Here is a 103527-nt window from a genome sequence, read left to right as displayed (position 1 = left end):
TCCAGCTGCCCTCTAACGCAGCCAAGGAGGTGGTTCAGGGTCAGCGTAGAGCCTGACCAGAGGAAGCCACACCCGGCAGCTGCCTTGCCAGGAAAGAGCGACAGTGACCACCAGCCTCCGGCCAGGGCAGCGACCGGAAGTGCAGTCCTCTGGGGGCGGAGAAAGGTGACCTAACGCGGAGCCCCGGTCGGCGGCCAATCGAAAGCGAGCGTACCAGCGTAAAAGGCGGAAGAGAAGCGGTCTAGTTCCGGACGCGGCCGCCGCTGCCGCCGCCGCCATCTGTCACCTGAGCTCCGGCACCAGCTCCCTGTTGTCCCTGCCCCGCCGTCTGTCTCCTCGGCGGAGCTGCTTCCCGGTCCTGCCACCTCTCTGCTCTGTTCTCGTCGCTGACTTCTTCCCCTACATGGATCTGGTCGGAGTGGCATCCCCTGAGCCCGGACCAGCAGCAGCCTGGGGACCCAGCAAGGTGAGTGGCAGTCGGGGCTGACGCACCTGCCGTAGCCTCCTGGACTGGTCCTCTCGGAGGACCCGGAGAGGATGGCAGGCGCCGAAGCGGCTCCCCAGGCGACTTGGGAAGTTTTGGGCGGAATACCAACCGCCTGGGCAAGGGAGGACGGGCAACGGGGTTGCGGGTGTCGGGGAGAGAGAGGCAGGGAAGGGGCACAGGCTACCAAAGGCCACCCCGGTCTGGAGTCTCCGTCTAGTTCTGCACCTTGGTTTCTGAATCCCCGTAGCATATACTTGGGCGGGACTTGCTTAGAGATGCTGACGTTTGAGGGAAGGCAAGCACGAACTTGTTTTTCTCCAGCCAGCCAAATGAGTCAGCCCAGTTATACACAGAAAGCCAGACAGAAAGGTGGTTGAGGAAGCTGTTTCTTTAACTTGTCAAGTGTGGTCATCCTACTTGGGCAGTTTGTTGTTTTTGAAGTAGTAAGTTTAGGAGATAAGTCCAGGCGCACCCTTCCTCCCCTCCAGGCTAATTCTCAAGTGTTTACAAACTGTAAGATGATTATGTCTGGGTTTTAACGTTTATGCTTTTTCCTGTAATGGCCAACTAAAATGCTCATTTAACATTTGGTTTCTGATTTCGGGCTGCTGCTTTTCATGATACTTTCATTAGAAGGATGAAAAGATTCTTTTGCCACTTTATGGAGGGTTTTCTTGAAAGCAGAAGTAGGTCAATTGAGATTTTGTGTTTCTCAAATTAAGGTTGTGAAGGAATCTAACTTTTTTAGCTTCCTAATTGTTCATTTTTTTTAAATAAAATGGACATTTAGCAACATATTAATTTAAGGTGTACAACATAATGACTTGATAAATGTATATATTGCAAAATGCTCACCACAGTAAGTCTAGTTAGCATTCAGGATTACATTTTGTTTCTTGTGATGAGAACTTTTAAGATTTACTCTGTTAGCAACTTTCACATATACAATACAGCATTATTAACTCTAGTCATTCTGTATAGTATATCTCATACCTTATTTATTTTGTTAACTGGGAGTTTCTATCTTTTGACCACCTTTACCCATTTCACCAACTTCTTTACATGTTCACACAGGACATTTGTTCCATTTAAAGGGTCACTCATTAATCTTATTAGATCTTCATACCAGATCTTAACAAAGTGGGGGAAATATGAGCTATTAAGTACAGTAAAGGAAATTTTTATAAAAGTTCTCTTACAACCATAAGGAGAATCTAGGATATTTAATTGGCAAATGTGGTTACATCTGTGTGTTACATTGTTTTTTTCCTGTCAAAGCTTTGTTTATAAGGTCAAAATCAGTAGAGGTAAAAGAACAAGTCATTAGAAAAACACTAATAAATATATATTATACATGTTAAATTTCTCCAGGTAAGCTTGTAAATATGTCAGATGAGACAAACTTTGCTCAGAATACCTAAGCTCAGAACGAACTTCACTTCCAAAACTAATTCAATAATTAAATATTTGACATCAGTCATATTTTCATTTAACTGTGCATCATCGAAACTATAAAGTTTCATTTTCATCTTGCAATAAAAAATCATCTTGGGGTTTACTGATACTCTGTTGAGAAGACAGCGTTTTCATGGGGGAAACAATAGAAATACACTGCACATATCATTTCCTTCTCTAACCTCTTGGAAGAGAAAAGGGATTATAGAAACCTGTGTGGAGTAAGTGGAGATTTGAGGAAAACCTTAGAAAATGGAAAGAATGTTAAAGGCTAATGATTCTCAAAACTTTTCCATCAGGACTTCTTTATACTCTTAAAAACCATTGAGAACTCCAAGAACTTTTGTTTATATTGGTTATATCTATTGCTATTTGTCATATCAGAAATTAAAACTGAGATATTGAAAAACTTTATTAAGTGATATAAATCATGTTTATAAAAATAATATTTTTATGTTTTACAAAAAAAAAAGCTGTTGTCCAAAATGAAAAATTAGTGGAGTAGTATTTTGGATTTTTGCAAATCTCTTTAATGTAGTAACTTAGTAGAAGACAGGTGGATTTCCATAGCTTGTTTTTCTTCAGTCCGTTGCAGTATGTATCAGTTGAAGTATATGAAGAAAATCCATCCTTACAAATACGTAGATTATAGCAGGCATAATTCCAGATGGGTAATAAGAGCTCAGTAGACACACTGAGAACGAACTGAGTTAATCTTTAAAAATGCACATTAAAAAAATGTTATTGAAGTATAGTTGATTTACAGTGTTGTGTTTAATTTCTGCTGTACAGCAAAATGATTCAGTTATACATGCATTCTTTTTTAAGTTCTTTTCTATTATGGTTTATCACAGGATATTGACTATAGTTCCCTGTGCTGTACAGCAGGACCTTGTTGTTTCTCCATCCTCTATATAGTAGTTTAAAATTCACACTTATATTCTAAACCCGCTACCTTTGAAATTTTTGGAGAATGCAGTACACAGACACTCATTGTAGTAGCCACCAGAGTGCTGCCATCATATCTGATACAGACTCTGGAAAACTCTACACTCTTGAGAGAATGAGAGTGGAAACTTTTTTAGAACTATTATGAAAATAATTTTGACCTCTTAGACACCCCAAAAAGGACTTGGGGTCCCCAGTTACAAAATGCCAAGCTGCTGTTATGAGCAGTGAATTTTAGGGAATATTTAAAGAAGGGAGAATGGACATACTGTAGGCAAAAGTGAGGAAGTGTGTAGCTCTGTTGGAAAGAGCTGTAACAAGTGGATTAGTGGTACTCTTCAGAACTGTTAAGGTCACCAAAAACAAGGAAAGTCTGAGAAACTCACAGCCAAGAGGAGCCTAAGGTGACATGATGACTAAATGTTACGTGGTATCTAGGATGGTATTCTGGAATAGAATAGAGACATTAGGGGGAAGCTAAGGAAATCTGAATGAAGTATGGGCTTTAATTAATGATTGAGCTTATTAATTGTGACACATGTACAGTATTTACACGGGGATGCTGGATATAGGGAATCTGGAGACTCTACAATCTTTGTGATTTTTTGTTGTTGTTACTCTAAAAATACTCTAAAACTGAAAGTTTAAGAAAAAAAAGGTAGTGTTGTTGTATAGGCTCAGATCACATTTTGCAGAAATCTTTGTTCTGAGAAGTAAAATTACCCACTTGAATATTTTGCTTAGATTATGTCTTCCAGCTGCATGAGCAGAAAAGGGACTTTGCTGTGAGTTATGGTTTTCTTGACTGGCTTCAAGTTGAGGACAGAATTTTTGTTATTATGTGCCTCCTTCGTGTTTGCTGTTGTTTTTTTGTTTTTTGTTTTTAGGTTGATTCTTTCCCCATAGTTGTGTCCAGTAAAATGTTTAAAAAGAAACAAAAAGCGGGATGGGCAGCTTGTGATGCATCTTGAAGAGCAGAAGGAAGGGGGAATGATTTCCCTCCCATCTGCAGCCACCCAGGTGTGGGAGGATGGTAACTGTGAAGACCCCACATTGCTGCGTTTAGTGGTTGCAGTTTCCCAGAAGAGGAAAATAGGGCAGGTCAGGGGTCCTCAGCGAACAGGAGTCAGGGAGCTAATGATGGGCTTGGTAGATGTCACTTAAAGCAGAATAACTAACTGGAAGTGGTTGGAGTTTCCCATCAGATTTGATGTCCTGGTGAGTTTAATTTGTTGAAAGCAGTAGTGGGAAATGATGTCGGATTGCTTGGGTAGAACAAGGGCCTTTTACCTCCTTAAACATTTGACAGAAGGAGCCGGCGACTTCCTGAAGAATTGCAATTTGACAAAAGAAGATTCCCCTCCATTTACCCCATGGTGCCCATTTGGAGGAGGGGCCCCAGTGCCTTTTCTAAGCCCCTCTCAGAATGGTGGACCATTTGAGCCTGTGGAGGGCTACCATGCCTGGCAGCTGTCCCTCACAGCCCGGAACGTTTTAAGGATGGATTTTGGGCTACTGGTTTGAAGATGTGATTTCAAAGTATGGGAGTTGGCAGACTTTCAGAAATCTTTACTTATTTACCCCACCCAAGGAAGTCACCTCAGTGTGAGGTGGCCCAGCTGAGCTGACCAGCAGGGATACAGGGAAGTCCTGCTCTACAGCCTCAGGCTCCTAGGAGCACAGTCAGCAAGAGTGAGCAGTCCCGGTGTCCTGTTGGTGCTCTCAGTCTCTGCATGTTTCCCTTTCCCATTCAGTCTATCTTGGAAGTAGGTAAATCTCTGCCTCCAAAAGAATACAGTGACTGCCTTTCATTATTTACCTCTCTTGGAGAGATTGTCCACTGATGTTTTAACATCTTAGGAAAATTGATTGACTGCTAGCTGGAGACTAGAAGCCTGAGAAGTGCGTGGGCAAAGGGGCTGACAGCACGGTGGAGAGGAGGACTTTAACCTAGGAGGGGTGTAGAAAGAAATCAGACCTCTCCAGCCTAGGGACACGGTGGCAGTTCCGTGACATATCCCCAGGTTTCCTTTTGATGCCTGTTCAGTGAAGAACTCGAATGCCTCTTTAGGTCTGGAGCCCTATGCTGGACTCTGGCTAAAACACCATCACGTGCTATTCTAAATTAGACTCTCAGGAGTGGTAGTGGTTAAGAAATGAGTTTGGACTTTATCTTGAAGGCAGTGGGAAACATTAAAGCAATAAAAGAACTTTAATAAGGAAACTGAGCCAGTCAGATCTACATTTTAGAAACACCATTGTGTTGTGGTGTGGAGAGTGGAAGCAAACAGAAGGCAGAGTTAGGAGGCTCTTACAGTGAGTAACCCAGCGATGGGAGGATGAGACCTCGGAAAGGGATAGAAAACAAGTTCAGGAGATACTTAGACCTCTTATTAGTATTAATGGTCTTAATCACTGGACTATCAGATGGAGTCATTGGCTGTTGCTCAGTGAACTTCTCCCCTCAAAAATTAGGAATTGTGAAATAAACCTGCGGTTTATACACATTGCAGGAGGGCTGAGATGGTGATGCCATTGAGGAGGGCTGACCAGCCAGCTGTTCTTGAAGACTCTCACAGAATACTACTTTGCTCTAGTAATATTGTTTCAAGAATCCATTTCTCAGCTTCTAAAGTTCAGAAGTATAGGGTTCATTGTTTGTCACTGCTGTGTTTTTTTTGTTTTAGCGTATCCCAAGATGAAAGGGGCTGCCATACACTTTTTACTTGTTGAAGACTTACTGCTTAAATTAGAAGGAAGTATAACTTCTAAGTGGGCTTTGAATTGTGGTAGTTGGTATAGCCTGTTCCTGTAAGAGAATTTACCCAGGAAGCCAAATTATAAGTGGAAGGTGAGCAAAGTATAAGTTGCTTGGTGAGCATGATATCAGAACAAGGGGCATCACGTGAACTCAGTGTCTAGTCAGGTGATGCTGGCGTAGCCTGTGCATCCCCTCCACTATAAGGACATTCCCACCAAGCAGGCTGGAAAGTGCTCTTGGCTGTCTTATTCTAGGTGTATCTTTGATTAGATTTGACCTAGGAGCTATTTTTACCTTCAAGATGATTTCTGCAAAAAAGCTAAACATTCCTTTTGAGTTTATTTAATTCATCTAATTCTCAAAAGATAACCTTATTTCCAAGTTTGGAAGTCACTTTAATTTCATTATTTTGAATTGCCTTTTTCTTTTTTTTTAAAATAGTGTCCATGGGCTACCCCTCAAAATACAATATCTTGTTCTTTGTCTGATGTAATGAGTGAGCAGTTGGCTAAAGAATTGCAGTTAGAAGAAGAAGCTGCTGCTTTTCCTGAAGTTGCGTAAGTAAAAGTCACAAAGGATCTATTTGATCTAGCAACTGACTATAGCCAAGTCTTGGGATTTGATTAGTGATTGTCATGACAAATGAGTCAGAGATTTAGAAAAGCAGTGCAATAGAAGGAGCACCATTTTGGGAGTTCACTGATACTTGGGTTTTGGTCCCAGTTTTGTGACTAGTTTTCAGTATCATCTTGGGCAAACCGCTCAGTTTCTCTGGGTTTCAGTTACATCTTGGGCAAACCGCTCAGTTTCTCTGGGTTTCAGTTACTGCAGCAGTTGAACTCTGTTATCAAACAGATTAACAAATAATAATCAAATAGATCAATAAACAGTTGACTAAGTGTTTGTAGTTTATCTTTCCATATACACATCATCTCTCCTCTGATGAGAACACAGAACAAATGAATTTGGGGTCTGCTTGGTTCCGATGATGGGCCCTTTAGCTTTTTCTTAAAGCTCCCTTAATCCTGTTCGGTGCTGTCACAGGTGCCTGCTGCTGGTCAGAGGGCAGCTGGGCAGGAGAGGGTGAAGAGTTTGGTAAAGTTCTTCCATTGTTTCTTCAGTACAGTGTCAACACTGAAAGGGCACGTCTCGCCCATAATTGGTAGCATCTATTTACACCAGCACATTATATTAGTCTATATTGCCTTATTTTGAATAGTGTTGCTGAAGGACCATTTATTACTGGAGAAAACATTGACACTTCCAGCGACCTAATGCTGGCTCAGATGCTACAGATGGAGTTTGACAGAGAATATGATGCCCAGCTTAGGCGTGAAGAAAAAAAATTCAATGGCGATAGCAAAGGTACTATGACCTTATTGTGACAACCCCATTGGGTGGTAGGAAAAGCTTGTAACGGGCCCTAAATAAATCTTCAACTGTTTTTGCCTTTTAAGTTTCCATTTCCTTTGAAAATTATCGAAAAGTGCATCCTTATGAAGACAGTGATAGCTCCGAAGATGAGGTTGACTGGCAGGACACTCGTGATGACCCCTACAGACCAGGTACTGGGGCTTTGATCTCCTGGGGGCATAGAATGGGGAGACAGGAGGACTAAGTATTCTGTAGTTATCTTTGACTCTCATTTGGTAATTTACTATTAGATTCAGATATCTTTTTCAGACAATAATGAATGCAGCAATTTAGTCTCTGCTCTTTTTACATACTTGACTTGTCTTAATCACCTTTAGCAAAACCAGTTCCTACTCCCAAAAAGGGTTTTATTGGAAAAGGAAAAGACATCACCACCAAACACGATGAAGTAGTATGTGGGAGAAAGAACACAGCCAGGATGGAAAATGTAAGTTACAGAAAGGATTCCTCTGAATCATAAATATCCTAAAGTTTTATTAGGAAAAGTTAAAAACATAGGATTCTAAATACACTATCTTAAGTTTCTAAAAATATCCTTCATCCTTTCTAGAGATATTTTAGAAGACAGTACAGCAACACCATGGAAACTCAGCCACTTATGAGAATATATTGTACCTCAGAATAAAATTCTCCAACAATACTAAGAAAACTAGTTTGATTTACATTGATTCTAAAATTAAGACATGGTTCTTATGAAAGTAACATTTTTCAGTATTTTATTTTCCATGAAATACCCAAGAAACAGATAACAGTGGTGATTGGAGGATAACAATGGGAGGTGGAAATACTTCCTACTGTATACCCTGTTATAATTTTTGAATTTATCTTGTGCCTACCCCTGCAAAATTAGAAACAAAATGAAATTTTTGAAAAATAGAAAAAGAAAAATGGCATTTTTTTCCTCCTTCATAAATATCATGGTAAATATAAAACATTTAGACTTCAGAACAAAAATACTTGTTAAGTAAACATATTATTAAATTGTAGAAATACTCTAGATCTGACTTTAGAACAACTCTGTCCAGTAGAATTTTCTGTGATAATAGAAATGTTCTGTACCAGTGCTGTCTAATATAGTAGCCATATTTGACAACTGAGCACTTGAAATTTGGTACAACTGAGGAACTGAATTTTTAATTTTATTTTAATAATTTAAATGTAAATATCCACATGTGGCTAGTGGCTTCCCTATTGGACTTAATTGTCATGGTGTGGGCATAGCTTGCTATTTTATCCTACTCTTCAAAAATAATTGACTGTGAAATTGTTTTGGGTTTTTTTTAGTAGGACTTGGTGTGATTTCAAAATATAATGTATCCTTTAATGTAAAAGCAAAGTTCAGAGCATATGCTAAAATACCTTAGTTTTTAGATGTGTTTGGATGTTTTCTATGCATAAAATAAATCCTCCCTTCCTTTGGGATGAAATTTCTTAAAAAAGCCTTGTTTCCCTTTCTGTTGAGCTCACTGGTGAGTTATTTTGGTTTTTCCTCTGTAATGTCTATGGATTCTACTTTCATAGCATTGAGTAGGTAGCTTCGTAGCATCTATTGAGTAGGTAACCTAATCCAAGTAAAACTTTTTCTCTGTCCCATGTTAAAGTATTCAGATACTGATTTTTCTCCTTCATTTTGGTAGTTTGCACCTGGGTTTCAGGTAGGAGATGGAATTGGAATGGATTTAAAACTGTCAAACCATGTTTTCAATGCTTTAAAACAACATGCCTACTCAGAAGAACGTCGAAGTGCCCGCCTCCATGAGAAAAAGGAGCATTCTACTGCAGTAAGTATTCTTACGTTTAATGGAAAGATTCATATTGGAAAACTTCAGGTTTGGAGGAAAAAACAAGACAAAACTTCGTGTTTGATACTTTTTCATGAGATTGACTTTTCAAATCAAAGATGTGAATAAAATCCAAGTAGCTTTTCCATTTGACTTTCGGATTTCATGTAATGGTTATTAATCAATTACTCAAGACTAGCCTTTCAGTGGTCATAATTAATTTGGACTATATTGCTTTCATTGCATATGAGAAATTGTTTTCTGTCATGACATATTTATAATAACTTAATAGTTTGTAATGTTTTACATTAACGAAGTTAGTGTCTAGTATAATTTTTAAACTTTTAGAAAAACAAACTAATGATAGGTATATCAGGAGAGCTATCTAAAGTTTGGAGATAAAACTTCGACTAAGCTCGAGTCTGATTTTTAGTAGTTCTTTTAGATACTCACTTTCAGAGACAGTAGAGTTATAGGAATGGATAGTATCTTAACAGTACTCTTTTAAGAACCTGTTATATATACATCTAAGTAAATGAACAATAAAAGTTTAAAAAAGTATATGTTTTAAATATTAGATATTAGAAATGGCTCAGAAAATGTTTTGTGGTTACCAGTCATTTTCACTTACAGCACTTTATCTTTTGCAGGAAAAAGCAGTTGATCCTAAGACACGTTTACTTATGTATAAAATGGTCAACTCGGGAATGTTGGAGACAATCACTGGCTGTATTAGTACAGGAAAGGAATCTGTTGTCTTTCATGCTTATGGAGGGAGGTAAATGAGCAGAAAATAATACTGTAATATCAACCAAAGCTTAGTCCCTTGTTCTGAATTTACATAAGATCAAAGTTTAAAGTGTTATTTTAGGAAGTCTCAGCAATATAGGGACATAAAAAGAAAAACACAATCAAGGGAGTTCCCTAGTGGTCTAGTGGTTAGGATTTGGTGCTTTCACTGCTATGGCCTAGGTTCAGTCCCTGATCTGGGGCACTGAGATCCTGCCTGCAAGCCTCACCACGTGGCCAAAAAAAAGTAAAAATTAAAAAAAAAAAAAAGTCATCCCAATTCTACCATCAAGAGATAACCAATAATAATTTTGTGTAGACTCCTCCAGTTTTTTTTCTGTGAATGTATTATTTTTCATATTGTTGTAATTGTTCTACATCATACAGGCAACTGTAGTGGCATAGCAAAAACCTGAGTTTGATTCAAAACTTTTCTTTTCTCTATGGGACTTTTGATACCAAGTTAGGAGGGCTATACTTAGATCACTTGTTGATTCCTCCCCCTTTTAATGCTTACATTATTTAAAGAAATGTCTTTAAAGCTTTTTTGTCATTTTAGATCTTACCCACTTTACTTTTGTTACAAGAGCTTAGTGGAGTAAAGCATGAGGAAGAGAAAACATTTTAAACGTGGAGCCTGTTGAAAGAATGTACAAACCAGGGATATGATGTCATCTGGTTACGTAGCTTTGAAGTCTTACTAGTTCAGAAAGGCTTACTAGCTCAGCTAATCCTTTATGTTAGCATTGTTTATAAACAAAAATGTTAAAATAGATTAAAGATTATTCTAGTTATTTTTAGCCTTAGAAGGTATTTGTTATATACTTAAAGGGATTCAGTTACTGCTCAAGTACTTGCCTTTGGTTTTCTTATTTAACTTGCCTCCCTTTCTAGATGAGACATAAACATATAATCATGTATTGAATTACACTAACTTCCAGAATGAAAGGGATAAAAATGAAAGTTAGATTAAAATGACTCAACATTTTTTAAGCAAAGTGATCTGGAGCAGTCTACTAAACTTACTTGAAAACTGACCCTCCCTTCATAGGATTTTGGTGGAGGTAATTGAGATCATATTTGATTATACCTCATATAAATTCATAAACCCTTTTTTTTTTTTCTGTTTTTACTCTAAGCTCTGTTGCCCTCTTTCCAAATTTCAACTGAGGGTTCCCTAAGATCAGGCAAACATAAATTAATGGCACAAATTATTTTAAAATGAAAAGTTCCTTACAATAGACATTAAACTGTACAAAAAGGATTAAAATGAAAGTAGCCTTCATCTTACCAGCTGTGGCCCCACAGGTTTTTCCTCTAAAGGTTACCACTATTAATAGTTTTTAGTCTAGTCTTCTAGAAGTTTTTATGCATGTATTTCTTATTTTTGCTTATATCCTGCATTCAACATCTTTTTTGAAAATTAATATATCTCAGGTCCTTCTATTTTACTGGTTTATATCATACCATTTTTATAGTAGAACATTCCACTCTACAAATATACAGGAATATCTTTTTACATATGCTTTGGTGTGCTTTTGCAAATAAATCCTTAAGCTAAATTCCTAACACTTGGAATTGCTGGGGCAAAGACTACATACATTTTTCCCCTTTCTGTTAAACAGTAGAAGGCCTTACTGAAGGGAGAGTACCAGATTTTGCTCACAGTTTGGGCCGCTGAGCTGGCTATTATAGCAATCAATGTTTCTTGATTTCTGTTATTCATTAAAAATTTTTTTAAACTTTTTCTTCTTATGTGTCACACCAAAGGCCAGAAATCTTTAATTTGTTTATTTTTTAATAGTAGAGCAAATACACTTTTCCCTATGAGCTAGTTAGATCTACAGGTTGCATAATTCTGAATGTCAGTAGGTATTGCCAAATTGCCCAGTGAGACGGTTAACCAGTTTATGCCACCACCAGTAAGCAGTATGAACCTGTTTCCCTCCTCATCAGCGCCTAGTCTTATCTAACTTAATATTTTTTTCTCAGTGTAAAAGATGGAAAGTACCTTTTTAGTGTTTTGATGTGCATTTATTTAGTTATGATTAGGTTGTATTTTTTTTTTTTTCACATGTATTGGCCACTTGGGTTTCTTTTTCTTGTCATTTGCCGTGTTTATTCTTTGTCCGTTTTCTGTTCAACTTAATGATCCTTTGAATAGAACAAGTGAGTTCCCTTTCCTTATGGTGGAATTGGTATTACAATCTATACTTTGGCATTTGTAAGTTAGTAAAGCTAGAGAGCATTTGGTTTTCAGCAGCTGAGAGTAAATATATTTTAAAGTGTATGTTAGTTTCCTCTGATACATAACAAATTACCACAGATATAGCAACTTAAAACAACACCTATGTTTATCTTATGGTTCCTGTTGATCAGAAGTTTGGGCAGGCACGGCTTAGCTGGATTCTCTGCTCAAGGTCTCCCAGGGCTTCAGTCTTGCCTGTCAACTGGGCTGTGTTCCTTTCCAGAGCGTGAGGCTCTCTTCCCTAGGCGCAGTTCCTTGTGACTGTAGGACAGAGGTCAACTTCTGGTTGCCTGCCAGCCAGGGACTGCTCTCAGCTCCTAGAGGCCCCTGTAAGTCCTAGTTATGAAGCCCTTTTGTATAGCAAGTTGCATCTTCAGAATAATCAGGCAACTCTCTGCCTTGGGTCTACTAAGACTGAGTCTTAGAGGATGGAAGATAATCCTGGCAATAACTGTACCATCACTTTTGCTGTAGGTTAATCTACTCAAGGGAGGGGCTTATACAGGCATGTACACCAGGGACTGGGATCTTGGGGGCCCTTTTAGGTCCTGCCTGCCACAGAGCTCTTCTGGGTTCTGTCATGCTCACGTTGACCAAGTAATCTACAGTTATTTGAATAGTAACATATGCTAGATTTTTTCAGGAAATAAGTGTATAATATGTTTTCTACTCTCAAAGAGCTTATGGTATATTCAAGAGGAGGACATTACAGTAAGAACTGGTAAAAGTTATACAGAATGTAACATACATAGGCTTTTTTTAAAATACATATGTACGTATCTTTTTAAAAAGATTAGAAAAGGACTATTCATGATCGTGATTGTCTCTCAAGAGTTGAAATGGGAAATGAAACTAACTGCTACGGGTGGTAATCAAAGGAAATTTCACCTTTATGTGTAAAGTTTAATTCTTTAAAAAAAAAAAAAAAAAGAAAGTGGAGGAGGGAGTGCTGAAAAATGGGAGGTTTGAAATTTAGACAATGAGATTAGACAGTGAGAAAATTAGAAGTTACACATTTAGAGCTAATAAGATATAAAATTGTGTAAGCAAACCAGAAATTGGTAAGGAGGACCTTAAGAGCTCAGCAGAGGGTTGTGTAATTTACTGAGAAACATGGAAGTTTTTTTTTGTAGGAGAATGACAAGATGAATCTTATAAATTAGATTCTATCCTAAAGACCTTCCAAGTGAGGAATCTCCTCAGTGGTATTTTTGATAGGGCCTCCTGGTGGGCTGCCGTCTGTGGGGTCGCACAGAGTTGGACACAACTGAAGCAACTTAGCAGCTGCAGTAGCAGCATCTACCTATGGTTAAATTATTTCAGTGACAGAACTTATCTCAAAATCCAGAGATGTCTATAACATCTTTAAATTATCATTTCTTCCTTGGAGAGAATCTCTATTCTGTCTCTCTGAAAACCGGTTCATTCATTCACCAAGTATTTATGCAGCTACCATGTTCCGCAGGCATCTTCTGTGTACTGGGGCTATAGCAATGACTGGTAAAAGGGAGGTCCATGCTTTCATAGACTGTACTTCCTTCCCACTCCTCCCATCCCCTCCCAAGACTGTCAGATAAGTGCCATCCGTGCAAATAGATAAAACAGGGTGATGTCATAGTAACTGGGTGACTGCTTTTTATCAGTAGGACTGGGAAACCTCTGATGAAGTGACACTTAAAACTGAATTTGAATGACACACCTGGATTCAGTATCATATATCAGAAGGAAGAACATTCCAGACTAAAGAACAGCTAGAGCTAATGCCTTCAGACAGGTGTAAGCTTGGTATCTTTGGGAGACTAAGAAAGCCAGTGTCCCTGGAGTATAGTGTGTGAGGAGGAGCCAGAAGGCTGGAGAAGCAAAGGGTGGATCAGGCAACACTCTGTTAGCCAGGGTAAGGAGTCTGCTTTTTCAGTGCAGTGGGAACCAAAGCTCAGATTCGAGTCTCATTTTCAAAGGATTACTCAGATTGCTGTGTAGGAAATGAATTCTAGTCAGGCAAGAGAAGAAACAGATCAGTTAGAAAGTTGTGGTGATAGTTGAGAAATGACGTTGGTCAAACTAACAGGTGATGAAGATGAATTATAGGAGACTGCTTGTGTGTGTGTGGAAGGTGAGAGTGGACAGTCTGTGCTGTGGGGTTGGATGTGGGAAAGGGAGAGGGACTCCAGGCAGACTGCAGCTTATTTTAAAGTGTATGAAAAAAAGAAAAAAAAATTTATTAAGGAAATTTGAAAAGACTTTGGGCAAGTGTATTGTTCAAGTTTAATTCCATAGACATAAAATGAAGATTATATTATGGGTTGTTGAAAAACATTGACAATTTGTTTGAAAGTGTGTCTTATTAAAAAAGCTAAAAGCTAGGGTTTTCTTAAGACTTCAAACGTGGAGGCTTAAAAAAAATGAAACACCCCAGGGCTTCCATTCTCAGAGAAGATCTATCTATTTTCATGTCATAAAATCTTTTATTTTGAAATTGTTTTTTACCTGACAACTTACACTGACTTAATGTTTGTTTCTTCCACTTAGCATGGAGGATGGAAAGGAAGATAGTAAAGTTATACCTACAGAATGTGCCATCAAGGTATTTAAAACAACCCTTAATGAGTTTAAGAATCGTGACAAATATATTAAAGATGATTTCAGGTTTAAAGATCGCTTCAGTAAACTAAATCCGCGTAAGATCATCCGCATGTGGGCAGAAAAAGAAATGCACAATCTTACAAGGTAAAGAAAATCATTGTGCTGGAAGTCATCTTGGGTGATCACCTCTTTGTATTAAGTCTACCACCCTGGCAAAAACACCCATGCTTTCTTTTAAATTCATTTGTAGAAAGCATGAAAGGCCTTGAAATTCTAGTATTTAAGGAGAGATTCTATAAGAAAGCATTTCCATGCATATAACCTGCATTCATACTCATAGGGTGAAAAATCCATTTTGTTTTTTCTTTTCCTCAGTAAAGTTTGAGGGAAATTAAGTCATTTTCTACTAAAGATATTTTGTCATATATCTAAATGCTATCTTTTCCTGCTTCCAGTTAGGCATATTATAAATAATAAGTTCCATTTTTGTTTCAGGAAAGGTTTATCCCATCTAATATTTGTTAATTTGGTGAGGGCAGGGTTTTACCAATCTGATTGCATTTTGCTTTAATTTATTAGACTTGTTGCCCAATTCTCTTAAGCAGAATTTATGAAGGAAATTGTTTTGTCAACCAAGAAATTGAGTAATAATCTTTCTTATTCACAAACCTTCCTATATTTGAACTATTAAAAGCTTTTAATTTTAGTTTGCTTTTCCTGAAGTTATTTGCTTTCAAACATAATTATCCATGTTTATTAGTTGCAAGTCTTCTATTTAGTAGGACTTCTAATCAGGATAATTTCCCAAGAGGCCTTTCTGCCCTACAAACTCTTTTCTGTATTAACTAAGACCTCATCACTGCCTTTCTTAACATTTTCCTGCAGTGCAGTTCCCGTAGTCTTTAGTGTAAAGTTCAAAGCTCTTTTGTGACGCGGAGCCAGCCGTTCTCTGTGGGCTCAGCCTACTTGTCCTTGCTCCCACTCACGATCCAACTGTGTACACACACACACACACACACACACACACACACACACACACACACACACACACACACACACACACACACACACACACACACACACACACACACACACACACACACACACACACACACACACACACACACACACACACACACACACACACACACACACACACACACACAACAGTGCACCCTGATGCCTCTGCATCTCACAGCAGCTTCCACAGCACACCTCCCCATAGTTTGAACCTGGCTGGTTCCTGTCTGCCTGTTTCTTGCTTGATGCCGCCTACCCGCACCTCTGCCAGTGCCTGAACCACGTTGTGCTGTCATCATCTCCTCACTCATCTGTTTTTTTCACCAGGCCACAGGCTCTGTGAGGGCAGAGGCTGTGTCTTACTGCCTCTGCATTCCAACATTCCCCAGAGTGGAGCACAGTGCCAGCTCATTGCAGGACCTCGTTAGGTATTTATTGAACAAATGAAATATTCTCTCCTACTGATCTTTACCTTCTTGATCCTTTCTTTCTGTATAGGATGCAGAGAGCTGGAATTCCTTGTCCAACAGTTGTACTACTCAAAAAACACATTTTAGTTATGTCTTTTATTGGCCATGATCAAGTCCCAGCCCCTAAATTGAAAGAAGTAAAGCTCAGCAGTGAAGAAATGAAAAATGCTTACTATCAAACTCTTCATGTAAGTTGTGCTGTACAGAGCATTCAGATACCAATTTTTAAAAATACTTCCTCTAAACTAAAAAAATTCCTAACAGTACTATTTTAAGGCGTTTGTGAAGGAATGTTAATATTGAAGAGTAGTCTTTCTAACAATATGCGTGTGTCTTGAGTTTTAGAAAAATCATGGACCAGTGAAGCAAGTGAAGGGTCAATGTTAGTGACATGGAAGCCAGAAGCTATTATTCATAAAACTTCATTAAATAAAATTTGATGTTACTATATTTAGCAGATACAGTGCCTTGTTAGTTTATATACCTTCTTGAAACAGTGAAGGAAATACCGTCAGTGTTGGGAACTTAGAAGGAAGCAGATTTGCTCTCAGTGTAAGAAAGCAGTGATCAGAAGATGGTGAGGTGTGGTTTATCCATCTGTGCAGGCGTTAGAGTTGGAAGGCATATGTCAGGAGTCTTGAGGAAGCTATTTATGTTTTGGGACAGCAACCAAATTCAGTCTGGGATCCTTCTAGCTCAAGAAATTGCTCCCGATATTGTTATTCCTCTGTTTTGTATTATCTTTTTTTAAAAAAAAATTGAATCGGAGAAACGTGTTTTTAGCACAGTGTCTGCGTGGAGCTCTCATGTCATGGAGCAGTTGATGTGAATATGAACATGTTATACAAATTAATTTTTTAAGATATGGCTAGAGAGTTAGTCCAGTTTTCTCTGCCTTTAGTAGGAAAATAGTCAACAAAACTCAAGCCTTCCTTTCTGGTTTCTTTTGGCTGTGGGGTGGCTGGGGAAGAGATGAAGTAGTGATGAACTTCATATTTGATTCTGTTAAAGCTGGGAAACAAACATTAGTGCTGATTTCTCTACTCTAAGGCTAGGGATCACCACCAGTCATATAATATGTATAAAATTATATAATATATAATGCCACTTAATTTAGAAGACTGTCTCTTTTCCACACATCTGGCAGGAAGTACTTTTTATCTTGGAGTTGTGTGCACCCCTTGGAAGTCTCAGTGAGATGTCTGCCCTTTTATGAAGGGCAGACTTAACCTAGGTTCCCTGGTTAAGTGACCACAGCTCTCTCACATGCGTGGGAATCCAGGTCTGCCCTTTGGTCTCCTGATCTCATTATTGTCACATGGGCAGGGAAGTAGAGTGTCACATACTTATCTCTTCCACTGTTTCATTGTTATCCTATCCTCCCTTGAGGTAAAAAAAAAAAAAAAAGGCACAGCCTTGACTATAGCACAAAGAAGTTAAGTTCTTTACCCTGGAAAATATTGGTTGATATAGATGTTTTAGTTGTGTGGGTAACTTAGAATGGTTCCTCATGTCCTAAATGTCTGTCCTGCCTCCTCACAGTTGATGCAGCAGTTATATAATGAATGTACGCTTGTACACGCCGACCTCAGTGAGTACAACATGCTCTGGCATGCTGAGAAGGTGAGGAATATTTTGTTCACGTTCAGACTTGGTGACTTGATGTAAATGACTGACTGTAAAGAAATCACTGTGCTCTGTATTTAAATAGGTCTGGTTGATCGACGTCAGTCAGTCTGTAGAACCAACCCACCCTCATGGCCTGGAGTTCTTGTTTCGTGACTGCAGGAATGTCTCACAGGTGGGCATGTAAATTATCTTTTTTATGGGTGGCCTGTAATAGATTGAAATATTTTTCTGACTCCTAAGACCAATAAGAAGATACTGTTCTTAGAGGTTAAAGGAAGGGTTTAGTTCCTCTTTGCTTTCAAGATAAAGAGACAAAGATTGATTTGTCAGATTTCATTTTTTGCAAGAATTTGATTGCATGCCTCACACTTGGGCCAATGAATTAAATTTATGAGAGAGTAAGCTTTATTTTGGTTCTAACTATTTAAGCCGTCAAGTAGACATGTAATCCATGCACAATGCTTTAAGGGAAGCTGAACTATAGCAACCCTGCATGCTTCCTGCCATTGTTACTACTCTAAGAAAAGAGTCTTCCTAGTGGTGTAGTCTGGACACTTTCTCTGAGGCAGAGTGAGTAGACAAGGGAAGGTAAAACTCAGTCATCACAGAATTGAGACACATCTGTTTGCTATTTTCTAAAGGAAATAAATTGTCAGCAACAGATTCAGATAGGAATGTTCTTTCTAAATATGATAGAACAACTTCATTTTGGAAATAATGTCTGAGTTTACAATTCATGAAATTTAGTGATTATTTTGTGTCTACTTACTCAAAGCAATGCCAAGCAATTTTATGTACACCACTCATACTTACAGGTATAGAAGGTGCAATGTGACAGACTTATTCCTAAATCCAGAAGATAGCCCGAATGTGTGAGAGGACAGTAAGCGAGTAGAACCTGAGTGCAGTTATATTTGAGTTGGAAACATCTGTAGCTAAAAAATTATGGAGGGAATTCACCAGTGTCTTATAAGTACACTGTTTCTTGTTTCTGAGAGAACCTTGCTAATATCTCTGCTGACTTTCTCATATTTCTTTACTAGTTTTTTCAGAAAGGAGGAGTAAAGGAAGCCCTTGGTGAACGAGAACTCTTCAACGCTGTTTCAGGCTTAAACATCTCGGCAGATAATGAAGCTGATTTCTTAGCTGAGGTAAGTGTTGTAAGGCTGTTTTTCACCTTGCTGATAGTGGGGAGCTGGATGGAGTAGATAATGAAACCCAGAGCTAAGTTTATCCTCTTATCCCCTCAGAAACAAAATTAATTAGAGATTTTTCTTTTCTTGAAATGTTTTTGATCCTTCCTTGGAAATACCCAGTCATTACAGTGGATCTTCAGAACTATAAAAAAAAAACCTTCCTCCAGGGAAGATCTCTCAAAACTGAACAAAAACCGAAGCATGAAACAGCAGCTAATTATTCCCAGCAACCTACCAAAGCAGAGAATGATTATAGAATGTTCCAGAAAGCCCCATTGTGACTTGAGTTTGGCCAAGCCATGCTGGAGTGTAAGGCCGGAAGAGAAGTGACGGGAAGTTGGTACATCTAGCCTTTAGTTTAGGACAGTTACTTGGTGTTGCTGCTGCTGAATCAACTTTGGAATTTCCTTTTTCTTGCTCCCCGAAAGCTGTATAGACCTATCTGATGCCAGTGGCTAGCTTGATAAAGACACTAAGCATCAACTCTGATAACATAATCAAGTAAAAACATACACGTATGTGTCACACTGTGATCTGTGTCACACACTGTAATTCTGATTCAAGTCCAGTGTCATTAGGAATGTCGTTTCAGGAGAGTAAAAATACCAGTTCAATCTCAAGCATGATTTCTGTGAAGCAGCATTTTGACCAGTGGATTCAATGTATGTATTTTATAGATAGAAGCTTTGGAGAAAATGAATGAAGATCATGTTCAGAAGAATGGAAGGAAAGCTGCTTCATTTTTGAAAGATGATGGAGGTCCACCAGTCTTATATGATGAATAGCACTAATGCCCCCTGCTTTCAGTGTTGACACCGTGGTGATTGTCAGCTGCCAATGGCAAATGAAGTTATGGGTGACTTGAAATATCAAAACATGAGGCGTGTACAATGGTGCTTCTGTGCTTTTTTCCCCTGGTAACCCATATACGAGATGTGTGGAATTTTTAGCTCAGCATTGAGAGAATAAAATGTCACTACCTCTCATGATATGAATAGGGTAATATAATTCTTAACAACTACAGGTTATCTAGCCGAAATCAACCTGATTTTACAGGATTTGTGGCATAAAATGTTTTGATGAGAATTTTTAACATTTCCAAATATGGAAGGAAGGGACAGATGTGTTTACAAGGAGACATTTATTACAACACACTTGGCTTTTCTCACCTCCCTCTTTTGTGTTACATCTTTCCTCAAATATTTTATCGGCCTAAAATTAGCCCTTCCTAATTCTTTTTCCAGATTGTGACCATGATTCTAAAGGAAAATTTCTTCTCTTTAGTAGGTGATGTAAATGGAAATTTGGTTTCAGAATGGCTGACAGAAGTAAAGTGCTTTTTATTGGTACATCATTAATTCTTTTCCATACTCATATGCAAGGAAAAGGCATCAATTTCTGAAAGAGATAAATAAGTACTTCTCAACTATCCAAAGTTTTCAAATTTAACTTCCAGCTTTTCTACATTTAGGTGAAATGGTTAGGGTGTAACTGATGGTGCAGCCGCTCTGCATTTATAATGAAAATGTAAATTATCTGGAAGGACAGAATAGAATCTTCAAACATGTTTAACGTTTTTAATGAAGTCATTGAAACAAAATTCAGTTTACACATCACTCAAGCTGTATACTTATTGATTTTGAAAGGAATAGAGCAGGCTACCTAGAAATATTATATAATCAAAGGATGAAAAGTACATACAAAACAAGTTGGGTACCAAATCAACCAACTAATTTAAACTGCCTGATCTTACTTTTAATAATTTTTAGTACTGGCGGGGCGCCATTTCTTAATGCAGACGAAATACATTGACTCTTAAGACTGAAGCTCATTCAGAACAACAGAACCATTCCTCCTATTACTAGAATCAGATTGAAATCACTGAAGACGTAAACACTCTGTCTGGTAGTAGAAAGTAAAAATATGAACATTAGTTACACTTGAAAGCTTCTCCATTAAGATTATTTTAAAATGCCAAATACGTTCTCTCTAGAAAAATATTTATTTTTGTTTCTGTTGTATAACTTTTAATTGTGTTTCAGAGAAGTGTGATTTGGGGCTACTCATTGCATTTCATGAAATGTTTACCACTATGAGACAAATATTTAAATGACTGGGAATTATTGACTTTACAGAAATTTCAAAGAACGAATTTTAAAAACCATTAACCATTCAATTTTGTTTTGTTTTGTTTTCTGACATACTCTGTTTGACAGTAGCAGCAATCCACTGCTGTGTGGCATTCTTGGAGTGTGCTGTGAACATGCTTTTTAAGAAATTAAAAATGAAGAGATCATTTTAGAATTGGTTCTTTGTGTATATTCTTCCTGTTCCTTATATTAACTTAGGTCCTGGCATTGAATTACATTACCCCTCCTGTTTAAATTCAGCAGTGCTATTTTAAGCAGTTCTCCAACTCTCCCAACTTCCCATCTTTAGATTTCACTTTTAAATGACCTATTTCACATTACAGATAAGTTTTTCCCCTCATGCAGGGTTGAGAGTAAATTTTTCACACAGTGGAAAATGTTGATTTGCTAAATAGTCAAATACAAATGGGAAAAAACAAAATCTGGAAATAAGGATCTTTTGCCTTACTTTAATGGAAGTGGATGTATGAAGAATATAAGATAAATTATCAAAATAAGGAAGATTATGTGTAGAGAATTTTTATTTCAACAAGATAATTTTTTCCCAGTTTCGTTTTATTAAAAAAAAAAAAAAAAAAATCAGGGACTTACTTCCCTGGCAGTGGTTAGGACTCCTTGCTTTCACTGCCTGGGTTGAATTCCTGGTCAGAAGTTATGGAGCAGCCAAAAAAAATAAATCAGTTTTTCTGCTTACAAAACTAAGACATGCATGCTCATTTAAATTTGAATATTACAGAAATCCAGAAGTGCTGAAGTAAAGGCCCCCTTGAATTCCAAAAATCACTGCGTGCAGAGGGGCGTACATCTATGCCATATTGTTTCCTCTCAGTAAATGTTATATTCTCTTTTTTAAAAAAATCTTTGGACAGAAAGTGAGATGACGCTAGGCAGCTGATAGTGAAGTGTTGATCATGGTAAAGCCCTAAGGAAGATGAAGGAGACAAAGGCTCTAAGATACATTAGAGGCTGTACAGTATTGCTCGTTTAAGCCCTGGGCATCAGAAGAGATTGTTGTATGCACCTTTTGAAAAGTTCTAATCAGTTTCCAACACTTTACAAATTGCTAGGGAAAAGCTCATCTGATTGTATTTTCAAACCTCAATATTTCTAGTTTTGAAGACACATATTTTATGAATGATTTAATTTCTCAAAGTTTATAGTTGGAGATACCAGTTTATTCCTGTCAAAGCCTCTTGTGTGTGTTTTTTATCCTTTGATTTCATATTTATTTCTCAATTCATAAATATAAAAGTTACATTTGGAAACAGCATGACTTTTGGTGTCCTAGGCTTTCCAACTTTCTCCCAAACATAGCTAGCTCTTCGAGGAGTCAAGACCAAATATAGTGGAAAGATAAAAACACAGCAGATGGAGGAGGAAGTAGGGTATTCACTACAGAATAAATGAGTGAGCTACTACTTATAGCTCTAATTTTTTTTTTCTCTCTACTGACTTCTGGGAGGGAAAGAACATATAAATAGAATGTTAGACGCAAAACCATAAAAACAGTGTCTGGGTAAAGTGCTAGATGATGAGCCAAAGTTTATGAAGAAAGTGGAAAACATCAAAAAGGGTTTGGAAAGTTTATTAGGAAGAAACAGATGAGTCCATTGCTTAAAGTGTTAGTATATTATTATTAAGTAACAAAAACAACTAATTTCCTATTTCATCTTCAAGTTGTATTAAACTTGAAAAAGGATAAAACAAATATTGGACAGAGCAATTGAAATCTCTTCCGCTAAATGTTTTCTCCCCTAAATCTAATATGAAGCCTTAACCCCGATTGTGACAACTGTATTTAGAAACGGAGACTTTAAGAAGGTGTAAATGTTAAGTGAAGTCATAGGAGCCCTAATCCAACAGGACTGATGTCCTTGTAAGAAGAGGAAGCTACACCGGAGATCTCTGTTCACACAAGCACAGAGGAAAGGCCATGTGAGGACCAGGGAGAAGGTGGCTGTCTGTATCCCAAGGACAGGGGCCTCAGCAGATGTCAACCCTGCACTTTGATCTTGGATGTCTATCCTCCAGAACGGTGAGAAAATGAATTTCTGTCTTCTAAGCCTGTGGTCTGTGGTACTTTACTGTGGTAGCCCAAGCAGACTAATACATGACCCCAGGTAGATAAATATAAAGTGTATTTGGAGGGTGGAAGTTGGAACGGCACCCTACTCCTTCAGCTAAGTTAAGAATTTTGCTAAGGTAAAAAATATCTGAGATACCTGGGAAATTATTTTAAAGAGGGAAGAAGGTATATGATAGTATATTGCACATACAGAATTATTAAAATTACGTTGTTACCACTTGAGCTTGCATGAATTTCTAGGGAAAAAAAAACCACCAACACTGTTAAGCAGAGGTATTAAAATAGGGAAATGCAACAATAGGGTTTTGGACGTTAGCTCTCTCTGCCCCCCCCCCCCCCCGCCCCATAAACTGGAAGAGTATGGACAGCATGGTGGTGGCTTTAGATTAGCTCCAGAGCAAATCTGGCTAATCACTGTCAAATTTGATCCAGCAGACTCAGGACTTTCAAGGCTAGTTTATTCAGTGTTTTTAGCAAAGACTTGATGATATAACAGATCCAGTTATCAGATTCATGAAATGACAGGAATTTGGGAGTGAAATATGCTGAGACTTTGACTGTTCACCTGTTGAAAGACATTTGGATGATTGTCTCTGGTTTGGGCTGTTATGAATAAGGCTGCTATGAACGTTTATATACAGGTTTTTGCACAAACAGAATACAGTTGCTGACTTGAATGACAGATGCATGTTTTGCTTTGTTAGAAACTCAAACTTAACCGTGTTATACTCCCACCTGCAATGTTTCTCTACATCATCGCCACTGTTTTGTATGATCAGTTTATTTTAGCCATTCTAATAAGTGTGCAGTGATATCTAGTGATATTAGTAGTAATACTGATGTGATTTTTTTAAAACATAATGAGATTATCAGCATTGAAAATATCCATGTCAGTCCTTGGTCAGGGGACTAAACTCCCACAAGCCAAGAGACACAGGAAGAAAAGATCCATGTAACTCAGTGAACAAATATTTTCCATGTGACTGATGCATGATGTTACAAAATCAATTTATGAATGTTCTGCTTTTAACATATTTCCATAAATTCTTTAACACCCCTCCTTTCAAAAGGTAGAAGCAAATTCTCCTCTTGAATGTGGAGTATTCAGTGAATCTAACCAACAGAATGTGGCAAAAGTGATGGTGTGTGACTTCTGAGGTTCATTCATAAAAAGATATGGTCCTGCCTTGCTCTCTCTTGGACCCTGTTGCCCTGGGGGAAGCCAGCTTTTGAGGACACCTCCAGAAGCCTATGGAGAGACTCAAAGGGGAAACTGAAGCCCTTGGCAAACAGCCACACGAATGAAGTTAGAAGCAGACCCTCTCTCTGCGTCTTCAGTCAGACCTTCAGGTGACAGCGGCCTGGGCCAACTTTGTAACTGCAATTCAGGGGGGCATACCCAAATTCTGGTGCACGGAAACTGCTAAATCATAAATGTTTGTGGTCTTAAGCCATCAAGTGCTGTGGGTCATTTGTATTGGTAGGATTCATAACAAATACAATGGATAAGAGATTCAAAGTTCAAGAAAAGGACTTCCCTGGTGGTCCAATGGCTGAGACTCTGCTCCTAATGCAGGGAGCCCAAGTTTGATTCCTGGTCAGGGAACTAGATCTCACATACTACAACTCAGAGTTCCCTTGCCGTGACTAAAGATCCTGACTGCCACAGCTAGACCTGCCCAAGGAAGCTGGAAGATCCCATGTGCTCAAACTAACACCTGGCGCAGCCAAATAGAAATAAGTAAATACTTTTATTTAAAAAGTTCAAGAAACACTAATGAATTTTACTGTAACAGTACAAAACATTCACTGATACAGTTTCAGATTCCATGTTGCAACTACCATTTAAGAAATTGATTTGTTGGGTATTAGTGTAGCATTTTTTAAATCATCTTTATTCATTTTTTAGCATTTTATTTTATATTGGAATATAACTGATTTACAATATTGTGATAGTTTCAGGTGGAACATCAAAAAGACTCAGCCATACATAAAGAATATCTACAATAATCTGAAAAGACCACTAACTTACCCCTCCTTTTTTCAACTACTTATCTGCAGGAGGCCAGATTATCCTTATATACTTCAACTAAAACAAGCTGTCTCAACAGATTGAATATAGAAGTAGATACAAGAATTCACCTGTTTCTATTGTCAGACATTAAAGAGATTTGCAAAAAACATAAAAATGCCATTTTTCTTAATGAAGTTTTGGAAAATACAGTTATTTTTAACTTGCAAATATTTGTATTAACATGTTTTGTTATTTTTTAAGAATTGTTTTAATTTCACAGTTTTCATTTTTAATAGCAATAGATGTAACTCAATCAAAAGCTCACTGAGGTCTTCAATAATTTTTGAAAGTAAAAAGATCTCCTGAGGCCAAAAAGTTTGAGAATGGCTGCTGTCAAAGATACAAGCATGAGAATGTATACTAAGGAAAGCAACTAGAATTGGGCTGGAAATCTTGTACATGGATTAGCCAAAGAATTTGAAGGTGCTTAGCCTAGAAAAGATTTAGGACCTAACGGCTAGCTTCTGAAATGAGAGTGTATTGATTTGTTATGAAGGCGGTGTAGAAAGGGAGTTAACAGCAGGAGTAATCAAAGAGACCTGTGTTCGAGACCACTTATGGTTAATAGCTCTCTGGTTTGAACAGTTAAATCATTTTTTTTTCTCTTCCTCTTTTTTCTGAATTTTATTTTTTAAACTGTGATTAAATATACATATCATAAAATTTACCATTTTAACCATTCTTTAAATGCAGTACGATGAGATTAAGTGCATTTAAACTTTTTATCCAACCATCATCACCATCCATCTCTAAAATTTTTTTATCTTCCCAGACTGAAACTTTACATCCATCTAAGAATAAACTCCCCATTCTCCCAATCTCTGGCAACCACTATTTTACTCTGTTTCTCTGATTTCAGGTACTCTAGGCACTTCGTGGGGCTTCCCCGGTGGCTCAGACAGTAAAGAATCCGCCTACAATGTGGGAGACCCAGGTCCAATCCCTGGGTTAGGAAGATCCCCTGGAAAAGGGAAAGGCTACCCACTGCAGGCACCTCATATAAATAAGCTTATGCCTGGCTTATTTCACTCACATAGTGTCTTCAAGTTTCATCCAGGTTGTCACAGGTGTAAGAATTTCGTTCTTTTAAAGGCTGAATAACAGTCCATTGTATGCACATGCCACATTTGTTTTATCTGTTCATCTGTCAGCAGACACTTGGGTTGTATCCACCCTTGGCTGTCCTGAATAATGCAGATGTGAACATGGGGGCCTTTTCTCATACTGTTCATGGGGTTCTCAAGGCAAGAATACTGAAGTGGTTTGCCATTCCCTTCTCCAGTGGACCACATTTTGTCAGAACTCCACCATGACCCGTCCGTCTTGGGTGGCCCTACACGGCGTAGCTGATAGTTTCATTGAGTTAGACAATGACCACAATGTGGTCCGTGTGATTAGATTGGTTAGTTTTCTGTGACTGTGGTTTTCAGTCTGTCTGCCCTCTGATGGAGAAGAGTAAGAGGCTTATGGAAGCTTCCTGATGGGAGAGACTGACAGGGGGAAACTAGGTCTTGTTCTCATGGGCGGGGCCATGCTCAGGAAATCTTTAATCCAATTTTCTGTTGGTGGGTGGAGCTGTGTTTCCCCCCTGTTATTTCAGTTCAGTTCAGTCTCACTCTGAGACCCCATAGACTGCAGCACGCCAGGCCTGCCTGTTCATCACCAACTCCCAGAGTTTACTCAAACTCATGCCCATTGAGTCGGTGATGCCATCCAGCCATCTCATCCTCTCATCCCCTTCTCCTCCTGCCTTCAATCTTTCCCAGCATCAGGGTCTTTCAAATGCGTCAGCTCTTCGCATCAGGTGACCATCAGGTATTGGAGTTTCAGCTTCAACATCAGTCCTTCCAATGAACACTCAGGACTGATCTCCTTTAGGATAGACTGGTTGGATCTCCTTGCTGTCCAAGGGACTCTCAAGAGTCTTCTCCTACACCACAGTTCAAAAGCATCAATTCTTCGGTGCTTTCTTTATAGTCCAACTCTCACATCCATACATGACTACTAGAAAAAACATAGCCTTAACTAGACGGACCTTTGTTGGCAAAGTAATATCTCTGCTTTTTAATATGCTGTCTAGGTTGACCATAACTTTTCTTCCAAGGAGTAAGCATCTTTTAATTTCATGGCTGCAATCACCATCTGCAGTGATTTTGGAGCCCCAAAATATAGTCTGACACTGTTTCCACTGTTTCCCCATTTATTTGCCATGACGTGATGGGAGCAGATGCCATGGTCTTTTGTTTTCTGAATGTTGAGCTTTAAGCCAACTTTTTCACTCTCCTCTTTCACGTTCATCAAGAGGCTCTTTAGTTCTTCTTCACTTTATGCCAAAAGGTTGGTGTCATCTGCATATCTGAGGTTATTGATATTTCTCCCGGCAATCTTGATTGCAGCTTGTGCTTCATCCAGCCCAATGTTTCTCATGATGTACTCTGCATGTAAGTTAAATAAGCAGGGTGACAATACACAGCCTTGATGTACTCCTTTCCCTATTTGGAACCAATCTATTGTTCCATGTCCAGTTCTAACTGTTGCTTCCTGACCTACATACAGATTTCTCAGGAGGTAGGTCAGGTGGTCTGGTATTCCCATCTCTTGAAGAATTTTCCACATTTTATTGTGATCCATACAGTCAAAGGCTTTGGCATAGTCAATAAAGCAGAAATAGATGTTTTTCTGGAACTCTCTTGCTTTTTCGATGATCCAACAGATGTTGGCAATTTGATCTCTGGGTCCTCTGCCTTTTCTAAAACCAGCTTGAACATCTGGAAGTTCACGGTTCACGTATTGTTGAAGTCTGGCTTGGAGAATTTTGAGCATTACTTTACTAGCGTGTGAGATGAGTGCAATTGTGCAGTAGTTTGAGCATTCTTTGGCATTGCCTTTCTTTGGGATTGGAATGAAAACTGACCTTTTCCAGGGTTGTGGCCACTGCTGAGTTTTCCAAATTTGCTGGCATATTGAGTGAAGCACTTTCACAGCTTCATCTTTTAGGACTTGAAATAACTCAACTGGAATTCCATCACCTCCACTAGCTCCACTCACTAGTTCGTAGTGATGCTTCCTAAAGCCAGCTTGACTTTGCATTCCAGGATGTCTGGCTCTAGGTGAGTGATCACACCATCATGATTGATTGGGTCGTGAACATCTTTTTTGTACAGTTCTTCTGTGTATTCTTGCCACCTCTTCTTAATATCTTCTGCTTCTGTTAGGTCCCTACCATTTCTGTCTTTTATTGAGCCCATCTTTGCATGAAATGTTCCCTTGGTATCTCTAAGTTTGTTGAAGAGATCTCTAGTCTTTCCCATTCTATTGTATCCCTCTATTTCTTTGCACTGATCACTGAGGAAGGCTTTCTTATCTCTCCTTGCTATTCTTTGGAACTCTGCATTCAAATGAGTATATCTTTCCTTTTCTCCTTTGCTTTCTCCCTGCTATTTACCTGGAGCCAAACTATGGTGGAGCTAATGAAGATAATGGTGACCTCCTTCAAAAGATCCCATGCATGTACTGCTACACTCTATGCCCCCAACCCTGCAGCAGGCCACCAGCGACCTATGCCTCTGCTGGAGACTCCTGGACACTCACAGGCAAGTCTGGGTCTGTCTCTTGTGGGGTCACTGTTCCTTTCTTCCGGGTTCTGGTGCACAAGGTTCTGTTTGTGCCCTCCAAGAGTCTAGTTCCCAGTCCTGTGTAAGTTCTGGCAGCTCTGTGGTGGGGATAATGGTGACCTCCTCCAAGAAGGCTTATTCCATACCCAACTCTGCTGCACCCAGAGCCCCTGTCCATGTGGCAGTCCACTGCTGACCTGTTCCTCCACAGGAGACGCTCAAACACAGTTCTGTCTCAGACTCTGTGGGCTCCTTGGGTCCTGGTGTGCACAAGGTTTGTTTGAGCCCTCTGAGTGTCTGGCAGGAATGGGGTTTGATTCTAAACACAAATTCGCCCCTTCTACCATCTTGCTGGGGTTTCTCCTGACCTTGGATGTGGGGTATCTCCTCAGCCTGTCGCTGCTCCAGCACCGCACAGCCAAAATCACTGCAGATGATGACTGCAGCCATGAAATTAAAAGATGCTTGCTCCTTGGCAGGAAAGTTAAGACCAACCTAGACAGTATATTAAAAAGCAGAGACATTATGTTGCCAACAAAGGTCCGCCTAGTCAAGGCTATGGTTTTTCCAGTAGTCATGTATGGATGTGAGAGTTGGACTATAACGAAAGGTGAGCGCCAAAGAATTGATGCTTTTGAACTGTGGTGTAGGAGAAGACTCTTGAGAGTCCCTTGGACAGCAAGGAGATCCAACCAGTCCATCCTGAAGGAAATCAGTCCTGAATATTTCACTGGAAGGACTGATGTTGAGGCTGAAACTTCAATACTTTGGCCACCTGATGCGAAGACCTAACTCATTTGAAAAGACCCTGATGCTTTGAAAGATTGAAGTCAGGAGGAGAAGGGGACGACAGAGGATGAGATGGTTGGATGGCATCACTGACTCAATGGACATGAGTTTGAGTGGACTCTGGGAGTTGGAGATGGACAGGGAGGCCTGGTGTGCTGCAGTCCATGGGGTTGCAAAGAGTCGGATGAAACTGAGCAACTGAACTGAACTGAACTGAACATGGGGAAACAATTATCTGTTTGGGTCGCTGCTTCCTTTTGTTGTGTGTATATGCTAAAAGCTCAACATTCAAAAAACTAAGATCATGGCATCCAGTCCCATCACTTCATGGCAAATAGATGGGGGAAAAAGTGGAAACAGTGGCAGATTTTATTTTCTTGGGTTTCAAAATCACTGTGGACAATGACTGCAGCCATGAAATTAAAAGATGCTTATAGGGGGTGTTGCTCAGTGGTAGAGCGCGTGCTTAGCATGCACGAGGCCCCGGGTTCAATCCCCGGCACCTCCAGTTAGGACTTGGCTTCTCCTGTAGCAATTCTTCAGTGCTACCCAAAAGATGCTTGCTTCTTAGAAGAAAAGCTCTGTCAAATCTAGACAGCATTATTAAAAAGCAGAGATATCACTTTGCTGACAGAGATCCATCTAGTCAAAGCTATGGTTTTTCCAATAGTCGTGTATGGATGTGAGAGTTGGACCATAAAGAAGATTGAGTGCAAAGAACTGATGCTTTTGAATTGTGGTGCTGGAGAAGACTCTTGAGTCCCTTGGATAGCAAGGAGATCAAACCAGTCAATCCTAAAGGAAATCAACACTGAATATTCATTGGAAGGACTGATGCTGAAGCTCCTGCTGGATCATTTAGTAATCCTGTTTTAATTTTTTAAGGACTCACTGTACAGTTTTCCACTGAACCAGTATGTTTTATAAGTCTTATATGTCATAATATAGATAAGATTCCACTAAAAATGTAAGCTGTATGAAAGCAGAGATTTTCATGTTTTTTTACCGGCAGGAACCCCAGCACCCAGAATTGTGTCTTAGGTCCTCAGTTAATTTTTGAATGAATTAATGAACAAATGCCTAACTAAATAGTGAGGGAAGGGAACTTATGCTGTACAACATTTTCTAATTTTTATATCCAGCATCTTAACATATCTACGTAGCCATCTGGTGGGCATCTCAAACTTTCTTTTGTGCTCCACATATAATTAAATATATTTGGAATCTGACTACTTTTTACTGCATCCACTGCCACTTCCCTAGTGCAAGTTAGTGTTTTAACTGTCTCCCTGCTTCTGTTCTTGCCTCTCTCTCTCCTCGTTTCGAACAAGTCTCAACACAGCAGCCAGAGTGATCTTTTCCAAACAGAAGTTAAATCAGGTCACTTTTCTGTTCAAATTACATGCAATCAGGTTCAATTTAAAACAAGTCTTTATAGCTGTTGAAGAACAGAACAAGTTGTTGGGCAGGACATGAGCTGCTTACCATCTGAGTAGACACAGGGGTTAGGTGCAGTACAGAGGAACATAAGATGGTTGGTTAGATTAGCTAATTGTTATGGACCTTCCTATGTGTTCCACTGGGTTTCCCAGGTGGGGCTAGTGGTAAAGAACCCTCCTGCCAACGCAGGTAGATGTAAGAGACGTGAGTTCTATCCCTGGGTCGGGAATACCCCCTGGAGTGAGGACATGACAACCCACTCCAGTATTCTTGCCTGTATAATCCCATGGACAGAGGAGCCTGGCAGGCTACAGTCCATAGTGTCACAAAGAGTCGGACACAACTGAAGTGACTTAACACGCACGTATTTTCTTGAAGATAATGCACATTTATTTTTCTAAATGCAAATAATACCAAAGGCAGGAGAAAAAAAATTAGAAATTACCACAGTACAAGAACCATCATCAATACTATACTAACACTTTTTGTATACGCATATACAGGCAAATACATATATGTAAGGAAACATAAGTTCATGTATAAAATACTTATAAAATGAAAAGCAGGTTGTACTACAGTGATATATAATCAAGATTTGCCAGTTAAGAAAGGCACTCAAACTTCTTAAAACAGTTCCTTTTATAAAAATTACGTTTGTTTTAAAAACCAGATGGAATTTGAAAAGTTCAAAGAAGTAAGTGAAATTCCTGAAAACACACCAGGCTGAGAGAACCACTCTAATAGTGTTGATACATATCCTTCCAGATGCGTTACAAAGCCTGAAAAAGAATTTAAAGACAGAACAAAACAAAACTCAGAAAAACAGAAAAGCCTGCTTGTTTTGTGTTTAGGTTTTAGAAACTGTCACAAGCACCTTTTAAGCTACCGTGGGAAGAAAACATGCTTGTAAAGCTGCTTATCTTAAACACCAGACATAACACTGAGCTTTCACAAGCCCACAATGAAATAAGAAACCAATTATGAATTTACAGCTGATTCACTAACACTGGGGCTGTCAGGGCAGGGCAGGTGACTCTAACCCACCATAGACTGAGCCGATTGGAAGCAGCCCCTGTCTTCCTCTGCTCCTGGGTAGGCATGTCCTTCAGGGCATTGCTGAAAGCCTGGTGGGTGCTAGCCCTGCTCCTCCGTGGAAGCCCTGAGGTGTCTAAAAATGCATTTTGCTCTGTTTCCACATCTTTTATCTCTCCCCTTCCGCTCCTGCCTCAGCCTCTCAGCCATCACTTTCACAGCAGCAATTTCATAGTAGAACAAAGTGGCAGCAACACCAGCCAGGCTGTCTTCTCTGGGCCTCCCTGCTCCCCAGGATCATGGCTTCTTGGGCTCCAGCTGCTTTGGGAGCTCTTCAGCACCTTCAGGAAAGGTACAAGAAATTTTTAATGAATCATTTAAAAATGCAACTTTAAATTTCCAATAAAAGTGATTTCTTAAAAATGTATTTATTTATTTATGGCTGAGCTGGGTCTTCTTTGCTGCACACGGACTTTGTCTAGTTGCTGTGCAAGGGCTTCTCATTGCAGTGACTTCTCGTTGCTGAGCATGGGCTCTAGGCGCGGGGGCTTGAGTACTTTCTCGGCACATGGGCTCAGTAGTTGCAGCTCCCAGACTCTACAGTGCAGACTCAATAGCTGTGGGGCACAGGCTTAGTTGATCTGAGGCGTGTGAGATCTTCCCAGATCAGGGATCAAACCGGTGTCTCCTGCATTGGCAGGCAGATTCTTTACCACTGAGCCATCAGGGAAGCCCAAAAGTGAATTTTAAATATTAAAATTATTCTGAGTTGTATAATGAAATTTTATTTCTCCCTGAAAATCAAATCAGAGAAAAGGTATGGCAGCAAAGACAAGACATACGGGCACAGAGATACAGCTTTGCATCCATTCTTCAATTTAATCTTTAAATAAACACAGAAACATAAACTGTTACATAAATAAATGAAATGAGGAAGGAAGCATCTACCCAAGTAATACAGGAAATTTACAGAAAGAACCTTCTGGTAACAAGTAATTATCAGGTGTTGGGGTGATGCTGAAAACTCTTATGCGCTGAATTGAAGCTTGGAGACAGTTTCGGCAGAAGTAGAAAATAATATCTTGCCAGGCGAAGGGGGACAGAGTGGGCTCCTGCCTCAAAAACTGTGTGTCCTAACCGGGGAGGATTTGGTGAGGAGTTTTATAGCAGTGGTTCAAGGGTGGGGTTGCTGATGAGATTAGGGTGTGTGTGGGACCTGCACTCCTTTAACCTGGGCTCAAGTCATCTTTTGATGAGCTTCTCCAGTTCTTTTAATCTGGCTTTAGGTGGTCTTCTCTGGAATGAGGAATACTGACATCTTCCATTTATTGGGGTTAGGCTTCCCTGATGGCTCAGCAGGTAAAGAATCCACCTGCAATGCAGGAGACACAGGTTTGATCCCTGGGTTGGGAAGATTGCCTGGAGTAAGAGATGGCAACCCACTCTAGGATTCTTGCCTGGGAAATCCCATGGATATAAGCCTAGCAAGCTATAGTCCATAGGGTCTCAAAGAGTCATACACGACTAAGCATGAATTTCTAAGTTTAAGTTTCAAAAGGAAGCTGCCAAGAGGAAAAAACAAGAACTAGTTAGAACCAACTAGGCCCAAGATGGCAGAAGATTTGACTCCTGTGGCCCTTGAGCCTGATAACAGGCTCACTGTAATACATTAGCTAAATGACATGCCCACCAGCACCAAAACAGTTGCCATGACAACAACTGGAAAAGCAGTATGAGGACTGAAAAGAAGAGCTGCATCAGTTTCAGGTCAAAATCACACACCTGTTCTTGAATAACTCAGGTATTCCTCTCACTCTTTCCAATTTTCTCCCTTTTTCCTCAACCCTTCTATATTTTTGGTGTCTCCACCTGAATTAGGTTGAGAAGTTGCTTGCAAGCTAGGTTCCTGCTTCTCCATTCTTTGGCTATTAAATAAAGCTTATGTTGCTCCAGTCTCAGCATCCGTTTTGCTATCGGCTGGGCCAATCTGATTGGAAAAAGAACCTCCTCTGTGGTCAAGATGAGTCTTGCCCAGGCTAGAACCCCAGCATGGGTCATTGACTAGTTTGGTTAACAGTGCCTTTACTGCGGTAGGGGACCCTTGGAGAAGACCCCGGTGGGGGGTGATCAGGAGTTTTGTTTTAGAAATGTTGGTTTCCAGGTGCTCTGAGACATCCAAGTGGAGAAGAGGAGGTCACTGATATGAGGGCTGAGTAACACAAACGACACAGCCCCTGCCCTCGAAGTAAAACAGGAACAGATTATAACCAGATAATTACAAAAATAAATATCAACAATGTTTCGTGAGATTGAGGGCATGATTAAGAGGCACTGCACACTTCTGGGAAACACAGTGACTTTACAAATCTTCACAAACATAGTGATGTGGAGGACTCTGGGGACGCTGATGAAAGCTGTTTTGTTCAGACTGATGGGGCAGCATCTGAAAAACTGATATGCACGAGATACTATTAGCTGGGTATTTCAGAGAAGAGCAATAGCAGGGAGAGAGGGAAGGGGTCTGTTCCAGGAAGGCTCAGTAGGGTCCCAACCTGGAACATCTGCAGGGCTCTCCTTAGCTGACTTCTCAGCAGCCTTTGTCAAAGCAGACCACACCTGCTTCCTCAGTCTCTTCACTCAGCTCCACAGACAACCTCTCCTGGTTTTCTGTCTACTTCTCTGGCAGGCTCTGCTTGTCCTCTGCGATTCCTGCTCCTGGCTTTGAAAAGCTGGTTGTGTGTGTTTTCCTTTATGCACCTGTCTTAGGTGGTCCCACCCAATTCCATGGCTTCAAATATCATCTATATTCCAATAACTCCCAATTTCTGTCTCCAGTTTTGTCACTCTTCTGATGAGCTTTATTACCTATATGTGTTAGTAGCTCAGTCGTATCGGACTCTCTGCAACCCCATGGACTGTAGCCTGCCAGGCTCCTCCGTCCAAGGGATTCTCTAGGCAAGAATACTGGAGTGGGCTGTCATTTCCTTCTCCAGGGGATCTTACCCATCCAGGGATCGAACCTGGGTGTCCTGCATTGCAGGCAGATTCTTTAACGTCTGAGCCACCAGGGATGCCCATATATCCATCTGTGTAACTATCATTTCTCTTCGGATTCACGTGTCCAAAACCCAATTCTTGACCTTCCCCACTTCCCTGCCAAACTTCGCAAGCCATTCTGTATCTTAAGAGAATGGTGCCAAAATTCATCCGGTTGTTGAGAACGGACATTTAGGGGGTCATCTGTGCTTCTCCCTTCTTCCCTCCCATCTCTCTCTTCTGTCCCTTGAATGAGGAGCTACCGCCACTTACCCCATCCCCTTCAACTATCAAAGCCATCAAGAGGCTTTCAGACCCGCAAGCTAAACTAGTTTTCCCCGTTACACGCTCACATCATCCAAGCGCTGACCATGCTCTCCCTTACTAAGAGACAGCCTCTAGAAAGATGCGCTTTCCTTAGACCAGGGGACAGCCCTGCCCCACACGAGCACGCGGCCCTGCGCAAGCTTCCTGTGACCGAGAGGGAGCCAGGACCACCGACCGCCGGGAAAAGTGCGGCTGGGCTCCCACGCCCGCCCACTGCAGCAAACGGGTTTCCTTGTCAGGGCCTGCGACCCCGCCCTCCACCCTCAGCCGGCTGGGCAGCTCTGGGGCTCCGCCCCCACCGCAAAGGGGAGGAGCCTCCCGCCGAGAGCCGGGCTTGGTCTCCGGCCGGTGGGCCCCACCACTACGAGGCGGGAGGTTAGTCGCCAGTTTAAGCGAGGAGAACTGCGGGTCACGTGCCGGAGGGTTGGGGGCGTGGCACCAGGAAGCGGCCTCAGCGCCCGCGAGATCGCCGCCGCCGCCGCCGCCGCCGCCCGAGCAGACTCCTTACATCCGGTGTTGCTCGACCGGCTTCACGCTGGCGGCCGCCCCTGGGCCCCCCGCCGCAGTTGCGGCGCCCGCCATGGGCGAGGAGGACTATTACCTGGAACTGTGCGAGCGGCCAGTGCACTTCGAGAAGGCGAACCCGGTCAACTGCGTCTTTTTCGACGAGGCCAACAAGCAGGTCCGGGCCGGCCCGCGCCCTTCTCCCCCGCGCGGCCCGGCGCGCCCTGCCCGCCGCCCCCAATGCCGCCGGGTGTTCCGCGTGCCGGGGCTGGGGGCCCGGGGACCAGGCCTGGGGCCGCCGCGCCAGTCCCGTCCTGTGAGGCATCCGAGTCACCGGGCTCCGCCGCGGTCAGGGCTTTCTCCCCCGAAGTGACAGCCGGGCGGACCCCGGCGCCCCTCGGCCGCTGCGGTAGGCTGGTGGCACGCCGGTGTTTCCCCGGCGCCTTCTGGTCATCAGTTTCCCTTGCAGTCAAGGATTTAGGCGCTGAGATTTTCACTGTTCTCGGGAATTTTGTAAACCCGGGGAGCAGCTTGGCTGAGTAGCCAGGTGTGCGTAAGTGTATTCACGGTGCCTTTGCAGAAACGGGTTAGAGCTTGCAGCCTCCGGGACCGACCCGGTCTCGCACGGCGGGCAGCGTGCCGAATGGCAGCTTGTTTTGGTCCCTACTCTCTTGTTTCTTAAAATTCACGTGGACACCAAGCATCCGCAGTTTGCTAAGTGCCACGTTAGTTCAGCTGAACCCAGGGTGGGGCGTAACAGAAATCCTCCTCGCAGGTGGGCATAGGTGTCTGGCGCCTTTCGGAGTTCAGAATGGTAAAATCTCGCTGCTTTTTCGCCCAGGTTTTTGCCGTTCGATCTGGTGGAGCCACTGGAGTGGTAGTGAAAGGCCCTGATGACAGGAATCCCATCTCATTTAGGTAATTATCTGTTTCAACCGTAAACAAAATGGTGTTTTTATCTGTTTTTCATTCAGAAGCTTGTTTTATATGTTGGATGTGGGGCACATCCCTGCCTGTAGGAAGAGGGAAGCAGACACCTGCTATAGTCTTGGTGGACATCCTTGGACTTCCTGTCAGAGTGAAGGTGTGCAGTCTTTCCTTGTTATTTTGGGATCCACATACTCCAGTTGGTGTCTCTTGAAATTAACCAGTCAGCGTCAGCGTTGGTATTTCCGGTTTCTTGGTGGAAGAGGGGCTTTATTTCCTCTTTTGGCTCAGGGGCTTTCCAGAGTGTTTGGGAGATGGAGGAGATTCCTGGGTCAGTGTTTGCCATGTAATCATGTGTGTTAAAACCTCAGCTTCCAGTATGCTTAAGGGGACTGGATGTCCCAGTATATCCGAATGGAACCAGTGTAACTATAGGTAGCAGCTCCTTTCACTTTCAGAAGTATCTCAGTTTGGATGATAAGCTCACCTTAACTCTTGTGATTACAGAGGGGAAAGTACAGAGTTGATCCTCAGTTCAGTGGTGACTTTAAAAACATTTTACAGTTGGACTGTGTAACTAGGAAACAGACTTCATTTGTTTTTTGTTTTTTTTTTTAAGTTTTTGTTTATTTGGCTGTGCCAGGTCTTAGTTGCAGCGTGTGGGTTCTTTTCCTTGTGGCATGTGGGATCTGGTTCCCTGACCAGAGATGAAACCTGGGCCCCCTGCGTTGGGAACGCAGAGTTCTTAGTCACTGGACCACCAAGGAGGTCCCTAGAAAACAATTTTTGAAGTAGAAAATGAATCAGCCTCTTTTTCTTTGATCATCCTTTGTTGGGAAAACACTGCTTGCAGTGTGCTGGGCTCCAGGCATGTGAAGCCTTTGAGTGAGCCTGGCCCCCTTTAGGGGTCACAAAGGGTCCGACACGACAGAGCCACTGAGCATGTGAACACGCCCCCCTTTTGGAAAATTTAGTGTTGGGAGGCAGGGAGTGGATGCATAGTATTTACTGTGATAGGTATTGTAATCACCCTCTCTTCGGAATGTAGGCACAGAGAAGAGATGGACATTTATCTTGGGACGGGCTGGGGAAGACCACTGCCTGGGAGGGAAAGTCCTCAGAGAGGATCGAGACCTGAGAGGGAGGCTTCCAGGTGGAGAGAACAGGAGGACAAGCAGTCTCCCTGTTGGGGGGCGGATTCCTTGTCTGCCTGACTGAAGACGAGGTTTCATGCAGGGAAAGTGTGCGTGGTGGTGTGGCCCCTGACAGCAGTTGGCTTGAACCCTCTATATTCTGCTGTGGATTTCAGGGTTCATCTCATTACTTTAGATTTTTAAAAAAGGCAAAAAGATCAGTATTTGGGAAGAGTGCACTGGTGCCGCGTTGAAGCTAGATTAGTTGGGAGCATGTCATATGAGTCAGGTATCCCATTAAGAAACAATTGCTGCACTCTGGGCCGGTGCAGTGGAAACCTGCCTGAAGGCAGTATAGACCAAAGATGGTGTTGACTGGCATCCAGTAGGCTCTCCGGGGTTGCTTAGGGAGGTCTAGGGTAAGACATGGTGGTCACTTGGGTGTGGAAAGTGGAGGCGAGGCCATGATGATCTAGCCCAGGGGGCTCAGGAACACTTGAGGGGACGTACTGAGTTTACCCTCTGACTTTTTGGCCATGCTGAGTGGCTTGTGGGATCATAGTTTGCCGACCAGGGATCTAACCTGGGCCCTGGCAGTGAAAGTGCCGAGTCCTAGCCAGTGGACCACCAGGAAATTCCCTACCCTGTTTTAAAAACATCTTGTTTACTTTTAATAGCTCCGTTGTGGTCTGATTATTATTAAAAGGAGGCTCAGGTGAAAGTGCAGTGTTCACAACACCTCAGTCCCTTGTTACGTGCAATTCAGTCAATTTCTCCTGCCTCCTGTTGCCAGTTGGACTCTGAAAAACTGCCGGAATCCCGCTCCAGCTGGTCCAGGGGTCCCCAAGGGATGAATGGCATCGGCGAAAGGAAAAGAAAGGAGACAGAGAGTTTTTGATGGCCCAAGGACCATAATCTTTATTGCTTTAGTCTCTATTTATATAGCACATGATCTTCTACGTAATGATTCTTACAATATTTTTCTATTCAGATCAACATCCCCTGATTCTAAGATGTGTTCAAAGTTTTTTCCTAGTCTATTGTCACATTTTGGTTACATGTTTACCCCAAAATCTACTTTTATTTTACTAAAACATAGTCTATAAAATCATATTATTCCATCTACTTATTTTGTACAGCCTGCTGCTACAGCAAATACAGCGTCTTGCTTCAGTGAATAAGTACTATATCGGTGGCTAAGGGCAAAGTTTTTCATAGTACAGCCATTGTCATTGGTGGCTTGTTTACCATCTACTCACATACCACAAGACTATTTCTGGCAGGGGGAAGTCTTTTGCAGTTTACCTAGAAACTATTTACAATGCAATTTATATATTTCTTTTCCATTTATGCTTAGATTCTGAAGGGAAAAGGCAATTGGCTTAGTTTCTGTAATTTTCTCTGATACATGACCCAAGTTTTCCAGTCATCAATAACAATTTCCTCATGAGGCCAGGTCACAATAGGCTTAGGGCTTGTTTTCCAGATGATCATGGCCTTATTCCCTGGCTGAATGTTAGGGACCCACCAGTCAGGGGCCTCAGTAGGTTTAATCATTTTTGGAATGTTTCTCTGGGGCAAGGGATCATTTTTCTTTTTACTAGACTCTCATGACCTCATCATGGAAGCCCCTACAACTCCAGCCATCAAAGAATGAAACAGAGTTAGCCACAACAAAAGCATAGAAACAGGAAGGAGGGAAGGTTCCGATTCTGGAGAGAAACCGCTTTGCAGTTTCTTCTTGATTGGTGCCGTGACTTTGTCACCCGGCAGTAGTTCCAGAACGGCTCCCAACAAAAAACAGTCCTACTGAAGCTTCAGAAACATCATTGTCATTTTAAACTAAGATTTGCTGCTTCCTGAATATTTAACTTGTCTTTTTTCTTCTCATAAAATGATAGAAGCTAGAATGCAGTCATGAACTGTATAACTCATCACCTGCTCTTCCTTCTTAAAGAATGGAGGACAAAGGAGAAGTGAAGTGCATCAAGTTTTCCTTGGAAAATAAGATATTGGCTGTTCAGAGGACCTCAAAGACTGTGGTAAGACATATGTTTATGGTATGAAGAAAAGTACATTAGAAGTACATTTGGTGGGCTTCCCAGGTGGCGCTAGTGGTAAAGAATCTGCCTGCAATGCAGGAGACACCAAAGATGCGGGTTCAATCCCTGGGTCAGGAAGATCCCCTGGAGGAGGGCATGACCACCTACTCCAGTATTCTTGCCTGGAGAATTCCATGGACAGAGGAGCCTGGCGGGCTACAGTCCATAGGGTCGCAAAGAGTCAGACATTTGAGAGTAGAGAAGATAGACCAAATAAAGATACACAGTAAATAATAAGAAATATGGAATAGGGAAATATAAGACTAGAATTACATTTGCAAGAGAACGAACTGCAAAATTCCAGTGTTAAAAGACCCATTTTTATTTTAATTTCATGGAAGCTATGGTTCCATGCTGCATGGTATTTGAGTTTTTGGTTTCTTGAAGATGAGAAAGATATTTAAATGGATAAATACTTATGGCCTTAGTTTGTCATTTTTGACTTAAAAATTTTTTTTAAATGTACCTCTTTTTAATTTTTTCCTTTTTTGTTTTTGCTCCTTTACGTGGCTTGCAGGAGCTTAGCTCCCCAACCAGGGACCAAACTTGGGCCCCCTGCAGTAAAAGTGAGGCATCCTAACCACTGGAATTGCAGAGAATTCCCTTAAAGTTTTTTTAAAAGTTATTTGGAACATCAGGCATCTTTTGTTTCGATGGATAACTAGAACCATAGATTTTGAAAAGCATATTTTTGGCAACTTTAGGAGTTAGCCTTACGTCAGTAACTTCATTTTTTCACTTCTCTCATCTTTGAATGCTTGATCTAAGAACAGATATTCAAAGCTGGAGCAGCTTGTTGGCATTTTGGCCTTCGTCACTATTCACCATCGCCACTTGTAGAGAAAAAGCTGCTGAGAAAGGCAGAATCCTGTTTTTTTCTGTCAGTACTAACTGCTAAAACTTTTGGAAAGCCTCTTGTGAAATATAGCAACTGCTTTCTCTGAAGTCAGTCATTTGAGGAATGAATTTTCAAAATCAGTTTCTGAACCCTAACAATATTTGGATTAGCTCATTTTAAAAATTGGAATTGTCAACCTGCTGCTAATAATGGGGCAGTTTGTCCAGATCGGTTGTTTTATTTTTCCTGTCTTTGGGGTTTTGTCCGTTTTTTTTTTTTCTGACCACTTTTTAAATTTATTTGTGTTTTTCCTCTTGTCTCTTGGAACTTGAAGATCCACACTTCTCCTCGTGTGTGCTTCTTTCCTTTCAGGACTTTTCTAATTTTATCCCGGATAGTTCTCAGCTGGAGTACACTCAGGAGTGCAAGGTATGGGCCGATGGGGTGATTCTGTCTGAGCTGGTGGGCGTAAACTCCAGGGTCAGAGGTGCAGGGTAGCCGGGTAATTGAGAGCACGAACTTGGAATTAGATTGTGCTTGGACCCTGGGATCTGCCTCACGTTGGCTCTGACTTCGGATACTTTTTAAATTTTTTAAAGTGCATTTCTTATGTGTAAGATGGAGCTGGTAGAATTAAACAGATGCGCGATGTTGAACATTGAGCCGCTTCAGCCCTTGGTGGCTGTTGTCTTCCTGTGGCCCCTGCTCTTCTCCGCTGGGCAGCGTTTCTGGGTCAGACCTTGGATTCCCTTCATAGCAGCCTCTTCGGAGGTTTTCGGAAAAGGAGTTCTTTCCCTCATTTTTCCTCATGATGTTGTCTGGACTTGCGCTCCTGTGTCCTTCCTTTTCCCTCCTTCCTGTCAGTGGAGATTCTAATCCATTTTAATCAGATTTGCTGGACGTGATGAGCTAGAGGGGGCTCAGCTCAGAGAGCATCCTGGCACCCAGGAAACCCAGCAGAAGCTGCTGGGGGAGGGGTTTGTCTTTGCGCATCTTTATAATGGTTTTGCCACTTGGGGATCCGCCTGGGTTCCTCAGGCTTCCCAGGTGGCTCATAGGTAAAGAATCTGCCTGCAAAGCAGGAGGTGCAGGTTTGACCTCTGAGTCAGGAAGATCCCCTGGAGGAGGAAATGGCAACCCACTCCAGTATTCTTGCCTGGAGAATCCCATGAACAGAGGAGTCTGGCAGTCCATTGGGTCGCAAAGAGTCAGACACGACTGAGCGACTAATACTTCTGATGGGTTCTCAGCAAAGAGGGGCCCATCTGCAGACACCTTAGCCCCTGGTAGATTCTGTTGCTCTGTGTAGCAGAGCCTGGTCCTGGCCTGGTGCCCTGAGGCTCCCAGCATGGCTCTTCACCGAGTGACTCGGCAGGGCTCAAGATCTTCAACCCCACTTTGGGTAATAGCCACGGAAAATCTTTAGGCCTTTATACCTTTATACCACTAGCTTTTATGATGTGTTTGACTCAGCATGTCAGCTGTCCTTTGATTTCTAAAGGTAGAGGTTGGTATCAGAGTGCTGGGCAGTTACCTTCCTGCCAAACTCAGCCCTTTCCCCTGTCCTGTTGACGAGAAGGACTTCACATTCAGGTGCTTCAGTGAGGTGTTTCAGGTGGAGATCTGGGAACACTATTTAACAGAAAGTTTGATTTGTTCATAAGTAATCAAATCTTTTATCAAAGAGCAATATAAATAGCAAAGTACTTTAAACTTTTGAAAAAAATTACAAATGCATTTTTTTTTATTAATTAAAATCTTTCTACAATTTTTTTCAGACCAAAAATGCCAACATACTAGGATTCTGCTGGACCAGTTCTACTGAAATTGTCTTCATCACAGATCAAGGAATCGAATTTTACCAGGTATTATATTTATTACTTAGGCTTCCTTGGTGGCTCAGTGGTAAAGAATTTGCCTGCCAATACAGGAGACACAGGTTCAGTCTCTGGGTCGGGAAGATCCTCAGGAGAAGGAGATGGCAACCCACTCCAGTATTCTTGCCAGGAAAATCCCATGGACAGAGGAGCCTGGTGGGCTACAGTCTATGCTATGCTATGCTATGCTAAGTCGCTTCAGTCGTGTCCGACTCGGTGCGACCCTATAGACAGCAGCTCACCAGGCTCTGCCATCCCTAGGATTCTCCAGGCAAGAATACTGGAGTGGGTTGCCATTTCTTTCTCCAGTGCATGAAAGGGAAAAGTGAAAGTGAAGTCGCTGAGTCGTGTCCGACTCTTAGCGACCCCATGGACTGTAGCCTACCAGGCTCCTCCGTCCATGGGATTTTCCAGGCAAGAGTACTGGAGTGGGGTGCCATTGCCTTCTCCGGGCTACAGTCTACAGGGTCGCAAAAAAGTCAGATAGGACTTAGCAAACAAGCAAGAACAAATGTTTGTTACTTACGTGTTCTAGAGAAAGGTTTGTGATCATGTTTTAGCAGCTTTTTGAATTCACTTGGGTTTTTATTCTTTTTTTTCTAATTACAAGTACAACATATTTTTTTGTAAAACATTCAGATGTTACCTTTACTTTATATGGAAGGTAAAAAGTCCCCCATAATCCCTGAAAGTAACCATTATGAACTAATTTGGTGCTGTTCCTCCACTTGGTTCCTGCACTTAACAAATATGGTTATATTGTATAAACTTTTGTGATTGGCTCTTTTTTTTTTTGCCCAGGGATATTTCTTAGACATCCTACCATATCTTGTTCTGACTGGTATTCAGGTGTGTAGATATGCTACAGTTTTACCAATTCTTGTTCATGAACATCTTTGTTTTCTAGTGATTACAAACAATTCTGTAGTGAGTTCAAGCAGTGTATGAGCTTGTAAACATTGCTTTATATTCTTAAATGACACAATTCTTGGAAGAGAAATTACAGTCTAGGTATGAATACCTAAAAAGCTGAACAGGGACTTTCCTGGTGGTCTAGTAATTAAGACTTCTTGCTTCCAGTGGGTGGTATGTGTGGGGTGGATGTGTTGAAGGTTCTGTCCCTGATCAGGTAACTAAGATCCCACATGCCATGCAACAAGGCCAAAAAATAAATTGGGAATAGAACTAAATGAAGAATAAAAAGTAAAAACCTGAACAGATATTGTTAAATTTCTTCCAGAAGTTGCATTCTCACTAGCAATATAGGAATCTCCATTTTCCACACCGTTAGCAGAGCTAGATATCATAAGTCTGTAGACATTTGCCAGTCTTGAGCGGTGGAAAGCCATTTTAATTTGCATGTTTCATTAGGAAGGTGCCAAGCATCTTTTGTATATTGTACATTTGTGTTTCCTGTTTTATGAATTGCCTTTTCATCTTAAAAAGAATATTTTTAAAAAACTTTTTTTTATTATTCTTATTTTATTTATTTTTATTTTTTTGGCTGTGTCATGTGGGATTTTAGTTCCTCTACTACGAATTGAACCCTTGCCCCCTGCATTGGAAGCTTTAACCACTGGGCCGCCAGGGAAGTCCCAGAATTTTTTTTAACTGTGATAAAAAGCACATAACATGAAATCTACCATCTTAACCATTAAGTGTATAATTCATTAGCATTAAGTATTTTCACGTTGTAGTGAAACCAAGCTCCAAAACTTTCATCTTGTAAAAGTGAAACCCAATACCTATTGAACAACAACTCCCCATTTCCCCTTTCCCAGCCCATGGTAACCACTGGTTTCCTTTGTTCTATGAATTTGTCTGGTTTAAGGTCCTCTGTCTCCTATAAATGGAATCATACAATGTTTGTCTTTTTCTGACTGTCCTATCTCACTTAGCATAATGTCCTCAAGGTTCATCCATGTTACAGCATGCGTCAGAATTCTCTTCCTTTGCAAGGCTGAAAAATATTCCATTGAATACATACAACACATTCTGTTTGTCCGTTATCTACCAACGGACACAGGCATTGCTTCCATTTTTTGGCTACTGTGAATGATGCTGCTTTAAACACGAGTGTATGAGTATCTCTTAGAGACCCTGCTTTCAGTTCTGTTGGGTATATACCCCCCAAATGGGATTGTTGGATCACATAATAATTCTGTTTTTAATTGTTGAGGCATTTCCTCAGGGCAGTTACGCCGTTTTACATTCCAGCAACGGTGCACAGGGGTTCCGGTTTCTCCATCTCACCACTAACACTTGTTGTTTTCTGTTTTATCCAGAGCAGTCATCCTGTGCTGGCTGTCAGCTGGTATCTCATTGTGGCTTTGATCTGCATTTCTCTGATTGATAACTGTGTACACCTTGTTCATGGCTTGTTGTCCTTTTGTTAGTGCTCTGAATGGTGTCTATTCCTCTTTTTTACAAAATAATATTTATTTAATTTGTCTTTGGCGGTGCTGGGTTTTTGTTGCTGCTCAAGGGCTTTCTCTAATTGCAGCGAGCAGGGGCTACTCTTCGTTGTGGTGCTCGGGCTTCACATTGCGGTAGCTTCTCTTGTGGAGCACAGGGCTCTAGGGCGAGCAGGCTTCAACAGTGGTAGCACGCGGGCTTAGTTGCTCTGCAGCACATGGAATCTTCCCGGACCAGGGATCAAACCCCTGTCCCCTGCATTGGCAAGCAGATTCTTATCCACTGTGCCACTAGGGAAGTCCCCTCTGTTTTTAAATTGGGTTATTTTCTTTTTGTTGAGTTATAGGAAGTGTTTGTATAGTTTGAATATTAACCCTTTATCAGATAGATAATTTGCAAATACTTTCTGCTGTTCTGTAGGTTGCCTTTTCACACTGTTGTGCATTAGACTTTCCTCTTTATCTTTTAATAACTAACTTACTGACTGAGACGTAGTAATGCATCTTATGTTACTGGAACATAATTGACCAGAGTGTTTCACTATTCACTTACATAACAAATTGCTGGCCACAGGCCTTAGTTTCTGCAAAACTCCCCTGGTCACATTAGTGTTAATCTGTTCCAGCTGCCTGATCTATTGAGAAAGCTCCTGAAATCTCTTAAGTGGAGCCAATGTGAAGAGGGTTAGAATTCTTTCAGGTGTTAACTTTGTTGCCCCAACGAAACCAGTATAATTTAATTTAGAATGTACGAATGGAAAAGGCATACCTGTGTAACACAGGGTGCTGTGAATGCCGTGGTGCTTTGTAGTGACCGACAGAAAGAAAAGCTACCTGAATCCCATACACACAGAAATAGAATTTTGTACCTGTTATAGCAAGGAAAGGATTGCGGCTTTATGGAAGGGTTCCTGGGGCAGTCATTTAAAGGTATATCTTTCTGTTCTCAGAAGTAGAAGAGTGTACATTCAGGTCATCTAGGTGGTTTTAAGATCTTCAAGAAATAAGTTAGAAATAAGACTCTGACACATCTTTATTTTATTATCCCTGGATCATCGAGAAACCCATGCCCCCAATGCTGACTTCCACGTCAGTTCTTCAGGGCAGTGTTCTGGGAGCATTAACATCATCTTTGGGCTCTATTCAGCACTCCTTAATGTATCAGGAAATTCTGAGTATATTTTAAAATGTGCCGTAATTATTAAATAGTTACTCGGTTAGCACGTGGAGTCTCATGAACACGTGTGTTAGAAGAAGGATACTCCCTCACCCCCAGCCTCAGATCGAGCGGGAGACCAGGAGGAAGGCTGATTCTGCAGGCAGGGTGGTGGCTGATTTGGTGCACATGGCTCCAAGGTGTCGGTTTGTTTTGCTGGATCCATGACAACCAAGGATGCTGCTGCTCCCCACTCTTGGGAGGATGGTGCCTGGGAGTGTGGGGGCTTGGGCGGCCCTGGGATGAGGTGGGCTGCATGGGTTGTCACAGGTTCCTCTGCCCCTTGGAGCCTTATTTTTTCCCCTCAAATCAGCCTAATGATGCCCAGCCCATGGGGGCAGGGAAAGAATAAATGAGCTAAGATTTGGAAATGTTAATAAGCACAGGGCTGGAAGAATGGTAGCTGTAATAAATAAAAATGATTTTTTTTCTACTTAACTACTGACTTCTGCTTTTTATGATTTTCTTTGTGTACTGTGTCAGTCTTCAGGTATTTTCTTTTTTATTATTTTGGCCGTACCTCGAGGCATGCAGGATCTTAGTTCCCTGACCAGGGATCAAACCCACGTTCACTGCAGCAGAAGCCCAGAGTCCTGGACTGCCAAGGAATTTCCCATTTGCTCTTTTCAAGTGAAGCTTCTGTTTCTTGAACTTTGTGTCAGGTGTTACCAGAGAAGCGGAATCTGAAGCTCCTGAAGAGCCAGAACATCAACGTGAACTGGTACATGTACTGTCCTGAGGGCTCCGTGATTCTGCTGTCCACCACAGTGCTTGGAAATGTGCTGCAGCCCTTCTATTTCCGGGTAAGGGTCAGCCTCCCTTTAAAAAAGTTCTCTGACCTTGTTCCTCTAACAGCCTAACTGATCCTGTAACTTCAAAGGAGCAAGTTCCTCCAACGAGAGCCTCGCGCCTTCTGACCACTAGAGGGCACTCCATACCATCCTGTCTGCCAAGAATGAGTCCTAAGGCCAGGCCCCCGGAACCCTGCAAAGGAGGGGAAGAGTGCATGTGTATCCTCAGTGATTTGACATGGGGAGTGCTGAAACATCAGAAGGGCTGAATAAACTTTTGCAAAAACCTTTTTCTCCCCCAAACAGGCTGGCACCATGTCGAAGCTGCCCAAATTTGAGATTGAATTACCAGCTGCCCCGAAGTCAACTAAACTGAGCCTCTCGGAGAGAGATATTGCCATGGCAACAATGTACGTCTGTCCTTTGGGAGAATTCCTCCTCATAATTGTTTTCAGTGCTGTCATGATAGGAGGTTGTCGGAAGCACACCAGGGCTGCCCTGGCTCCTGTAGCCTCGGATCACGCGAGGAGCCCCCCTTCTCCACTTCTGGGTCTTATGACTGTAGAAAGCTCCTCACCTTCCTGACATTCTTTTCTGATTTTATTGACTTTGTGATCTTAGAGAAGTTTTTTCACCACATTAGTCTGATAAAGTGAGACCATCGAGCCAATTTATTTCTCAGTTTCAGAAATTTTTTTTAGTTCTGAGTTGAAGCTTATCAAAGATTTTTTTAGATAAAATATATCATACTTGTTCTAAAGAAAAACACAGTTTACATTTTTTATCTAACAGATGTAGACCTAAATTATTTGTGTAGGAAGGTTTATTTTCATTTGGAAATGTAGATAGGTCAGTTTAAAAACTTTATTATGAAAATATCAAACACAAAAATGAAACTGATTCAGAGAATCTCCTATATTCTCAAATTCAACAAATATCAACACTTTGCTTCTAAATTACTTCTGATTCTTGTATGGCCTAAAACTGGTTTCCAAATGGTAAAATATTGTTAGCACTTAGAAGGCTTTTTTTTTGGTTTAAAGAAATCTGGGCATGATGGTGTAGAAAAAGGTAAAATGGGAACAGTCTTTGCAAGAGGAGACCCTTCCCTCTGCCTCTTCCTGTCCCTGAGGCAGGCCCAGCACAGTGTGAACTCCTGGGACAAAAACCTGCCTACAGGGACTGGTCACAGCACCATTTATCAGATGAGGCTTAAAAATGCACAGTGATTATCCTTTCCTATGATTCAGGAATGTATTCATTTTACAAAACTGGGAAATCACAGAAAGTGAAAAGAAAAATGGACTCGGCATATTACTCTGGGCTTCCCAGGTGGCACTGGTGGTAAAGAATCCCTCTGCCAATGCAGGAGACTCAGGTTCGATCCCTAGGTTGGAAGATCCCCTGGAGGAGGAAATGGCAACCCAGTCCACTATTCTTGCTGGGAAATCCCATGGACAAAGGAAGCTGGTGGGCTACAGTCCATGGGTCGCAAAGAGTCGGACACGACTGAGCACATGAGCACAGCATGTTACTCAAGGATGACTATTAACAACCTGTATTTCTTTCCAGTAGTTTTGGACATCCTGCATAAGTTTGTGGGGTTTTTTTTTTCCTTCAAATATTGTGATCAAGTTCTATTTAGTTTTGCATCCCCCCCTTTTTCACTTAATATTAGATTTCTTTTTTTTAAGCTAACTGCACTTTCTTTGTAAATGTTTCTCTTGGATGCAGAATATCTGATTAAGTGGGTATCTTGTAATTCACTTACCTATGGCCTTATAACTCAGCATTTAGAATGGAAGGATGTCAGATGACCAGCGTAACTTACGTCTCCTTGTTCTCTGATCAGATATGGCCAGCTGTATGTTCTCTTCCTGAGGCATCATTCTCGGACCTCCAATAGTACTGGAGCAGAAGTAGTCCTGTATCACCTACCACGGTACATTTAATGCTGTATTCCCTCTTCTCCAATTTTAAAATGTGAACTAAAGCTTGTTGATCTATTTTGTGACCTTTCTCTTGTCTTACAGAGAAGGTGCCTGTAAAAAGATGCACATATTGAAGTTAAACCGAACGGGAAAGTTCGCCCTAAACGTGGTGGACAACCTGGTGGTGGTTCATCATCAGGACACAGAGGTATGAATGTGGGGGGTGTTCTGCTCCCAGGAACTGTGACAATGGACAAAACATTCTGAAAAAGACTAGAAAATGCTTTTTACGCTCAGAGTTTTGGTCTTCCAGGTAGAAATGGGTTTGGTCTTCTAGATGGCTTAGAAAAACCCTACTAGTTGATTAGGATAATTAAATGCTGTTTCAGAAAATAACACACATGAGACCAAACTTGGGAATAGTCATTTGGTTGAGTTATCTAAGCCAGGAATTCCTGCCGAGCCACTGTGTTGCATTAGCGCCTGAGCTTTGCACTTCCTTTGTGAATGTAAATGATGGTGGTTTTGAGGCCATGTGGCTCCAGAGAAAGAACTAGAATGCCCCGTCAGCTGGGTGTTCGGTGGGAGACAAGCCACTTCCCTCCTGGAGGCTGGTAACACCCGTGTTGTTAACTAATGAAGATGTTGCAAGTTAAAGTGAAAAGGCTGTGTTCTGATCACTGGAGCCCTTCAGAGGCAGCGAGTCATAGATGTGGGAATCCGTGTGAGAGCTAGCTGAGAGCTGATGTCGCAGCAGAGTCCTCCTCAGATAGGCACCAGCATGCAGGGGTAGATCACAGACACGAGGCTCCCTCAGTCTATCTAAACAGAAGATGTGAGGTCCTGAGAGGGCTGGGTGGAACCACGGTCTGTTGGACTGATACCACATTGTTGTCTTTCTACCCGCCAGACATCGGTGATATTTGATATCAGGTTGAGGGGGGAATTTGACGGCTCTGTTACTCTGCATCACCCGGTGCTCCCAGCTCGATCCATCCAGCCCTATCAGATCCCTGTGGCAGGTAAGAGGGAGTCACCGTGCGTGGGTGGAAGGGGGAGTAGGTCCAGGGCTTCCCACATCTTTTCCAGGGCTGGTTCTGTCTGTCTGTTTTAACGTCACTACTGAATCTTGGGCTTCCCTGATGGCTCAGATAATAAAGAATCTGCCTGCAGTACAGGAGATGCGAGTTCAGTCTCTGGATTGGGAAGATCCCCTGGAGAAGAAAATGGCAACCCACTCCAGTATTCTTGCCTGGAGAGTTCCATGGACAGAGAAGCCTGGTGGGCGACCGTCTTTGGGGTCTCAGAGTCGGACATGACCGAGCAACTAACACTACTGAGTCTATAAGTTAAAATTGTGTCCTCATGAAAAGCGTTTTATAAGTGATATGAATCTCCCTTTGAAGAAAACAGAATGGTTCTTTTCTCTGAGCTTTACAATGGAGCATTGTGATTACCCATTGAAGCTCAAAGAGTTTTTAATGTTGAGTAAGATGTTGACATTTCTGTTTGTCTCTGCTCGGTAACCCTGCAGTTAAATTTGACTATTTATGGCTGTTATTTTAACCTGGGATCACTTCTCCTTATTGTTCTTATGTTCTGTGTCGTTATGATGACAAAGACTGTGTTTTTCCTTGACTGGTGGTCATGGGAAGTGTTAACCTCACAACCACAGCCTTATTCTGAACCCATCCTCCGACCCGAAGAGGTGGCAGTGAGAAGTCAGAGGAGAGAGAAGGTCAGGATGTCAGAAAAGGGGAAAAGCCATTTTGTGCTTTTTGCTTTTACTCAGTGTGACTGACTTCAGGGGAGAACTCAAACCATGTTCTTTTTCAAGGAGATGGGAGTCTGGAGCAAGTTGGTTGTAGTTGCCATGTATAAACCAGAATCATAAGTATGCATGTGGAACTCTGGGAGGAGCGTTTTCTTAAAGGAATCCTTGTCATGTAGCTTTGGGTTGGCCTCACCCACTGACAGGACGTCCATGTACCTGTCACGAGAAGAATCAGGTCAGGCTCTGGCTGATGGTTTAGCCAGAGTGCTGCCTCGCGCCTGCGCCCTGGGTCTTACAGGATCAGCCAGCTGAGCAGAGTTTGAGAACAAGCTACAGTTGACCCTTGAACAATGAGGGTTAATCTGCATATAACTGATGGTCAGTCCTCCATATCCATCGGCCTGCACCTGAAGATTCGGCCACCCACAGACCATGTAGTCCTGTGGTTTCTACTGTTGAGAAATATCCCTGTGTAAGTGGGCCCGTGGAGTTCACACCCGCCTTGTTTGAGGGCCGGCTGTAGTTCTCACATCTGATTAGGTCTCAGCCTTTTCTGTTCTTTCCAGCTTCTTCCTTTTCCCAGGGTAGTTGAAAGATGTCAGCACTTAAAGAGTAGATCGTGTCAGGTGAATGGCTGATATCAGCGATTGCTTACTCAGCATGAAAGTAACTGCTGGTAATTGGGGCAAAAACAACTCTAAACATTCCAGCCCGGTCCTCTAATGGGGCGGGGGCGGGGTGGGGGAGTCTGTGCAAAATTAACATCTTTTCTAACCAGCTGATTAAAACCTATCTTCCAATCTGAAATCACCCAGGTGACTTCTTCAGTTCTTTCTTGTGCACATGTATAAAAAAGCAAGACAGTGCAGTGAAAGAAACCTCAACCTGCTTTCCGCTTCTTTCAAGACTTCTTCCTTTAAGACTTCTTCATGGATTGTTCTTGATTTCTCTCTTCCTCCTGATCAGTGTTATCAGTGGGACATGCCAACTCACTTCCTCCTTACTTAACTGCAGTCAAATGAACACACACTGAAGCCTTTAGAAAGTATTAAGTGTCGTACTGGCATCACTTTCTGGCTAGGTTACTTAGCCCTTACACACGTGTCTTCTCCGTTTGTAGGTCCGGCTCCTGTGACCAGCCAGTCCCCTGTCCCGTGTAAACTCTGTATCTTTTCCAAAGGCCTTGGCCGGGCTGGGGTGGGGAGCTGTCACTTCTCCTTACACAGGGGTCTAAGGGTGGTCCAAGTCCCCGAGTCAGGGGTGAATCACATCATGGAAAGCACCCGTGGGGTTTCCCTCTCATCAAGGGCCGGGCCTCCATGGGGGCCTCAGTGAGGGGCGGGGAGGACGCTAATGGGAGCTAGGTTGCCTCCTATCCTCCTCTCCTGGGGTCGTGTTTCCTATAACGTGTGGACTCGTCATCGTGGATCGTCTTCCAGCCCGACATCATCATCAGCGCGAGTCAAGGTGGGTCTGGGGTGTGGGTGAGGGGTGTCCTGTTGGAAAGACGAGCTTGTGGATGGTCTCCTGTCTGTCTCGAGGGTAGCAGCTTGGTGCTGGCCCTGGAGAGAAAGGGCTGACTCGGACATTTCCAGTGAAGCCTTTAATTCTCCCCTGGAACCCCATTGAGAAGGACTGTGCCCACTGCCCAGCAGTGAGGGTGTTGGGAGGTTCGGGGACAGGGGGTGCCCAGGGCTGGGAGGATGGTGGGTTCCAGAGCTCCTTTGGGAACCTCAGGAGTTGCCTTTGACTAGCGAGTCAGAGCAGAAGAGGAGCCCAGGACGAGTCTGTGCCCGGGCTGCCACCTGCTCTTCGTCAGTGCTAAAGGGGAGGAGGTGCCTGTATTCAGTGGATGCTCCCTGGGTGTGCAGGGAGGGTTCCTCTGTGAGGAATCGGCCAACACGCAGAGGTCGTTGGCTGCAGCCCCACTGTGGTGTGGGTGTCCTGAGCATCGCAGCCTGGGCTGTGTTGTGCGCGCAGCCACTGGCTTGGCTCTGCAGCATCGCCTCCCCCCTCCCCGCCCCGCCCACCGTGAATGTGGAGGGAAGCAGCTCAGGGGCCGCTGCTCTGGTTTGCAGCCAGGGTTCAGCATGCTGCCTCTCCACCAGGTTACCTCTGGAACCTCCAGGTGAAACTGCAGCCCATAGTGAACCTCTTGCCAGATAAAGGCAGGCTCATGGACTTCCTCCTGCAGAGGAAGGAGTGCAAGATGGTCATCCTGTCTGTGTGCTCACAGAGTAAGTAGGGCTGGGGGGTCCTCAGCCCCTCAGTCTGATTCCTGACACTGCCTACATGCCCACCGTGAGATGGGCCACGCTCTTCTCCTGTCTGCAGCCTATAGGCTCGTGATGGGGGCATCATTTAACCCCCTGGAAAGGCTGCTTTATTGATTTATCCCTGCAAGACATTTCTTGGGTAGGAGAGACTAAAAAAACACCTAAACCTGGGCACACAGGAGGGTAGAGGCTGCCCTCCCCAGCTGGAAAGAAATCTTAGTTTCTGAGTCCAAGTCACTCACGACGTTGTGCCTTAATACTTTGAGACTCCTGACGCCCTCTGTTAGTAACCAGCAAGGGCTGGTGAGCACCCTCAGGGCCCCCAGCCCCTAAACTGTGTCACGTCTCCTGGTGACCCTCAAGAGACAAGCCCTTTCTCTCCTAGTGTGTCGGCTGACCGGTGTGAACCTTGATTCCTTCCAGTGTTGACAGAGTCAGACAGAGCAACATTGCCCGTGATAGCCACTGTCTTTGACAAACTTAACCAGGAGTATAAAAAGTACCTGGATGCCGAGCAGAGTTACACGATGGTAAGTTGTATGTACACCAGGGGGTGCTCCACCCCACCCCCACCCCACCCTGGGTATATTCTCAACATGTTTATAAGCAAGATTCTCATAGAATGATATCACTGAGGTTTGCCCTGTGCCAGAGGGCGTGGTGGATGTTTACAGGGAGCGTAAACTTAGAGTCCCCGTGTCCCCTGAGCTTAGAAGCTGAATGTCACTTAATGGCTTCATCTTCATTTGTTGTTTTTAATCTGTGTTTGGTCATACATATGTATAGATCCTTGGTCTTCCTTTATGTAACGGTTAAGAAAATCAGTCTCAGTTTGCATTATTTTATGTCTTTCTGCCAAGCCAGAGCCTAGACTTTGGTAAATCAGTAATGTAAATCATTTTGCCACATCTTCCTTTCCCTTTAGGATGGAAATGCTATAAAAATAAGACTGACCCTGCCATTCAGTCAGGCTCCTTTAGGAGCCTGATGGCTCAGTGATAGCACGGCACTTTTCCCGTAGTAGGTTCAGGTGTTTGTTGGACTTCCCTGCTGGTCCAGTGGTTAAGACTCCATGCTCCCAGCACTTCCACTGCAAGGGGCATGGTCTAGGACCAGTTCCCCCAGTCTGGGGACTTAAGATCTCACATGCCACTTGTGGCCAAAAAAAAAAAACCAAATAAAAATGTTGAGTGTCTGTTGTGAAGGGTAGGCTTCTCAGGGTCTGCTATACTGTTTCATAAGTGTGTCTTCTGAAGCTAGAAGGAAGTTCAGGACAAGTGGAATGAATTATTTGCCTTCATGAACCTGAGTAGTCCAAAGGCTAAAAATGGCAGTGGTTTTAAACAATAACAACCCCCCAGAACCCCTTCCCTTTAGCTTCTCAGGGATAACAGGGCTGAGGCGCAGTGTGCAGCCTCGTGTGGCCCTGGCCTCAGACCCACGCCCTTTTAGAGCTGTCTTGTTTTTGCTGCTGGTGTTCTGGGCAGAGGAGGCAGCAGGTCTGATCTCAGATGGCAGTCTCTGTGAGCCCCTATGCTGCGATGCTCTGGCTTTGTAAACCTGTGGGAGTCAAGAGCGTGGTCCACCAACACCACCATGTCGGGCTTCTGCAAATGCAGGTTCTCAGGTGTCCCCTCGCACAGTCAGCATTACAAAGTCAGGTGAAGTCATCAAGATCACACAGGGCTTTCTTGTTCAGTGATATTTGGGGAGCCTTGCTTACCGTTTAAAAAGCTATTGAGGGAATTCTCTGGCAACCCAGTGGCTAGAACTTGTGTTCTCAGCACTGAGGGCCTGGGTTCAGTCCCTGGTCTAAGATGCCACAAGCCTTGCTGCTCAGCGAAAAAAAAAAAATAAATTCTACTGATACTCATTGTAAGAGAGATTTTTCACTCACTGTAGGATCTGGGCTTCATAAAACAAAGATGGAGTAGGCATTTTATTTTAATTAGATGCCAGATGGTTTGCAATGAATAATATTAGGGAGTTATTTTAAGAGGTTAAAAAAAATAATTCTCAATAAAACTACGTCTTAGGCTTTTTAGTTCCATCCATGAACACTGGTGTGTTTTCAGGATGATCAGCTCTGATCTGCTAAACATCCTCTCAGCTGCACTGGAGAGTTTGTCCAAGTGTCACCCTCTGCTCATGTCCAGGCTCACAGCATCTAGGAATTTGGTCTTTTGGGGTTGACTGCAAACATGCCGTCACCCAGAAGATGACTGAGATCCTGTCTGTGGTTTGTGTGCAGGCCATGGAGGCGGGGCAGAGCCGGAGCGGCCCGCTGCTCAGGAGGCCGGTGCGCACCCAGGCCGTGGTCGACCAGTCTGACATGTACACCCATGTTCTGTCGGTGTTCACAGAGAAGAAGGTAGCAGAGGCTCGCCAGCCCCCTTTGGACTTAGGATTCCCAAGGCAGTGATCATACTTGAAGGGAATTGAGGAAAAAGAACTCAATGTGATTAGAGTAACTGAGCTATCTTGGAGTGAGGACTGAAGGAATGCTTGTCGTGTGGCCTTAATACTCAAGCTTAAATATGATCACAGACCAGGGAGGGTCTGGAGGGATTTCCCTGGTGGCTTAGCGGTAAAGAACCCACCTGCCAGTGCAGGAGATGGTAAGAGATGTGAGTTAGATCCCTGGGTCAGGAAGAGCCCCAGGAGGAGGGCATGGCAACCCACTCCAGTATTCTTGGCTGGAGAATCCCATGGACAGAGGAGCCAGTGGACTACGGTCCATGGGGTCGCATAGAGTTGGACATGACTCAAGTGACCAAGTCCAGCACAGCACAGCCAAGTGGAACCCCAGAAGCCAGGGGGCAGAGGAACAAGGAGTCACATGTGTGTCTAACCATTCTCTGTGCAGGAGACGCCACACAAATTCGTGATCGCCGTGCTCATGGAGTACATCCGCTCCTTGAACCAGTTTCAGATCACAGTACAGGTACCTTTGTGGGCCCACGTTCCAGGGACAGGGAATCATTAGAGTAAAAGCAGCATCACTGTCTTAACTGAGGTGACTCTCAGTACCCCACAAGGGTCTGCACACCTGGCTCCGAGTGAGTCACCCGCCTCATATGACCCTGTGTTCTTCAGTGGAATGATCAGTGTCAGATCGGGGTTGGGTTCTTTCACCTGCACATAGAAGCCGCTTCTCTTAGTGATGGGAACTTCACTTAGAGCAGCCACGGTCCTCGGCACACCGCATCTCTAGTCTGTGGTAGTTGAGTGACGTGTCTTGTGTGTCTCAGCATTACTTACACGAGCTGGTCATCAAGACGCTCGTCCAGCACAACCTCTTCTACATGCTGCACCAGTTCCTGCAGTACCACGTCCTCAGTGACTCCAAGCCTTTGGTGAGTGCCAGCCAGCTTTACTTCTGTGACTCAACATTTGAGGGACTTCCCTGGTGACCCAGTGGCTAAGACTCCACATTCCCAATGCAGGGGGCCCAGGTTTGATTCCTGGTGGGCTAACTAGACTGCTTGGGTAACTAGATCCTGCTTGCCACAAGTAAGAGTTCACATGTTGTAACTAAGACCTGGCATAGCCAAATAAAAACAAGTATAAAAAGAACTTTGACCTTCCAACATACTATGAATCCAATCGGAAAGTGTGTGTCTTTCAGGCTTGTCTGCTGCTTTCCCTAGAAAGTTTTTATCCTCCTGCCCACCAGCTGTCTCTGGATATGCTAAAGGTAACTGATATAGCCAAGTTTCAAACCACACAGAAGGCTGTTCCTACTGCTTGCACTGACCCAGGTTTCTACCTTATTTCCAGCGACTTTCCACAGCAAATGATGAAATAGTAGAAGTTCTCCTTTCCAAACACCAAGTGTTGGCTGCCTTAAGATTCATCCGGGGCATTGGTGGCCATGATAACATCTCCGCGCGGAAATTTCTAGATGCTGCAAAGCAGACTGAAGACCACATGCTTTTCTACACGATATTCCGGTTTTTTGAACAGCGAAACCAGCGTCTGCGAGGGAACCCTAGTTTCACACCAGGTGAGAATACAGCTACAAGGAAAAGACGTGGGGCGGCCACACTCAGTACCAGGAGATCACTGGCGGCTGGAGTGGGGTAGAAGCCTTTTTGTTTGGAGAACTCTTGGGCTGGTTCTTAAAGAACAAAATTTTGTACCAGCCTGCATAAGCCTTAGCCTGTTCACTCTTGTGAGAGTGGATTCAGGGTGCTGATGGAGTTGGGGTTCTGCTCTGGAACTTGCAGGGAGTGATGGGGAGGAGACAGTGTCATCTGGGCACAGCTGTCTGGCATCTGGGCCTGGAATGGCCCTTTCTGGAGAATCAGGAACAAGACAGGAAATGGCTGCAGAGGGTTGTCAATGGCCTGAGGCTTGTTAACGTTTCATTTTTAGGCAGGATGCACTGGCCAATCCCTCTAATCTCCAAAGTTATGAAATCTAAAGCACCCTTTTCCTCAGGATGTGACTCCTTCAGGGCTCCCAGTGTTTACGGATCTCCCCACTTCTCTGCCGTCTCTCAGGGCAGACCGCGGGGTTGCTGGGGGCTGTCAAGGCACCAGCCAGTCCTGTGATGGCATGAGCTGTGTGAACAGAAAGGACGACTCAGAAGCTTAGGAAAACAAAGTATTTTATGAGAGAAAAATAAGTTAAAACCCAGTATCCACATCTAGGAGCCGCAGAGTGTTCCCTTGTTTTCCTCCTTTTGTGCCTCGTCTTAACGGATTAAATCTGCATTTTCCTTTACAGGAGAACACTGTGAAGAACATGTCGCTTTTTTCAAACAAGTTTTCGGAGACCAAGCTCTAATGAGGCCTACAACGTTCTGAGGTCACTTGCTAGTTTTATATATATATATATATAAAATGTGTACAAAGTTAATTTATTGCGTTAATAAAGCTCTTTAAACTACAAAATGTTGTAATAAAGTATGTATCTACCACATCCTCAAATGTTACTAAAAAATAAGGTGTAGAACTTGTGTGATGGCTTACTCCTGAAAAAGGAGAAACGTTGCATTGATTGGCCTTTAGGAAGTGTCAGTGAGCAATCGCAGGCTCCCTAGCGCCCCCTTCTGCCTGCCCTAGATCCAGGCCTCATTCCTGGGGAACCCAAAGGCGCTCCAGCACGCTGGGGCTGCCTCCAGGTTCAGTAATACTGCTTCCAGTCAGTCTGCATTCCTGAGTTTAAAAGCGCTACGGCCAAAGCGGCTGCTGTTAAGTAGCCTGATGCTTGCTCACGTCCAGGGTTCAACTGAGCCTTGACAACATGGTGGAGGTCCAGTGGTAAACCAACCGACCCGCAGACACAGTCTCAAGTCCGTGAGGGGGCAGCTAGAAGTTGAGGAGCTGTTCTCGCTCTGTACCTCTGTATCGCTGCTGCGTGGTCAAACTTTTGGCTTTATTTATTGACGGGCCTGTGAGGGATAAAATAACTTATGAATCATTTCTTGAGAAAAGGAGATGGTTTCTACTGTAACAAAACTTTCTGTCTTCCAGAGATTTAGAGGGGAAAAACCCTCATCTTCTCAATCACAAAGCTATAAATCAAGAAAATTAGTACTGTTCTGTCAACCACAGGTCATTTATAGAAGCTTGAAGATGCCACAGAGGTAAAACGCTCCTAAGGAGAACTCTAAATTAGAGACAAACCACAGAGCAGCGTTCTTCTTTAAAAGTGAACGGAAATGAAGGCTGCTCCAGGGCACTGCAGGCTGTGGCCAGACTCAGGTCCTCCTCAGCGGGAAGGAGCCCTGGGCCTGACATGCAAGCTCACTCCCAGTGCTGACCACATCAGGCTCTGGTTTTCTAATGAAGTGGTTTAGCCATGAAGCCCCAGGATCAGAGTTTTTCTCTTAGAATAAATATTTATCAAATGACCACTGGTGTAAGTACGTTCAAATACTTTAAAAGAAAGCTTCAAGGTACCTGCCCTTCTATCAGGCTTCCTCCATCCCACCAGGTTAAAAACAAAAAGCTCTTACCTATGTAACTGAGTAAGACAGGGAGGAATATTAGTCCATGCGTGGCTCCCAATAAGACCATAGCTAAATACATCCTGAAGTAAAATATCTGGAAAATTTGAGATTTGGCAAAGGCCAACACGATAATGCCTCCAAATTTCGTTAGTGTGATTCCACTGAATACCTAAGAGAAGAGAGATGGGCTCAGAAACCACTTGTATCAACTGACCATAATTGAACACTTCCTCCTAAAGGGATTTCTTAAACACCAAGGTCCAAAGTAATGGGGGACTGAACCCCAGCTTTCAGAGTTACTGATAAGTAGCATTTGGCTCTGCCTAAAGTGTTTCATTTGCTGCTTATGAATCGGGGGGAAAAAAAAAAGGATAATGAGGATAAAAGCTGTGTATTCCGTATACACCCCATAGCAACCTTGCAAGTCTATCAGCACCATTTTTCCAAGAGCATTAGTTTTAAATTAAGGTATTATGTTTTTAGACAATGCTATTGCACACTTTTCATTGTTCATCTGTAACAGTATTTTCTATGGTGGAAAAGGAACTGGTTCACAGTCTAGCCCTGTATCCTGGTTCAGCCTGAGAAGATGCTGCAAACATGACCCACAAACCACACTGGGCTCCAAGCATGGCAGCTCGCCTGCTTTTCAACACACATGGCTGGGCCTGGGTTTTCAATGGCTCTCACATCAAACCTGTTTTCCTGCTTCAGCCAAACTGTGCAAAGGAGTCACCAAAGGGAACAGTCCTAAAGAATTCCAGACTAGAACTCTATGCGAGATACAGCTCTATACAAGTTTCCTGAATTGCCTGAAAACTTGTAACCCTGAGGTACTGCCACTAAGTCAGAGATAACAAATTCTGTTTTCAGAATTTGAATGGTGAAGTTTCTTCTCCTGAGAATCTCAGTTGCCCGACTGGGCCCTTCACTGGGCCCTTCACGGTGAAGTCACTGCCCGGGTGGCCCGCTCGGCGGTACTTACAGAGCTGCCCATGTGGGAGAGCGCCTCCTCTGCCCGCTCCACGCGGCTGCCCTTCGTGCTCACTGTGAATGCCCTCGTGATGTGGCTACAGAACTCCACGGAGATGCCACAGCTCTGAAATAAAGTACTCCCGTGAGGACTGCTCTGCTCCGGTTAAAGGTGGTAAAAGCAGCCACCCTCTTCCCGGGATCTGTGGTTACCAGGGCACCCTGGGGGGTCAAGGAGCCCCGAGCAGAGCCCCTTCTTCAAGACAAAGCCCCCGTGGCACCCACATCAGCTGTCCCAGGAAGCCCGTGGAACCTCCAGGCACAGCGCCCAGCGCTCCAGATTCCTCCAGCAGATCGGCCTTCTCTAGGGAAGCGGCTGAAAGCTCTCAAGGTCCTCCCACCCCAGACCCAGGCAGCACGCTGTCATCTCTTTGGCAGGGCCTCCTCACTCCCACTCCCCCTGCAGCATGTTCTGTTCCTATCTGAAGGGCACGTGCACGGGGTCTAGCTTCTGTTCATACTTTTTCAGATGTGCATATATTTAAGACTTAAAAAGCAACTGGCAACTCCTTGAGAGGCAAAAAGTCCTGGTCAGAAAATTCCATTCAGAAGGGGCAATTTTTCTAAGTGGAAATGGAACATCTTGCTGTCATCAGCCTACATACTTCGACAACTCAGCCTTCAGAATAATACAGGCAGAATACTTTAGCCAGACCGTGAGGTCACACCATCATCTTTACCTGACCACGACCAACTGCCCATGTGCACCAAGAGCAAGCGCTGACCTTGACCTTTCACCCCAAGAAACAAGGCACATCGGTGGCACAGGAGTGAGGGCCGAGTGCTCCCCCAGGACTCACCATGACCAGGTTGACCAGAGAAACCGCATTCAGGCTGATGCCCCACAGCCACATGACGCCAAACATGTTGACCAAGATCATGGCGATGGTGGTGCACATGATGACCGCGGACCACAGCTCACAGCCCAGGAGGACCACAGTCACCAAAAAGATGGCGCCCAGGGACACGCCGAGGTTGAATACGGTGTCGTCAATCATGGTCAGGTACTGCTCATAGAAGACGTAGAACACGCTGGGAGGGGGAGAGGGATCTGTTACTGCTCGTTCTCACCCTGGGAAGCTTTACTCCTCATCCTGCTGCCACTGGGAAATGAAGCTACCTGAGAGGCAGGCCTCCCAGGAAATCTCCCTGTCGTTGCAAGACTCGCCTTCGGCAGTTCAGCTGAACCTCTGACCACTGACGCCCAAAACAGGGCCTCGCAGACGTGCATCTTATATAAACTTCTTTGTTCATGTGCCCAATCCATTTGGCTTTGTGCTATGCGTGCTCAGTCATGTCTGACTCTTTGTGACCCCCTGGACTGTAGCCCGCCAGGCTCCTCTGTCCTTGGGCTTTTCTTCGCAAGAATACTGGAGTGAGTGGGTTGCCATGCCCTCTTCCAGGGGATCTTCCCGACCCAGGGATCGAACCTGTGTCTCCTGCATCTTCGATATTGCAGGTGGCTTCTTTACCTGCAGAGCCATCAGGGAAGACCCCATTCTGCTTTGCAGGCATTCATCTATAAAGAATATTTCATGGTACTTTGGGAAAACAAGCCCTGGTCTATCTGGAGGATTACCTCCCACCACACAGGGTCTGTGTAGGACGTGAGGAGATAATGCTATTTTGACAAAGTTAACCAGCTCCTCCTAAAGGTCAGGACACCCACTCTGAGAGCTCCTTCCACAGGACAACAAGCTGGCCCTCTGTCAGGAGAAAGTCAAGGCTCCCTGAACTGAGACCACGGGGGTTGGTGGGGAAATCACTTGTTTCTCCTACTTTTCTATATTTTCCAAATTCAGCATTTCATAAAATATTTTCTTAATTTTTTTGGCCACACCCCTCTGGTGTGTGAATCTTAGTTCCCTGACCAGGAATCAAACACATGTCCCCTGCAATGGAATCGTGGAGTCTTAACCACTGCACCGCCAGGGAAGTCCCAATATTTTCTTTATAATGAAAAAAAATAATAATAAATGAAAGCAAGAAACCTCCATAAAGGCGCCGTCTCCAGTAATCTGTATCAGGAGCCCCGCCTTGCTGGGCCCTCTCCGTGGAGCTGCTTCCCAGGCGCCCCCACCCCCGCCCCCCGGTGCTGTTCTGCAGGGTGAGCTCCACCTTGAGAATTTGGCAGGTGCTGCACAATCCGGCTCTCTTTGCCTAGACGCCATATCCAGAGACAGGCTTCCCCCGAGCTCAGGATGGAGCCGGGGTCAGAAGGAAAGCCAAGTGTCAGCGCTGTCCCCACTCCCCCCACCCCGCCAACCCCAGCAAGGAAGCTCCGGCGCGTGGAGCCCCTCCCTAGGACACCCTCGTGTACACTGTCCACACTCTACCTGTATGGGAACACCCGGTGATCACCCCCTTGCTGGTTCATGGTTCTGGTGATGTTGTCGGCGATGAGGCGGGCCTTCTTCATGGCGTCGATGAAGTCGGCCGAGGTCTGCAGCACCGTGTGGTAAGTCATGAAGTACGTGGCTCCCACGCTCGTGCCATTGTCCAGGATGTTGACAGCTGCGCTGTAGGCGGCATGTCCCCTGCAACAAGACAGCGGTGTCAGAGGCCATACCTTGTGCCACACGTGTAAGATCTGGGCATCCAAGCTTAGTGGGGTCACCTGACCCTGGGCTCAGGGGTCAGACCAGCTGTCAATTTCAGGGACAGGGAAGCCCTCGAAAAGGAAAGAGGAAGGTCTAGCTTATGCTTTCCCACACTGGCTCTCCTTTGCTGCTTTGGTTTCTTTGCATGCAGCTGCTCTTGTTTCTGTAGCTGGCTATGCTCTGCCACCCAATGTGTTTTTTTACAGGGAGTGTGCCCAGCCATGCTGTGTAACAGGAGGCAGGAAGGGATGGGGGCCCTGGAATCAGGTGGCCGTGAGATCGTTCCTCAGTCCTGGAACCCCGGGGTAAAATTACTAAATTCCGGCTGCAGTGTCATCTGCAAATGGGTGCACCACCATCTCCTCACAGGGCTGTATATAAATGAAGTGTCAGTGAGGTGCCAGGCATGATTCGGGAAGGAAGCTCAAAGGAAGCTCCCTGCGAGTGGTGGCTGTTGCCTTCCAAAGAGCTGCACTCACTCTGACTTGTTTATGCAGGCTGAGTGTTCAGTGTGCAGGAAGATCAAGATGCAAGCTTCATTCCTACTTTGTTTTGGGGGACAGTTCTCCCACGGTACCTAGCTTAGGTCTCAAAATGCAGACACGACACATGACTGATGGAACTCGGGTCATATTATGTATTCTTAATGAAAAACAGGGATGTCCAGCATTTATCATTATAATGTAAATATAACCCTCACCTTCTGTCTGAATCCCCCCAACTCCAGACCTCAGTCGTCTGCTATTTCTGGGCCAGAGATCCTATTTCCATGGTAACTGGCTGCCTGGCTGGATGGGGAAGTGGGGCAGCCCAAGAGCTGATGTACAGAGAGGCTGGCAAGAAGCACAGTGGGGACAGAAAAACCTACACCTTTATCCCAGGCAACATCACCAGAACAGATATGCAGTCTCATATACCCCACACACAACCGACAGACCCTTTCACGTGCTGAAACGCCCACATCCCTCCTCACACTCCGCCCTGCTGGCAGCCTGCACAGGACTCGGAGTCCTCTGTGCCGCCAGGAGGGCCAGGACACAGAGGGGAGCCTGGGACTGAATGCTCAGACCAGTCGGAATCAGCTGAGAAGGAAGAGGAGGAATTTTCTGCAAAGGTGGTTGGGTTTCTCTGCTTTCACGAAAGAGTAGGCACAGGGTGGCACCCGGCAGAAAAGAGGACCTTCCCACCCACCGTGCCCACCCAGCCATTCTTCCACCCCTGCAGCTTCCCAGTGCACATGACCGGGGACTCGGGCGTGCAGCTGAACTGCTCAGCCTCCCTTACCCTTTGCCACACTTGGGATTCGGGTTGTCGGAGAGGAACATGGGCAGGAACCTCATGAAGTCTGCACCCTGAGGTCTCTGCTTGCCCTCTGGAGTCAGCGGCCGGCAGCGGACACAGGCTGGGTCGACCACTGTGCAAACGGGTGGAGGAGCCAGATTGAGAAGGATGGGTGTCCAGATTAAAACATTTTAAAATAATGATAAAGAAATGGTGGGAGTTCTTTTCATGAATCTGCTTATCCAAAAGCTTCAAACATGTGATCTTTGCAGTCTAATAAGTGGAAGCCCCATCTTCCCCTAACATAGGCTGTACAAATTTCCTTCCCTGAAGCAGGTTTCCTGCTTTAAGGACAACCTCAGTATGTTATTACCAGAGCACAGGGCTTCCATGTTTTTATGAAGAAAATTCTAGGACAACCTCAACACTCTTATAAAACCATAGGGCAATAGTGATAAATAAAAGAAAGCAGGCCCATGACAAGTTACAGCCAGATAACAATCAAGAGAGGCTGTCGGTGTCACTGGGAAAAGATAAGAAACCTGAAAACCAGAGTCCCCTGACCCAATTAGGCCTGCAGCCCCATGGGGGGCAGGAGACGGGACAACAGGGCATCTCCAGAGTGGACGACGGAGGAAGGGGACAAGGACAAGGGGGATGAGACCCAGCGACGGCTGATAAACACAGGAGGAAGTGGAGGTGACATGCAAATGATTTTTAAACAATAAATTTAAAATTTTTCAGAAAAGAGGGAAAGATCTAGAAAAGGGTCAAGTACCCGAGGCATTGCAGAACTGCTCCGTGCTGTTGTAGATGCGACAGCAAGATGACTGAGGCTTGACCCAGTCAAAGTAATCGTCAATCCAGGATGATGGGGCAAAGCCTATCCGGGTGCTAGAGAACAGGAGAGAAAGGGTTATGGATGCCCCCACGAGGAGGAAGTCTCCAGTTTCAGTCCCTTTTCTTGAAATTCAGAACTTCCTTTTCTAGACCTTCTCATTCCACCCAGTCAGAAGACAAACCACATTAGTACTTAATGGGAAAGGCTTCAGAATATAAGGTGGTCCTGCCATATTTACAATGGACAACTAACAAAGATCTGTTGTATAGCACATGGAACTCTGCTCAATGTTATGTGGCAGCCTGGATGGGAGGAGGCTTTGGGGGAGAATGGATACACGTACATGTATGGCTGAGTCCGTTCACTGTTCTCCTGAAACTATCACAACGTTGTTAATTGACTATATCCCAATACAAAATGTTTTTGATGTTAAATATATTAATAAAAATTAAAAAGAAAAATTGAATTAAAAAATAAATAAAACAGTTGTTGCTTAAACTAAAAAAAAAAACATGAGGAAGTCTAATTAGCCCTTTGCGAGGTTTTGCTCATGTCAAGCTAGATTCAGCTTGTATTCCGCAAGACTAATTTCCCAGGAGAAGCTATCTTTAGAGAGAGGCGTGAGGCCGAGGTGCCAGGCCAGGTGCCCGTCTGCGACCGGGGTACTCACTAGCTGTCCAGCTGGGCGGCCGTGAAGACCTGCTGCACCAGTGAGTCGTTGTTGCAGCCGAGGCCCCCACACACCATGTTCTGCCCCTTCATGGACGTGTAGTCGTGGCCCTCCTCCAGCACGAAGTACACAGGTGGGCCTGCGTGCAGGTACTGATTCAGGGACTGGAAGTAATCCGTCACATAGGAGTCCTAAGAGAGAGAGAGAGCGCAAACAACGGGACACAGCGTGAACGTCCTGCGAGCCCAGGTTCTTGAGTCCCTACACAGCCGGCACCCCTCCCCACCCTGGGCCCAGGGGCTTCTCCAGTCGGTCCCACCCTTAGGAGGGCACCTCATGAGGTGAAGACCAGCTGCTCACATTCTGTAGCGGTGCCCAAGGCCTGAGCGCTCAGAAGGCCCAGGTTAGTGGGCAGAGCCCCAGGGCAACCCCTGTGACGCGGGAGAGCCTGCCAGCACCTGCGTTCAGAAGCCGGCAGAGGCTGAAACGACCGCGTCTGTTTGGGAAAATGTATTCACGGTGGGCCAAACAAGTTAGAATAAAAGAGAAAGCATCTTACATCCGGCATTGAAAGAGACTGATCCAGTCCGATTTCTACTTTGTTCAGGACTGCGATGCTGAACGACAGCACACCCACAAATACCGCTACCTGGAACGAGAGGTGAGTTACAGGCGTAGAGCTGTCATGAGCTGAGTCACATAAATCAGGGACTTCTCTGGTGGTGCAGTGGTAAAGAATCTGCCTGCCAATGCAGGGGACGTAGGTTCGATCCCTGACCCGGGAAGACCCCACGTGCCTCAGAGCAACTAAGCCCGTGTGCCACTACTGAGCCCGCATTCTGCAATAAGAGAAGCCACTGCAATGAGAAACCCACGCACCACAACTACAGTAGCCCTCTGTGCTCACCACTAGAGAAAGCCTTCGAGCAGAAACAAAGACCCAGTGCAGCCAAAAATAAATTAAAAAAAAAAAAAAAGAACATAAATCAGATCTTAAACACACAAAACAGGACTTTCCTAAACTGAAAAGCAAGTTTAAATGACATACTAAGAAAACAAAGAGTCCGGGGCAGTGGCTGAAGTCACGGTCTCTAGAGCCAAACCTCCCGGTTCAAATCCCGGTTCTGCCTCTGACAAGCTAAGTGACCCTGAGGCAGTCATTTAACCTCTCCGAGCTTCTATTTCCTTCTCAATAAAACAGGAAAAATAAGACTTGTAGCATCAGATAGTTTTGTGGATTACACGAGAAAACTCTAGGAATAATCAATCCAGAATTTAGCGTAGCACCCTGTACTGACCACAGTACCAGATATTAAGTATTCAATAAACGCTAAATATTACTATTAACTGTAATGAATTTATGCTTTTAGCAGAGACGTGATACACTATCGCTAATGGGTATATCCAGCACGTAAACTATGAAACACTCTTACACGGCTGCTGGGGACAAGGGACAATATGGGGGTGTGTGTGTGTGTGAGAGAGACACTGAAGGTGAGGACAAGAGTGATGAGACAGATTTATTACCTCGGCGGCCGTGGTGCTTACACAAATCTGCAATAGGTGAGGAACTGACACGGAACTAGACACAGACACCGTGCCAACGTCACACTCTCGGTTTTGATACTGAACTACAATTACGTAAGACCGTGGGAGGAAGCTGGGCAAAGGGCAGCAGGCTCCTCTCTGTGCCGTGCTGTCACTTTCTATGAATCTGGAATTATTTAAAAAAAAAAACAACCCAAAGTCCCCAAAACTCCTGCTTATATTGACTGCTAAAAATATTTTATATATTTGTACATATCTGCTATGGTTTTTTTTTTTTGGCCACACCACACAGCATGAGGGATTTTAGTTCCCCAACCAGGGACTGAACCCACGTGCCCTGCAGTGGAAGCAGAGCCCTAACCGCTGGACTGCCAGCCAAGTCCCATGCATTCTCATACGTATACTTAACAGCTGTCAGCACCCTTCCCAAGGTGACTTCTCAGAAGAAAGGCAACAAGTCTGTTTGGGGACACCACGACAGATAGGCTCATACCACGAGGGGCCGCATCCAGTCCTTGAGCAGAAGCGGGGCGTAGGAGTTTCTGAAGAAGCGGAACAAGTAGCTCTCGGAGGCCTGGACCCCCGCGTCGTCTGCCGCCCCCCCGACACAGCAGAGAACATCCAGCTGGTTCTTCTGAGGAGACCAAGGGAGACAGAGGTCACCCTCCGGCCACCTCACCCAGACTCCAGACTCAAAGGGAACGGGCTCAGACCTGATGACCACTTACCTCTTGCCGCTTAATGTCCAAGCCCAGGAGGCTCACGAAGCAGGTGATCTGCAGGAGGAAGTCGATGAGGACCGCCATGCCCGCGAAGAGAGAGAACGTGTGCACGGCCGGCATCACGGACAGGCCTCCTGCGGGGAGAGGACAGAGGTCATGTCCTCCCCGGCCGAGGGCACGCAGCCTCACACGCACGTGCACGGATGAACACGCGGCCCCAGAGCAGCCAAGCCCATGAGGAGACCCCCCCGCCCCCTCCCAAAGGTACTCTGTCTGCGGGTATCACACCAGAACCACCCTGGGAGTTAAAAACGTAGATTCCAGGGACCTCATCCATCCCACTTTATCAAAACGATGGAAATTCAACCCTAATTCTCTGTAATTTAACCTGCTCTCTGAACAAATGCACGCACATCAGCATCTGAGAACCATTAACACAGGTCATCGCTTATGGAATCTGTTGTGATTCAGTCCACAAGAGGAATGGTATCTCCTATCTGCTCTTAAATCATCCAATCAGTCTCTAGGTTTACTTACAATCAGATGAGGGGGCTGCCTGTAAGCATCCTCTAGGCTACTAAGACTCAGAAACTGAACACTGGCCGCCACACGTGTATCAACCCATTTTGTGTGTATGCCGCATATACGCTCAGTCACTCAGTCCTATCTAGCTCTTTGCAACCCCATGGACTGCAGCCCGCCAGGCTCCTCCTTCCATGGGATTCTCCAGGTAAGAATACTGGAGTGGGCTGCCATTTCCAATTCCAATAACAGAATTTTAAAACATTTTAAAAAACATAAGGAGCCAATATTTAACAATGAGAGTCACAGTGTCACTCAAGCAGGGGAAAAAAAAAGAAAATGTAGATTCACAATGTTGCTTGAGAAGAAAACTGAACCTGGCAGCACCGGACTGGCCTCTTATAAACGGGAGCCGTGGGGTCCCCCCACCGCCAACTCCTCCTGTGCTCACAGAGTCACTCCAACCTTAAAGCCCAGGGTCCGCTGCCGTCACCAACACACTTGCGCTGGTTTTCTTATCACAGAAAGACAGTAAGTAACTTCCTGGCATCTGTATCTATCAGAAGGAACCACAGGGCCACAGGCTCCACAGCGCACGGCTTTGCAGAAGTGGAGGAGTACGTGTGCTAATAGTGTATGAGTCCACAGACCCTACGCACGCTGTCCCTCCCATGGCCCCTTGAAAGGTGTCCTGCGGCCCCTGGGGACTTTTCCATTTGTGACCCACAGACCGTGTGTCTTCCCTGGACTTCCAGGGCAATTCTAGTCGGCGTCCTGTGCAGAGGACGTGGCCAGTGTTCTCTTACTACACACCAGACGCAAGGCCAGGGAGGCGCCCACTGGATTTCTCCACATGAAAGAAGACAGGAACGCTGGGCTGTGTTCCAGCTCGTGCCTCCTTGTACAGACGGAAGATTCGAGACCCTCTGCTCAGTCACGAGGGTACCTCCCCATGAACTGAGTGTGCCGAGGAGGAAGACTGCCCTCAGAAACGGGGATACACACCTCGGGGGCTAATGCCTGTGACTGTGGAGTTGCTGCTGGGAGCACTGTGTGGGGAGGACTCGTGGCTGTGCAAAGCTCCTATTTCAAATCCCCACACTCACCAGCACTGCCCAAAAGGGGAAGGGGCAGGAGCCCTAGGTATCTGAGTCAACCACATCAACACCGTCCCGAAACAACGTGAGAGAAGATGCTTGCTAATGGCCCCCAAGTTACTGCCACCGATTCTCTTCGTGGTCCACTCTGATACGTTACAATTACAGAGTACAGCTCAACAAAAGAAGAACGCAGAGGGCATACTGATACACCCAGGCTCAGCACACCACAGGCTGGCCAAATCCCAAGAGTAATTACCTAAGAAAAATGCTACCGTCTCTGCGAAGGATGAGAGGAACATGCTGGGAGCCACTTCTCCCAAGACCCGGCCCACTTGTTGGTCCAGGGTTTCCCCTTGAAGACGTTCATCTCTCTTAAAAATAAAAACAGTGAAACATGCAACATTCACATTTCTCAATTACAATGCCACCTCTTTGCTTCTTGGCTGCCTTGTGTTAGCTTGATGGTAAAGAAAAATGACTGGCAGCATCTACTTGTTGTTTATAAGCCTTATACAATGAAGTGGTGTGGACCCCAAACTTTTCATGTTGATTCATTCGGGGTATTTCTGAAGCCCGGAGCCAAGGGAACGGGTGAGAAGCTAAAGGAAGGACTGAATCAGGTTATCAGCAAAATACATGCAACATAGGCTGCAAGTGGCTGAACCTTTAAATAACACTCCTGTGTGCTGCTGGGTCTCTGCCCAGGTAAGGCCTGCAGGACAAGGGACCCTGGGAGAACCAATGGACTGACAGCATCTTCCACATCAGGGTCCTGTGTTGACCTTTTGCCTTTTAATAGCACTTTTCCAAGTCCTTCCTTCTTCTACACTTCATTTTAATAGCTGCTGTGCCCAAAATATTTTCCACAAGTGTATTAGCACTTTTTGCACACATGCTGCACATATTTAAAACCAAATTCTCACTTTGTATCTATGCCACCAAGCAAAGAGAAGAGTCTTATACTTCCTGGTCTCAAAGGGTCCAGAACAAGCACCACTATGCAAGCACTCAGAGGCATGGCAATGAAGCCTCCACGTGTCATGCTCACACCCTGCGTGGAGCCAGCATGCACGCACGTGGAGCCTGGTACCTGGTCAGACGCTGTGAGGCTCAGCGACGTACCTGGTAGGTCTGGACCAGGATGAAGATGTTGTCCACCCCCACAGCCAGCACGAGGAACGGGATGACTTCTATCACAATGAGGGTGAGGGGGACCCCGATATAGCTGAAGATGCCCAAGGAGCAGGCCACTGAGCTCAGCACAATCAGGACACCGGCGATGCCCAGGGAGATTTTCGAATCCACCTGGAGATACCACAAAGACATAAATCATCATTTATAGTGTTTTCTGTTCTGCTCCTAACAGGTCCTCACTTTCACCTTTTTACATGCTTATTGCCCATCCAGATTTAAATGTACAGTTCCTGGTTTGAGAGAAGACATGAAAAGTTGTCTAGGTCTTCCCGAGCCACATATTTCATGAGCCTACATTCTTAGGTGAGGGCAAATTAGGAGAAAAAAAAAATGAATTAGGTGAAATAAATTTTAAGTTGAAGATAAAAATTTGGAACTGAAGAAGACAAGGGCAGAAAGCAGAAAATGTGACAGTTAAAACAGACAATTTCCAGTGGTTAGGACTCCATGATTCCACTGCAGGGGGAATGGGTTCAACCCCTGGTTGGGGAATGAAGATACCAAATGCCACATGCCAAGCTGTATGGCCAAAAAATAAAAAACAGCACAGGACAATTTAAGGCAGTTTTGAACATAATGAACTAGGATTAAATAGAAGCAAAACATGACATCATGCTGTGTACTGCCATTTCTAACACACATACACACGTACACACACACACACCCCACTTACCAGAAGCCTGCGACAGCTTTTGATGTGCCCCAAGGCTATGGAAATATATAAAAACATGATGCCATAGCTGATCAGAACAGTGAAGACGTCACTGTTACTTTCACGGTTTAGTTCATCTTCAATGCTTCGTTCAGCCTTAAAAGAAATGGTCAGATTTGGATTCTCGTAGTTTTTCACAAAATTAATGAACCTAAAAGAGTAAGCAAAATTTATACTGTTAGTTAAAACTGAGTGATAGCTAATTGAGGAACTTCTTCCTAACTTTTACAACACAAAAGCCACACTTAATCCTTCCCCCTCGTTAGGCCTTTCTATACTGGCCAGATTACAAAGTTCCAAACATGCTGAGTTTTCTACCATTTAAAACAAGTTGGGACCAAGTTTAAAAACTGCTTCATAGTCTCATTTCATTTTTTGCTAAAAATGATTTCTAAGTGCAGTATATTATAATATAGATATATGCTCATGGAACAAAAATTTTAAAAATTGATCTCAGAGTCAATGCAATCCCTATCAGTATCCTAGTTGACTTCTTTATAGAAAGATAAATGTACTCTAAAATTCTCATGGAATTGCAAGGGGCCTAGAACAGCCAAAATGTTTTTTAAGAACAAATTAGGAGAATTCCCACTCTGTAATTTCAAACTTACTACAAACCAACAGTAATCAAGACAGTGTGGTCTTGTGGCACAAGGACAGGCATATAGAACAAAGGATCAGAACTAAAAGTCCAGAAATACGCCAGGTATCTTCACCTAATTTACAATAAAGGTGGCAAGACTTATCAACGGGTGAAAGAATAATCTTTTCAACAAATGGTGTGGGACAACTGGACAGCCATATGCAAATGAATGCAGTTGAGTCCTTACCTCATATCATATACAAAGAACTCAATGGATCAAAGAACTAAACCTAAGAGCTAAAACCATATAACTGTCAGATGAATACATAGGTTAAACTTCCAGATCCCTGGGTTAGGCAATGGTTTCTTAGCTATGACACCAAAAGTATCAGTAACAAAAGAGAAGACAGATGAATTGGACTTTATCAAAATTAAAAACTTTTATGTTTCAGAGGACACCATTAAGAAAGCAAAAACACAGACCAGAGAAAAGGACAAAATATTTGGAAGTCATAGATCTGATAAAGGATTTGCAGACTATATAAGAATTCTTATAATTTGATAATAAAAATATAAACAACCCAGTTAAAAAATGGGCAAAGGATACGAATAAACACTTCTCCGAGAAAGTTAATACAAATGGGCAATCGGTACATGAAGAAGTATTCGAATTCATCAGTCACCAGGGAAATGCAAATCAAAACTGCAGTGAGGGATTTCCCTGGTGGTCCTGTGCTTAGGACTTTGTGCTTTCACAGCCAGGCCCAGGTTCAAGCCCTGGTTGGGGAACAAAGATCCCATAAGCTACACAGCGTGGACAGAAAAAAAAACATTGCAGTTGTGCAATGAGATACCAGTTCATACTCACTGGGATAGCTGGAATCAAAAAAGTCAAATAACAACAAGTGCTGGCGAGAGGTAGAAAATGTGAATGCTCCCTACACTGCTAGTGGGAATGTAGAATGGACAGTCACTTAGTTTTTTGGCTGCACTGCACAGCATGGGGGATCTTAGTTCCCTAACCTGTGGGAGTGGAATGTAAACCACCAGACCACAAGGGAAGACCCACAGGGACAGTCAGTTTGGAAAAAAGAGTCTGGCAGCTCCTCAGGGTTATCATATGACTGAGCAAGTCTACTCCTAGGTGTATACCAACCAAGAGAGAGGAAAACCTTCAAACGAAGAGAGAAATGGAGGCATGTTCACACAAAAACTTGCATGTGAATGCTTATAGCATTATTCCTAACGGCCAAAGGTGGTGATAAAGAAATCTGTCTGCAATGCAGTGAGACTCAGGTTCGATCCCTGGGTCGGGAAGATCCCCTAGAGAAGGGAATGGCCACCCACTCTATTGGAGAATTGGAGAAATGACCCGGAGGATCCTGTGGATAGAAGAGCCTGGCAGGCTGCAGTCCATGGGGTCACAAAGATCAGACACATCTGAGCAACTTTCCGAGAAACAATGCACATGTGCATCAGCTGATGAGTGGACAGAACAAAATGTGGTCTATCCGTAGGATGGAATGATCTTCTGCCATAAAAAACAATGAAGTCTTGACACATGCTACAGCTTGGATGAACCTTGAAAACATTACTCTAAGTGAACGAAGGCAGACAGGAAAGCCCTCGTATGTAATTCCATCCATATAAAAGTCTGGAACAGGAAAATTGATGGAGACAGAAAGCAGACTGAGGGTTACGTAGGGCCAGGTGTTAGGAGGGAGACTGCTACAGGGGATGGGATTTCTGTCTGTGGTAAAGAAAATGCTCTAAAATTGACCATGGTGATGTCTGCACACATCGGTGAAAATACTAAAAGCTACTGAACTGTACACTTCGAATCGGTAAATTGTCTGGTATACGAATATCCCAATAAAGCTGTTCAGTGTCCCATTCTCCTGGTCCTCCCTTCCCATTTTTCAGAGGTTACATCCTAGGTCACTTACTTGATATCCTTTCTAGGCGTGGACAGCACGCATGACATACATTTGTCCAAACATGCTGACCACAGTTTTTATTTAATAATTTTTGATCCATTTATTAACATTTACCTCACTATCTTTAATGATGGCATAACATTCTACTGTACTTCTCCTTACTGACACACGCTTAGCTTGCTCCCAGGTTTTGCTGTCAAAAAATAACACAAGGAGCTTTCTGCAGAGATACTTGTGCATTCCTGCTGCAGGACTACATATTTAAAGAATGTTTACAAGTAAATTTATTTATAGATTTTTTTTCACAGCATCACTAGAACCAAGTGAAAAAAAATGGCACAACTTAGATCTGATGTTGGTTAATTTAGTTGAACGTCATATAAATGCTTTCTGTTAGCATCCACCTTCCTGTGAGAAGAGCAGCTGGTTTACCAACCCTGTGAGTAACTCACTCTCTTTCCCAGGCCTGGGCCCTCTGGAGCTTCTCTGTATTGTTATAGTAATTATTGACAGGAAAGGTAATCACAAGGGCTGTGGCGTTATTGTAGTTTTGATCTAGAAAGGAAAAAGGTGACATCAAAAAGCAGATTATAAGCGTGCAGAAAACCAGATCAATATGAGGGGGGGGGAATCACAAGCCGGCTGGGTGTCCGTTTCTCATGGGGCTGAAGCTTAAACATGTCTGAGCTCGTGGAACAAAACGGGAGGTCACTTGACCTGGCGCTTGTGTAGTTCAACTAGAGAGAAAAGGGGACTCTCGCGCAAACGTAGACGCAGTTATCAATCATCATGACTACATAGCATGTGTTGGGTGACGATTTCAAACAAAGCAGAAAGGTGTTCGGGGAAAAGTCTCTCCTCCCTCCGTCCTCATCTGTGTCTTAGCTCTCCTCCTCACACCGTGACGGCTGCGGCCCCTTCCAGCCACGTCCACGTGCACAAGCACGGCCTTCCCCTTTCCTTCTTGTTCACACAAATAGTAACACACCCTTCTGCAAATGCTGCCTTTAAATTCATATCCTGAGAATGCTGCTTTAATACACACAGCACTTCCTTATTGTTTCTGCTTATGTTTTCTAGTACAGTTTAACTCCAACTCCGGTTGATGGATATCTTTGCAAGTTTGTTTTTCTTTTGTATTATAAGTAGAATTACTACAAAAATTAACCTAGTATTTCTAACACATAAAATCCATATTTATAGGATCAAATCTTACAAGTACTCAGAATCAAAAAAAAAAAAGTGCATTTTTAATTTGGATGGATCTCCCAAACTGCCCTCCAAAGATGTCATCCTGTTTTTCATTTCTTTATTCAACAAAGTATTTTCTGAGACCTACTGTGTGCCAGTGTTATTTTAGGGACTGTGGATACATTAATGAGCAACAGAGATTAAAAATCTCAACCTTCCTAGAGCTTATATTCTATAACCATTTACACTCCCACCAAAATGCAGTTTGCCCATGGCAGGGTTTCATGCACAGAGGGTTTTGTCAAATTCTCGATCTTTGCTTTACCATCTGAGCCACCACGGAAGCCCACCAGACTGTAAAGACTCTGCCTGCAATGCAAGAAACCGGGGTTCGATCCCTGAGTTGGGAAGATTCCCTGGAGGAGGAAATGGCAACCCACGCCAGCATTCTTGCCTGGGAAATCCCATCGACAGAGGAGTCTGGCAGGCTGCAGTCCATGGGGTTTCAAAGAGTAGGACCCCACTGAGTGACTAACGCTTTCACTTTAGATCTTTGCTAATCTGTTATGTAAAAGACTGAAGTGAGAGGTGTTTCACTAGCTTGAAGTAAGGTTCAGCATTTTCTCCATATAATTAAAAGCCCTTTGTACTTCTTCTCTTATTAACACGCATACGGCTCTGCCCACTTCTTTTGGGTGGCTGACCTTGTCTTTTTCCCTCAAGAGCTCTCTATGTATTAAGGAAACACTGTTATGTATACTAACTTTTTTCCTGCTCCAATTGGCCATTTGTTTGGTTTCTTAAAACTTGATGTTTGCACTCTACACAGGAACTTTAAATTCTCACACAGTCAAACTCATTTGGGTTTCCTTTTTTGGCTTCACACTGTGTGTCCTGCTTAGAAATGCCTTCTCCATTTAAAAATTACTTTAAAAAATGCATTCTGCATTTTCTTCTAGTGCTTTAATAGTTTTACTTCTTGCAGTATAATCTTTGATCCAGCTGGAATTTACTTCAGGGGAAGGAATAAGGTAGAGAGCAAATTTAACTCTGATGGCCGTGGTGAGTCAGTTGGTAACACCACCTTTTCCTCACTAATTAGAAAGGGCATTGTGTTACACAAGGCGGAGCAAAATTTAAGTATAGCTCACAATCTCTCCCTTCCCACCAGATGAGAAGAACATCTGGCCTCTTCAACGGGCTGGAGAAAAACCTGTTGAGGTGCTTATAATTAGGCTTCAGAAGCCAAAGCTGCCACGTGAGTTATTACCCCATCTGAGCAAAGCCCCACTGCTCCTCCCACTAGAAGTATCTGACTCCTTAACCAACTGGTTTAGAAGGAAGAAAAAAAAAATCTATCCATTTTCTTTCCCCCCCATATCTCACATATGTCTCTCCTCCCATTACTGATGCTCTTAACTCGAGGTCCATGGACTCGCTGGGGGCTCTGTTGATGAGTTTCAAGGGTCCCATGAACTTGAGACTGAGCAACATATTATGTGGATGTTAACAGTGACATTGTTCTGGGAAAATGTCCTTAGCTGTTGACAGCTTCCCAGAAAGTAACCTAAAAATGGCTAAAACCACTTCCTCCAAATTCACAATAAAACCCAAAGCCAAAGGAGATATGGTATTTGGGATGCAGTATATTAGGTAATTAATGAGTGTTTGACTCACTTACCGTCGTAGCCTCCAAGCACAAGCCATGGGAACACTGGGCCACCAAATGTGCCCAGGCAAGGATCGTGGAGCAAACTGGTGTCATTCAGGGAGGCAGGAGCCCTGCCAAGAATGCAGAGAACACCTTCCAATTACAACAACCTCAACACATCACAGAGACCTAGACGTTTACACAACAGTCACGAGGCTGATTAAGAATGTGGGCCTGAGGTCCCCTGGGTGAATGACACAGTTCAGTATTTGCTTTTGGGAGCTCAGAGTCGCCGAGAGAGGCAGGCAAACACAGTGAGATGTGGCTGACATCAGCTGGTGCACAGAGGAGGGAGCTGCTAATACGTGGTGAAAGCCGTCACTATAAAGAGAACTTTATGTACAGACCTGGTCTCTAAGGAGGAGGGAGAATTCACCTGCATAGGAGGAGGTGAAGGCTTCCAGGCACCATCCCAGCAGGAAAAGAAGAAACAGCATGAGGAAAGAAGAGAACAGACAGTGGCCTGAGGGACCACAGGAAGTCCTGGGTCTGTGCGTGGGGTACCCATGATGGGGGCCTCCCAAGGAGGAGGTGGGGCTGGGAAGGAAGAGGGAAGCAACGGAAGGAAGGGGTAAGCATCTTGACCAGCAGTTGGGGTTTTTATTCTGTCGGCACCTGGGAACAATCAAAGAAAAGGGAGATCAAGAACTGTTTGGCAAACATAAATCTGTGGCAAAGCAGAGAGAGGTCTGAAGACCAGGCAGGGATGCCAGCAGTGCAGGGCAGACAAACAACCAGTGAGAAGGAACTGGAGACCAGGTAGGGACAGGGGCAGTGCAGGGCAGACAGACAACCAGCCTTTGAGGACAGATGTCAGCTGGACCCTGGGCACACATGAAGGTCCTCATAGATAATCTGAACCACCGCCCTTCAGTGCTGGGGGACAGACTCGGGCCATGGAAGGTCAGATCAATGCTCGGGGCGAACAGGCTACAAGGCTGCAGCCAGAAGCCGGGTCCTGTCCACCCACACACGCGGGGCTGTGCCGCCACATTGCAGGCTTGAGAGCTCATTGCGAAGTTAACATCCACAGAGTCATGTGAGGAAGAGTCCGGGGATCCCATAAGTGGTAGGCGTTGATGCCTTTACGTGATGCTGGGGTATTAACCAGGGAACGCAGGAGGCCTGTGAGTGGATCTGGGCTAGCCGGGCTCCTGCAGGACCTCCCTCCAGGGGACAAGCCCAGAGAAAGCTGGAGGGTGAGGAGGGAGCTGAAAGCTGGAGATACACAGGCGTGACCACAGACCACACAGAGCCCACCTCGCAGGAGAGGGGGTGCTCCCAGCAGTGTTTCCACACCTGGGTGAACCACACTCCCCTCGGACATTACACCCATCTTGTGCATCTCCCTTGCTGCCAAAATTCTGTTTTATTTTGTAAAACAGAAAGTAAATACCTTTTTTCTTTAAATATTACAGTTATATAATGCTAAACCTTTTTTTTTTGTTTTCTAACTGCCCCGGCTTCCCTATACTACCTGTCCTTCAGAGAATGCTGGTTTGGGGATACACGGGCTACACTTATTGCTTCAAGGGCTCAGGTTTATAGAGGTGACCTCCTGAAGACAGTAAACACAACACGAGCACCTAGAGTCAGCCACACTCCAGTAACAAAAACAGACGGACGCTCAGGTCACTGAACTGAGCCAGAAGTCAGAGCACTTGGCTGTGGAGACATGGTTAATTGAGCAGCACGTTCAAAGGTGACGGGGAGCAATTGCTCCACTTCTGTAACGAACGAACAGCCACAGCGGTTGTCTGAGTGGGCAAGGTCAGGCCAAGCGACAGGGCGTCCAGGGAGGGCAGAGAAGCGAGCCGCTCCTTCTGCCACAGGACAGGCCTAAAGGTCATCTCACAGGTCACCCTGCGCGGCTTCTCTATGACTAACTCAAACCACACACTGGCCTGTGCGGCCAGACAAGCCTCTGACATGAAGCAACTTCAGCGTTCTCCCATCTAAACTGAACTCCAATGCGGCTCCCACTCCTTGAGGGGATGCTGCACATTTTGAAAAGTCAGTGTTGTGAGAACAGTTTACATTTGAAAGATAAGAAAGGGCATTAGAGGCTTCTGTTTTTGCACCAAGAAACAAGCTCAGAGATGTTTGGGGTGGTGTGGCAGATGCAACTAGGTGTAATCCAGCTGGGAGGGAGTCAGGAGCTGGGCGGTACCTCGATGACACACGGCAAACACTCCACCCTAGGGCCTTTGCACCTGCTGCCCGTCTACTTGGAAAGCTTTTCCTCGACTCTCATAGGGTCCCTCTGTTCCCCTCTGCTGGCTCTGATGCACTGGGAGTGGCACCTCCTCTGCAAGCCCACCCTCGCCCGGCTTCCTTCTCCCATCGGCATCAAGCCGAGTATCGCTTCACCAGGAGGGTCCCGCTGTGTGCTCCCAGGGCTCTAGCACCTACAGTGATGTGTGACCACAGCAGGTGTCACTGGCTGGAGGGACGGAGGAAGAACCGTCCCCACCACGTACCGGACGCAGTAGAGGAAGTGCGTGTGGTAATCCGCGTACACGAAGAAGTCATCCCCGACTTGGTGGTCCAGCACGGAGTGGCTGTTCTGGAAGTAGTTCAGCACGCTCAGGACGGTGCAGTTCTGGTTGTACGGCGACAGGGGCGCCACGCAGATGTCCCGCAGGGTCACAGTCTCGTTGTTGTAAGAAGCAGTGATGCTCTCAATGGCGGTTTGTAAGTCAAGGACCTGAAAGAGGATTTTTTAAAAATAAACGCAGAAATATGTTGGTTTTCCCTCAGATCCTGATTAACTCTTACTGCTCTGGGGGGGTCGGGGGGACAGTTAGAAGATAAAGGAATCTTTGGGGAAAATCCTTCCTGAAACAGGGAAGAAGACTGAGATAAATGAGGATGAAAATTTTTTTTAATTTACTATAATTTTGCTGAGGATCAGCAAACTGGGGCACTCAGAGACAGGGGGAGGGGACACAACGACAGGTCATATCCCAGCACAGGACACACCAACATGCCCCCTCCCTCCTGGAGAATCAGTGACCACGGAGGGGAGCCCGGGGTCATCTGCTGGGTCTTCCTGACAGGCCCTTCCATCCCCAACAAACACCACCTCGCTCCATACTACGCTTATGTATGTATAGTCTCGTATTTTCTAATCGAGAATACAAATACACTCCAGGAGGCAAATGACAACATGTGCGCCTTTTGCAACAAGCTGGGAGAAAGCAACGGTCACCGGGTGCAAAAAAGATTCTATTACTCTTGGGAACATGCTGATGTTTTCTCAAGCTATCAGACATTCTGTAGGGCAAGAGCAACGTTGAAAGGAAAAACTATGCAACTGTACAACTGTTCATTAAGAAATAAGTGGGAGGCAGTTAATTTATAGACAGCTCTCCAGGGAAAGTGTGGGAAGGGAGGATGAGCACATTTAAAGGACTCTGTAGGAGCACGGGTGGATCTTATTCCAAACGCACGCCGGGAGCCCACATTCAGGCAGTGACAAGGTCATTCCTGAGGAGGGGTCCACAGTGATCCAGTAGCCCCTCCGAGGTCTCCAGGACAATACGAAAGGCTTTGGGTCCTGGTGTATTACTTTTCAATTACTAGCGGGAAAAAAAGTCGTTAAGTTCCTAAGGTGAATATATTAATAAATACATTCTGTTTCAATAGAGGAATGCTCTTCTCAATTTCAAGCAAGACCTACCGTATGAAGTTAATACAAAAGTGGCCTACAGCAAATTTTTCATTACGTTCAACACTGATCACGTTTTTGAAAGTAAATGAAAAGTGTCTTAACATTAAGGTTTACTAGATAAACCATCACACTCAGCCCGAAACCCACATCAAGTGAACTGGCTGGCCTGGTGCCGGGTCCCCCGGAAACAGCTTCTGCCAAGAGCAGATTACCTGGTGCAGAATGTCTATGGCAAGGGGAGGCCCGAACGGCACGTCGGCTCCTGAGGGGTAGGGCTCGTATGTGTGCGGCGGGGTGTGGGGGGCCCGGATGATGAGCTGCTCAGTGCGGAAGAAGGGCCCGAAGTGCGTGTCGAAGTACTCCTTCTCCTGGCGCGCCTGGCTGCCGGGGGCCGACCAGAGGTCCACCGGGTCGGTTGTGACCTGGATGAACACCAGGCCCGAGGAACAGGCGGCGATGAAGGCCACGGAGAAGAACACGACATAGCCGGGGTGCCTCACGCAGAAGGAGCCCCACCATTCAAAGAGCTGCCGCAGACGGGCCTCAAAGGCGGCGCCCATAGGGTCACAGGAGGTCGGCCCCCCTGGAAGAGCAGGAGAGGAAGGGAGAGTGAAGGTTAAGAGCCAAGCCATTCCCAAACAGGGAGAGCTACCACTGCATGTGGCGGGACTCAGAGCGGCATAGGGACACCCAGGGACGTGCACAAGACCATCCCCTGCCCCGTCCAGCTACCTGTCTGCTGGAGAAGCGGCCCTGCTCACCTGCCCCCAGTGACCACCAGGCCCCCCGAGGGGGACAGTACTCACACATAAGCCTTGGAAAAGCCAAATGCTCTGAGCGTTCCAGTCAAAGCAGTTCCCTCCAACCGTTTCTGCCCCCTGCTCTCACCCCAGGCCAGGATCACTCTACAGATATTATGAACCAGGCAATTCCCATCTGCCACCCTGTCCGGCTGTCAGTGCCGCAAACACAGGGACTCTGTCTCCATCATAGTCGTGTCCCCAGCACGAGCTCAGTGCCGCTCCCAGAAGAGGCGCGTAAACGTTAAAGAAATAAACACTCTCCTGCCAACACGGCGCCAACCCATTTACTTAAGTACACATGTGCCTACCTTTGTCACTGGTGTTTACAGAGAAAGGTATATTGCCATCAATGGGGGTATACTCGGAGACAAAATACCGTTTTCTGAAAGATAAAAGCACGTAAGTCGTGTTAGCGGACTTCAGCATCATGAGACTGTTGCTGACATCCCCACAACCCTGTTAAAACCTTACTTCCTCATGCTGTTTGCTTCCTTCCTAACTGGTGCTTTCCTTTCCTGAAGTTCCCTTGCTCCGGGTCTCTCTGTTCACCAGTCTCAGGGGAAAATTTAAGAAGGTATTAAGAAGATAACTTCACCTTGTAGCCCTCACTCACATTTAAAAGTTTTAGGTCCTTTAAAAACGCAGTGAACACTGTATTCCAGGAACGATAAGCATACCTGGTGCCTGGATCTTGGTTTCTAAACACCCTTTTCCAGTGAAAGGAACCAGGGCTCCTCGCAGAAGAGGGTGCTCTCAGGGGTGGGGCAGGGAAAATACGAGAACATCCTGTGATTCCGGAAAAAAGAACAAGCTTGACAAAGGTGAGGGCATCATTAAAAAAACACAGGAGCTGGCAGAAAGTGCTGCCAGTGGTCAAAATTGGGAAGATTTGAGCAAAAAGATAAATGATGGTATGAACATAGATCATAGGTGTTTTTTTTTTAAGTCCATTATGTAAACAAAACTAAATAAATATTGGTTAAGTAAGTAGGGGAGAAGGATTAACAGAGTAAGTCCAGTTAGTAAACGGAGAAGGAACGAGGGAAATGAAATGTCACCATTAGGCAAAAACCACAAGAGTTAAGTGCTGACGACCCACGGATGGATGCTAAAATCAGTGGGCGACAGTTTGAGGAGAAATGAGGTATTAGCACAGTCTCAACATAGCTCCCAAAAGATGTTTATCAACTCCAAAGAAAGGAACAGTAGCTTCACAGCGGAGAAACCCAGCAGACACCTTCTCAACCAAATGATGTAGGCTAATGTCACCAGTGATGAGACATACTGGCATCATAAGCCACTGACATGATACACTGAGAAAGACACATTGCATCTGTGATGTTGTCAAAAACCTCCACCTAATCATGAGAAAACATCAGATAAAAGCAAATCGGGGTACATTTTACAAAATAACTGACAAGCACTCATCAAAAGTGTCAAGGTCATAAAAGAGGAGGAAAGATGAGAAACTGTCATGGATTGAAGGAGACGAATAAAACAAGAAGTGAATGTGACATGGGTCCTGAAACAGAAAAAGGAAGAACCTTAGAGGAAAACCTGGTAAAACTTAAAAAAGACTGTGGTTTAACCGATAATGGTATATCAATGTTATTTTCATGGTTTTGATTAAATTATATACTATGGGAGATGAGAGTGGTAACATTAGAGGAAGCCAGTAGAGATATAAATAAACTCTTACTATAGTTGTGCCCTTTTATTAAGTCTAAAATTATTTCAAAAGACAAAGTTTTAAATAACGTGTTGTCCTAAGTCAAGATGCAGGTATCTAAAAGGACTATGGTACCGCATTTAAAAGGATTTGAATCGGATTCGGCTCAGGAGACTTTCTGTTAAAGAATGGGTCTTTTAAATCACATAAATTACACGCCATTTTGAATAAACCAATGAAACTAAGTTTAAACATCTCAATGTCTAAATAGGCTTCTGATTGTTGACTAGTTGCAGGATATAAGCAAGGCAGGGAATCGTATTAATGCAGATCATTGTTCTTATTCCAATGAACCAAGTGAAAGCTTAGAAGTGCCACTGGGTTAAGTTTGCTCTTTTTGTCCGGTGGGGGGGGAGAAAAACGGATTACCTGTAGCACCACAAGGCAAAGAACGCTCCAAAAAACACCAGCAGGAACGCCATGTAGGTGCTCCACATGATGACGTACATGGCATCAAGACCCAGGATTCTCCAGGGAACGGGAGGGGGCGGGGGCTGGGGCTTGGGGCCGCAGACGGCCAAGCAGTCCTGGCAGCTGCACGGCCCCGTGACCTCGTCCACCGACTCGTCACAGCCCTTGGTGGCATTGTTCATGGGCTCCATCCCATGGGTCGGAAGATCTGTGGGAAGGAGTGTGTTGAGAATCTCCATTAAAAAAAAATTAATTACAAGGGTTGTATTAAATTATACTTTAACGCAATGATAAGCACACTGAAAGAAGTCATGCGACCAGAAGAATAAGAAAGACTGGAGCTTTTTGGGTGATCGAGTTATGCTTTGCTGTTTAGTCCTACAAAATTTTAAGTTAACCTCAATAACTCTGAGCCCAGGGTTCATCACCAACATCCAAGTCCAACACATTTCAATGTAAACTTTCAATCAAATGTTTATCTCCACCGAGGAGCTAGTTTCAATACTAAGGCAGAGCTTCTGAAAAGGCTCCTTTTTTTTTATTTTACATTTTTTATTTTGTGTTGGAGTATGGCCGATTAACAGTGTTGTTACAGTTTCAGGTGCAAGGCAAAGGGTCTCAGCCATACATATATATGTACCCATTTTCCCTCAAACTCCCCTCCCATCCAGGCTGCCCCATAACACTGAGCAGAGCTCCCTGTGCTGGACAGTAGGTCCTTGTTGTTTATCCATTTTATTTTTTGAAAATGCTTTTTTTTAAACAAACGACTTATTCCTTCAAGTATGTATCAACACCCGAAGGCAATTCTTCCTCCTCCACCCGCTGATCCACCCCTGATAACCCAGCAGTCACCTCTCCAGTTACCTCTCGCTGGAGGAAACTCCAGGACCTAGTGATCTGAATTCATCTTCCTATTGCAGGTTAGGGTTCCCGGGCTTTAAAAACAACGTTAAGGACAATACACCAAACCTGGGGCGGGGGGGTGCATCTCTGTCCCCACCTGAAAAGACGGGGGTGATGGTGAAGGGCGCCTGGCCATTGTCCTTGTTGAACATGTACTGGATCCAGTTGGTAGCGTTGCAGGCGCTGGCCTCGCGCCCGCACAGCAGCCCCAGGGCCTTCTCGTTGCTCGAGGGGGCCTCCACATCCCGGCAGGCGTTGTACATGGCTGGCGGGGGAGGAAGGGAGAAGCCTGAAACCACGCTGCTTGAATTCACCGGAGCCCTCTCACGTGTGAACGTGGACATCCAGACACCCTGCAGGCAGGGGCTGGGACTCTGGACAGCAACCACTAAGGGAGGGCACGGAGGTCACCTCTGACACTGGCCTGTCACCCTGCAAGCGACAGGCTAGGCCGGATTCCAAGCAACTTAAAGTCAAAGGCAGGACAAGCCGGTGGCCATCCCAGTCCACAGGGGCCTGGAAAAGTGCCACCCCCGTGCAGGGAAGAGCCCACTGAAGGCCAAGGAGGGAGAGGCGAGAACTCTGGGGCCTCTTCAGCCAGTGCAGCTCGTCCAAGAAACGACCGCTGGGGAATGATGGAACCTCCAGGGTAAAAACGGGTTTCAGGACAGAGTTCACCTGTGAATGAACCGAGTAACGCTCTCTTCCGGAGCTTTATTTTAATACGCGTAAAGACACATGGAACAGCAATGTCAATGACATTTTGCACATAAGAAAGCAGTAGTACTGGGTCTTACTTGTTTTTCTTCTTGTTTAGTTGCTAAGCCGTGTCTGCCTCTCTGCGCTCCATGGACTGTAGTACACTAGGCTTCAATGGGTCTTATATTAATATTCAACTGCCAGTCCCTGCTTATTAGAAACTTCCTAAAACCTTCTTCCCCTAAACTTTAGGGAGATACTTAAAAATTCATTGTGTTTTACCCTCACTCTTGAAAGGCACATTAGCTAGAGCAATAGTTTTTTTCAGAACTGTGATAACCCCACTGCTTTCGGGCCTCTATCTTTGCTGGATAGAAAATCTCCAATTGTCATTCTTTTGAAGTGATTTCCACCTTTTCTCTACTTGCATTTAAGACATCTGTCATTCATTTTTTATAGTTTTTAAAATGAGCTATATTTAGTTACAAATTCCTTTTTTTATACCTTTATTGAGATAATTCACATACAATTCACCAAAGTTACAACTTGATGGCTTTTAGCATATTCATAGATATGAGAAATCACCACAGTCAATTTTAAAACATCTTCATCACCTTAGAAAAGAAATCCAGGACCCTTAACTAATGCTTCCTTATCTCCCCATCCCCTTAAGCCCTAAGCAACTATTAATCTACTTCTGTGTCTATAGATTTGCCTATTCTGGACATTTCATATAAATGAAATCATGTATAGTCTTTTGTGACTGGCTTCTGCCACCTAGCATGACGTTTTCAAGGTCTATCCATGTTGCACCATTTTATTCCTTTTTATGGTCAAATAATATTCCATCATATGGATATACCACATTTTGTTTATCTATCTATCTATATATCAGTTGATGGATATCTGAGTTGTTTCATAAAGCAACCTTTTGGCTATTATGAACGTATGTTTTCATTTCTCTTCTGAGTGGAATTACTGGGTCATATGGTAACTCCACCTTAAATTGCTTCAGGAACTGCCGGAATGTTTTCCAAAGTGACTACATTGTTTCACATTCCCACCAGCTATGTATGAAGGTTCTGATTTCTCTAAATACCTACCAGAACTTATCTTTTTTATTCCAGCCACCTTACTGGCTGTCAAGTGGTACCTCGTTGTGGTTTTGATTTGGATTTCCCTGATGACACACTAGTAAAGTAATGCTCAAAATTCTCCAAGCCAGGCTTCAGCAATACGTGAACTGTGAACTTCCAGATGTTCAAGCTGATTTTAGAAAAGGCAGAGGAACCAGAGATCAAAGTGCCAACATCCGCTGGATCATCAAAAAAGCAAGAGAGTTCCAGAAAAACATCTGTTTCTGCTTTATTGACTATGCCAAAGCCTTTGATTCTGTGGATCATAATAAACTGTGGAAAACTCTTCAAGAGATGGGAATACCAGACCACCTGACCTGCCTCTTGAGAAACCTGTAGGCAGGTCAGGAAGCAACAGTTAGAACTGGACATGGAACAACAGACTGGTTCCAAATAGGAAAAGGAGTACGTCAAGGCTGTATATTGTCACCCTGCTTATTTAACTTATATGCAGAGTACATCATGAGAAACGCTGGGCTGGAGAAGCACAAGCTGGAATCAAGATTGCCCGGAGAAATATCAATAACCTCAGATATGCGGATGACATCACCCTTATGGCAGAAAGTGAAGAACTAAAGAGCCTGTTGATGAAAGTGAAAGAGGAGAGTGAAAAAGTTGGCTTAAAGCTCAACATTCAGAAAACTAAGATCATGGCATCTGATCCCAATACTTCATGGCAAATAGATGGGGAAACAGTGGAAACAGTGGCTGACTTTCTTTTTCTGGGCTCCAAAATCACTGCAGATGGTGACTGCAGCCATGAAATTAAAAGACGCTTACTCCTTGGAAGGAAAGTTATGACCAACCTAGACAGCTTAGTAAAAAGCAGAGACATTAATTTGCCAACAAAGGTCTGTCTAGTCAAGGCTATGGTTTTTCCAGTGGTCATGTATGGATGTGAGAGTTGGACAAGAAAGAAAGCTGAGCGCTGAAGAATTGATGTTCTTGAACTGTGGTGTTGGAAAAGACTCTTGAGAGCCCCTTGGACTGCAAGGAGATCCAACCAGTCCATCCTAAAGGAGATCAGTCCTAGTGTTCATTGGTAGGACTGATGTTGAAGCTGAAACTCCAATACTTTGGCCACCTGATGCGAAGAGCTGACTCATTTGAAAAGACCCTGATGTTGGGAAAGATTGAGGGCAGGAGAAGGGGACACAGAGGATGAGATGGTTGGATGGCATCACCGACTCAACGGACATGGGTTTGGGTGGACTCCGGGAGTTGGTGATGGACAGGGAGGCCTGGCATGCTGCGGTTCATGGGGTTGCAAAGAGTCGGACATGACTGAGCGACTGAACTGATGACTGATTTCAAGTATCTTTTCATAAACTTATTGACTATTTGTATAACATCCTTGGAGAAATGTTTGCTCAGATCCTCTGCCCATTTTTAACTGGGTTATTTTCTTATTGAGTTGTCAGAGGTCTTTATATATTTTAGATACACGTCCTTCATTAAATACATGCTTTGCAAATATTTTTGCCTCTTTTTGATGGTGTCCGTCAAAGCACAAGTTTTTTATTAAATTTTTTGGTTACATTTTTAATTGATCATTACAGTAATCGACTATAGTTGCTCTTGTAGTCAATAACTTTGTTGAATTCTTATTCTCTCCTTTAATTGTTTTGGGGCACATTCTTTATTCAGGTGCATCTAACCTTCTATCTTTTAATCCACTTACATGACTATTTCTCATTGACAGATCCAGTTGGTTCTATTTCTAATCTGTTCATTCTTTTTCCCCAGTGTCCTGTTCTTTCAGAACTCTTTCCTATCAGTCGTTTTCAGCAAACATGACATGGTCTTTTTCAGATGGTTGTATGATCTCCAGTTGCTGGGATACCTTTCTCCTGCTTGTCACACCCACTTACTTTCCCTTATGGTGATCGGTTTCTTCAAATCTCTCCTCTGCCAACTAGGTCTCCCTTCCACCCCATCTCTGCAGTCTTGCAGTAATTCATGAAGTTACTGAAGTAAGTTTACTTACTGAAGTAATTCAGTAAGAATTCCTGAAGTAATTCATGTCCAATAGAACCAAAGTCTGAACGGTTCCTAAAATGTATAGAAATAAACTTGCACAAACTAAAAATGTCCATGAGGGAGCTTACAGTTAGGAAGGAGTTAAAAGCAAATACTTTAAGGAGATTGTTTCATAGGTTGTAGCTCAAGTCCCAGAAGACAAGCAAAGCAACAACTCATATTTCCATTGGCATTTCAGTCCCAACAGAACTGAAAACTGTCCTTTTTCACAGAGCTGACAGGACAACTTGATCCACTGTCCTGATATCAAATATAAAAGAGGGATAATTAAAAAGTTTACTTACCATTGGCAAAACTCTCTCCAACATAGTATTGTAATTCTTTTACGTTTGTTTTCGTCTGGTTTGTAGAAGGATCAACATATTCTTCAGTTGCTGTAACGTTCAGAAACTGACTTTGTCGAGGGCTACATGTCAGCTCACAAAACAGGTTCATTAGGTTATAAAAACAGGATGGACATCTAAAGAAAAAGCAAACTACTTTGAATGATCTCGCAGATAACAGAGCCAGCAAAAAGATGATTTAAAATACACAAACACTATTTAAAATTTATTGTAAATTGGCAAATGGATTACCATGAGGACATCTTAAACCCAGCAATTCCAAATCTAAAACCTCGTGTTAAAATAAAGACACTTCTTTAAAAACCATCCTAATTACTAACATTTGTGCTGCCCAGATGTAATTTCAAGAGACAAATGCTCTCTGAATTCTGCACTTTATAATTTGGTCATGTTTCCTGTAGCTTGAAGCCAAAAGGACTTAGGACTACCATGGTGACATTCTGATTGAGAATAAAAAAGGGGAAAAATGAGATTTACACATTAATGCTTTCATCTCATAAGCTACTGAACAGCTCTCTTTCAAGCCCCAGATAACCTTAGGCCGTCTCTAAACACAAGAGGATTCCCCATGATTAGAGAAGATAAAAAGAACAGCAGTGGTGTTCTCCAGCTACATGCATTTCAGAAGCACCCGGTTTTCATAAGAACCACAACCTGTCCACTGTTAAGCTTCTAATGTTGACCAGTTATGTGGCAGAGGACCTCTGTCTTTCCCTTTAGTTCCCTGTTACCTGTAAAAGCTATTGCTTCATCAGGCTTGCATTCTTGCAACACAACCAATCAAGACTGCTCCCCATTCTGCCCCCATCCAGATGACCACACATGACACAGAACGAGGACAGTCTGGCCTCAGCCTTCAAAGCTGCTGGTCTCGTGGGACTTTCCTGGCGATCTGGTGGTTAAGACTCCCCGCTTTCAATGTTAAGAGGCATGGGGTTCTATCCCTGGTCAGGAAACTAAACTGAGATCCTACACGCCGCACGACGTGGCCAAAAATAAAACAAAAGCCTCCCATCTAGTGAAGGAGCAGACACACACACTGACTTGCTTTCAGGAGTCCCACGCTTTACCGTGACAGGCAGGAATGACAATTACACCACCTGAACAGAAATCACTCCTGGGGTGCACTGCTTCCTACCACTTTCCATAAATTACAAACTTCTCTCCATGTTACTGCATTTAACTTCTACAGTCATCAGTTTGCACAGCTGCATAATATTCCATATTAGCATCTCATTGCTATTATAAATAAAGCTTTGCTACCTCTGACAACACGGAAAATACTTGGCTATCTTTTGATGTTTATGCCCATAATGCCTCACGTAGAGTAGATGCTAAATAAATGTATTTGGCCAAATGACAGCTTCAATCTGGCTCCAGCAACAGCCATGAGATTTCCTTCCATAAGATACGCTGGCCTGATTAGAGTCTCAACTCTAACGACCTAATTAGATCTATTACTACATTGTATGTTGTCCTGAGAGAACATACAGAGGGATGGCTTTCCGCTCTGCACTGCCAACTGAAAATCTGGGAAGAAACAAGGATGCCCACTGGAGCCCTGTCACCTGCAGTGAGACCTGCACAGAGAAGCATGTGTCCTTCCATCTACCTTCATCAGGGGGCTCACAACGTGCTGCTCTGAAGACCACCACCAGCTCACTCTTCTCACATTTGAAAACTGCTGGGTCAGCTTGGAGAACTTCTATTACGCGGCCCTTTTCACTGCCTCGGTCATAGAGAACACAATGGACAGCAAACTAACTTTGACAAAACCAGCCGACTCTGCCAGAACAGGCTTGTGAACAGTCACCAAAGGCAGGCTCCAATGAGGAAGAGAGAACCACTCACAAAACAGGGGAGGGAGGCAACGCAGAGGACTGTGTGGAGGAGGTTCTTGGGTCAGAGACCTGGGCAGGATCCCCGGAACCTGTCCTCTCCACAGTGCGAAGGGGCTCACGTCTGAAAGGACCCAGACCCCAGCGCAGGTCCCCTCTGGGGTGAAGACATCTCAGAAGCAAACCAAGTAGCAACTCTGAATGTAACGAGAGTGAGAACGAAGTCTGATCATTACTACTTTATCGGAAATTCTTTATCTCTGAGAAGTCCTAAGATAGCATTCTTAAAATGGAACAAGAATTAACTTTTAAACCCATTTTCTTTGCATGCCTGGCGGTCAACCCACCTGGACAGAAACTGCAGAGGCAGCTGCAGGTTGTCTTTCAGTGTGTGAAGCTGCTGGACATCACAGCAAAGACTGACATTGCCAAAGAAGAACCCCGGACAGAGTTCCTTTGGGGAGAGAAAACATGAACATCAGAGTAGCCAAGTCAAATAAACACAAACACTCCTCCAAAAAAAAGGAGACCACGTTATGCACATCATCCTTTTTTAGGTACACAAGGGTGAGAAACCTATTTGCAAAGTTCTTGCAGAATTCTTTTAAAAGGCAATCAAATTTCCTCTAGATAACCAGGGATTCACAAAACAAGAGGCAGTAGAGACATTTCAATTTTTTTTCTTATTGAGAAGCTCACTTTCTTTCCTTGACAATCACTTTACCTCTTTTTAGGTTACTTGGTTATGTTTAACCAGAACGCTATTTTCTGTGAGTCACTCCAGGGAAAGTCAGATGCCTTTAAAAATTTTGATGGAAGAAGCAAATAAGTCCAGAAGACCTGCTACCACGTCAGCTGGATTTTAGATAACTGCAGCCTCTAAAGCCAGTTTTTTAACCTGGATTTTTCCAGTTCTTTTCTAACATCCCTGTGTATCAGGGATGGTAAAAGAGACAAGAAACAGATTCCTGGCAGCTGTCAAAGGTCACAGGGTCTCGGTGGAAACTGGAGGAACCACTACCGTGAACAGAGGACAAGCGAGTCACAGCCGCTCAGCAGCCTCGTCCACTCGAGTCCCGAAATCTAGGAACAAAAGGGGTGAACTCTGAGTGTATTTTGAAGAAGCTGCAAAGAGCAACATGGGAAGTACCAAGACCAAGTCCCCCAGTAGTAACCTGCTACTGGGAAACTCTATGAGCAAGGCATGGTCAACCCCAGAAAAATGACGCCTGCAGAGTTAGTATGTTATCTTCTCAGAGACTCGTCTGGGATGAGAGGCCTGTTCATTCCATCTCTACCCGGACCCCGCGGGAATATTTATGGTGTAATTGCAGAGGATCTCTGATTAGTGTTTTGTGTTCCCAACGCCCAAGACAACTCACTCACCTGCACTAGGTCATAGCCATCCTCTGGCAGTGGCTTTGGTGGCCCAGAGTATCTGCAGTTGTATCTCTTATCTCCAGATGCGATTCCACACTCTCCATACCAAATGCAGGACTGTGAAAATACCTTCAAAAGTCAACAGAAAATGGTTCATGAGGGCCTCAGGGATAACACAAATTTCAACAGCAAAAAACGTCCACTCAAGCCTCATTCACAGAAGCTTCCAACAGTACCTGCAAAGCGAAGTAAAAGCCAGAGGCACCAGTTAGTTGAACATTTCGAAAAACATTAATTAAAACAGACCCAAAGCTCAATGCTGGAGAAGACTCTTGAGAGTCCCTTGGACAGAAAGGTGATCAAACCAGTCAATCCTAAAGGAAATCAACCCTGGATATTCATTGGAAGGACTGGTACTGAAGATGAAACTCCAATACTTTGGCCACCTGATATGAAGAGCTGACTCACTGGAAAAGACTCTGATGCTGGGAAAGACCGCGGGCAGGAGGAGAAGAGGGAGGCAGAGGATGAGATGGTTGGATGGCATCACCAACTCAATGGACATGAGTTTGAACAAACTCCAGGAGACAGTGAAGGACAGGGAAGCCGGGCATGCTGCAGTCCATGGGGGCGCAAAAGAGTTGGACACAACTTAGCGAGTGAACGACAACCAAGGCCGAAACGGACTTGTGAAGTCAGTCAGCAAAGGAAGTAATAGAAATTACTTACATGATTTCTACTTCCTGCTAGATTATTTATTAAGAGGAAGTGACAGTTCCATACAAGAATCACTATCAATCAGTGTAGAAGAAAGCAAGATAGTATGTGAGTCTATGATTACTAAGGCTCTATTTTTACACATCAGAATAAGGAACTGAGTCAGGTGTAAATAATGAAAGAACAGTTCCATATCTGCTAAGGTTAATTAATATCAGCACACCATGAGTAATGTGAAAAAAAAAAACAAATGAAGAGGAGCAAGAATGAATATCTTGTCCTCGAGTTTAAGTAAAAAGCAAGAAATGTGCCTACTTTAAGGAAAAGCACCTCAGAATCTTGAAAAAGTGTAAAACCTCTTGCATAAAGATTTCTCAAGGGCCATTTCTATTCCCCATGTGAGAGTCACACGGCATCAGAAAACTCAGCAGGGTGCACAAGTGTGACTCATCTCATTAGCAAGGCCACCAAGCTCCGCCAAGCTGGCCAGGGTCACGGCTGGTGTGACTGTGCAGTCAGCTGTCCTGCAGGGAGACAGCGGCTGTTGAGAAGTAACCATGGCTTCTGAGGTGCCTGGTGGAAAAGCCAGTTTTGAAACATGGGCACAGATGCAAGAGAGTGAACTGTCTCCAGGGACAAGGGCACGTGACCCACACCCTGCAAGGAGCTGAGCTGTGCTGGTCACTGATGAAAAGACACAAACCTCACAATAGGCCCTGAAAGCACGGGAGGAAAAGCAGGCAGGAGACGGAGGGGGTGCTGGGGGGGAAATCTAAGGGCCCACATGACTTGTCTCTGAATTCATTCTTCTGATATTTTAAACCAGCAATTATGACTTACCCCAGCTTGATTCATTAAGCCATAGGTTTAAGCCACTTGGGAGGGAAATTATACAAATGATGAAGCGACAAGCCACATCCCAAACCTCTGGCAAGAACCTACAAAATTCCACCATTCCTATACAAAAAAGAATCATAATTTTGTCTGTAAACCCAGTGGTTCTAGGGAAAGTACTGCTCTTTCTGATTCTGGGTTTCCCACTAATAGGTCATTATCCATCTACTGAAGTATAGAAAGGCAAGTAAGCCAAGGAAGGTGACAATTACTGATGTTGATCTGTAACTTACGTACTAGGGACCCACCCCTTGGATTCCTCACCCCACCCCACCCTTCTCGCACAGAATTCTCAACAGACTAACATGGCAAGCAGGTGCTGGCCAAGGAGTACTCTGGCTCATTACTGGCAGGAGTGACAGGAATCCAGTCAAAGAAACCCCACAGCTCTAGCATGACTAACAGACAGGCATCTGGAGTCTAAGTTCCCTTTTCTCAGCACTCAACGCTCTACAGGACAATAAAATGACCCAGTGCTGTCTGGGTCCTATTTACAAGATCGTCCTTCATAATCTACACCATCTGTTTCAAACCGAAGGTGTTTCTACCCACCAGGCAGAAGAGATGGGGGTGGAGGACGAGCTTGAGGAGCGGGAGGTCAGGAATCCTGGGCTCTGATCCTTAATAAATGCTGAGCCCAGATGCACCCGGAGCGGGTCACCCAGCTGTGTCGAGTAGGAGTCTCCCACCTCCTTCCTACTCACTCCTGACCACCCCCAACCCCGGTTACGTCACAGTTCAGGTGGGAAGACTGAATGCAGGAATAAACGAGAAAGCACTTAGAAAGCCAGAAAGCACCACCCATCAAACGTGAGGAATTTTTCTTCAGGTCTTCCAAGAAGTGTATGGGACTTCACCAAAGAGGTTCAAAGACTTGAACAAAATAAACAACCTGAAGCTTCTTCTGAGCCAGGAAAAAACTGGGCTTGAGTCATTGCTCTTAGGTTTGCCTTCCCAAGTCATCTGCTTGAAGAAGCATGAACCAGCGGGGCCCAAAGGTGCTCACAGGCCACCTGCTGGGTGTCAGGCACTGCTTTAACTGCTCTCACCTTATGAATCCAACACATCCTTACAGCATGAGTGAGAGGGCAGTGTTTTTTGGTTTTTTTTTTTTTTTCTTCTTTTTTTTTGGCTGCACCACGCCAGGTGGGATTAGCTCCTCACCAGGACAGAACCCCTGCCCCCTGCAGTGGAAGCCTGGAGTCTTAATCATTGGACCACCACTGAAGTCCCGGGAGGTGCTATTATTATGCCCAATTTACAGATGAACAAACAGAGGCAGAGAGTTTGAATCCAAGAGCAGCAGAGCCAGGATTCAAACCAGAACATTCTAGTTCCAGAAACAGACTCTCAACAAGATACAATTAACCCTTTAATGAGGTCCTTGCTCTGGCATTAGCCTCCCCCAACCCTGTGTGCAGGCACACAACCCTCTGAGCTCTCTCACACGGCTGCACCAGTAGGGGAGGCCTCATGCCCACCTCCAGGCTCTCTCTCCACCTCCCCTGGGCTCAACTACAGCTGAAACCCAAGCACCTCCTTCTGCCCCAGGCCTGGCTGCTGCCATGGTCCCGAGCCTCTCTGGGGACCTCCACCACCTGGCCCCCCTCTCGTCCACATGTTCAACCTCATCTCCATGTTGGTCCCTTCACCTGCTCCTCCCATAAAGGTGGCCCCATTTCCTTCCCCGCTCAAACCGCCCCCAACTCCTCTCCAGCTGCACTTCCAACCACAACAGCTGAGATGCTCACAAGGAAACCGATCCTTCCTCCATCACCAGGCCCTCTTCAGCAGGGTTTAAAGTCCCGGGTCCTCTCCCACCAGCCTCCGGGAAGCCTCCCTGGTGCAGTCTCCCTTACCCTTGCCCTCCCTGAACCCTCCCCTGGGAGCCCACAGGCCTCCTCTGTCCACCTCATTCCCCCTGGTCTGTTCCCATGGGGGCCACCTCCACCACCCCCACCCCACGGCACCCAGCAGCCAGCCACTGGCTAAGAGTGCCCCCGTCAGCTCAACCCCACAACAGGTCTGTGAGTCTGGTACTAAAATAACACCACTTCACAGAAGAGGAAACGGAGGGTGACACAGGTAAAATGACTCCTCTGAGGCCACATCTGAGAAATGGGAGAGGCAGGCTGGCTGGTTTGGAAGCTGGAGCTCTTCCTCCTTATGCTGCACCGGGGTCACTCCTCCGTGGACCACTGACTGGGCCGTGCTCGTCTCTGCAGCCCGTCCAGAACCTAGCCACAGTCCCAATGACCGGAATTTCCGGTCTCCAAATGGCCACAGCACTACATCGGCCAAGACTTTATTAAAAAAGACAAGGGCTGCACCTTGAGATCCTTGGAAGATCTTGGAATGTGAGGGCAGCAGGAGCCGACACCCAGACCAAGGGCTCGGGCTCGGGCCACACACCTGTCTTCCTGGGGAACCAGGTGATTTCCAAACGCAAGGCAACTGGGTGAGAGCTGCCTTTACTGATACAAGAACATCTGATGCTGCTTCATACCCATACTCCCCTGGGGAAGGGCAGACCCTGCCGATACCGAAAGTCACCAAGGTTTGAGGTCTGCCAGGACTCCAAGGGGGGGCTTCCCTGGTGGCTCAGACAGTAAAGAATCCACCTGCAGTGCAGGAGATCCGGGTTCGATCCCTGGGTCAGGAAGATCACCTGGAGAAAGGAATGGCAACCCACTCCAGTACTCTTGCCTGGAGAATCCCGTGGACAGGGGAGCCTAGTGGGTTACAGCCCAGGAGGTCGCAAAGAGTTGGATACAACTAAGCGACTACACACACACACACCCCCCCCACACACACACCCCCCCTCCAAGAGCACCAGACCACGTGTGAGTCCGGCGTTGGAGATGGTTGGTGGTGGCTGCATGACACGTGATATACCTAATGTCCCTGAACTGTACTTTAAAACCGTGAACTTTATGTGTATTTTGACACAAAACAAGAGCTCAGATGTCCTTCACCACCTAAGAGAAAAGTCCAGTGGCAAGGACTGCAGAGAGCATGTTCTTGATTATACTGAGATTGAACAGAATAGAGTGACCATCAGTTGAAACACCACAGGTCTGAATGTCGCTAACACACCCAGCACCTCTAATAATAAGTGTTGCAAAAGTTCCACTGAGGGGGGCAGAGGGGGTGGGGTGGGGGTGGGGACAAGCCCAAAGAAGGATAATTCTTCCCAGTTCATCTCATGGGCACCAACCAGTCTCTTATAGGGTGACTCATGACCACAAGAACTATCTTATTTAAGCACTTAAACATTTGACCGATTCCTAAGAAGTCAAAAATAAATGATCGTAGATTTTAATTACAGAATACCCACCGATCACAAATATTCAGACATCACAAGTATACGTGAGATAGCATGGGGTGCCCCCCTCAGCTTTCCACCCCCATCCCATTCCTCAGATTTAACAAATGTTGATTTATTAGATCCTGGCCTTCTGGGCTTTCAATCTCCCCCAATAGGTAAACCTATGTAGATGCACCTATGCAAACACAAGTGAATTAACTTTTAAATACATAGTCACAAACAAATCTCGATTACCCTCCGTGACTGGCTCTACTTGAACTAACTGTGCTTATCCAGGTCCCCAAGGACAGACGCTAGCCCTTGTCTGCTGTCCTTTGTTTTCTCCACAGATGTCAGTCTCCCCTTAGCCCCCACACCTTGGGACGGCCTCCCTTTTTACAAGCCTCACCCAAGGCGCACTGCCAACACTGAATTTAACTCTGACTCCTTTCACCTGGGCTGGGTGAGCCGTCCTGGGGAGAGGCAGGTGGTGCTATTATTATGTCCAACTTACAGATGAGCAAACCTCAGATGTGGCCTCAGAGGTGCTCATGGGCATCCCTCCTCACTGCTTGAGCCAGCAGCGTCCTGTACCCAGAGCTCTGTATGCTCCCGTTTCATAAGCTCCCCTGTGGATCCACCAGGACGAGGTGGATAAACTTTTCCTGTTTTCTTTTTAATTTAATATTTATTTATTTGGGCTTCCCTGGTGGCTCAGACTGAAGAATCTGCCTGCAATGTGGGGGACCTGCGTTCAATCCCTGGGTCGAGAAGATCACCTGGAGAAGGGAATGGCAACCCACTCCAGTATTCTTGCCTGGAAAATCCCATGGACAGAGGAGCCTGGTGGGCTACAGTCTATGGGGTCACAAAGAGTCGGACACGACTGAGCAACTAACACACACACACACGTATTTATTTGGCCGAGTTGGGTCTTAGTTGCAGCACATGGGATGTTCAGTCTTTGTTGCAGCATTAGGAATCTTTAGTTGCACTACTTGGAATTTCCTTCCCTGACCAGGGATGGAACCCTGGCCCCCTGCATTGGGCCACCCAGGGAAATTCCTAAACTTTTCCTTAGAGGGCCAGATACTGTATTAAATATGGTAGGCTTGTAAGCCCTAAGATGTCTGTGGTACATACTCAATCTTGTCTGCTGTAACTCAAAAGTAACCACAGACATCAGGTAAAAGATGGGCATGGGTGTGTCCCGAGAAAACCATCCACAACTAACTTGCAGGCTCCTGCTCTAGGATGAAGCAGAATTCATATATTTATGAGAATCGAGAAGTTATGTATGTGGGCAAAGGTTGCAAGAGTATTTTCTTGCTGGTGTCTTGACTCCCCTGTTAAGACCGTAGAACCCTAAAGGGCAGAGCTTGGGGGCTATACTTCCTCTGAAATCTTAATATCTCATCCAGTGCTCCCTGATTCAGAAACCATCCAAATGTGCACGATGAGTTAAGGAGCTTGACTGGATTATGTAAGAAGTGACTGGCTTTAACCCAGAATTTAGTACAAGGCTAGGATGTCTCTGCTTTTAAAGGTTAGGCCATACGGCTATTTCACAACATGCTCTAAAGTTTAATTCTTGGATATGTGACTGCGTAGGGAAGCATCTTTCAATAATAATAGGAATAGCTCAGGGCAGTTTAAAAAAAAAAAATGCCCCTTCTGCTAAATGTCCGCAAATCTGGCAGACTCTAATCGGGAGATCCATGAAAGCACATCTTATCACATAGAGAAGCTCTGATCATCAGCAACAGAATCCTATACTTCAGGCTATTAACTAACTCATGTTCAGTTGCTCACTGAACATCAACCAGGTGCTGGGCACAAAGCTGAGTGAGTTCTCCTTCCTCACTTTGGTTCTTTATCAGACACCCCATGGAGTAGCGTCCCCGAATTTTACAGGTAAGAAAACTAGAGCTCAGAGGAGATTCTCCAAGGTCACCTAGCTGGTAAGTGACAAAACCAGTAACGAGAACCAAGGTTTTCAACGCTAAGGTAAGCATACGCCCTCCCATTCCCCCCAACCCATGCCGACCCCACAGCTGCTGCACTGTTTGAACTCCAGCTTGGCTTGTACACTGATGTATCCTTAGATTGTGACAACATGCCAGGGATGGGTTGGCCCGTCCACTACCATGCCCCTCCTGCTACACAGGACTGTTCACTTGGACGACTAGTGACTACCCTTTACGTACAACTCCAGGGAGCCGTCAAGTCCTGACTCACTTCCTCAGGATCCAGGACTGTCCCCAGCCTCATGCCTGTAACCTGGCCAGCCCACGCAGGTGGAGCGCAGGGCCCGGTCCCTTCACCTCTGCAGATGTCCTGGATGAGGAAAGCTCCAGGCAGAACCTGGAGACACGCCCAGCTTCAGCTCTGGAGAGGGCTGGAACACCAGGGCTGGTCTGGCTAGTCAGGATAACCCAGGACAAGGGTGGAGGGGGTGGCTCAGAGAATGCTGTCCAGAGACTAAGCTGTGTATCCTTTGGAGTCAGGTAGGCAGATCACATAAATATGACTGGACACTTGGGGTGGAGGCTGGACTAGTCTGACTTTTACTGACACAACTCTCTGGAATTCTGTTTTATAGCCAATCTGAGATAAACGTATCCACATAACAAAAGATAATTTGTGTGAGCACCAGGAACACCTTCAGATGGGTATTTAAGATACATTTTTAGAGTTAGATGGGTTCAGTCAGTCTTCACTTTAAAGATAAGCCCTGGGCTTGCAGTTTAACTGTCTTGCTCAAGGTTATACTACTAGTTTAGTCTTAGACAAGCTCCAGCACCTACCAGTTTGAAAAATAATTCAAAAGCCACAAGGTCCAATAAAACCATGAAAGTGGATGGGGTGTATACTGTCCCCAGGTTTTTTTTTTTCCCCTAAGGAATGTTCACACAAGGTGATTACTGAACCAAGGGTTGGGCCAGCAGGCTAAATCCACTCCTGATCTATCACTGGCTTTTGGAGAAGCCACACTGGAGCCAGGAACAGGCTGTGAATGTTATTGGCCAAGTGGAACATCTGCTGAACTTTAAATATGAATCATCTGGTAGGCAGAGTTGTTAACCCATTTTACAGAGGAGGCAGCTGCCTTGCCCAAGACCACTCCTGGTAAGAGGAAGCGTCAAGATCTGCACCAGGTCTTTTAATGTCAAGTCTTGTGCCAGCCTGTAAATGCTTCCCCGGTGGATGAGGTGGTAAATAAACCACCCGCCATGCAGGAAACCGAGATTCGATCCCTGGGTCAGGGAGATCCCCTGGAGAAGGAAATGGCAACCCACTCCAGTATTCTTGCCTGGGAAATCCCACGGACAGAGGAGCCGGGCAGGCTACAGTTTATGGGGTCGCAAAGACACAATTTAGTGACTAAACAACAACAAAACACCAAAAGCTGCTGCAGCCATTTAAATAAAGGCTTAGAACTTGAGAGGGAAGGCATTCTAGTTGGGAATAACAATGTTATAGACGATGAAGCTTTTGAACTGGACCCTGGAAGATGGGCAGGGTTTTGACAGCACTTTGTCTGTTTAGCTGGAGAGCTAACACCCTTCACAGAGCTGTGGGTGAGAAGAGCAGACGAAGCACCCAAGATCAGGTTAGAGATGGCCCACTCTAGGCTTCCGGACAGGTAACGTGTCATCCACTAACACCCTGACAAGAGTCCCTTTTAGGAGTGGAAGGAGGGGAAGGGTTACCCAGGAAAGAGAGTTCTTTGTTCTGGGAAATATGACAAACACTGAAGGAATACAAAGACCTATTCAGCTAGTTGTCTTCTTTCTAACCACTTGCTAATCATAATAATAATTTTAAAAAACTCATTTCCCTTGATAACTTATGTTAGTAAAATAATTGATCACAACATCAATCAAGGAATGGGGGAGACTGGGAAAGATTACCTACATTCGCTCCAATTTCAGAGGCTTATTCTTCAATGCTCTCAGGCTGAAAGATGAACCCATTCCCGATCTCCTTAGGAAAAACAGTTTTAATGGCTTAATTCCTACCTAGGCCTCAATATGGTCCAAGTTCCTCAAGAGAAAAAAAAAAAAACTTTAATAAATTACAGTCAGGAGAGAGACCATAATGAAGCCTAGGTAGGAATTAAGCCATTAAAACTGTTTTTCCAAAGGAGATTAGGAATGGGTGCATCTTTCAGCCTGAGGGAGCCATCTTAAATACAACTACATAAGTGTTTCCAATTCATATTCACAAACCTTCTCAAGGCTTCCAGGCGTTTTGCAAGAAACTTGTGACCAACCTCTGACCTACCCCAGAAGTCCTAGGAGGAGAGGCACTGACGGATTTCAGAGATAAGTTAAAGCTACTTAACCAGAAGCCTGCCTATTAGATCCTGACCTAAAACCGAAAGGAAACCGAACAGCTGTATTTTCAAAGCAAATAACTGCTACCATTTTTTGAGTTTTTACTAGTGTGATGAGGTCCCTCCATACACCATGTTACTTAAGAATCCGCCAGTTCAGGTTCGATGCATGTTACAGGGTGCTCGGGGCTGGTGCACCGGGATGACCCGGAGGGATGGGATGGGGAGGGAGGTGGGAGGGGGGTTTCGGAAGGGGAACACATGTACACCCATGGTGGATTCATGTCAATGTATGGCAAAACAAATACAATACTGTAAAGTTAAAAAATAGATAAATAAACTAATTTAAAAAAAAAATCCCAGTAATCCTATGAGGTGTTGTTTATCTTCAGTAAAAGTTCGGGTTGGAAGAGGAATGAGCCCAAAGCCACAGAGCTAGCAGGTGGTCTACCGGTTGACCCCATTCCAAACCACCTCCCGAAAACCTGCTTTTCTCTGCCTCTCCTCCCCACCAGGCACCAGACATGTGCTCTTCTAGAAGCCCACACCCCTGGCCACCCCCCTCCACTCCACCACAGGCACACACAGGAGGCCCTTCCCAGGTCAGCCTCACCCAGCCTCTGCTGAGAACGATATAGTTCAAAGAGAGGTTTTTCTAATGCAGGGAATCCCTTCATCAGCCTTCCCCTGTGACTCACTACAACCTCATCATAGACATGCCTATGAGTGGGCACCAGAGCTCGGGATTCCCACTGGATCTGGTTTAATCAGCACTAGATCCTTAGAGCGGAGAAGATGATGGCAACCCACTCTAGTACTTAGCAGCAAAAGCAGCAGCAGATGATCCTTAGACATCCCTCCCCCGATACCCAACCACACAGTTTTCAAGGAGAAAACTATAGATACACAAATAGCAGTGAGGTGCTCACGCCCAAGGCTGCCAAACCAAGGGAAAGCCGACCCAAGGAGTCAGGACTGGGAGTTCCAGGCCCATCCTCTCCACGGCTAGGATTGTGACAAGGCGAAATTCAATTAACCCCCGCACCTGCGGGCCTCCGTTCCCACGGAAGTCAAGGGAGCGGCGGATAAGAAGTAACTTGCAGTCTCTGGAAGACCAAGCTGCCTTATGTGAAGCAGTCAGGTCAGTTCCGATCTGGTGCCGGACTAACCTATATTTACCTCCCCGTTCTCCTTCATCTTTAGGGGAGAAGTCGGATCTCCTAAACAAATTTACAAAAAATTCTTGTACAAATGGCAGAATGAAGGGGGTAGGGAGGCAGGTTAAAATGATAAGAATCCTATCCCTTTCTACGCATTTTCTTCCTCCCTTCTTGATCCCACATCCTAAACCCAGAAATTAGATGACCACGGGTGGAATGAGCTCAAAACAGGTCAAACAGGCAGCCCCCAGCTGCCACCGTCCTCCAGACCACTGGGAAGAGTACGTGGCCGGGGAAAGGCACTGGAGTCGCGGCACAGACCGCCGCTCTCCCCGACGCGCGGCCCCACCACGTCCCCCACAGCTCGCCCGGGTCGCCGGCGGCCGCTCACCTGCGCCGGGCAGAACAGCAGCAGGAAGAGGCCGAGGGCTGGGCCGTGCACGCTCATGCTGCCGCGGCGACGGGCTGCGGACGTCGCAGAGACTCGGCTCGCAGGCTCGGCTCCGCGCCCCGTGCTGCCTCCGGCTCCCGAGCCCGTGGAGGGAGGAAACCAGACGCCGGCTGCGGCGGGATGCGTGCGCAGGGCAGGAAGGACAAAGGCGTCGTCGGCTCCTCCCACTTCTGGGTGGAGCCTTCCGAGCCCAGGACCAGTCCTGGGGCGGGGCCGGAGTGGGCGGGGGCGGGGAGAGGGCGGGGAGGGGGCGGGGCTAGTGGGGCCCGAACCGCTTATTGCCACAGCCCGTTCCCAGTCCCCGCTCTGCACTAATTCCGCCCTGAGGCGCCTTGGGCCTCGGCGTGGGGCCAGGGACTAAGAGACCCGGGTAGAGCTGAACATTTGGAATCCGGCCTGGGAAGGATATTTCTGGGGTTGTCGCAACAGTGTGTGGTTTTGATGCTTTAACTCCTTTCTCCCCTTTTCGTCATTCCTCGATTGGAAATGGGAGGGCGAGAAGGTTTTAGCAAATCGGGGTGCGTGGGGACAGTTTTCCCAATTAAGATCCCACTTCTCAGTGGACCCAGTTAGCATCCCAAGCAAGTTCTCCTTCCAAACCCATTCACCCAAAAGGAATCGGTGCCTGCGCACTTCTAGCAAAGCTGGGGGCGGCGCGACGCGGTGGCCTGACAGTGTTGTGATCCGAGAGCTGGACGGGCGGAGCGTGGCAGTGGGCGATGCCTCAGAGCAACCCAATCTCTGTTTTCTGTCCGCTCAGCCCACTTTTGAAAAAAGTTCTAGAACCACACCATCTGCTGGCGGAGCAGAACGTGGGAGGGAACCCGCCCGCGGGAGAAGATTCACCCCGCAACCACCCCCGGGAAGTTTGACGCAGAGGTGGGACCAGAGTCCGTTAAGTTCTAGGTGAAGTGAAGTAACACAGAGATAAAGAAGCATCTTCGTTTTCGAACCTTATACTTTTT

The 103527-nt window shown here is 44.6% G+C and overlaps 3 protein-coding genes, 1 long non-coding RNA gene and 1 other non-coding gene across 14 annotated transcripts; 4 read left to right on the top strand and 1 right to left on the bottom strand.

Annotated features, from left to right (window-relative positions):
* Positions 1-249: 249 nt before the first annotated feature.
* Positions 250-21102, top strand: RIOK3 (RIO kinase 3). Of its 3 annotated transcripts, none has more exons than XM_081563280.1 (13): positions 250-466; positions 6093-6208; positions 6919-7016; positions 7109-7216; positions 7403-7512; positions 8723-8866; positions 9517-9644; positions 14433-14630; positions 16005-16164; positions 17519-17599; positions 17688-17777; positions 18649-18756; positions 19479-21102. In XM_081563280.1, the coding sequence occupies exons 1-13, from the start codon at positions 404-406 to the stop codon at positions 19584-19586; spliced, it is 1512 nt and encodes a 503-aa protein (XP_081419406.1). In that variant the 5' UTR covers positions 250-403; the 3' UTR covers positions 19587-21102. The 3 variants fall into 3 exon arrangements, with proteins under 3 accessions (XP_081419406.1, XP_081419405.1, XP_081419404.1); XM_081563279.1 differs by having other exon boundaries at positions 6871-7016; positions 18658-18756; XM_081563278.1 differs by having other exon boundaries at positions 6871-7016.
* A 512-nt stretch (positions 21103-21614) lies between these two features.
* On the top strand, positions 21615-24487 carry LOC145534908 (uncharacterized). The gene is made up of 2 exons (XR_014075064.1): positions 21615-22986; positions 24112-24487. It is a non-coding gene; the product is annotated as an uncharacterized LOC145534908 (long non-coding RNA).
* Positions 24488-29950: 5463 nt separating this feature from the next.
* TRNAA-AGC (transfer RNA alanine (anticodon AGC)) lies at positions 29951-30022 on the top strand. The gene has a single exon. It is a non-coding gene; the product is annotated as a tRNA-Ala (tRNA).
* Positions 30023-35823: 5801 nt separating this feature from the next.
* RMC1 (regulator of MON1-CCZ1) lies at positions 35824-58030 on the top strand. Of its 8 annotated transcripts, none has more exons than XM_081563274.1 (20): positions 35824-36031; positions 36695-36771; positions 39871-39955; positions 41226-41282; positions 42632-42718; positions 47023-47163; positions 47458-47561; positions 49004-49093; positions 49185-49290; positions 49993-50104; positions 51977-52021; positions 52270-52323; positions 52965-53093; positions 53556-53662; positions 55384-55503; positions 55999-56076; positions 56384-56488; positions 56761-56829; positions 57037-57138; positions 57864-58030. In XM_081563274.1, the coding sequence occupies exons 1-20, from the start codon at positions 35930-35932 to the stop codon at positions 57921-57923; spliced, it is 1830 nt and encodes a 609-aa protein (XP_081419400.1). In that variant the 5' UTR covers positions 35824-35929; the 3' UTR covers positions 57924-58030. The 8 variants fall into 8 exon arrangements, with proteins under 8 accessions (XP_081419400.1, XP_081419396.1, XP_081419402.1 ...); XM_081563270.1 differs by having other exon boundaries at positions 56913-57138; XM_081563276.1 differs by having other exon boundaries at positions 39815-39955; positions 56913-57138.
* Positions 57728-102749, bottom strand: NPC1 (NPC intracellular cholesterol transporter 1). Its single transcript, XM_081563268.1, has 25 exons — positions 102503-102749; positions 91701-91823; positions 90662-90768; positions 88417-88592; positions 84355-84522; positions 83310-83559; positions 81520-81593; positions 80621-80991; positions 79216-79442; positions 76706-76806; positions 74286-74388; positions 71275-71464; positions 70530-70712; positions 69664-69778; positions 67792-67919; positions 67557-67697; positions 66075-66164; positions 65516-65706; positions 64783-64898; positions 64008-64137; positions 62460-62660; positions 60924-61155; positions 60077-60190; positions 59098-59260; positions 57728-58530 (listed from the first exon to the last, which is right to left on the bottom strand). Exons 1-25 carry the CDS (start codon positions 102557-102559, stop codon positions 58448-58450), a joined length of 3834 nt encoding a protein of 1277 aa, XP_081419394.1. The 5' UTR covers positions 102560-102749; the 3' UTR covers positions 57728-58447.
* Positions 102750-103527: the final 778 nt, after the last annotated feature.

This window comes from Giraffa tippelskirchi, chromosome 14 (assembly GCF_054371585.1).
Source record: "Giraffa tippelskirchi isolate mGirTip1 chromosome 14, T2T-mGirTip1v1.2.pri, whole genome shotgun sequence".
Taxonomy (NCBI): Eukaryota; Metazoa; Chordata; class Mammalia; order Artiodactyla; family Giraffidae; genus Giraffa; species Giraffa tippelskirchi.
The sequence above is the reverse complement of the archived record's forward strand: the minus strand, read 5'-3'. Positions and strand labels throughout refer to the sequence as shown.

Coding starts and splice junctions, on each gene's coding strand:
- RIOK3 (XM_081563278.1), top strand. CDS start 404: ATGGATCTGGTCGGAGTGGCATCCCCTGAGCCCGGACCAGCAGCAGCC. Junction 17,778..18,648: donor ACTGCAGGAATGTCTCACAG/GTGGGCATGTAA, acceptor TTTCTTTACTAG/TTTTTTCAGAAAGGAGGAGT. Junction 18,757..19,478: donor AAGCTGATTTCTTAGCTGAG/GTAAGTGTTGTA, acceptor TGTATTTTATAG/ATAGAAGCTTTGGAGAAAAT.
- RMC1 (XM_081563269.1), top strand. CDS start 35,930: ATGGGCGAGGAGGACTATTACCTGGAACTGTGCGAGCGGCCAGTGCAC. Junction 52,022..52,907: donor CCCTGTCCCGTGTAAACTCT/GTATCTTTTCCA, acceptor GGAGGGAAGCAG/CTCAGGGGCCGCTGCTCTGG. Junction 55,504..55,998: donor CGGTGTTCACAGAGAAGAAG/GTAGCAGAGGCT, acceptor TTCTCTGTGCAG/GAGACGCCACACAAATTCGT.
- NPC1 (XM_081563268.1), bottom strand. CDS start 102,559: ATGAGCGTGCACGGCCCAGCCCTCGGCCTCTTCCTGCTGCTGTTCTGC. Junction 67,698..67,791: donor TGGACATTAAGCGGCAAGAG/GTAAGTGGTCAT, acceptor TGGTCTCCTCAG/AAGAACCAGCTGGATGTTCT. Junction 58,531..59,097: donor TGTCTTACTCAGTTACATAG/GTAAGAGCTTTT, acceptor TATCCCTCACAG/GCCCGTCAATAAATAAAGCC.